At 46.1% G+C, this 144,179-nt stretch overlaps 1 protein-coding gene across 4 annotated transcripts; it reads right to left on the reverse strand.

Annotated features, from left to right (window-relative positions):
- Positions 1-4,509: 4,509 nt before the first annotated feature.
- Positions 4,510-77,622, reverse strand: ANKRD35 (ankyrin repeat domain 35). Of its 4 annotated transcripts, none has more exons than XM_077260118.1 (13): positions 77,432-77,622; positions 14,422-14,552; positions 13,745-13,833; positions 13,572-13,636; positions 13,396-13,453; positions 13,057-13,130; positions 12,682-12,788; positions 12,422-12,606; positions 11,543-11,580; positions 8,852-11,092; positions 8,095-8,184; positions 5,839-5,904; positions 4,510-4,907 (listed from the first exon to the last, which is right to left on the reverse strand). In XM_077260118.1, exons 1-13 carry the CDS (start codon positions 77,516-77,518, stop codon positions 4,836-4,838), a joined length of 3,303 nt encoding a protein of 1,100 aa, XP_077116233.1. In that variant the 5' UTR covers positions 77,519-77,622; the 3' UTR covers positions 4,510-4,835. The 4 variants fall into 4 exon arrangements, with proteins under 4 accessions (XP_077116233.1, XP_077116242.1, XP_077116251.1 ...); XM_077260127.1 differs by lacking the exon at positions 77,432-77,622 and adding an exon at positions 44,024-44,156; XM_077260136.1 differs by lacking the exon at positions 77,432-77,622 and adding an exon at positions 43,952-44,117.
- Positions 77,623-144,179: the final 66,557 nt, after the last annotated feature.

A 144,179-nucleotide genomic window follows, 5' to 3' on the forward strand; every position in this document is an offset into this window, starting at 1 on the left:
GTAGACCCAAAGGGGGTATTATTATTACATGGAGGTGCAGAAAGCACATTATTGCATTGAGGTGCAAAGGGGGCATCATTAATATATTGAAGCACAAAAGGGTCATTACTGATATGTGGAGGCACAAAAGGGGCATTGTTTGTACAAGGAGGCACAAAGGATATGGAGGCATAAAAGGGCATTATTGATTTATGGAGACAAAGGCACTACTAATGCATTGAGGCACAAAGGGGGTATTATTAATGTCTGGAGGAACAATAGGGCATTGTTGATGTATGGAGGGGAAGTAGGGCAATGGTAATATATGATAGTAGAAATGAGGCATTGTTAATAAATGGAGGCACAAGGGAGCTTTATTGATACACAGAGACAGGAAGGGGGCATTATTAATATATTGAAGCCCAAAGGGGTCATTGTTACGTGGAGGCACAAAGGGGGCATTATTAGTACATGGCAGAACACTTAGTGCACATTTGTATCTGTATGTATTGTACTATTACTGTGTGAAGGCGCCTATCTGTTTATGGACACAGGTCTAAAAGTTGCCCTTGGGCCCACGACACTGTAGTTATGTCCCTGTTAGGGGAGAGTGTGATCAGTTGGAACAGCAAGTTTTCGAGTCGGGGATTTTGTGAGGCAGATGAAGGGGACAGTTTGTGGACTGGAGATTACTGGTGAGGAGGCAATGGAAGATTAGGGCAGCGATGTAGATGCCATGCACGCTGTGTGTCACTACACAGAACTGCATTTCAGAGATCTTCTTTCCTAGAAGCAATGAGGAATATATTTGTAACAAAGTATCCCAGGAGCCACAGAAAAGCTGTGCATGAAATCAAAGGTGTAGAGGTGCATAAAAGTATGGCAGCGACTTATTATTGCACGACGAATTGCTGGTAACCATACTTTATCAGAACGATAAAATCCAACTACACGTGAAGTGTAATTTTGCTCATTATCACTAAATCATTTTTACATGATCTCATTATTCTATGGAAATATATTTGTCTAGGGAAAGTAAACTATATCATTGCATATTATTTGAAGTCAAGGGTTAAACATCATTTTATATGTTTATAAACTATTCACGATTCTTTTTCCGAGACACATCTAAACTCTTCTTTCTTTTCTTTTTTTGCTAATATTTGGATGTCACATTTTTGTTTCAGATATTTCACGGTGTTGGTCTCAGGGAGATGTTTCCATGGATGTTACACCCATCTGTCAGCATCCCCTGTGTCACTCGTTCCCCCAGGACGGTTTAGTTTTTGTCACAGAAAATTCTCTTTTAAACGCGTTCATTGAATTTGACGACGTCTCAAAACACATCTCTGAAGATCATACCGTACAAATAAGGTCTGGAAGTATACACTATATAGATACCATGGTCAATGGGGACGTATGCGATGAAAAACCTTCACACTATAGATAACATTTTTCAACTATCATTAACATTGTCAATAAATCATCTGAACTAGAGGACAATAATGAACACACTAAATAGGCTCAAAGGAGGTGAGCTGTGACATCCCCCATTGTGAATGGGGGGTCCTGTGTTATCTACTGTATATAGAGGTGTTATCAGTCATTGTACAGGAGGAGGAGGTGAGCTGTGCCATCACCTATTGTGAATGGTGGATCCTGTGTTATCTACTCTATATAGAAGTGTTATCGGTCATTATACAGGAAGAGGTGAGCTGTGACATCCCCTATTGTGAATGGTGGATCCTGTGTTAACTACTCTATATAGAGGTGTTATCAGTAATTGTATAGGAGGAGGAGGTGAGCTGTAACATCACCTATTGTGAATGGGGGGGTCCTGTTTTATCTACCGTATATAGGTGTTATCAGTCATTGTACAGGAGGAGGAGGTGAGCTGTAACATCACCTATTGTGAATGGGGGGTCCTGTGTTATCTACCGTATATAGAGGTGTTATCAGTCATTTTACAGGAGGAGGGGGTGAGCTATGACATCACCTATTGTGAATGGGTTGTCCAGTGTTATCTACTCTATACTCTATATAGAGGTGTTATCAGTCATTGTACAGGAGGAGAAGGTTAGCTGTGACATCCCCTATTGTGAATTGTGGATCCTGTGTCATCAACTGTATATAGAGGTGTTATCATCCATTGTACAGGAGGAGGGGGAGGTGAGCTGTGACACCCCCTATTGTGAATGGTGGATCCGGTGTTATCTACTGTATAAAGAGGTGTTATCAGTCATTGTACAGGAGGAGGAGGTGAGCCGTGATATCACCTAATGTGAATGGTGGATCCTGTGTTATCTACTGTATATAGAGTGTATATAGAGGTCTTACCAGTCATTGTACAGGAGGAGGAGGTGAGCTGTGACATCACCTATTGTGAATGGTGGATCCTGTGTTATCTACTGTATATAGACATGTTATCAGTCATTGTACAGGAGGAGGAGGTGAGCCGTGATATCACCTAATGTGAATGGTGGATCCTGTGTTATCTACTGTATATAGAGGTGTTATCAGTCATTGTACAGGAGGGGGAGGAGGTGAGCTGTGACATCACCTATTGTGAATGGTGGATCCTGTGTTATCTACTGTATATAGAGGTGTTACGTCATTGTACAGGAGGGGGCAGGTAAGTTGTGACCACCCAATGTGAGTACTGGATCCTGTGTTATCTACTGTATATATAGAGGTGTTATTAGTCATTGTACAGGAGGGGGAGGAGGTGAGCTGTGACATCCCCTATTGTGAATGGTGACTGCTGTGTTATCTACTGTATATAGAGGTGTTATCAGTCATTGTACAGGAGGGGTAGGAGGTGAGCCGTAACATCCCCTATTGTGAATGGTGACTGCTGTGTTATCTACTGTTTATAGAGGTGTTACCAGTCATTGTACAGGAGGGGGAGGAGGTGAGCTGTGACATCACCTATTGTGAATGGTGACTGCTGTGTTATCTACTGTATATAGAGGTGTTTTCAGTCATTGTACAGGAGGAGGAGGAGGTGAGCTGTGACACCACCTATTGTGAATGGTTGATCCTGTGTTATCTACTGTATATAGAGGTGTTACCAGTCATTTTACAGGAGGGGGAGGAGGTGAGCTGTGACATCACCTATTGTGAATGGTGTATCCTGTGTTATCTACTGTATATAGAGGTGTTACGTCATTGTACAGGAGGGGGCAGGTAAGTTGTGACCACCTAATGTGAGTACTGGATCCTGTGTTATCTATTGTATATAGAGGTGTTAACAGTCATTGTACAGGACGGGGAGGGGGTTAGCTGTGACATCACCTATTGTGAATGGTGGGTCCTGTGTTATGTACTGTATATAGAGGTGTTAAGTCATCGTACAGGAGGGGGGGGAAGATGAGTTGTGACCACCTAATGTGAGTACTGGATCCTGTGTTATCTATTGTATATAGAAGTGGTAACAGTCATTGTACTGGAGGAGGTGAATTGTAACATCAGCTATTGTTAATGGTGAATCCCGGGTGATCTATTGTATAAGGAGATGGTATCAGGCATTGTACAAAAGGAAGAGGCGAGCTGATACATCAGATATTGTGAAGGGAGGATCCTGTGTTCTTTGCTGTATCTAGAGATGTTATCAGTAATTGTACAGAAAGGGCAGGAGGTGAGCTGTGACATCTTCTGTTGTGAATGGGGTATCCTGTGTTATCTACTGGGATGTTATTGTACAGGAGGGAAAGGTGGTGAGTCTGTGCCAGGCTGCTAATCAACATAGGAGTTAGAGATGACTGCAGGTAGGAGTTGTTTTGCAGGGACCCCCACCAATCTAGAAATAGTCATTAAAGGCTTTTAAGCATGATGGTCGATTCTCCATTTTTGTCTCTGGAATTGTTGGAGATAGCCAAGTACCGTGTTCAGCTATCTCCTGCAGTTCCGTTGCATTCAGTCTGAGCATTTATGTGCCTGATTCTCAAGTTGGGACAAGACATTTGAGAACTAGGATTGCAGGTAAGTTACATGTGATCCCTCTTAGCTCTGCTGATTGGCTAAGCGGTCTAATAATAATAAGTGATCTAATAATGACAGTGCATGTGATTGAGACTGACGCATTAGAAGGTGGCTTAGATGGCAATACTGTCCACTGTTATTAGGATATATATATATACAAGATGTAGGGGTTGTATAGCAAGATGAAGTGATGCACGATTCCCCTTAATGCACATTTTATAGGTCCATCCTCGTTAGTATAGTGGCTAGTTTCCTCGCCTGTCACACGTGAGACCAAAGTTTGATTACCCAACCTTGAGCCATTTTAAGCCCAAAAATATAATTTGGGATATGTGTCATTCAGGAAAATGTCTCCCGGCTCCAGATTTTCTAGGACAATTGCATGAGATGCAATGGAGGACTGACCCGCTCATACTGCAGTATAGGATAGTCTGATCATGTCGGCTCCACCCTAAAAACAATTGCGATTATAGTTCTGATCAATCACGTGAGATGACGCGGCGTGACTTGTCATCACCCCGCACTCTGTATGAGAAACAAGTCACAAAATGTAAAATAAAATTTAATGAACCGAGTTATAACTGTATTAAATATATAAACAAAGGAAACAGAGACGGAACTGGATCATCAAAATAGAACTCTTCTGTCCAGATGTAAAAGTAGGAATCTCTTGGCACCTCGTATATTCACATCCTATGTAATAAAGACACTTATAAAGGCACATAGGAGATGATCTGCACGCCTCTCTCCACAACATGGCGGCTTCTCATTGCAGGTACAAAAATATATATTAATTTTTCCAAGCACCTGTGTGTGAGGGCATTTAGAAATGTGATAAAGTTGGCACTGATTTTCAGCTGTTTTTAACTCTTTAGTTAGTAAACCATTTCGTTCTGCATTTTCAGAATCCAATGTAAGGTGAAGTGGACGTCTTCATCCATGTGGCCCTGGGGTGAGGAGGGAAGAGAAAGATTCCTAGTTACATTGGACAATTACAGTAGGTTCCTAGGCAGAGGGTAACTAGGGCGCATGCTATGCCTGATTATCTAGTATTCTAGTAATGCCCCTTTACATTTATAGACAGGCACACATCAAAATAGGGCGGCAAACAACCAACAATTCAGTAAAATGCTTGTTTGTCGTGTGCGATTATTTTTAAGCCTGCTTAAAAATTATCCCTCTCAACAGCACACTGCCCTATGTAAACAGGATCTGTGCTGCCGAAAATATGTTATTCTGTGGCCACAGAACAATTATTCTGTGTGTACAGATCGTTCATGCGCCTCTCTATCCAAGCTAGTAAAGGAACGTCGATCAGCATGCATGCCTCCAATCTCCAGGCAATCAACGGACTAGATCGTCCCATGTAACAGGACATTAGAAGTCGTTGCACCATACAAAAAAGCGTTTTGCTTGTTTGTCGGCTGATTGACGATCTGTTTAGATGGGAATATAGCCAGAATGATCGCTTCTAGATTATTGGCTGCTCCAAATAGGCCATTACTCAACACATTATCCATACAAATGTGATAAATCCTGGTAATGCAGATGTAGTGAAGCAAATTCCGTCAATGCGATGCATTGCACCAACACCAAGATACAAGGTGCCATCTATAATTTGAGGCCAGAGAAAACAAGTGCCAGGATCTAACTCAAAAAAGGGACTAATGCGGGTAAATGATTAACATTAGGGACAGTGCTTACAAGCCTTGGACTTGAGTCCCTGTAAGGCCATATGGACATTTTACAGGATATGTGTGCAAACACAAAGCAGGACTACAGTGAATATTGTTGTAAGACTCCTTGGATAAGGAGAAGACTATCCTCTGAATAACCAGCTTCAGATTCTTTTTCCCGTTCCCCCATGGTGCTCTGTACCTGAGCTGCGTTGAGGAGGTGCGATCTGTAAATGGAGATTATTTCCTGGTGACGTTTATTGGTATCCTGTTTGATAAAGAATATAACCGGAAAAGAAGCGTCAAAGTCACAGCTGTAAATGGATAAACGCATATCTAGGCATTGTCTATGTGCTGTTGTTCTATGTTGTCAGACATTTAGGAAGATTGCTGCTACATGGGCTGGAAGTTGCTAGTGTAAGACAACATCAATTAACTGGACATAGCAAAATAAAAATGTTGTACCCATTCCTATTTCTCGTATGTTGGAAACGTATTGAAACGTATTAATATAATTGATGATGATATAATATTTACAACTTTGATATTTCACTGCAGGAGAAGCCGATATACAGTGCCTTGCGAAAGTATTCGGCCCCCTGGAACTTTTCAACCTTTTCCCACATATCATGCTTCAAACATAAAGATACCAAATGTAAATTTTTGGTGAAGAATCAACAACAAGTGGAACACAATTTTGAAGTTGAACGAAATTTATTGGTTATTTTACATTTTTGTAGAAATTCAAAAACTGAAAAGTGGGGCGTGCAATATTATTCGGCCCCTTTACTTTCAGTGCAGCAAAATCACTCCAGAAGTTCATTGTGGATCTCTGAATGATGCAATGTTGTCCTAAATGCCTAATGATGATAAATATAATCCACCTGTGTGTAATCAAAGTCTCCGTATAAATGCACCTGCTCTGTGATAGTCTCAGGGTTCTGTTTGAAGCACAGAGAGCATCATGAAGACCAAGGAACACAACAGGCAGGTCAGTGATGCTGTTGTGGAGAAGTTTAAAGCCGGATTTGGATACAAAATGATTTCCAAAACTTTACACATCCCAAGGAGCACTGTGCAAGCGATCATATTGAAATGGAAGGAGTATCATACCACTGCAAGTCTACCAAGACCCGGCCGTCCCTCTAAACTTTCATCTCAAACAAGGAGAAGACTGATCAGAGATGCAGCCAAGAGGCCCATGATCACTCTGGATGAACTGCAGAGATCTACAGCTGAGGTGGGATAGTCTGTCCATAGGACAACAATCAGTCGTACACTGCACAAATCTGGCCTTTATGGAAGAGTGGCAAGAAGAAAGCCGTTTCTCAAAGATATCCATAAAAAGTGTAGTTTAAAGTTTGCAACAAGCCACCTGGGAGACACACCAAACATGTGGAAGAAGGTGTTCTGGTCAGATGAAACCAAAATTGAACTTTTTGGCAACAATGCCAAACGATATGTTTGGCGTAAAGGCAACACAGCTCATCACCCTGAACACGCCATCCCCACTGTCAAACATGGTGGTGGCAGCATCATGGTTTGGGCCGGCTTTTCTTCAGCAGGGACAGGGAAGATGCTTAAAATTGATGGGAAGATGGATGGAGCCAAATACAGGACCATTCTTGAAGAAAACCTGTTTGAGTCTGCAAAAGACCTGAGACTGGGACGGAGATTTGTCTTCCAACAAGACAATGATCCCAAACATAAAGCAAAATCTACAATGGAATGGTTCACAAATAAACATATTCAGGTGTTAGAATGGCCAAGTCAAAGTCCAGACCTCAATCTAATCGAGAATCTGTGGAAAGAGCTGAAAACTGCTGTTCACAAACGATCTCCATCAGACCTCACTGAGCTCGAGCTGTTTGCCAAGTAAGAATGGGCAAGAATTTCAGTCTCTCGATGTACAAAACTGATAGAGACATACCCCAAGCGACTTGCAGCTGTAATCGCAGCAAAAGGTGGCGCAACAAAGTAGTAAGTTAAAGGGGCTGAATAATATTGCACGCCCCACTTTTCAGTTTTTGAATTTCCACAAAAATGTAAAATAACCAATAAATTTGGTTCAACTTCCCAATTGTGTTCCACTTGTTGTTGATTCTTCACCAAAAATTTACATTTGGTATCTTTATATTTGAAGCATGATATGTGGGAAAAGGTTGAAAAGTTCTAGGGGGCCCGAATACTTTCGCAAGGCACTGTAGAAGCCATCCACTGACTGTAATAAAAGGCTGCCCCCTGGTGGAGGAATGTTAATAGGAAAAAAAGTCATATTCTGTAGATGTAAATTCAAATACTGTGATAATAAATCCTTTTCTGAACATTTGTTTGAAAACATCAAGGTAGAGATAATTTGCTATAAGCAAAAATGTCATTCCAACCATACCAGTCGTGAAGTGCTTCAGGGCTCTCCCAAGCTGACAACGCGTCTGTAGTCAGCGACTTAATCACATACCTCAAGTTTGTTGGTCAATTCTTCACATCGCTTATGTTGCAGGACGATTTCTTTAGTCAAGGACTCCACCTCCTTCATGGATGCCACAATCTTAAAAAGAAAGAAAGAATAATAACGTTTAGACAAGTGTGCTGCACCAGTAAATTATATACAATTGCAAAATAAAGGTAGTTTGTCTGCAACTTTTTCACATCAAGGTTCACAACCATTTATTCTTGGTGTCATGTGAACAAAGGTGTTTCACGATAGTCTTTATATGTTATAAAGTGTGACTCCACTCTGAGGTGGCTGGGTTTAGGAGTAGTGATGAGAACAAGTGCTCGTTACTCGAGTTTGCCTAGGCTGCTCGGGTATGCACCGAGTATAGCGAGTGCTCGAGTGAGATGTTTGAGTCCCCGCACCTGCATGTTTCGTGGCTGTTAGCCACAAACATGTGAGGATTGCCTGACATACACGGACAATCCCCACAAAACATGCGGGCGTGGGGACTCAAACGTGTCACTTGAGCACCTGCAATATTGTGTGAATACCCGCGCCCCCTAGGCAAACTCAAGTAAGGAGCACTTACGCTCATTACGATTTACGAGGTTAATGAGAAAGGGAAGTCTCACATCCCATTATTTGCAGTGGTAGGCTTTTGGTGACACATCTGCTTCTGTCCATCAATTTGCCAACATAACTAAAAAGCACTCAAAAACCTCACTCTATTTACATAGCCCCCAGTTCTTCCCGGTGATGGAAAGAACGTTTCGCTCACCTTCGCCTGTTTATCCTTGGTATCTTTGCAGATTTGTTCATACTTTTCATTAAGGTGACCATTTTCTTCCTCATACTTCTGGGATTTGATCCTCAGTTCATTGACTTCTTTGTTAAGCTCGTGAATTTTCCCCTCTAGAAGAACTCCCTTCTCTTTCTCAGATGAAAGTACTCCTTGGCAGCCCTCAGCTTCTATTGAAGCCTGGATACATTTCTCAGAAAGACCCTGAACTTCCGCTTGTAAAGCTTGTATCTGGATCTCCAGACCAGTCCTGATGTGCTCAACCTCCTGGACCATGCTGGTTTCCTTACGTCGTAAATTCTGTCCTTCTTCAGACTCTTGTTCCAGTTGTTGTTTCAGGACGATGACTTCTTCGCATTTCCCCTCCAGAGCAACTTTACAAGCCTCATTCTCATCCTTCAGAGCTGTAACTATCCTTTCCAGGTCCACCAAGCTGTTCTCAAATTCTTCTTTTGGAATGGAGTTGGAAGTCTGAGCTGCCAATTGTTCTTTAAGTTCGACCACGCTGCCCGTTGTTTGGAACAACTTTTGTTTTACATCCTCCGTTTCCATGATCTTAGCATGCAACTGGTTTTTTATCTCATTGAGAATGTTTTTGTGTTCAGTCATTGATATAGTTTGCACCCGATCATCCAGAAGCTTAAGGTTTTCCTTCTGCAAAGCAGCCGCCTCCTGCATAGAATCGTTGTATTTCCTTACGAGGGTTCCAACATTCCAATATAACTCCTCCAAGATGTCAGAACTGAACATCTCTACAGGTCTGCTGTTTTCATCCCGAATGATCTCTGGAGGAAAACTGTCCCGTAACACAATCATTTCATTCTGCTGAGCTTCCAATCTGGTGTTCAACTTCTTCAACTTGTCTTGTTCCGTCAGCAGCTCTTCTGACAGGACCAAGATCTGGTGTTTGTAGTCTTTGCATCGTTTTTCTGTTTCCTGTCTCATGGTATATTCCGACTGCATGCTTTCTTGTAGAGCGAGGAGCCCTTCTTCTAGATTCTGCTTTTCTTGAACGACGTGGTTCATGTGGGTGAGGAGATTGCCATGGGTCACCTTGAGAGATGACAACTGTGCTTCTAATTCTGTAATCTTCTGCTTTAAAGAGTCTGTGCTCTTTGCCAGGTCGTTGGCCTGTGCTGACCCACTCTCCAGCTGGTTTATGCTGTTTTTACTCTGGTGCAGGTCATTTGCGTGTAGGCAAGCTATGTTATTTTCTACTTGTCTGTAGTGTTCGTTGGTATTTCTCGATAGTTGCTGCTCACTGCTTTGCTGCCCAGTGGCACCATTAATAAGTACATGGTCTAAACTCTCAGTCCTGACAGCGACTACGTCCTTCTGCAGTCTCTCTACTGCCATCATGTAGTTCTCTAACCCTGTGACCAATGACTTCCAATCATCAACATTTTTTTTCAGGACATCTTTTGGCACATAACCAGAGCATCCTTGGGATGTTCCATTGCTTTGTTTTATATCTACATAAATGCAATTACTTTTCAATTTTTTAATTAAATAACTGAGTACATTGTGGTCCGGTAAAGCTTGGTCATTTTCAAGTCTCTTTGGGTAGATATTTTCCACATTTTCTTCTTGCTCCTGTAGTTTCTGTAGAAGAACCAGGAGCTCTTCCTTTTCACGTGTGACTTCTGAGATCTGTTCCTGCAGATCTTCAACCACTGTGCTCTGTATTCGCTTCCTCTTCTCAAACTGTGACAGCACTTCTCTCATGTTCTCCAGGTGACCCTCCAACTCCGTCACTCTCCTCCGTGCTCCTTCTTCCTTTTCTCTGGCAGCAACTGCTTCACTCTGCAGACGTCGCATCTCTTCTTGGTGCAGTTTTTCCATTAATCCAGTCTTGGTAGACTTGGCATGTAGGTTTTCGATCGTTTCTTCTTGACGATTACGTTCTTTCAGCTGCTGATCTTTGAAGGACTTAACCTGCTCAAGAAGTTGTGTCAGCAGAGCATACGTGTCAGATATATGGTAATCTTCTGTCTTGGGTTTAACTTTTTCACTGTCACCCTCTAGTAGAATATCTAGTGTGTCAGTCAGGTCTCTGATTCGGCTACATTCAACACTATGTTCCTCAGATATCCTTTCAAGTTCTTGAGTTTTCATCATCAGCTCTCCTTGAAGCCACACGCCACGTTTTTGTTCTTCCTCATATCTTTTCTTCCACATGTTGACCAGCTCCTGCTCTCTGCTAGGGGTCTGACCAACAGCCTAAAATACAAACACACAGTTAATTTGATTTCAGTATCTGTTTTCTGTCTGTGCTCAGACCTACCCACACTTATCATCCTATACCCTATTCCTCATAAACATCAGACTAGTTCATCTTGGATACATGACAGCTGCACACATAATTCCTACTTTTATTACTTCATGCAGACATACTTTCCGGCTTGTGAATGAACACTTTCATTTTTGCAAGCTACCAGAGTAAAAAGACTTCTTTATTACACAAGTATATTTATAGAGGCGCGGAAAAGCCGAGTTTGTGATTTGCAGGGGGTGGCAGACGAAAGATTAAATATTAGATGACGGGATTGTCACTACTGATGTGGGTGTGGTGAGTCAGTGTGTAATTATCTGTAACGCAAACTGAGGGGTGGTTACATCCAGATCAGTATCTTCTCTCTCCTATCCATACATCTTTAAGGCAATACATACCTTGGAGCCAGCAGGGCTGTCATGATTTCGATGCAGCTCTGCCAAGAAAATGGAACAAATATATTAGGATTAGTTTGTCTTCTTCTTTATATACCAGTGTGATACATAATATGAGATATTATAAATATAGAGCAGGGCAAAAATTAAGAGACCACTGAAAAATGTTCAGTTTGTCTGATTTTTCTCTCTATAGGTATATTTTTGAGTAAAATGTAAATTGTTCTTCTATTCTGTAAACTTCTGACAACATGTCTCCGAGTTTCCAAGCACTAAATTTTGTATTTATTTTCTGACAAAGAAAAATGGTCAAAAAAAAAAAAAGGCTTTCAGACCTCAAATAATGCAAAGAAGACAAGTTCATAATCATTTAGAAACAACAATACTAATGTTTTAACCCAGGAAGAGTTCAGAAATCAATATTTTGTGGAATAACCATGAATTTTAATCACAGCTTTCATGCCTCTTGGCATGCTTTCCACCAGTCTTTCACACTGCTTCTGGCACACAAATGTAAGCAGTTCTTTGTTTGATGGCTTGTGACTATCCATCATCCTCTTGATTACATTCCAGAGGTTTTCAATGGGGTTCAGGTCTGGAGATTGGGCTGCCCATGACAGCGTGTTGATGTGGTGGTCTCTTAATTTTTGCCAGAACTGTATATTAGTTATTTATTGTACCTTGTAAATGTGACTGATTTAATATTAACCCTACGTGAAAATTCCCTCATGTGAACACTCTTCCAGATAAGACTGTCTTGTTTTGTTTGTTTTTTTTCACAATATGAGACCATTCCCATCGATGTTCACACCCTTCCTGTCTTGAATAGTAAAGGGCATTGATTAGGATAGTGTATGGTGTTTTTGTTCTGTAAATAATCACCATTATTTTTCCTCCGGTCTAGTGCAGTTTGGACCAGTTTTCTTAGTGCCTCGTCCCTGAACAGGCTGGCATAATGCAGGGCATCGCAGCCTTTGCTATCGTGCAGTGTCGGGTCGGCACCTCTGGTGATCAGAGTTTCAGCAGCCTGGATGTTGCCCTTCTCACAGGCCAGAAGCAGTGCTGTCCTGGAGATTGAAACAAAGAATGAGCGCCATCCCAGAAGTTGGAGGCTCTTCTAATCACTCAGTGGAGACACTCACTTCCTGTCCCGGTCACACAGGTCTACCCGAGCTCCTCGATCCAGCAGCAGAGAGCACACCGTCGGGTGGTTGCGTTGGGCGGCAATCATAAGAGGCGTCCTTCCATCCTAATGACAAGAAAAAACAAAGTGGTTTAAAAAATCTCCAGTTCTGTATTATTTCTGACACAAAAAATTCCCCCCGCGTTCCAGGCATTGACCCTTCCTCTACATACTATATGGATAAACCACACAACCCCACAACACATCAGCCCTGTGAGCGTGGGACCAGCTACAGACACCGATAAGGAGCCGCCTGGAATTTCCTGTTGGTTTGACACCAGAGAGACAGGCTGCACAAGGACGAAACATAAGACAGGCCGAGAAATGGACTCACATCATCTGCAGCATCCAGAACTGTGTCTTCGGCATCACAGAAGAGGAGCACGCTGGAAACGCACCCCGAGGTGGCTGCGAGACAAGACGGAGAGACACACAGCCGAATCAATATAGAAAGTAAGGGAAAAATGCTTGGATAGATAGATAGATAGATAGATAGATAGATAGATAGATAGATAGATAGATAGATAGATAGATAGATAGATAGATAGATAGATAGATAGATAGATAGATAGATAGATAGATAGATAGATAGATAGATAGATAGATAGATAGATAGATAGATAGATAGATAGATAGATAGATAGATAGATAGATAGATAGCTTGTAGACTCACCAGCACAGTGTAATGGTGTTCGACTGTGGAAATCTATGGAGTCTTCATGGGCTCCGCGCTAAAGGAACAAATGTCAGTAGAGAGAGGAATCAGACACTTTTAGTTAAAAAGAAAATTAAAGAATAACTGTAAGATTTATTTGGGGCATCCACAAATGTGAAGCACCCGACACCTACCTGCAGCAGAAGCTTCACACACTCGGGGTGACAGTTACTGGCTGCCAGGTGGAGGGCGGTACAACCTGCCGGAGGAGATACAGACCGTTACACATCAGAGACGAGGTGGCGGTAATGACTGTGACACACAGGGAGATGAGGGGACAATAATCAGTGTAACACATGGAGTTTACCATCGTCGGTCTTGGCGTTGATCTCAACCTTATGGGATAAGATGACACTGACGCAGTCTAGGAGTCCCCTGGAGGCAGCAAGATGGAACCTGTAGACAAGAGGACGTCAGTGGCGGCAGATATTACTAATCCTCACATTGCACGGATTACAAGTATCGTGTGTCTTGTGTGGGACACTCACATCTAGGTGTGTCTGACAGAATATTCCTTCCTAGAGGAATGTAATGACTTGTGCAGAAGCTGGTTATATACTATACAGCCTATGTTATAAAACGGAACGGCAGCCAATCACATTCCAGCTCTCGACATTCTATTGAAGATCAGAAACTGAAAGGGACAATCTGATTCGCTGTTTTGCTCGCTTCTCAAGCTGGGATATGGCTAGTGTTCATATCTGTGTTATGCATTAATAAAAAAAGTTATTATTACCTCCTATTTATAAGAAAGTGTAAGCTTAAACATGACAAGAATCCCTCGAAATGTTCAAATAAGAGTGATATTTCTTTAGTTCGAAGCAAACTGCCGCTAACGCCCCTCTGTCATGTGCAACTGGATCACATGTTCAATCTCCGGAATAAAAGCAACAGCCAATCAGTTCATATCTAATCCCATCATGTGTGATACTGTCTGCTGAGCCGTGTATCTAATCTTATCATGTCTGATACAAAGGATCTTACGCTGACTGTCCGTTCGGCCCAGTCTTGGTGGCGCTGATCTGTTTCTTGGACAAGATGGAGGACACTTTCTTGGCATCTCCCTTTTCCACCGCTTCTAAAACCTTCTGGTCATGTCGGTTCCACTTATCCACCTGTCGAAGAGAACGGACTGGTCACAGAAGAACAGAAATCAGAAAAAGTACACAATGTGCTGATGGGAAGCCATGAGGAACACGACCCACCAGGCCTCCCTGCAGGTTATTACTGCTTAGTCCATATTCCCTGACAGCAAGCCGGATTATTCACACAGTTGTGGAAATTAAACACGAAATCCAGAATTTAACATACAGCAAAACCTTATATATACATGACGGAGGACTGAAGCCCAAAAGGGCAGCTTATCCTGAAGTGCCAGCAGAGGTACCGCTGAAAATAATGACACTGTGAATGATCATGGTTCAGACTGCAAATCCCCAGTGATTGCTGCATATTTAAAAGGAGCACCTATAGACCAGGAGCTCCCATATTATCACTTATTTTATATTTAATAAAGATCCTATTGTTCTCAGACAGGATACAGCAATTTCTTCAGATAATAACAAGTGAGCCTAGAATAGAAGGTACAGCAAAAAATATAATATTCCCATGTATTAATAGAAGTATAAATACCTATGTGATAACTGAACAGTGCTAATAGTCCTGTATACCGGGTGTAATTCTCAGTATTATTCTGTATACACACACTGCACAGTACCACTTCTCCTGTCCTGTGTACGGGTGTAATTCTCAGTATCTGTATTATTCTGTATATATACACTGCACAGTACCACTTCTCCTGTCCTGTATACTGGGTGTAATTCTCAGTATCTGTATTATTCTGTATATACACTGCACAGTACCACTCTCCTGTCCTGTATACTGGGTGTAATTCTCAGTATCTGTATTATTCTGTATATATACACTGCACAGTACCACTTCTCCTGTGCTGTATACTGGGTGTAATCCTCAGTACCTGTATTATTCTGTATATATACACTGCACAGTGCCACTTCTCCTGTCCTGTATACTGGGTGTAATTCTCAGTATCTGTATTATTCTGTATATATACACTGCACAGTACCACTTCTCCTGTCCTGTATACTGGGTGTAATTCTCAGTATCTGTATTATTCTGTATATATACACTGCACAGTACCACTTCTCCTGTCCTGTATACTGGGTGTAATTCTCAGTATCTGTATTATCCTGTATATATACACTGCACAGTACCACTTCTCCTGTCCTGTGTACGGGTGTAATTCTCAGTATCTGTATTATTCTGTATATATACACTGCACAGTACAACTTCTCCTGTCCTGTATACTGGGTGTAATTCTCAGTATATGTATTATCCTGTATATATACACTGCACAGTACCACTTCTCCTGCCCTGTATACTGGGTGTAATCCTCAGTATCTGTATTATTCTGTATATATACACTGCACAGTACCACTTCTCCTGTCCTGTGTACTGGGTGTAATCCTCAGTATCTGTATTATTCTGTATATACACTGCACAGTACCACTTCTCCTGTCCTGTATACTGGGTGTAATTCTCAGTATCTGTATTATTCTGTATATATACACTGCACAGTACCACTTCTCCTGTCCTGTATACTGGGTGTAATTCTCAGTATCTGTATTATTCTGTATATATACACTGCACAGTACCACTTCTCATGTCCTGTATACTGGGTGTAATTCTCAGTATCTGTATTATTCTGTATATACACTGCACAGTACCACTTCTCCTGTCCTGGTACTGGGTGTAATTCTCAGTATCTGTATTATTCTGTATATATATACTGCACAGTACCACTTCTCCTGTCCTGTATACTGGGTGTAATTCTCAGTACCTGTATTATTCTGTATACAGTTAGGTCCATATATATTTGGACAGAGACAACATTTTTCTAATTTTGGTTATAGACATTACCACAATGAATTTTAAATAAAACAATTCAGATGCAGTTGAAGTTCAGACTTTCAGCTTTCATTTGAGGGTATCCACAATAAAATTGGATGAAGGGTTTAGGAGTTTCAGCTCCTTAACATGTGCGACCCTGTTTTTAAAGGGACCAAAAGTAATTGGACAATTGACTCCAAGGCTATTTCATGAACAGGTGTGGGCAATCCCTTCGTTATGTCATTCTCAATTAAGCAGATAAAAGGCCTGGAGTTGATTTGAGGTGTGGTGCTTGCATTTGGAAGGTTTTGCTGTGAAGTAAACATGCGGTCAAAGGAGCTCTCCATGCAAGTGAAACAAGCCATCCTTAGGCCATGTTCACACAGTGCGTTTTTTACCGCGGAACCGCGGCGGTTTTGCCGCTGCGGTTCCGCAGCTGTTTTCCATGCAGGGTACAGTACACTGTACCCTATGGAAAACAGGACACACTGTGCACATGGTCCGGAAATTTTAAAAAAAAGCCGTGCTGAATAGCTCCCGGAAAAAAGAAGGAGCATGTCAATTCTTCTTCCTGAACCGCAGCGGTTCTGCACCCATAGACCTCCATTGTGAGGTCAAAATCGCAGTAAAACACGCAGATCAAAAATATATCTGCGTGTTTTACTGCGGTTTGATGTGCAGAACCGCTGCTGCAGGAAGTGCGGGGAAGCCGGCGGAAGTGCGGGGCCGGAAGTGCGTGGGCGGAGAGACATGGAGGCATAGCGTCGCATGGGGATCGTGTCGGCCGTTTGATTGATTTGGTATGTGTGTGTGTGTGTGTGTGTGTGTGTATGTATGTATGTGTGTCTGTGTGTGCGCGTGTCCCCATGCGACGCTAGTGCCACCATTGTGCTAAGTCGCCGTATGGGACTACTACTCCCATCCGGTATTAGGATGGGAGAGTTGTCCCTGTGTCCGGCGACTTAGCACAATAGTAAAGTTTACACCAAACACCTACACACAATACACATACATGACACACAGTACAGTACATACAACACATAACACAGAGTATATACTCACCAACAGCACACTGGTAGGCGAAGCCCTCGATCCTCCAGGAAAAAATCCAAAAATAATAAACCAAATCCATACTCCCTGTCCGCAGAATCCATAAAACGAGTGTCCCACGCCGATCCCCTGCTCTCCGGCGATACACTGCCAGGAGCGAAGCTCCTAGCAGTGTATCGCGTACTGTCCCGGAGTTCAATGGCTCCGGCGTCTCGGTTAACAGCAGTACAGCTGCGTTGAACTTTCCCACGCAGCACTGCCGTTAAGCGAGAGTGCCGGGGTCAATGACCGCCGGTAAACTCGCTCGCGCATGCGCAGTGACACACCGACAGGAACTATGGCTCCTGTCAGTGTGTTGCTGCAGCCGTGGAGAGCAGACATATCTCTGGATGTGTCTGTTCTCCATGAAAAATCTTCGTGGGATACGTGGATACTTAAATACGTGACACGTGTCACTTAAATACGTGATACGTGTCACTTAAATACGTGGCACGTGGCACTTAAATACGTGGCACGTGGCACTTAAATACGTGATACGTGGCACTGAAATACGTGGCACGTGGCACTTAAATACGTGATACGTGGCACTGAAATACGTGGCACGTGGCACTTAAATACGTGGCACGTGGCACTTAAATACGTGGCACTTAAATACGTGGCACTGAAATACGTGGCACGTGGCACTGATACGTGGCACGTGGCACTGAAATACGTGGCACTGAAATACGTGGCACGTGGCACTTAAATACGTGGCACGTGGCACTGAAATACGTGGCACGTGGCACTGAAATACGTGGCACGTGGCACTTAAATACGTGGCACGTGGCACTGAAATACGTGGCACGTGGCACTGAAATACGTGGCACTGAAATACGTGGCACTTAAATACGTGGCACGTGGCACTGAAATACGTGGCACTGAAATACGTGGCACGTGGCACTGAAATACGTGGCACGTGGCACTGAAATACGTGGCACGTGGCACTTAAATACGTGGCACGTGGCACTTAAATACGTGGCACGTGGCACTTAAATACGTGGCACTTAAATACGTGGCACGTGGCACTGAAATACGTGGCACGTGGCACTGAAATATGTGGCACTGAAATACGTGGCACTTAAATACGTGGCACGTGGCACTGAAATACGTGGCACGTGGCACTTAAATACGTGGCACTGAAATACGTGGCACGTGGCACTTAAATACGTGGCACGTGGCACTGAAATACGTGGCACTTAAATACGTGGCACTGAAACACGTGGCACTGAAATACGTGGCACTTAGGCTATGTTCACATTTGCGTTGTGCGCCGCAGCGTCGGCGCCGCAACACACAACGCAAAGTAAAACGCAGCAAAACGCATGCACAACGCTGCGTTTTGCGCCGCATGCGTCCTTTTTTTGATTGATTTTGGACGCAGCTAAAATGCAACTTGCTGCGTCCTCTGCGCCCGGATGCGTGCGCTGCAGTGACGCATGCGGCGCAAAACGCGGAGCGCTGTCATTCAAAACACGTCCACTCATTTTGGTGTTTAGTCCCAAAATGGAGGATGGAAGAAGAAAAGGGTTGGACAAGGAAATGACATCATTTTTTTTTTTTTTTCCCCCCACTGCAGTAAACTTTATTTCTGTCAAACACAGACAATCTGCAGACAAAACTGCATCAAAAAACGCACTAAAAAACGCACCCAAAAACGCACCAAAAACGCACCAAAAAACGCACCTGCGTTTTCTGCAGAGACCTGCAGTTTCAGTCAGGAAAAAAAAAGGATGGAAATCCTGAACGTGTGAACATAGCCTTAAGCTGCGAAAACAGAAAAAAACAAGCCGAGAAATTGCTACAATATTAGGAGTGGCAAAATCTACAGTTTGGTACATCCTGAGAAAGAAAGAAAGCACTGGTGATCTCATCAATGCGAAAAGACCTGGGCGTCCACGGAAGACAACAGTGGTGGATGATCGCAGAATAATCTCCATGGTGAAGAGAAACCCCTTCACAACAGCCAACCAAGTGACCAACACTCTCCAGGAGGTAGGCACATCAATATCCAAATCTACCATAAAGAGAAGACTGCATGAAAGGAAATACAGAGGGTTCACTGCACGGTGCAAGCCACTCATAAGCATCATGAATAAAAAGGCTAGACTGGACTTTGCTAAAAAAAACATCTAAAAAAGCCAGCACAGTTCTGGAAGAACATTCTTTGGACAGATGAAACCAAGATCAACCTCTACCAGAATGATGGAAACAGAAATGTATGGCGAAGGCGTGGTACAGCTCATGATCCAAAGCATACCACATCATCTGTAAAACACGGCGGAGGCAGTGTGATGGCTTGGGCATGCATGGCTGCCAGTGGCACTGGGTCACTAGTGTTTATTGATGATGTCACACAGGACTGAAGCAGCCGAATGAATTCTGAGGTATTCAGAGCCATACTGTGTGCTCAGATCCATCCAAATGCAGCAAAACTGATTGGTCGTCGTTTCATACTACAGATGGACAATGACCCAAAACATGAAGCCAAAGCAACCCAGGAGTTAATTAAATCAAAGAAGTGGAATATTCTTGAATGGCCAAGTCAGTCACCTGATCTCAACCCAATTGAGCATGCATTTCACTTGTTAAAGACTAAACTTCAGACAGAAAGGCCCACAAACAAACAGCAACTGAAAACCACCGCAGTGAAGGCCTGGCAGAGCATCAAAAAGGAGGAAACACAGCGTCTGGTGATGTCCATGAGTTCAAGACTTCAGGCAGTCATTGCCAGCCAAGGGTTTTCAACCAAGTACTAAAAATGAACATTTTATTTAAAATTATTGAATCTGTCCAATTACTTTTGGTCCTTTTAAAAACAGGGTGGCACATGTTAAGGAGCTGAAACTCCTAAACCCTTCATCCAATTTTAATGTGGATACCCTCAAATGAAAGCTGAAAGTCTGAACTTCAACTGCATCTGAATTGTTTTGTTTAAAATTAATTGTGGTATTGTCTATAACCAAAACTAGAAAAATGTTGTCTCTGTCCAAATATATATGGACCTAACTGTATATACACAGCACAGTACCACTTCTCCTGTCCTGTGTACTGGGTGTAATTCTCAGTATCTGTATTATTCTGTATATATACACTGCACAGTACCACTTCTCCTGTCCTGTATACTGGGTGTAATTCTCAGTATCTGTATTATTCTGTATGTATACACTGCACAGTACCACTTCTCCTGTCCTGTATACTGGGTGTAATTCTCAGTATCTGTATTATTCTATATATACACTGCACAGTACCACTTCTCCTGTCCTGTATACTGGGTGTAATTCTCAGTATCTGTATTATTCTGTATATATACACTGCACAGTACCACTTCTCCTGTCCTGTATACTGGGTGTAATTCTCAGTATCTGTATTATTCTGTATATATACACTGCACAGTACCACTTCTCCTGCCCTGTATACTGGGTGTAACTCTCAGTATCTGTATTATTCTGTATATATACACTGCACAGTACCTCTTCTCCTGTCCTGTATACTGGGTGTAATTCTCAGTATATGTATTATTCTGTATATATACACTGCACAGTAGCACTTCTCCTGTCCTGTATACTGGGTGTAATTCTTAGTATCTGTATTATTCTGTATATACACACTGAACAGTACCACTTCTCCTGTCCTGTATTGGGTGTAATTCTCAGTATCTGTATTATTCTGTATATATACACTGCACAGTACCACTTCTCCTGTCCTGTATACTGGGTGTAATTCTCAGTATCTGTATTATTCTGTATATATACACTGCACAGTACCACTTCTCCTGCCCTGTATACTGGGTGTAACTCTCAGTATCTGTATTATTCTGTATATATACACTGCACAGTACCTCTTCTCCTGTCCTGTATACTGGGTGTAATTCTCAGTATATGTATTATTCTGTATATATACACTGCACAGTAGCACTTCTCCTGTCCTGTATACTGGGTGTAATTCTTAGTATCTGTATTATTCTGTATATACACACTGAACAGTACCACTTCTCCTGTCCTGTATTGGGTGTAATTCTCAGTATCTGTATTATTCTGTATATATACACTGCACAGTACCACTTCTCCTGTCCTGTATACTGGGTGTAATTCTCAGTATCTGTATTATTCTGTATATATACACTGCACAGTACCTCTTCTCCTGTCCTGTATACTGGGTGTAATCCTCAGTATCCGTATTATTCTGTATATATACACTGCACAGTACCTCTTCTCCTGTCCTGTATACTGGGTGTAATCCTCAGTATCTGTATTATTCTGTATATATACACTGCACAGTACCACTTCTCCTGTCCTGTATACTGGGTGTAATTCTCAGTACCTGTATTATTCTGTATATATACACTGCACAGTACCACTTCTCCTGTCCTGTATACTGGGTGTAATTTTCAGTACCTGTATTATTCTGTATATATACACTGCACAGTACCTCTTCTCCTGTCCTGTATACTGGGTGTAATCCTCAGTACCTGTATTATTCTGTATATATACACTGCACAGTACCACTTCTCCTGTCCTGTATACTGGATGTAATTCTCAGTATCTGTATTATTCTGTATATATACACTGCACAGTACCACTTCTCATGTCCTGTATACTGGGTGTAATTCTCAGTATCTGTATTATTCTGTATATACACTGCACAGTACCACTTCTCCTGTCCTGGTACTGGGTGTAATTCTCAGTACCTGTATTATTCTGTATATATACACTGCACAGTACCACTTCTCCTGTCCTGTATACTGGGTGTAATTCTCAGTACCTGTATTATTCTGTATATATACACAGCACAGTACCACTTCTCCTGTCCTGTGTACTGGGTGTAATTCTCAGTATCTGTATTATTCTGTATGTATACACTGCACAGTACCACTTCTCCTGTCCTGTATACTGGGTGTAATTCTCAGTATCTGTATTATTCTATATATACACTGCACAGTACCACTTCTCCTGTCCTGTATACTGGGTGTAATTCTCAGTATCTGTATTATTCTGTATATATACACTGCACAGTACCACTTCTCCTGTCCTGTATACTGGGTGTAATTCTCAGTATCTGTATTATTCTGTATATATACACTGCACAGTACCACTTCTCCTGCCCTGTATACTGGGTGTAACTCTCAGTATCTGTATTATTCTGTATATATACACTGCACAGTACCTCTTCTCCTGTCCTGTATACTGGGTGTAATTCTCAGTATATGTATTATTCTGTATATATACACTGCACAGTACCACTTCCTCTGTCCTGTATACTGGGTGTAATCCTCAGTATCTGTATTATTCTGTATATATACACTGCACAGTACCACTTCTCCTGTCCTGTATACTGGGTGTAATCCTCAGTATCTGTATTATTCTGTATATACACTGCACAGTACCACTTCTCCTGTCCTGTATACTGGGTGTAATTCTCAGTTACTGTATTATTCTGTATATATACACTGCACTGTACCACTTGTCCTGTATACTGGGTGTAATTCTCAGTATCTGTATTATTCTGTATATACACTGCACAGTACCACTTCTCCTGTCCTGTATACTGGGTGTAATTCTCAGTATCTGTATTATTCTGTATATATACACTGCACAGTACCTCTTCTCCTGTCCTGTATACTGGGTGTAATCCTCAGTATCCGTATTATTCTGTATATATACACTGCTCAGTACCACTTCTCCTGTCCTGTATACTGGGTGTAATTCTCAGTATCTGTATTATTCTGTATATACACACTGCACAGTACCTCTTCTCCTGTCCTGTATACTGGGTGTAATCCTCAGTATCTGTATTATTCTGTATATATACACTGCACAGTACCACTTCTCCTGTCCTGTATACTGGGTGTAATTCTCAGTACCTGTATTATTCTGTATATATACACTGCACAGTACCACTTCTCCTGTCCTGTATACTGGGTGTAATTCTCAGTATCTGTATTATTCTGTATATATACACTGCACAGTACCACTTCTCCTGTCCTGTATACTGGGTGTAATTTTCAGTACCTGTATTATTCTGTATATATACACTGCACAGTACCTCTTCTCCTGTCCTGTATACTGGGTGTAATCCTCAGTACCTGTATTATTCTGTATATATACACTGCACAGTACCACTTCTCCTGTCCTGTATACTGGATGTAATTCTCAGTATCTGTATTATTCTGTATATATACACTGCACAGTACCACTTCTCTTGTCCTGTATACTGGGTGTAATTCTCAGTATCTGTATTATTCTGTATATATACACTGCACAGTACCACTTCTCCTGTCCTGTATACTGGGTGTAATTCTCAGTGTCTGTATTATTCTGTATATATACACTGCACAGTACCACTTCTCCTGTCCTGTATATTGGGTGTAATTCTCAGTATCTGTATTATTCTGTATATATACACTGCACAGTACCACTTCTCCTGTCCTGTATACTGAGTGTAATTCTCAGTATCTGTATTGTTCTGTATATATACACTGCACAGTACCACTTCTCCTGTCCCGTATATTGGGTTTAATTCTCAGTATCTGTATTATTCTGTATATATACACTGCACAGTACCACTTCTCCTGTCCTGTATACTGAGTGTAATTCTCAGTATCTGTATTATTCTGTATATATACACTGCACAGTACCACTTCTCCTGTCCTGTATACTGGGTGTAATTCTCAGTATCTGTATTATTCTGTATATATACACTGCACAGTACCACTTCTCCTGTCCTGTATACTGGGTGTAATTCTCAGTATATGTATTATTCTGTATATATACACTGCACAGTACCACTTCTCCTGTCCTGTATACTGAGTGTAATTCTCAGTATCTGTATTATTCTGTATATACACTGCACAGTACCACTTCTCCTGTCCTGTATACTGGGTATAATTCTCAGTATCTGTATTATTCTGTATATATACACTGCACAGTACCACTTCTCCTGTCCTGTGTACTGGGTGTAATTCTCAGTATCTGTATTATTCTGTATATATACACTGCACAGTACCACTTCTCCTGTCCTGTATACTGGGTGTAATTCTCAGTATCTGTATTATTCTGTATATATACACTGCACAGTACCACTTCTCCTGTCCTGTATACTGGGTGTAATTCTCAGTATCTGTATTATTCTGTATATACACACTGCACAGTACCACTTCTCCTGTCCTGTATACTGGGTGTAATTCTCAGTATCTGTATTATTCTGTATATATACACTGCACAGTACCACTTCTCCTGTCCTGTATATTGGGTGTAATTATCAGTATCTTTATTAGGCTACTCTCACACTTGCGTATCTTGGCTTTGAGGATGGCTGCGTACTTCCTCCCTGAAGCTCCGCCCACTCCAGCACTTCTTCCATTTAGCTCCGCCTACTTCTGCATGCGTCCTGCGTACCTATCTTAAACATTGAGTACGCAGGACATGCGGATGCGTCGTTTTGATGCGCCCACAGACATCCATCAGTGAATAATTATCTAAAACAAAAATCTTTAAAGTATGAAATGGTTAAAATTATGGTATAAAACAATTAGTTTAGAAAAAGGCAAGTAACCCGGGAAACTCATGGCCTGACGTAATCACACTGAACCATGATTAAGAACCAGTCGGTTTGAAACGCGTAAGGCCAAGAGTTTCCGCGTTACTTGCCTTTTTCTAAAATAATGGTTTTATACCATAATTTTAACCATGTTAGGGCTGTCCCACACATCCAGATAATTCCGGTGCCGCCCGTGTGCCGAGTGGGTACCACACGGAGCGTGTGATACCCACGCGTGTGGTACACTGCATCATGCTGAAGCCGCGATTCATATCTTCTGTGCAGCAGCGTTTGCTGCATAGAAGATATGAATAATAGCGTTTAAAAGAAAGATCTATGTGTCCGCCGCCCCCCCACCCCCTGTGCCCCCCCCCCCCCCCCCCCCCCGCTGTTCTGAAAATACTCACCCGCTTCCCTCGTTGGCTGTCGATGCTTCCTGGTCTGACCGCGCCTTCTACTGTATGCGGTCACGTGGGGCCGCTCATTTACAGTCATGAATAGGCGGCTCCACCCCTATGGGAGGTGGAGCCACCTATTCATGACTCTAATCGGCGGCCCCACGTGACCGCATGCAGTAGAAGGGGCGGCCAGCACAGAACACTGCGAGGGAAGCGGGTGAGTATTTTCAGAACAGCGGGGGGGCGGCGGACACATAGATCTTTCTTTTAAACACTATTATTCATATCTTCTATGCAGCAAGCGCTGCTGCAGAGAATATATGAATGGCGGCTTCAGCACCATGTGGGGGGGACAGCGCTTACTGTAGCGCTGTCTCCTGCACACCACACGGACTGCACACGGAGAAGGTCCGTGTGTGGTCCGTGTTTTACACGGACCCATTGACTTTAATGGGTCCGTGTAATACGTGCGCTCCCACGAACACTGACATGTCTCCGTGTTTGGCACACGGAGACACGGTCCACAAAAAATCAATGACATCTGCACAGATGCATTGATTTTTATGGGTCTACGTGTGTCAGTGTCTCCGGTACGTGAGGAAACCGGCCTTATACATTAAAGATTTTTGTTTTAAATAATTATTCTCCGATGGATTTGTTGCTGGATACCTTTCCTTCTTTGATACAGCTCATTTGCTGCTAACACGGACTTCTTTCCGTGTACGGCCATTGGATTCTACTGCGGGGAGCTGGATTTTTTTCTACAAAGTTTTTTTCTTTTTCCATTGTTGTTGGGTGTTATTTTCATTATAATTTCCTCCTCAATGATTTATGGTGGAGGTGCATAATCCTGAAGTTTATAGACCAGGAACAATCCTATAAGTGGTAATAATCTGACATCTGTTCTCTATAAGTGACGTCTTCGCCCATCTACCGCCCACACTCAAATGTCTTATCACTCCAAAGAACATCACCATCCGGGCAGCTGGTATACCTTGTACAGTCAGGCACTTTGTAGGATTGTAGTCGGGTGTATGAGTAACCAATAATGCCATAAGGTGATCATGATCTTCATTTTCATTCACTGAAATAGAAACAGTTGTGTTGGAGGCTTAAAGGGAACCTGTCAGCAGGATTGTGCACAGTAACTACAGGCAGTGTCAGGTCGGCGCCGTTATACTGATTACAATGATACCCGGTGATGAAATCTGTCTTGTGGTTGTTTTTTAATGTTTATTTTCAGCTTTGAGTTAATGATCTGCTCGTGCCCCGGGGCGGCCTCTGGGGGTCTGCATGTGGTGCTCTGATTAGGTATTTATGTGTATGGCTTCTGACAGGCACCTGCCCCCTAGTTTACGTAATGAATATTATATGTACATATTGAAAAAAAACGCTTCTGCATGCAGGCACCAGCCGTGGCATAGTCACATGTGTACTGTGTTTATAATTAATGTGGTTGAGGTTATCCTGATATTTAAAAAAAAAAAAATCCAATTGAAAATGGCACCCGCTGCACCTGCGCAGTAGCAGCTATTGGTGTTTATAGAGGCGATCCAATAGCTGCTATTGCGTAGGTGGCACCATCTTGCTAGAGGAAAAAAAAATGTCCACCTCCAAGATGGCAGCGCCTGCGCAATAGCAGCTATCAGATCACCTCTATAAACATAGATAGCTCCTACTGTGCAGGCGCGTCGGCGCCATTTTCAAATGAATTTTTTTTAATATCAGGATAACCTTAACAATATTAATTATAAACACAGTACACATGCAGTGCAGGGGCCACAGCTGGTGCCTGCATGCAGAAGTGTTTTTTTTTAATTTGTATATATAATATTCATTATGTAAACTAGGGGGCAGGTCAGTGAGGGATCAGTGACCTGTCAGCAGTCTGCATTATGAATACCTAATCAGAGCAAGAAGACCCCCCACAGGCCGCCCCGGGGCACGAGCAGATCATTAACTCAAAACTGAAAATAAAGATTACACAACAACCACAAGACAGATTTCATCACCAGGTATCATTGTAATCAGTATAACGGCGCCGACCTGACACTGTCTGTAGTTACTGTGCACAATCCTGCTGACAGGTTCCCTTTAAAGCTCTTTTCAAGAAGCATCCAGAAGTGGACAACGTTGAGGACCATAGATGCACTGATTGGTCAAAGAAACATAGTGCAGTAGATGAAGTACACATCATGTTAACTTCCCTTTGAAATAGGAAGATGTCCGGCAGTGCCATCAGCTCAGAACTGGCAACCACCAGTGGGATCCAACTACACCAATCTACTGTTCAGAGAAGTATGGCCAAAAGTGGTCTTGATAGAAGCATTGCTATTAAAAAGCCATACCTTCTACATTGAAACAAGGCCAAGTCAGCTATGCATGATAACACGGGTATGAACGGGGGTGCAGGAAAATGGCAGCAGGTGCTCTGGACTGAGGAGTCAAAATGTCAAATGTTTGGCTGTAGCAGAAGGTAGATTATACTCCGAAGGACTGGAAGGTGGCATAATAATGAGAGTCTGCAGGAAGCATGGTGGAGGATCCTTGTAAGGCCGGAGACACACTGGTGCGAGAGACGGCCGAGTCTCGCTGGTTAAAAGCAAGCTGTGGCACCTGCACTCCGGAGCTGAGCGTGCAGCTCCATGTATTGCTATGGAGCCGCACGCTCCGCTCCGGAGTGCAGGTGCCACAGCTTGCTTTTAACCAGCGAGACTCGGCCGTCTCTCGCACCAGTGTGTCTCCGGCCTAAGGCAGATACTTATCCATCGTGTAATATCATCTGGGAGGCGACTGATTTCAGCGCAACGAAGAACAAGAAGAGATGATACAACCCCACAGAGTCCTGATCTCAGCATCAAACGGTCTGTCTGGGATCACATGAAGAGACAGAAGTGCCATATACAGAAGATCTGTGGTGGGTTCTCCAAGATGTTTGGAACGACCTCCTGCAGAGTTCCTTCCATATAGGATTATAGCGACCAATGAAATCTCTGCTTTCATTAAATGGTGGAGGGAACTAATTGCTTGCTATGGTTTCATTCCCGCCTTTTCCTCAGCCTCAGTTTTTATGATATATGACACGCGCTTGCTCTGGTTTGGAGGTGACAATTATTAGACAATTAGTGGTTATCCCTGGACACAGATGTGACAAGTCACATTCCACAAGTCTCCTCTCCTCTGCCCGAGGCCTCAAGGACATCAACACCAATTAAGCTTAGATACAGTCACAAGTCATGCATGTCTACATGATGAAGTAAAATATCTAATTCTATCATGTGTGATACTGTCTGCTGAGCTGTGTATCTAATCCTATCCTGTGTGATACTGACTGCTGAGCTGCTGTATCTAAGCCTATCCTGTGTTATACTGTCTGCTGAGCTGTGTATCTAATCCTATCCTGTGTGATACGGTCTGCTGAGCTGTGTATCTAATCCTATCCTGTGTGATACTGACTGCTGAGCTGCTGTATCTAAGCCTATCCTGTGTGATACTGTCTGCTGAGCTGTGTATCTAATCCTATCCTGTGTGATACTGACTGCTGAGCTGCTGTATCTAAGCCTATCCTGTGTGATACTGTCTGCTGAGCTGTGTATCTAATCCTATCCTGTGTGATACTGACTGCTGAGCTGCTGTATCTAAGCCTATTCTATGTGATACTGTCTGCTGAGCTGTGTATCTAATCCTATCCTGTGTGATACTGTCTGCTGAGCTGTGTATCTAATCCTATCCTGTGTGATACGGTCTGCTGAGCTGTGTATCTAATCCTATCCTGTGTGATACTGCCACCTGAGCTGTGAATCTAATTTTATCATGTGTGATGCTGTCTGCTGAGCTGTGTATCTAATCCTATCCTGTGTGACACTGTCTGTTGAGCTGCTGTATCTAAGCCTATCCTGTGTGATACTGTCTGCTGAGCTGTGTATCTAATCCTATCCTGTGTGATACGGTCTGCTGAGCTGCTGTATCTAAGCCTATTCTGTGTGATACTGTCTGCTGAGCTGTGTATCTAATCCTATCCTGTGTGATACTGACTGCTGAACTGCTGTATCTAAGCCTATCCTGTGTGATACTGTCTGCTGAGCTGTGTATCTAATCCTATCCTGTGTGATACGGTCTGCTGAGCTGTGTATCTAATCCTATCCTGTGTGATACTGCCACCTGAGCTGTGAATCTAATTTTATCATGTGTGATGCTGTCTGCTGAGCTGTGTATCTAATCCTATCCTCTGTGATACTGTCTGTTGAGCTGCTGTATCTAAGCCTATCCTGTGTGATACGGTCTGCTGAGCTGTGTATCTAATCCTATCCTGTGTGATACTGTCACCTGAACTGTGTATCTAATCCTATCCTGTGTGATACTGACTGCTGAGCTGCTGTATCTAATCCTATCCTGTGTGATACTGTCTGTTGAGCTGCTGTATCTAAGCCTATCCTGTGTGATACGGCCTGCTGAGCCGTGTATCTAATACTATCCTGTGTGATACTGTCACCTGAACTGTGTATCTAATCCTATCCTGTGTGATACTGATTGCTGAGCTGTGTATCTAATCCTATCCTGTGTGATACTGACTGCTGAGCTGCTGTATCTAAGCCTATCCTGTGTGATACTGTCTGCTGAGCTGTGTATCTAATCCTATCCTGTGTGATACTGTCTGCTGAGCTGTGTATCTAATCCTATCCTGTGTGATACGTTCTGCTGAGCTGTGTATCTAATCCTATCCTGTGTGATACTGTCTGCTGAGCTGTGTATCTAATTCTATCCTGTGTGACACTGTCTGCTGAGCCGTGTATCTAATCCTGTGCGTGATACTGTCTGCTGAGCCGTGTATCTAATCCTATCCTTTGTGATACTGTCTGCTGAGCCGTGTATCTAATCCTATCCTGTGTGATACTGACTGCTGAGCTGTGTATCTAATCCTATCCTGTGTGATACTGTCTGCTGAGCTGTGTATCTAATTCTATCCTGTGTGACACTGTCTGCTGAGCCGTGTATCTAATCCTGTGAGTGATACTGTCTGCTGAGCCGTTTATCTAATCCTATCCTGTGTGATACTGTCTGCTGAGCTGTGTATCTAATCCTATCCTGTGTGATACTGACTGCTGAGCTGTGTATCTAATCCTATCTTGTCATACTCTGTGTCATACTGACTGCTGAGCTGTGTATCTAATCCTATCCTGTGTGATACTGACTGCTGAGCCGTGTATCTAATCCTATCCTGTGTGATACTGTCTGCTGAGCTGTGTATCTAATCCTATCCTGTGTGATACTGACTGCTGAGCTGTGTATCTAATCCTATCCTATGTGATACTGTCTGCTGAGCAATGTATCTAATCCTATCCTGTGTGATACTGTCTGCTGAGCTGTGTATCTAATCCTATCCTGTGTGATACTGTCTGTTGAGCTGTGTATCTAATCCTATCCTGTGTGATACTGACTGCTGAGCTGTGTATCTAATCCTGTCCTGTGTGATACTGTCTGCTGAGCTGTGTATCTAATTCTATCCTGTGTGACACTGTCTGCTGAGCTGTGTATCTAATCCTATCCTGTGTGATACTGTCTGCTGAGCTGTGTATCTAATTCTATCCTGTGTGATACTGTCTGCTGAGCTGTGTATCTAATCCTATCCTGTGTGATACTGTCTGCTGAGATGTGAATCTAATTTTATCATGTGTGATACTGATTGCTGAGCTGTGTATCTAATCCTATCCTGTGTGATACTGACTGCTGAGCTGCTGTATCTAAGCCTATCCTGTGTGATACTGTCTGCTGAGCTGTGTATCTAATCCTCTCCTGTGTGATACTGTCTGCTGAGCCGTGTATCTAATCCTATCCTGTGTGATACTGTCTGCTGAGCCGTGTATCTAATCCTATCCTGTGTGATACTGCTGAGCCGTGTATCTAATCCTATCCTGTGTGATACTGTCTGCTGAGCAGTGTATCTAATCCTATCCTGTGTGATACTGTCTGCTGAGCTGTGTATCTAATCCTCTCCTGTGTGATACTGTCTGCTGAGCCGTGTAGCTAATCCTATCCTGTGTGATACTGTCTGCTGAGCCGTGTATCTAATCCTATCCTGTGTGATACTGACTGCTGAGCCGTGTATCTAATCCTATCCTGTGTGATACTGTCTGCTGAGCCGTGTATCTAATTCTATCCTGTGTGATACTGTCTGCTGAGCCGTGTATCTAATCCTATCATGTGTGATACTGTGTGCTGAGCCATGTATCTAATCCTATCCTGTGTGATACTGTCTGCTGAGCCGTGTATCTAATCCTATCCTGTGTGATACTGCCTGCTGAGCTGTGTATCTAATCCTATCCTGTGTGATACCGTCTGCTGAGCTGTGTATCTAGTCCTACATGCCATGTCTCGTAGTATCATGACTTTCTGTTGTGTAGTCAGCAGTTGCTGCATCGTCAGCCCATGTTTACCGTTATTGATCAGTGTACAGACAGTCAGGTACGAGGTCAGGGGTCGGCCCTGACAATAGCTGCCATGTGCAGAGGATTAGAACGCACGTTCCTTGTACTGTTTGCATCACAATCTGATTGGTCGCTACGGGCAGCGTCACACATTGACTGTTTGTACAACTCTATTCCAACGCGTTTTGGTTACCGGAGACCATACAATGACTTATCTGGATGACAAGACTTTTCCCTTTTATAATAATCCGATCTCTTGGCCTCTAATAATAATAATAATAATAATAATCTTTATTTTTATATAGCGCTAACATATTCCACAGCGCTTTACAGACATTATCTCTGAGTCTGATGCAGTCGCAAATAACAATACCGTATCCTAATCTTATGATTGTCCACTCCTTGCCCAATCCCTGGCGATCTCCTGTAAGTTTTCTTCCACTCTGTTAAGATGAATCATTGCATTAAATGGGTATTGCCATCTTCAAGATCCTATCCCAATATGTAGTAGGTGTAAGAATAATACATGTTTTAGCAAATACCTCCAATTAGAAGTGTAGTATAGTTGTACTGATTCACCATGTCACTTGCCCCATGTGCAGGGCATTGCAGTAGCTTAGGACTTAGTGGTCGGAGCCTAAGCTACTGTAACGCCCTGCACATGGGGTAATCAGAAGAACCATGCTTCATTTGTAATTGGAGGTATTTGCTAATATTATTATTACACCTACTACATATTGGGATAGGATCTTGGAGATGGGAACACCCTTTCAACATCATTTGTCCCCATACAGGTTAGATCAATCCTTATTAAAGGGGCTTCAAATGAGTGCCTATTGACTTGCTATGTCATTGATCACACATGTTAAGGTAGAGAGTGAAGGGGAAACTGGGCCCCTTACTGGTGCACATGGAGATTTACAGGGCAGAGGAGATGATCAAGATGTTAAGGTAGAGAGTGAAGGGGAAACTGGGCCCCTTACTGGAGCACATGGAGATTTACAGGGCAGAGGAGATCATCAAGATGTTCAGGTAGAGAGTGAAGAGGACACTGGGCACCTTACTGGAGCACATGGAGATTTACAGGGCAGAGGAGATGATCAAGCTGTTCAGGTAGAGAGTGAAGAGGACACTGGGCACCTTACTGGAGCACATGGCAATTTAAAGGGCAGAGGAGATGAACAAGATGTTAAGGTAGAGAGTGAAGAGGAAACTGGGCCCCTTAATGGAGCACATGGAGATTTAAAGGGCAGAGGAGATGACCAAGATGTTCAGGTAGAGAGTGAAGAGGAAACTGGGCCCCTTACTGGAGCACATGGAAATTTAAACAGCAGAGGAGATGACCAAGCTGTTCAGGTAGAGAGTGAAGAGGACACTGGGCCCCTTACTGGAGCACATGGAGATTTAAACAGCAGAGGAGATGACCAAGCTGTTCAGGTAGAGAGTGAAGAGGACACTGGGCCCCTTACTGGAGCACATGGAGATTTAAACAGCAGAGGAGATGACCAAGCTGTTCAGGTAGAGAGTGAAGAGGACACTGGGCACCTTACTGGAGCACATGGCAATTTAAAGGGCAGAGGAGATGAACAAGATGTTAAGGTAGAGAGTGAAGAGGAAACTGGGCCCCTTAATGGAGCACATGGAGATTTAAAGGGCAGAGGAGATGACCAAGATGTTCAGGTAGAGAGTGAAGAGGAAACTGGGCCCCTTACTGGAGCACATGGCAATTTACAGGGCAGAGGAGATGATCAAGATGTTAAGGTAGAGAGTGAAGGGGAAACTGGGCCCCTTACTGGAGCACATGGAGATTTAAACGGCAGAGGAGATGACCAAGCTGTTCAGGTAGAGAGTGAAGAGGACACTGGGCACCTTACTGGAGCACATGGCAATTTAAAGGGCAGAGGAGATGAACAAGATGTTAAGGTAGAGAGTGAAGAGGAAACTGGGCCCCTTACTGGAGCACATGGAGATTTAAAGGGCAGAGGAGATGACCAAGATGTTCAGGTAGAGAGTGAAGAGGAAACTGGGCCCCTTACTGGAGCACATGGCAATTTACAGGGCAGAGGAGATGATCAAGATGTTAAGGTAGAGAGTGAAGGGGAAACTGGGCACCTTACTGGAGCACATGGAGATTTAAAGGGCAGAGGAGATCATCAAGAAGTTCAGGTAGAGAGTGAAGAGGAAACTGGGCCCCTTACTGGAGCACATGGCAATTTACAGGGCAGAGGAGATGATCAAGATGTTCAGGTAGAGAGTGAAGAGGACACTGGGCACCTTAATGGAGCACATGGAGATTTAAAGGGCAGAGGAGATGACCAAGATGTTCAGGTAGAGAGTGAAGAGGAAACTGGGCCCCTTACTGGAGCACATGGAGATTTAAAGGGCAGAGGAGATGACCAAGATGTTCAGGTAGAGAATGAAGAGGACACTGGGCACCTTACTGGAGCACATGGCAATTTAAAGGGCAGAGGAGATGAACAAGATGTTAAGGTAGAGAGTGAAGAGGAAACTGGGCCCCTTACTGGAGCACATGGAGATTTAAAGGGCAGAGGAGATGACCAAGATGTTCAGGTAGAGAGTGAAGAGGAAACTGGGCCCCTTACTGGAGCACATGGCAATTTACAGGGCAGAGGAGATGATCAAGATGTTAAGGTAGAGAGTGAAGGGGAAACTGGGCACCTTACTGGAGCACATGGAGATTTAAAGGGCAGAGGAGATCATCAAGAAGTTCAGGTAGAGAGTGAAGAGGAAACTGGGCCCCTTACTGGAGCACATGGCAATTTACAGGGCAGAGGAGATGATCAAGATGTTCAGGTAGAGAGTGAAGAGGACACTGGGCACCTTACTGGAGCACATGGCAATTTAAAGGGCAGAGGAGATGACCAAGATGTTAAGGTAGAGAGAGTGAAGGGGAAACTGGGCCCCTTAATGGAGCACATGGAGATTTAAAGGGCAGAGGAGATGACCAAGCTGTTCAGGTAGAGAGTGAAGAGGAAACTGGGCACCTTACTGGAGCACATGGCAATTTACAGGGCAGAGGAGATGACCAAGATGTTAAGGTAGAGAGTGAAGGGGAAACTGGGCCCCTTACTGGAGCACATGGAGATTTAAAGGCCAGAGGAGATGACAGATACATCTTATATGCATGTATAGCTATGGTCTGGGTAAGTAATCAGCCCTGCCATAACGCCACACTTCCTTGAGGTTCCGAAATGAATCAATCTGGTTGTAATTATTGCTTTGTGCTCTTTTCCTACCACAAACAATCGTTTTGGCATAAAAGAAAAAAGTAAAAAATTCTTTAATTTCATGCGATTAAAGCCTAAACAGTGCACAGTATGGAATGCGTCCGTGCTCCCGAGCCAAGTGCAGATTGGGTTCAGATTTACAGGTTGGATCCAGATGTGGGAATGAAGCCCGAGTGTCCAAGAACACAGACCACAATATAGACAGACTGTAAAAGGACCCGCCCAGACCGCAAGTCTGCACGTGACCAGGCCTAACTAGCCGATCACCGCTGTCCTCATACAATGTCACCAATAAACCAAGATTTTTGAAATTCCAGATGGGCAAATATAGGAGAGGATTCCGAAACTAGGCAAAATTGGAATTACCCAGTATGGCAGACAGGGAGAGTGGCGCTCACTGCCATTGAGTTAGTTTCCTCTGGTAAGTATCGTCACGTCTGTAATGCCCACCCCATTCTTTTCTGCATCGATCACTGTTACAATCCACAATTAACGTATTAGGACTGCGCCTCTATCCAGATCTTAGGGAACAACATTGCAAGAAGCAGTTTTCTTATTCCTCTTATGTCTCATTTACTGGTAAAAAAAACTTTTGGCGCCAGAAAATGTTGAACGCAACCTCTAATTAAGTAACAGAGCAAGATGACATGAAAGTAAATTTGTACAGCCATGTAAAAAGAGGTATAATCGTGTTTACACAGAGAGGACGAAGCTGGAATGTAAGATCACAGAAGGCCGACAGCATATATTTCATCTATGGAACAGAATATAACTGCTATAATACTGCTCCTATGTACAAGGCTATAACTACTATAATACTGCCCCCTATGTACAAGAATATAACTACTATAATACTGCCACTATGTACAAGAATATAACAACTATAATACTGCCTCCTATGTACAAGAATATAACTACTATAATACTGTCCCTATGTACAAGAATATAACTACTATAGTACTGCTCCCATGTACAAGAATATAACTACTATAATACTGCCCCCTATGTACAAGAATATAACTACTATAATACTGCTCCTATGTACAAGGCTATAACTACTATAATACTGCCCCCTATGTACAAGAATATAACTACTATAATACTGCCACTATGTACAAGAATATAACAACTATAATACTGCTCCTGTGTACAAGAATATAACTACTATAATACTGCCCTCTATGTACAGGAATATAACTACTATAATACTGCTCCTATTTACAAGAATATAACTACTATAATACTGCTCCTATGTACAAGAATATAACTACTATTATACTGCCCCCTATGTACAAGGATATAACTACTATAATACTGCTCCTATGTAAAAGAATATAACTACTATAATACTGCCCCCTATGTACAAGGATATAACTACTATAATACTGCCCCTATGTACAAGAATATAACTACTATAATACTGCACTCTATGTACAAGAATATAACTACTATAATACTGCTCCTATGTACAAGAATTTAACTACTATTATACTGCCCCCTATGTACAAGGATATAACTAGTATAATACTGCTCCTATGTACAAGAATATAACTACTATAATACTGCCCCTATGTACAAGGATATAACTTCTATAATACTGCCCCTATGTACAAGAATATAACTACCATAATACTGTCCCCTATGTACAAGAATATAACTACTATAATACTGCTCCTATTTACAAGAATATAACTACTATAATACTGCTCCTATGTACAAGAATATAACTACTATTATACTGCCCCCTATGTACAAGGATATAACTACTATAATACTGCTCCTATGTAAAAGAATATAACTACTATAATACTGCCCCTATTGTTATGATCCCAAGTGGCGGAGGATCACAAATAGATCAGCAAGTGATCAAACTAAGGACGAGCTCTAGGGAGATGGTAACTGGACTGATCGCAAATCTGAACCTATCCAAAACAACTAGAGGTAGCCGGTGAACGTGCCTAAAAAATTCTTAGACGTCTCGAGCCAGCCTGAGGAACTAGCTACCCCTAAAGAGAAAGAAAGAACTCGCTTGCCTCCAGAGAAATAATCCCCAAAGATATAGAAGCCCCCAACAAATATTAACGGTGAAGTAAGAAGAAGGCACATACATAGGGATGAAATCAGATTCAGCAAAAGAGGCCCACTAGTACTAGAAAGCAGAAAATAGAGCAGGGGTCTATGCGATCAATAAAAAACCCTTACAAAATATCCATCCTGAGATTTCAAGAACCCACACACCAACTAACGGTGTGTGGGGAGAAACTCAGCCCACTAGAGCAACCAGCAAGCGAGGGAATTACATTTTAGCAAGCTGGAACAGAAAACATGATAAACACTGCTGATCTAAAAATGAGCAAACAAAACTTAGCTTATCCTGGATGGACTGGGAGCAAGGTAGTCAGAAGGAATCTGAGTAGCACTGATTACAACGACAGCCGGCAACAAGTGAAAGTAAAACAGAGCTATATAGGAACCTCCCAGAGGATAACGAACCAGCTGATAGCCAGAGACCAGCAGGATAACAAACAAGGCCACCAGGGGGAGCCCAAAGCAAAAGGCACACCATACCACCAGTGACCACAAGAGGGAGCCCGAAAACAGAGTTCACAACAGTACCCCCCCTTAAGGAGGGGTCACCGAACCCTCATGAAAACCCCCAGGGCGATCAGGATGAGCCACATGGAAGGCACGAACCAAATCGGCTGCATGAACATCAGAGGCGACAACCCAAGAATTATCCTCCTGACCATAGCCCTTCCACTTGACCAAATACTGGAGCCTCCGTCTAGAAACACGAGAATCCAAGATCTTCTCCACCACGTATTCCAATTCTCCCTCAACCAGCACCGGGGCAGGAGGCTCAACCGGAGGAACCACAGGTACCACATACCTCCGCAACAACGAGCGATGGAGCACATTATGAATAGCAAATGATGCCGGGAGGTCCAGACGGAATGACACAGGGCCAAGGACTTCCAGAATCTTATAAGGACCGATAAACCGAGGCTTGAACTTAGGAAAGGAGACCTTCATAGGAACGAAGCGAGAAGACAACCACACCAAGTCCCCAACGCAAAGTCGGGGACCCACACAGCGACGGCGGTTGGTAAAGAGCTGAGCCTTCTCTTGTGACAACTTCAAATTGTACACCACATGATTCCAAATCTGATGCAACCTATCCACCACAACATCCACTCCAGGACAGTCAGAAGGCTCCACCTGACCCGAGGAAAAACGAGTATGAAACCCCGAATTACAAAAAAAAAGGAGAAACCAAAGTAGCAGAACTAGCCCGATTATTAAGGGCAAACTCGGCCAACGGTAAAAAAATAAACCCAGTCGTCCTGGTCAGCAGAAACAAAACATCTTAAATAAGTCTCCAAGGTCTGATTAGTTCGCTCGGTTTGGCCATTCATCTGAGGATGGAAGGCCGACGAAAAAGACAATTCAATGCCCAACTTAGCACAAAAGGTCCGCCAAAATCTAGACACAAACTGGGATCCTCTGTCAGAAACAATGTTCTCAGGAATCCCGTGCAAACGAACCACATTTTGAAAAAACAGTGGAACCAACTCGGAGGAGGAAGGCAACTTAGGCAAGGGCACCAAATGGACCATCTTAGAAAAACGATCACACACCACCCAGATGACAGACATTCTCTGAGAGACAGGGAGATCTGAAATAAAATCCATGGAAATGTGCGTCCAAGGCCTCTTTGGGACAGGCAAAGGTAACAGCAAACCACTGGCACGAGAACAGCAAGGCTTCGCCCGAGCACAAATTCCACAAGACTGCACAAAGGAACGCACATCCCGCAACAAGGAAGGCCACCAAAAAGACCTGTCCACCAAGTCTCTGGTACCAAATATTCCAGGATAGCCCGCCAACACCGAAGAATGAACCTCGGAGATGACTCTGTTGGTCCATCTATCCGGGACAAACAGTCTCTCCGGTGGACAGCGGTCAGGTCTATCCGCCTGAAACTCTTGCAGCACACGTCGCAAATCTGGGGAGATGGCAGACAAAATCACCCCTTCTCTAAGGATACCAGCCGGCTCTGAATCTCCAGGAGAGTCAGGCACAAAACTCCTAGAAAGAGCATCAGCTTTCACATTCTTCGAACCCGGCAGGTACGAGACAATGAAATCAAAACGAGAGAAAAACAACGACCAACGAGCCTGTCTGGGATTCAGCCGCTTGGCCGACTCGAGATAAATCAAATTCTTGTGGTCAGTCAAGACCACCACACGATGTTTAGCTCCCTCGAGCCAATGTCGCCACTCCTCAAATGCCCACTTCATAGCCAACAGCTCCCGATTACCGACATCATAATTCCGCTCGGCAGGCGAAAACTTTCTTGAAAAGAAAGCACATGGCTTCATCACAGAGCCATCGGGGCTTCTCTGCGACAAAACAGCCCCCGCTCCAATCTCGGAAGCATCAACCTCCACCTGGAAGGGAAGTGAGACATCTGGCTGACATAAGACCGGAGCCGAAGAAAACCGACGCTTCAGCTCCCGAAAGGCCTCCACAGCCGCAGAAGACCAATTAGTCACATAGAACCCTTCTTGGTCAAATCCGTCAAAGGCTTAACAACGCCAGAAAAATTAGCTATGAAGCGACGGTAAAAATTAGCAAAACCCAAGAACTTCTGAAGACTCTTAACAGATGTAGGCTGCGTCCAGTCATGAATAGCCTGAACCTTGACTGGGTCCATCTCAATAGTAGAAGGAGAAAAAATGAAACCCAAAAAAGAAATCTTCTGGACTCCAAAACGACATTTTGAGCCCTTCACAAATAAAGCATTGTCACGTAGGACCTGAAAGACCATCCTGACCTGCTTAACATGAGACTCCCAATCATCCGAAAAAAACAGAATATCATCCAGATACACAATCATAAACTTATCCAGATATTCACGGAAGATATCATGCATAAAGGACTGAAAGATTGAAGGAGCATTAGAAAGTCCAAAAGGCATCACCAAGTACTCAAAATGGCCTTCAGGCGTATTAAATGCAGTTTTCCATTCATCACCCTGTTTTATACGCACAAGGTTATACGCACCACGAAGATCTATCTTGGTGAACCAACTAGACCCCCTAATGCGAGCAAACAAATCAGTTAACAATGGCAAAGGATACTGAAATTTGACCGTGATTTTATTCAAAAGGCGATAATCAATACAGGGTCTCAGGGAACCATCCTTTTTAGCCACAAAAAAGAATCCTGCTCCAAGAGGGGATGAGGACGGGCGAATATGTCCCTTCTCTAAAGACTCCTTTATATAATTCCGCATGGCAGCATGCTCCGGCACAGATAAATTGAAAAGTCGTCCCTTAGGAAACTTACTACCAGGAATCAAATTTATAGCACAATCACAGTCCCTATGAGGAGGTAGAGAATTGAGTTTGGGCTCCTCAAATACATCCTGGTAGTCTGACAAAAACGTAGGGACTTCAGAAGGAGTGGACGAAGCAATTGACACCACAGGAGCGTCACCATGAATTCCCTGACAACCCCAACTTGACACCGACATAGCTTTCCAATCCAGGACTGGATTATGAGTCTGCAACCATGGTAGACCCAACACGACGACATCATGCAAATTATGCAGTACAAGAAAGCGAATCACCTCCCGATGAACAGGAGTCATGCACATGGTCACTTGTGTCCAGTACTGAGGTCTATTCGTAGCCAATGGTGTAGAATCAATTCCCCTTAGTGGAATAGGGAATTTTAAAGGCTCCAAATCAAAACCACAGCGCCTGGCAAATGACCAATCCATAAGACTCAGGGCGGCACCTGAATCTACAAAAGCATTAACCGGGTAAGATGACAGGGAACAAATCAGGGTAACAGACAAAATGAACTTAGGCTGTAAAGTACCAATGGTGACAGATTTATCAACCTTTTTTTTGCGCTTAGAGCATGCTGAGATAACATGAGCTGAGTCACCACAGTAAAAGCACAACCCATTTTGCCGTCTATAATTTTGCCGTTCACTTCTGGTCAGAATTCTGTCACATTGCATAGATTCAGGTGTCTGTTCAGAAGACACCGCCAAATGGTGCACAGGTTTGCGCTCCCGCAAACGCCGATCAATCTGAATGGCCAGAGTCATTGACTCATTCAGACCTGCAGGCGTAGGGAACCCCACCATGACATTCTTAATGACTTCAGAAAGACCTTCTCTGAAATTTGCAGCCAGGGCACACTCATTCCACTGAGTAAGCACCGACCATTTCCGAAATTTCTGGCAGTACACCTCTGCTTCATCTTGCCCCTGCGAGAGGGCCAATAACGTTTTTTCAGCCTGGTTCTCAAGATTAGGTTCCTCATAGAGCAATCCAAGGGCTAGAAAAAAACGCATCTACACTAAGCAATGCAGGATCCCCTGGCGCCAATGCGAAGGCCCAATCTTGGGGGTCACCACGCAAAAAGGAAATGATAATCTTAACTTGCTGAACGGCATCACCAGAGGAACGAGGTTTCAACGAAAGAAACAACTTACAATTGTTCCTAAAATTCAGGAACCTAGATCTATCTCCAGAAAACAACTCCGGAATAGGTATTCTAGGCTCTGACATAGGACTGTGAACAACAAAATCCTGAATACTTTGAACCCTAGCAGTAAGATGATCCAGACTGGAAGCCAAGCTCTGGACATCCATGTCAGCAGCTGAACTCAGAGCCACACCAAGATTAAGAGGAGGAGAGAAGCTAGCCACAGCAGCTAGACACACGGCAACAACCAAAAAAAAAAAAAAAATTTCTCAAGGCTTCTTTTCTCCTGCTTCTGCCATGCAATTAACACTTTACTGGCCGGCTGTACAGTTATGATCCCAAGTGGCGGAGGATCACAAATAGATCAGCAAGTGATTAAACTAAGGACGAGCTCTAGGGAGATGGTAACTGGACTGATCGCAAATCTGAACCTATCCAAAACAACTAGAGGTAGCCGGTGAACGTGCCTAAAAAATTCTTAGACGTCTCGAGCCAGCCTGAGGAACTAGCTACCCCTAAAGAGAAAGAAAGACCTCGCTTGCCTCCAGAGAAATAATCCCCAAAGATATAGAAGCCCCCAACAAATATTAACGGTGAAGTGAGAAGAAGGCACATACATAGGGATGAAATCAGATTCAGCAAAAGAGGCCCACTAGTACTAGAAAGCAGAAAATAGAGCAGGGGTCTATGCGATCAATAAAAAACCCTTACAAAATATCCATCCTGAGATTTCAAGAACCCACACACCAACTAACGGTGTGTGGGGAGAAACTCAGCCCACTAGAGCAACCAGCAAGCGAGGGAATTACATTTTAGCAAGCTGGAACAGAAAACATGATAAACACTGCTGATCAAAAAATGAGCAAACAAAACTTAGCTTATCCTGGATGGACTGGGAGCAAGGTAGTCAGAAGGAATATGAGTAGCACTGATTACAACGACAGCCGGCAACAAGTGAAAGTAAAACAGAGCTATATAGGAACCTCCCAGAGGATAACGAACCAGCTGATAGCCAGAGACCAGCAGGATAACAAACAAGGCCACCAGGGGGAGCCCAAAGCAAAAGGCACACCATACCACCAGTGACCACAAGAGGGAGCCCGAAAACAGAGTTCACAACACCCTATGTACAAGGATATAACTTCTATAATACCGCTCCTATGTACAAGAATATAACTACTATAATACTGCTCCTATGTACAAGAATATAACTACTATAATACTGCTCCTATGTACAAGAATATAACTACTATTATACTGCCCCCTATGTACAAGGATATAACTACTATAATACTGCTCCTATGTACAAGAATATAACTACTATACTACTGCTCCTATGTACAAGAATATAACTACTATAATACTGCCCCCTATGTACAAGAATATAACTACTATAATACTGACCCCCATGTACAAGAATATAACTACTATAATACTGACCCCCATGTACAAGAATATAACTACTATAATACTGCTCCTATGTACAAGAATATAACTACTATAATACTGCTCCTATGTACAAGAATATAACTACTATTATACTGCCCCCTATGTACAAGGATATAACTACTATAATACTGCTCCTATGTACAAGAATATAACTACTATACTACTGCTCCTATGTACAAGAATATAACTACTATAATACTGCCCCCTATGTACAAGAATATAACTACTATAATACTGACCCCCATGTACAAGAATATAACTACTATAATACTGTCCCCTATGTACAAGAATATAACTACTATAATACTGACCCCCATGTACAAGAATATAACTACTATAATACTGACCCCCATGTACAAGAATATAACTACTATAATACTGCTCCTATGTACAAGAATATAACTACTATAATACTGCACCCTATGTACAAGAATATAACTACTATAATACTGCCCCATGTACAAGAATATACCTACTATAATACTGCTCCTATGTACAAGAATATAACTACTATAATACTGCCCCATGTACAAGAATATAACTACTATAATACTGCTCCTATGTAAAGGAATGAGATGCTTGATTACTGCACGCATTTATGCTGTCTCCGATGTCAGGATACCGGTCAGAAGACAATAATGTCGCTACCTAAATATTATTACTAACCACGAACACCCGATCACTGAGCAAACACCTCTCACTGTAACCCAGGCCACCGCACACAGCACAGTGAGCACCAGTGGATGCAGCTGAGGTGACCACCAGGCAGTGAGCTACTGTAGATGTTGCATGAAGTCCTCACATAACAGCAGATACCTGACAATCTCAGCTCTGCTATTTCAGTAAGAACAATGCCAAACATGACCAGATATCTTCCAGCATATAACAAGTTAACCCCCTCATGTATGTCCTGCTATCCCCATCATGTACCTCAGAGATTCTTCAGCCAACTCACATTTTGCAGTAAAGTAATCCAGGACTACCACCCCCATCCTCACATCACAGCAACAGGAGTCACATGACTTACAGGGAACTGAGAGGTGGAACAGGAGAAGATCTTCTTCATGTTGGAGAAAGTGCAAAGAGGAACCTGGAGCCGAAGACTAAGAAGAGCTCATCCTGCCCAAGCCACAGAGAGCACAGCCTGAGACAGACATGCCTCCCCGGGAAATGGGTGTCACCACCGAGCGTCCTCCCCCAGCACCCAGATTAACACCTGGAGCGCCGCAGTCACCCTGTGCTAATGTCAGCTGGTCACAGTACTGTATGTACCCCGAGTGTCAGCGTCATTATCCTGTACCCCGAGTGTCAGTGTCATTATCCTGTACCCCGAGTGTCAGCGTCATTATCCTGTACCCCGAGTGTCAGTGTCATTATCCTGTACCCCGAGTGTCAGCGTCATTATCCTGTACCCCGAGTGTCAGTGTCATTATCCTGTACCCCGAGTGTCAGTGTCATTATCCTGTACCCCGAGTGTCAGTGTCATTATCCTGTACCCCGAGTGTCAGTGTCATTATCCTGTACCCCGAGTGTCAGCGTCATTATCCTGTACCCCGAGTGTCAGTGTCATTATCCTGTACCCCGAGTGTCAGTATCATTATCCTGTACCCCAAGTGTCAGTGTCATTATCCTGTACCCCGAGTGTCAGCGCCATTATTCTGTACCCCGAGTGTCAGTGCCATTATCCTGTACCCCAAGTGTCAGTGTCATTATCCTGTACCCCGAGTGTCAGCGCCATTATTCTGTACCCCGAGTGTCAGTGTCATTATCCTGTACCCCGAGTGTCATCATTATCCCGCACCCCGAGTGACAGTGTCATTATCCTGTACCCCGAGTGTCAGTGTCATTATCCTGTACCCCTAGTGTCATCATTATCCCGCACCCCGAGTGTCAGTGTCGTTATCCTGTACCCCGAGTGTCAGTGTCATTATCCTGTACCCTGAGTGTCAGCGTCATTATCCTGTACCCCGAGTGTCAGTGTCGTTATCCTGTACCCCGAGTGTCAGTATCATTATCCTGTACCCCGAGTGTCAGTGCCATTATCCTGTACCCCGAGTGTCAGCGTCATTATCCTGTACCCCAAGTGTCAGTGTCATTATCCTGTACCCCAAGTGTCAGTGTCATTATCCTGTACCCCAAGTGTCAGTGTCATTATCCTGTACCCCGAGTGTCAGCGTCATTATCCTGTACCCGAGTGTCAGTGTCATTATCCTGTACCCCAAGTGTCAGTGTGATTATCCTGTACCCCGAGTGTCAGTGTCATTATCCTGTACCCCAAGTGTCAGTGTCATTATCCTGTACCCCGAGTGTCAGTGTCATTATCCTGTACCCCGAGTGTCAGTGTCATTATCCTGTACCCCGAGTGTCAGTGTCATTATCCTGTACCCCAAGTGTCAGTGTCATTATCCTGTACCGCGAGTGTCATCATTATCCCGCACCCCGAGTGACAGTGTCATTATCCTGTACCCCGAGTGTCAGTGTCATTATCCTGTACCCCTAGTGTCAGTGTCGTTATCCTGTACCCCGAGTGTCAGTGTCATTATCCTGTACCCTGAGTGTCAGCGTCATTATCCTGTACCCCGAGTGTCAGTGTCGTTATCCTGTACCCCGAGTGTCAGTATCATTATCCTGTACCCCGAGTGTCAGCGTCATTATCCTGTACCCCGAGTGTCAGTGTCATTATCCTGTACCCCGAGTGTCAGTGTCATTTATCCTGTACCCCGAGTGTCAGCGTCATTATCCTGTACCCCAAGTGTCAGTGTCATTATCCTGTACCCCGAGTGTCAGCGTCATTATCCTGTACCCGAGTGTCAGTGTCATTATCCTGTACTCCAAGTGTCAGTGTCATTATCCTGTACCCCAAGTGTCAGCGTCATTATCCTGTACCCCAAGTGTCAGTGTCATTATCCTGTACCCCGAGTGTCAGCGTCATTATCCTGTACCCGAGTGTCAGTGTCATTATCCTGTACCCCAAGTGTCAGTGTCATTATCCTGTACCCCGAGTGTCAGCGTCATTATCCTGTACCCGAGTGTCAGCGTCATTATCCTGTACCCCGAGTGTCAGCGTCATTATCCTGTACCCCGAGTGTCAGTGTCATTATCCTGTACCCCGAGTGTCAGTGTCAGTGTCCTATACTCCGAGTGTCAGTGTCATTATCCTGTACTACGAGTGTGTCATCATCCTTTATTCTGTACCCCTAGTGTCATTATCCTGTACCCCAGTGTCAGTGTCCTATACTCCGAGTGTCCGTGTCATTTTCCTGTAACCCAAGTTTTAGTTTCCTAGTATCCTGTATAGAGTGTATGAGCAGTGGGTGTGAGCCTCCTACAGTGGGGTGTTCATTGTCTGTAGAGGAGTGGGCGCGCTCAGGAATTTGTGTTGGGAGATGAACTGATGATGAGGTGACATGAAGCAGGAAATCTGGCACTACTCTGACACTGAAGTCACGCTGTATATTTTGCATACAGGGTGTGCACTGACACCGCCATTTTACATGTTGCGCAATGGTTCTAAAACTAAAATTAGGTGTTTTTTTATCAGTCTCAATTAAAAACATTACAGCTTTATATATACGGCTCATATGCAAACCTAAATGTCTCCATGGTTACAGACTACAATCAAACCTGGCGTAGTCAGACCCTTCAGTCCTTTATTCCTCACATTGGTCTGCATAGTAGCTGCATACACAGAAAGTATTAGTGGAATTTCAGTGATGTGTTTCCGACTCTCCACATCCCGTATTTAGCCGTAATCACAGGCTGCTAGTAGAGTGGAGTTTGGCTGCGTGCCCACGATTAGGAATAGTAGAGTTTTGGATGCAGGGTATTCTCACTGCGCTCTACATTATGCACTTGTTTTCGGAAATTTGGAGATTTATCGCATCTAACGATAATCTATTGTGGAAACCACGCAGAGGAGATTACCGCCTCCGCTACACAGATTGACATGCCGCGGCTCGTACATAAAAGCACAGTGGGCCTGAGATTTCTAGAAATCCATCCACTGTGCTGTAATGTAGAACGCACGGACAATGCGCTACTATTCCTGATCGTGGGCACGCAGCCTTATTAGGGTGAGATGGCCACAGCGACTACGCTCTGAATTCAAGCATAACACTGATAAGACCCTCAATCCAAGGCTTCAAAAATATGGTGAGCTTACCACCGACCATGACCACTATCCTAAGGGCCACAGATAACCGCCTAAGCAGATAAGAGGTTAACCTGGATACGCTGGGGGCTATGAGGCGGCCATATGTCCCTGACGAACAGGGCCAGGCGTGCCCGGCAGGTGATGATGGTGTACTCTTTATTACCTAGCTGAAGTACTGAGGCCCAGAAACAAAACACCCCGTCACAGGGTGTCAGCGACCGAAACTGGAGCACGCAGGTCGGGGCATGTAAGGAGAGGAGGGCACCCTGCACGTGGGGCGGGTGAGACATCTGCAACCTTCCCAAATATTCACTGTAGATATAGGAAGGCTGCAGATGTCCAGGATGGGAGATGTCCCCGGTATGTTGGGCAGATCTCTGGGGAGGGCGGTGGTGTAATCATCTGCAGAACAAGCACAGAGCAGGCACAACAGATCTGGGTTTTGGACTTGTTGATTTTGAAGAAGGTCGTGGACTTAGACACTCGCCTGTATCCGGCTGGTTGTGATTTACAAAGCAAAGAACGTCGCATGCAAATACTGAATGTCATCATCAGGCGTCAGGACATTTATATGTGGCCATAAAAGTCACTGCTCGCCCCTATACCCTCTGACCAGGGACCCTGACATTGCTAGATGGGTCCAACAGGGGGGACCAATAGTAATTATGGACAACCTAATCCCAGAGGAGACCCAGAAAAGGAGCTCCTAAACACATGGGCATCTGAAGCTCACCAGTGCCTGCTCAGGTATCTAAGCTCCTCCATATCCAAGACTAGCACCGTACCCAGGTTATACCAGCTGTACATATATAATTATGTACAGGAGATGCCCAGGTTATTCCAGCTGTACATATATAATTACATACAGGAGATCCCTAGGTTATAGCAATTGTACATATTTAATTATATCCAGGAGAAACCCAGGTTATACCGGCTGTATATATATAATTATATACAGGAGATGCCCAGGTTATACCAGCTGTACATATATAATTATATACAGGAGATGCCCAAGTTATACCAGCTGTACATATATAATTCTATACAGGAGATGCCCAGGTTATACCAGCTGTACATAAATAATTATGTACAGGAGATGCTCAGGTTATACCAGGCGTATGCAGCGCCCCAGAGTCCTGGTCGTTGCAGTACTGACGCTCCGCCACTAAGGAGAGTGATGGTACGTCTGATGGCACTAAAGGAGTTCACCTGACCAGGTATCACAGTCACAGATTACACTTCACACTCTGGCCACCAGGGGGCGCTAAGGGTGCTATCTATTAGGCCACTCCTCACAATCTGGTAAAACTGGGGGTTGGATAGGAAGTTAGGAAGAAGCTGACTGGGTTGGAACCAGGCAACATCCTGTGGCAGAGGGTGTTGCGGGGAAGATTCAGGGGGGTCCCTGTCAGGGGTGGGATCCTGACAGTGGCCTAGCGAAAAGGACAGAACGTTACGGAGCCGCGCCTGCACCCGTTGCGGTGGCATCCGAAGAAAGGACACGAAGCGAGGTTTATTGTGGAGAAGTGAGAAACGAGATCACCGCACAAAGGAGGGTAGAACCAGTAGGAGTCGTGCCTTAAGATCGTGGCAACGTCCTACTGAGGCGCGTAGCCGGTGGCCGGAATGCCGAGGAAGTATTGGGCTCCAAGCATTACTTCAAACAGCGGCAGGACAGTTGATTATAGGTTGGCTGTCTCACCTAAATCACCTAAGCAGACATAGGAGGCAATTGTGGGAGAGGGGCGTCTCCCAGAATAACTCCAGGCTTACCCGTCATACGGGTGCGTCCTAGCCAAATCATCTGGGGGACGGAGAAGAACATCAGAACAGATACGATAGTTGTGAGGAAGAACATCAGGAACAGACACAACAGTTGTGAGGACTATCCCGTGGTGCTCAGCAGGGAGGTACTACAACACACAGGCGCTAGAAGGTAGGCACTGATTTCCACCTGCAAAGGGAACTCTGGATGTGCCTTCGGACCAGCCGGTCTCAGCCAGCCCTGTTAGCAGTACTCTGGATTGTGGATCCTGAAGCCTTCAGTAAAGAGGTAAAGAGACCGCAACCCTGTGTCCTCGTTATTCATCGCACCTTGCACCACGCACCATCATCACATCTTTCATTGGGCGCCCCTTAGCAGGGTCACGGACCGGGTCTAGCCACCGTGACAACCCCAGGACCGAGACAGAGAGGCCCGGTACCGAGTACTCTGCGGCCCTGCGTCTGGGGGCACTCCAACTTGGCGTCATGAACAGGATCTACTTAAGCCTGAAGAATCAGGTCATGTGTGCCTTGGAACTGTGTCTGAATTGTGCTTGAACTGTGACTTATTGCAAAGACTGTGTATTGCCGATTCCCGCCAAAACCATTACAGCGCTAGGAGGAGCGCAGGAGAAGAAGAAGGGCATGGAAGTGGGCGTAAACAAGCTGAAGAGCGCGAAAGACAATGGCCGCCCAGTCTAAATATTTCTGTATCCTGAGGACGTGTCCGTCAGCAGCTGAGACCCGCCTCCTGATCTTCTATGGCGGGCGGAGACCGAAGAAACGAAACTATGACTCAGATGAGGTGGGACTGGAGACCAGAGAAGGCCTGTGGAAAAGAATGGCCCCGCACCGACCCCCGTCACCGGAGGATTACTCCGACATGCCCTCGTTGGAGGATTTCGACCCATGGGAGCTGCCGATGGGGCATCCCATGCCTGAACGGTCCCCAGTCCGTACGCCTCCCTCAGGAGAGTGGAGTGACGCCGGAGGAGTTACCTCAAGTGAAGGTACTCAGTGCCGTGACTCCCAGGGAGGGCGCCTCACCTCCGCACCTGACCCAGTCACCACCGCGACCACTGGTGCCCCGGTGGCCCCGCCGCCTGTCCCCAAATTACCGGGGGGCACGACCTCGGGCCCTTCCCTTGGGGAGAATATCGGAACCACCTAATCGCGGAGTTCCAGCGAGAAGTGGAACGGGAAGCGCGAGGTGAGCTGTTGGACGGCTTCTTGACGAAATGGGGCGTCTCACCTAAATCACCTAAGCAGACATAGGAGGCAATTGTGGGAGAGGGGCGTCTCTAGGGTCCCAGAATAACTCCAGGCCTACCCATCATACGGGTGCGTCCTAGCCAAATCATCTGGGGGACGGAGAAGAACACCAGAACAGATACGATAGTTGTGAGGAAGAACATCAGGAACAGACACAACAGTTGTGAAGACTATCCCGTGGTGCTCAGCAGGGAAGTACTACAACACACAGGCGCTAGAAGGTAGGCACTGATTTTCAACTGCAAAGGGAACTCTGGATGTGCCTTCAGACCGGCCGGTCTCAGCCAGCCCTGTTAGCAGTACTCTGGATTGCGGATCCTGAAGCCTTCAGTAAAGAGGTAAAGAGACTGCAAACCTGTGTCCTCGTTATTCATCGCACCTTGCACCACGCACCATCATCACATCTTTCATTGGGCGCCCCTTAGCAGGGTCACGGACCGGGTCTAGCCACCGTGACAACCCCAGGACCGAGACAGAGAGGCCCGGTACCGAGTACCCCGCGGCCCTGCGTCTGGGGGCGCTCCATGTACATATATAATTACATACAGGAGATCCCTAGGTTATACCAGCTGTACATATATAATTCTATACAGGAGATGCCCAGGTTATACCAGCTGTACATAAATAATTATGTACAGGAGATGCTCAGGTTATACCAGCTGTACATATATAATTATATACAGGAGATGCCCAAGTTATACCAGCTGTACATATATAATTCTATACAGGAGATGCCCAGGTTATACCTGCTGTACATAAATAATTAAGTACAGGAGATGCTCAGGTTATACCAGCTGTACATATATAATTACATACAGGAGATCCCTAGGTTATAGCAATTGTACATATTTAATTATATCCAGGAAAAACCCAGGTTATACCGGCTGTACATATATAATTATATCCAGGAGAAACCCAGGTTATACCGGCTGTACATATATAATTATATACAGGAAATGCCCAGGTTATACCAGCTGTACATATATAATTATATATAGTAGATGCCCAGGTCATACCAGTTGTTCTTATACAGCATATACCCTGGTTATACCAGAATGCAGAAGACAAGAAAAAAGCACCCTAAAACACGTGTCTGGAAATAGAGTGTGTGATTTGGCTTTTATCCTACATATATCATGTGGCAAGGCTCGTTAAAGGGTTGATAGTGACTTTTAGAACTGCTCCTTCAAATAGGTGGCACTAGAGATCCAGTCCTCTTTCTATCTTAAGAGACAATTTGCCCATACAATTTCCCAGAGAAGCATTGCATGGCCTATAAGTCTCCTTACACCGGATGGCATGCTCCACAAGCAAAGGTTTTACTCCACAGAGCCCCATCGGAGGCCTCTCATCCAGCCAAATCAGAACGCTTGCTTTGCACTGAGGAGGAGTAAACACTCTGAAACATGTGCCTACAAATAAAGTGCTTGGTCTGGCTATTATGTCAAGTGTCAAGATTTGTCAAAGGGTCCATGTTGACTTAAATTGCTCCTTCCGATAGGTGGTGCTAGAGTTCAAGCTCTTTTTCTCTCTGAAGAGCGAATTTGCATATTTAATTTCCCAGAGGAGCTATGCATGGCTTAGTCCTGCTTGGCACTCTCCACGATGAGATGTTACCCAGAGACATCAATCGTTGTGTTATCCTGCCTATCTGGTCTCCAGTAGAACAGAAATGCTGCCAGCCATTATGACTCCACCCTTATTTAGTCATAGTACTTGAATTTTCTGTTAATCAATTTGCACAGCAGTGCTGTAAAGTGAGTTTTCCGCCATGTTACAGTGGACCCTCTAGTGGCACAGAGTTCTTATTTCTTTTATTTCTATAATTTCCTAACCCTGTGTCTGCACGTGAGATTTCGGTGAATCATTTTAGCGTATGGGTTGGGAGCAATCATGGAGGGATCGTGTGGGGTCTCATTCATGTGCTGACTGGCCGAGATAAGAATCCTATTCACCGCATATTGCTCCAGGGGGCTCCTGACGGAGATCAGCAGATGGAGGGAAGAACAAGAATTATACTATTTAATTATAGCTGGCAATTACAAGGAGAGACGTAGTGGGGAGCTCATAGCTTCCAGCATAGATATGCTGAGACTTTTAGTTCTACACAAACAGGTTCTTCAGTGTCTTCTCAGTCCATGATATAACTCATCTCATGATGGCCATGAAAATAAATAGGATCTGGTAAGTAAATGATTGTTTAAAGCAATGAAAATCCAAGCCATAGTGTTTCTGGTGTAGAAGTTGCAATATCTTCTACTAATCCTGAGTTACACCCTGTATTATACTCCAGAGCTGCACTCACTATTCTGCTGCTGCAGTCACTGTGTACATACAGTACATTACTGATCCTGAGTTACAGTTGTGGCCAAAAGTATTGACACCCCTGCAATTCTGTCAGATAATACTCAGTTTCTTCCTGACAATTATTGCAAACACAAATTCTTTGGTATTATTATCTTCATTTAATTTGTCTTAAATAAAAAAACACAAAAGAGAATGAAGCAAAAAGCAAAACATTGATCATTTCACACAAAACTCCAAAAATGGGCCGGACAAAAGTATTGGCACCCTCAGCCTAATACTTGGTTGCACAACCTTTAGCTAAAATAACTGCGACCAACCACTTCCGATAACCATCAATGAGTTTCTTACAATGCTCTGCTGGAACTTTAGACCATTCTTCTTTGGCAAACTGCTCCAGCTCCCTGATATTTGAAGGGTGCCTTCTCCAAACTGCCATTTTTAGATCTCTCCACAGGTGTTCTATGGGATTCAGGTCTGGACTCATTGCTGGCCACATTAGAAGTCTCCAGTGCTTTCTCTCAAACCATTTTCTAGTGCTTTTTGAAGTGTGTTTTGGGTCATTGTCCTGCTGGAAGACCCATGACCTCTGAGGGAGACCCAGCTTTCTCACACTGGGCCCTACATTATGCTGCAAAATGTGTTGCTAGTCTTCAGACTTCATAATGCCATGCACACGATCAAGCAGTCCAGTGCCAGAGGCAGCAAAGCAACCCCAAAACATCAGGGAACCTCCACCATGTTTGACTGTAGGGACCATGTTCTTTTCTTTGAATGCCTCTTTTTTTCTCCTGTAAACTCTATGTTGATGCCTTTGCCCAAAAAGCTCTACTTTTGTCTCATCTGACCAGAGAACATTCTTCCAAAACATTTTAGGCTTTTTCAGGTAAGTTTTGGCAAACTCCAGCCTGGCTTTTTATGTCTCGGGGTAAGAAGTGGGGTCTTCCTGGGTCTCCTACCATACAGTCCCTTTTCATTCAGACGCCGACGGATAGTACGGGTTGACACTGTTGTACCCTCGGACTGCAGGGCAGCTTGAACTTGTTTGGATGTTAGTCGAGGTTCTTTATCCAACATCCGCACAATCTTGCGTTGAAATCTCTTGTCAATTTTTCTTTTCCATCCACATCTAGGGAGGTTAGCCACAGTGCCATGGGCTTTAAACTTCTTGATGACACTGCGCATGGTAGACACAGGAACATTCAGGTCTTTGGAGATGGACTTGTAGCCTTGAGATTGCTCATGCTTCCTCACATTTTGGTTTCTCAAGTCCTCAGACAGTTCTTTGGTCTTATTTCTTTTCTCCATGCTCAATGTGGTACACAGAAGGACACAGGACAGAGGTTGAGTCAACTTTAATCCATGTCAACTGGCTGCAAGTGTGATTTAGTTACTGCCAACACCTGTTAGGTGCCACAGGTAAGTTACAGGTGCTGTTAATTACACAAATTAGAGAAGCATCACATGATTTTTCGAACAGTGCCAATACTTTTGTCCACCCCCTTTTTTATGTTTGGTGTGGAATTATATCCAATTTGGCTTTAGGACAATTCTTTTTGTGCTTTTTCATTTAAGACAAATTAAATGAAGATAATAATAACAAAGAATTTGTGTTTGCAATCATTTCCAGGAAGAAACTGAGTATTATCTGACAGAATTGCAGGGGTGTCAATACTTTTGGCCACAACTGTACATCCTGTATTATATTCCAGAGCTGCACTCACTAGTCTGCTGGTGCAGTCACTGTGTACATACATTACATTACTGATCCTGAACTGATCCTGAGTTACACCCTGTATTATATACCAGGGCTGTACTCACTATTCTGCTGCTGCAGTCACTCTGTACATACATTACATTACTGATCCAGAGTTACATCCTGTATTATACCCCAGAGCTGCACTCACTATTCTGCTGCAGTCACTGTGTACATACATTACATTACTGATCCTGAACTGATCCTGAGTTACATCCTGTATCTCTTTTTTATTATAAAAGTACAAAACAAAGCTTACAGACAAACTCAATAACAAAACAAATTATTCACAGTCCCCAAAAGTCCAATGTCCAGCATATTTATACAAACAAAATGTTCCTCCATTTCATTAATACCCCCCAGCAAGGGAAGAGACCTCAACCTATATCCTTTTTCCTCTCCCCTTGTACCCTTTTTCCCTCATACACACATACCCATGCATTCATCCCTAGAAAAATAAACAAAAGTCGGCCAACTGCCCTAAAGAAAGCAAATAGGCCACCTGGCCAAAACTTAATCATATATTTTTTATATATATATATATATATATATATATATATATATATATATATATATATATATATATATATATATATATATATATATATATATATATATATATATATATATATATATATATATATTTTTTTTTTTTAACCTCCTAAACTAAACCACCACCATTCCCCCAAAGGTCCCACGAAAGTCTGTGGCCTATCACACCAGGTCCCACGAGAGTTTGTGGCCTATCACACAAGGTCCCACGAGAGTTTGTGGCCTATCACACAAGGTCCCACGAGAGTTTGTGGCCTTCACTATAGAACAAGGTCCATAGAAGTTTATGGCCCTTTTTTCCTCTTCTTGGCATCCCGCCGGACGTCCATTCTCCAAAACCCATCCCCCCACCCCCCAAGAAACCCCCCACCCCACCTAAACTAAATCCCCCCTACACGCATCATAGTACACATGTAACATATATACAACCTTATAATAACATATAATCAATAATAACATAATAATAACCAGTACACACCTTAACCATGACCAAAGAACAGGCCCAAGTTCAATGCTTGCAAGCCCTATACCCGGGTTACCAATTACAAAACAAAAATCTATAAGTGAGGGTTACAGCCCACCACCAGGAACTGGAGACCATAGAGGCTCTCACCCTAATCTACCGCACATCACCCTGACCCTCCCTAACAACACAAAAGAGAAAATCCTGTCCCTATAGCCCTACCAATCTCTCCCTACCTGCCCCTACCTGTCCCTCACTGACCCTCACTACCAACCTAATACTAACTACCTGTCCCTAAAGACTGTCCCTATCTGTCCCTCCCTGTCCCTACACATCTATCTGACCCTACAAAATAAAGATAAAAAGATAAAAAAGACTAACTCAACCCTATCACAGGCACACAGAACCTAACTCTCCCTAGGGCACATTAAAGGAGAAACCCCTCCAAAGAAGAGAGGCCCTCCCTGCACCCAGCCTCTCAAACTCCAGCAAGCGCACTTTTGCCAGGTCACCCAGGATGTTCCTAATCACCTCTTCCCTGGGGAGGACTTTCCGCTGAGTAGACACTAGACACCGTGCATTCCACGTGTGGAACCTAGTTACTAAACTAACTAAGAAAACAGTGCCCCGATCTCTGCCACCAAGGGACCTGAATGCCCCATAGGCCCACTCCGCATAGGAAAGGCCTGCCAGCCTAGGCCAGCCAATGGAAGCACCCACCCTGCTGTAGACCTCTGTATTAAAGGGACACCGAAGCAGGAAATGCTCCATGCTTTCAAGCATACCGCCACACTCTTCGCGGGGACAATCCCGGTCATCAGAGCATCTGCACTTCAGGTTGTCCCTCACATACAGCTTCCCATGGAAGCAGCGCCAAGCCAAGTCCCAAAACTTCAAGGGGATCCGCTTAGAGTTCAATAACCCGAGCCCCACCTCCAGATCCCAGCTTGGGCAATCCCTGAGCGCCAGGGGCTTCTGAAAGTGGGTCAACAGGACCCTATTGTCAAGTAACCTTCTCGACATGGTCCTGATCTCCCACACTCCCAGACCCCACCGACGGATCACCTTCAGAACCGGGGTAGCATAAGCCGGAAGATGCCCATGAGGTGTTCGAAGGTCCTTTACCTGCCCTCCTGTCTCCCATTCCTGGAAGAAAGGCCGAAACCACCCCCTACAGGAGAATACCCACAGAGGAGCCCTCTCTGACCAGAGGTTGGCGATGTTTGCCTTAAGAAAGGTGTTTACTAGAAACACCACTGGGTTGACCATACCCAACCCTCCTAGTCTCCTCGTGCGGTACGTGACCTCCCTCTTGATTAGGTTCAGCCTATTTCCCCATAACAATTGGAAAAACAGGCTGTAGACCCGTGTCCAAAGAGGCTCTGGCAAGATGCAGACGCTGCCCAAATATATTAGCAAAGGAAGCAAATAGCCCTTGGCAAGACTAACCCTTTCCCTTAGGGTCAAAGACCAACCCTTCCACTGATCCACCTTCTGGGCGGCAATCTTAAGTCTGCCCTCCCAGTTTTGCTGGGGATAGTCCCCCGGGCCGAAACTGATGCCTAATATTTTTGCTGTGGCCTGAGGCCCTGGAAGGGTGTCCGGGAGATCAAAACTTGGATCTCCCCCTCCCAGCCAGAGACTCTCACACTTGTCCCGGTTGATCATGGAACCGGATGCCACCGAGTAGCGTTCAACCTCAGACATCACCCAATCTGCCTCCTCTCTCGAGGATACAAAAAGGGAAACATCATCAGCGTACGCCACTACCCTCAAGGCGGCCTCTGGCTCCGCCTGGTCCATCCTGACTCCCACCAACGGTCCACGCTCCACCCTCCTTAAAAGGGGGTCGATCGCAAACACGTATAACAGCGGGCTCAGAGGACAGCCCTGGCGGACACCAGACCTCACCTCAAAAGGGTGTCCGACCCAACCGTTCACGAGCGGAAAAGTCTCTGCCCCATTGTATAAAACTCTCAACCAATCAACAAACCTCCCAGGCAGACCATACCTCAGAAGGACGGACCAGAGGTACTCATGGTTAACCCGGTCAAAGGCCTTCGCCTGGTCTAAGGACAGCAAGTACCCCTTCCAGTGACCTGCCCTGCCCTGCTCCACTGCCTCCCGGACACCGAGCACAGCACTAAATGTACTGCGGCCTGGAACAGAGCAGTGCTGGGCCCCCGAAAGGAGCCGGGGCGCAAACTGCACCAACCGATTAAAAAGCACCTTTGCCAGAACCTTTCGGTCCGTATTGAGAAGCGCTATGGGACGCCAATTCTCAATACGGGACGAGTCTTTACCCTTTGACAGGATAATCAGGGCTGACTTCCTCATTGAACTGGGTAGAATGTCCGAGGAGAGGCACTCATTAAAAACCTCAGTCAAGAGGGGGACCAAAGAGTCCCTAAAAGTCTTGTAGAACTCGGATGTTAAGCCATCCGGACCGGGCGACTTTTTGGGCCGGAGCCCATCAATCGCCCGTCTCACTTCCTCTTCCCTGATTGCTTCTGCCAAAACATGAAGAGAGGGGTCATCCCCTGGCTCAGGGATGGTTTCAGTCAGGAAAGCCGACATCTCATCCCGATCAGGATCCCTCCTCCCCAAGAGGTGCAAGTAGAAGGATCTGACCACCTCCAGGATCCCTGATTTGGATCTGTTCAGGGACCCCGTATTGTCAATCAGTCCTCTCACCATCTTACAATTCACTGACAACCTGCAGTTTCTGTAAGGGTCGGGCGAGCGGTACCTCCCGAAATCCCTCTCAAAAACCAAGGATGTGTGCCTATCATACTGGCACCCCTTGAGCAAGGTCTTCACCCTGGAGATTTCCTCTCGGTCCCCTCCAGTCGAGACGAGCTGCTCGAGTTTCCTCCCCAGCTCCCGATACAGGCGGTACCTGTTCAGGCCTCTGAGGCTCGAGAGCTGACGGAAGAACCCTGCGACCCTTCTTTTGAAGATCTCCCACCACTCAGACTTACTGCTACAAAGACCCAAGAGAGGTACCTGGCTCTGAAGAAATTCCTCAAAGGACTGTCTTACTTCCGCCTCTTCCAGAAGGGACGAATTCAGCTTCCATAGGCCTCTCCCCATCCGGGGGGTCTCTGTAACATTCAAAGTAAAGAAAATGAAACAGTGATCGGAGAACTCCACCTCAACAGCGGACACTGCAGAAGAGACGGCTTCCTCCTTTAAAAAAAACCTATCTATCCTAGACCTACTGCTTCCCCTAAAAAAGGTGAAACCCCCGTGACCTGGGGTGTGCCGGATGTGGACATCCACCAGGCGAGCTTCGCTTACTATGCTATTCAAGGCTACGCTATCATAAGCCAGCCGGTCTCCGGGGCCTCCCCTATCACGGAGTCTGGTTACAGTATTAAAATCCCCACCGAAGACCACCTGCCGGCTCGTAAAAAGATAGGGCTTGATCCTCAGGAAGAGACATTTACGGTCCCACTTGGATTGTGGGCCATAGATATTGATGAGCCGAAGCTCCTGTCCCCTCATGAAGACATCAAGGACCAAACATCTCCCCATTTCTACCTCGATCACCCGTCTGCATTCCACCTCCACGGTCTTAAAAAGGACCGCTACCCCGCTATACGGCTCGGCCGCAAGAGACCAGTATGAGGGCCCACTCCTCCATTCCCTCTTTGCTTTGTAGATGGACCCCAGGTCCGTTAGTCTGGTCTCCTGCAAAAATAAAATATCAGCCTCAACCCGGGTGAAAAAATCAAAGGCCGTAAATCTAGCCGTATCTGACTTTATGCTGGCGACATTAATCGACGCCAGAGTCAACGGGGTAGGTTCCGCCATCATGGGTGATTGATTAGATGGCCTGTTTTTTAACCGTACCCCCTGATTTCCTCTCCCCTTCTGAGGAGGAGCCCGACTCACCCCTCCTCTTTAAAGATACCGAGGTGTCCATATCCTCTTTTATAGCACTGGATTTCCCAGAAATAGATTCCTTGCCCCTGGACCCCGAGGTGGTCCCCCCTCCAGAGGAGTGTGAATCCCCCGGAGGACAGACCTCACCACTCCCCGAAGGCACCCCAGATGTTGCGACCGGCCCCTCACCCCCGACCTCCGACACAGCAGAGTCATCGAGGGCTTGGAACCGATTGGAGAGGGGGATCAGAGGGGAGTCAGCGAGCCCTTCCGTAGGCACCCCAGTGGCCAGGGGGGGGGGGGGCTTAGATTTTTTAGCCTTGTTCTTCCTCTTCTTCCGACTCTTACCGGTACGATTGTGACCCGTTTTTTTAGGCTGCTCCACCACCTCTTCATCCAGACTTTCATACTGGGAAGAGTTATCAGAAGCAGCCAACTCCTCCCTCTCCATCCTCCGGATCTCCTCGCTCACCGCCTTCTCCCCCAGGGCCTCAGAGGCTTCGGCTGCCGTCTCCAGGGTGGGGGCAGTCATCACCCCAGTTGCCTGAGGCTTATCCTGCCCCCTGCCCTTACGGCTCCTCACCTGTTGCCACTGGTGGGCAGATGTACCAGCCTCGCCTTTCCTCACCGACCCCTCAGCTCCCCTCATGCCTCCACCCTCAGCCACAGCAGAAGTTGCACCACCGGGGACCCCCCCTTGGCTCCCCCCTGCCGGGCCAGAGATGGTGCTGGAAAAGGAACGGGGGCAGCGGCTATACGGGTGACCTAGGTCACCACACAGGTGACACCTAATGTCACCACAGGCCGCGGCAAGATGGCCTACCCCGCCACACAAGGCACATTTCTGTACCTTGCAGCCTGCGCTGAAGTGGCGGGGATCACCGCACCTGTGGCAGACCTTCGGTTGCCCCTGGTAGAAGATCTGGATTCTGTCCCTCCCCAGAAATGCTGAGGAAGGGATGTGGGTGACCGTACCTCCTGAAACCTTCAACTTTACCATGAAGGTCCAGCCCCCTGACCAAATGCCAAACTCGTCCCTATTTTTTTTAGGGACCTCGGTGACTTCCCCATAACGGGAAAGCCACGTCATTATGTCGACCCCAGAGAGTGACTCGTTACTTGTCAGAACGGTCACCCTCTTTACACTATTTTGGCGAGACACCGCCTGCACGGCAAAGTCTCGCCAGCCGGGCTCCCCCTTTGCCAGTTCGAAATTCGACCAGAAAAGCTCCAAGCCCTCTGGCCGAACAAAACTGACATTGAAGAAGGAGGTGCCAAACGGATGAATCAGGGCAAAGATGTCCGTCGCCCTGAAGTCCATCTTCAGAAGGAGCTCCACAACCCTCGCCCTTGGCGGGCACGCTTCACTGCCCCTCCACCGAAGACGGACCACATTCCGCCTGGCCACCCCCTGCCCGGCTGTCGGGAGGGACCAAACCGTTTCCCCTTCCCTTTTATCTTGGAAGGCAGCCTGGCCGTGTCTATCCAGCCAAAAGGCCAAGTCCACCACTCTTCCCTCTACTTCGATCGTCCGTTCTCCCTTTTTGAGGGCCTCCAGGAAGCGGCGCCGCAAAACGCTATCCCTGAGGTCCAGAGGCGAGGAAACCCCCTGACTAGACCCCGGGGCTCCAGCCACCACCCCCGAATAACTCCGAGAACCTGTGGCTGGGGGGGCAGATGGACCGGCCCCCTCCCCCCTTCTCCCACTACCATCAGACACCGTACTCACACTTGCCACCTTAGACGCACTGCCACTCGCATCCTCAACCATAGACACTTCCATACCCGCACCCTCCTCATCCACTCCATCAGTCACCCCACTCTCACTCACATACACACTGGGGTCAGTTTTATTTTGCCTCACCTTTTGGGTATTTCCAGGTTCACGGCTACCGCCACCTACTGGTGGCATCCTCCCTGCTGGGGGGTTTGGCACACACAGCGCTGCTGTCCCTTTAAGAGTCCTGCTGCCATGGGACTTAAGCAGCACAGCCTGACTTTCCACCACAGCAGGCACAGAGTCTCCTCCCTCACTGGCAGGTAGGAAGCCAGGTGCAGACCCGCCTCCAGCTCCATCCTGCCTTGTCACCGGAGCCCCCACCGCAGGTAAGCCCCCAGACTCAGGGGACCCCACCAGGCAGGCGCCCTTGCTGCTATCTGCTGCAGTCCCTGCTCCATTGCTGGCTAAGTCCATTTTTTTTTCCTTTCTTTGGGAAGCCACGCCCCCAGCCTTCAGCCGCACAGCAGAGCTATCCAAAGCTGCACCTGCATGGGCAGCGGGTGCCGAGGAGGCCACGCCCCCTGAGACTGGCCGCAGCGGGACCCCCAGAGCCGACCCAGAGCTGGATCCACCCCCCAGAATCCCCCCAGCGGTACCAGTCCCCTGAGGCACAGCACCCCCCACCACCACACCCTGGGCCACAAACAGCCTGGCCACAGCAACTCCAGCGGCTGGCCCCAGGCTAGGCCACTCTCCCTCAGCATCCACCAGCGGCGGTGCCCCCAATGCAGGAGGCCCCGACTTCACCGCAGACCCCGCCTTCACCGCAGGCCCCGCCCCCTTTACTTTACTAGGTGCCTGGGTCCCCAGAAGCGATCCAGATTTAGCGGATCCGTAAGTGGGGGACCCGGACACCCCAGCGCTCACCGCCGGAGATGCGGTCCCGGCTGCCACTCTCTTGCCCACCGCTGGGCCACCTTCCACACCATGCTCCATATCAGACACATCACTACCCCCTCCATTACCACAAACAGAGGCAGCGCCCTGCGTGTCATGGCCTGTAATCTCCCCGCTCCCTCGCTGCGGACCCACAACAGAGCCCGAGCCGGGGTGGGTAGCGGGTGCCGCACAGCGGGATCGGGGGGCCCCAGAGAGGGGGACATACACATATTTCTCCACAGTAGATGTTTTCTTCTTCTTACTTTTTTTTGCCTTTCTCTTCATCCCCCTCCTGGTTGCCTCGTCCTCACAGATCTCATCCCCGAACCTCAGCTGGTTAAAACGGACCGGGGACTCGATCTGCCGGATCTGCTGCATGACGAGGCAGCCCCCCTCGCTGCTACTACCACCATCCTCATCCTCCCCCTCGCTCCCGCTGTCCCCTGAAGGGCCAGAATCTGACGGGAGAGCCACCTGCTCAGGGGCTATCCCACTATGCGACGCCTGGAGATCTCTTACCAGGCCACCAGGTGGTGCGTAGGGCGCGACCTCCTCCTCGCATTCCTCATCATCCTCCTCCACCACCTGGCCGGAGCTCCGTGACCCCTCCGGAGCCCCACCGGTCATGGCTCTGAACCGGTCGTCGTTCTCCAGCTTTTCACGGAAGGGCCCGCTGCCATCCAGGATCTCACACCTCCGGCTTTCCAGGTCTTGTATGGATTGTTTGATCTTCTTGACCGCGGCGGATAGCTCGGCCTTCTTATTGCCAGAGGCCCTGTCAGACCTCTCCTTAGCTACCCTCAACTCCCCCCAGAGGGATTTTAGCTTCCTTGAGGCGTCCTCATACTCGCAGAGGTGCGCATGGATGCGTGAACCATAGCCCACGGCGGATTCTCTAGCCGCCTTAGTACCCCAACCAAGGGGCACCGCTGCAGCACCCCTGCTCGTACTCGGCCTACCTCCGGGGGAAGGAGCCGCCGCGGCCTCAGGGGTCCTACGGGTCTTCATGCTGGATCCCTTGCCTGATTCTTGGCCAGATCTTGTAGCCCTAGCCGGAGTTGGAGTCCTCCCACCCCCCGCCGGCTTGGACCGGGAGGCGGGAGCCGGGGGCCCAGCCCCGGAGGCCAGTCCCAAAATGAGCCTTCTTTCCTGGGAAGGGGGCAGACAAAAAGTCCTGGATGAAAAAGTTTACCTCCCTTCCCAGGAGCTCTCTCTACGCAGCACACAGAGCACACGGCAAGCAGGCTCCACCTCTTCCTGCTGTGCAGTCACTGTGTACATACATTACAGTACTGATCCTGAGTTACATCCTGTATTATACCCCAGAGCTGCACTCACTATTCTGCTGGTGCAGTCACTGTGTACATACATTACAGTACTGATCCTGAGTTATATCCTGTATTATACTCCAGAGCTGCACTCACTAGTCTGCTGACGGAGTCACTATGTACATACGTTACTGATCCTGAGTTATATCCCGTATTATACCCCAGAGTTGCACTCACTATTCTGCTAGTGCAGTCACTGTGTACATACATTACATTACTGATCCTGAGTTACATCCTGTATTATACTCCAGAGCTGCACTCACTATTCTGCTGGTGCAGTCACTGTGTACATACATTACATTACTGATCCTGTACTGATCCTGAGTTACATCCTGTATTATACTCCAGAGCTGCACTCACTATTCTGCTGGTGCAGTCACTGTGTACATACATTACATTACTGATCCTGAGTTACATCCTGTATTATACCCCAGAGCTGCACTCACTATTCTGCTGGTGCAGTCACTGTGTACATACATTACATTACTGATCCTGAGTTACATCCTGTATTATACCCCAGAGCTGCACTCGCTATTCTGCTGGTGCAGTCACTGTGTACATACATTACATTACTGATCCTGAGTTACATCCTGTATTATACCCCAGAGCTGCACTCACTATTCTGCTGGTGCAGTCACTGTGTATATTACATTACATTACTGATTCTGAGTTACATCCTGTATTATACCCCAGAGTTGCACTCACTATTCTGCTGGTGCAGTCACTGTGTACATACATTACATTACTGATCCTGAGTTACATCCTTTATTATACCCCAGAGCTGCACTCACTATTCTGCTGGTGCAGTCACTGTGTACATTACATTACATTACTGATCCTGAGTTACATCCTGTATTATACCCCAGAGCTGCACTCACTATTCTGCTGGTGCAGTCACTGTGTACATTACATTACATTACTGATCCTGAGTTACATCCTGTATTATACCCCAGAGCTGCACTCACTATTCTGCTGGTGCAGTCACTGTGTACATTACATTACATTACTGATCCTGAGTTACATCCTGTATTATACCCCAGAGCTGCACTCACTATTCTGCTGGTGCAGTCACTGTGTATATTACATTACATTACTGATTCTGAGTTACATCCTGCATTATACCCCAGAGCTGCACTCACTATTCTGCTGGTGCAGTCACTGTGTACATACATTACATTACTGATCCTGAGTTACATCCTATATTATACCCCAGAGCTGCACTCGCTATTCTGCTGGTGCAGTCACTGTGTACATACATTACATTACTGATCCTGAGTTACATTATGCGTTAATAACAGATGGTGAATCCAAACGTTGATTCCTAAGGTCAGCTATCAGACAGTGACCTCCGGACAGGATCTCCTGGGGTGAACCTCGGACATTACACCCCGGACACTATTGTAGCAGTGCAGTATAAAAGATCTGTAGGTGTCCCGGGCCGGCTGGTTGTGTACACAGGTGCTAGGTAGAATGAGTCCTATTCTGTACACAGCGCATACTCTTACACAAAGGCCTTAGGAACATGTTGAAAAGCCTTTTGTGTCGTGTAACACAATCTTAATGTGTCGCTCAGTGCGGATTCACATTATAAAGAGTCTCAGCCATTCTGTGCCAGCCGGGGGGCAGCCTGAAAGAAATACAGCTCAGCCTCCACCCAGCACCTGGAGGAGCAGGAGAATCCAGAAACCCAACATGTCCGTCGGAGGATATATCACACGGGAATGACAGCACTGACGTGGTACCTGTGTGGTATACAGCAGTTCTAAAATAGGTTCTGTGCGGATCTCAGATCATAGTGGACAAATGCCACCGTTACAGAGAGGGGTCACTGAGTGCTGAGGAGCAAAAAGTCACCAACGCTGTGCTGACCCCATAACTGCAGAATCCAGACGTCGTCTGGTATAACATCAGCACCAACACTCTTTCCCCTGCCGGGAACTTCATGGCTAAATAACTACATGCAGCCTTACATCACCAAGCACAATGCCGAGCGTCGGATGGAGTGCTGTAAAGCCGCCACCACTGGACTCTGGAGGAAACGTGGTCTGTGCAGTGACGGATCACACTTGTGAAGCTGCGCCTGATGGAGGGGTCTGGGTTTGGTGATTCCAGGAGAACATTACCTGCCTAATAGCGGTAAATAACATCTTGCCCAATATTTAGATCAAATTGTTCAAGAAAGAGCAGACGCCCCACATATAGTAAGGAGGTCTTCTGTGTAACCACCATAACAGTGATTACTCCCTTAAAAAGTGTTTCTTTCAGTGTAGATATATAATAATGGTCCCATCCGGGCACCCCTCATCTGAGAAAGTAATTCCCCATGGGAAGAAAAATTATTATAATGGAACAAACATCATACACCCCCAGGGTGACAAACGGTACAGATCGCAGGACGAGATTACTGCCTTTAAGGCGACGTCCCCACGATCAGGAATAGTGATGCTTTGGAGACAGCATATTTTCACTGCGTCCAAAACGCTGCGTTCTAATTGCTGCACTTGTTTGTCATCCAATTGGTCAAAATCCGCAGCGGACACTAGGTCCCTCTACAGAGACTGGCATGCTGCGGCTCGTAAACCCGCACTGTCGGGCATGGGATTTCTATAAAGCCCATTCACACTGTGCTGTAATATAGAACGCAGCTTTCTGGACGCAGCACAGGATACGCTGCTATTTCCTGACCGTGGGCACTGGGCACGCAGCCTAGGGAATCCTGCCATATCCTGTACACTGGCTGTGGTAAATCGCTCAGCCCTTCAAACCAACATAACATGTCTAGGAGAACAGCGCCCCCTGGTGGGGAAAGATGGAGCTTTACTGCACTGGTTGTAATGCTGAAAAGTAAGGTACAAGATAACTACACTGCCACTCGGGGTACAGGATAATGACACTGACACTTGGGGTACAGGATAATGACACTGACTCGGGGTACGGGATAATGGCGCTGACACTTGTGGTACAGGATAATGACGCTGACACTCGGGGTACAGGATAATGACGCTGACACTCGGGGTACAGGATAATGACACTGACACTCGGGGTACGGGATAATGACACTGACACTCGGGGTACAGGATAATGACACTGACACTCGGGGTACAGGATAATGACACTGACACTTGGGGCACAGGATAATGACGCTGACACTCGGGGTACGGGATAATGGCGCTGACACTTGTGGTACAGGATAATGACGCTGACACTCGGGGTACAGGATAATGACGCTGACACTCGGGGTACAGGATAATGACACTCGGGGTACAGGATAACGACACTGACACTCGGGGTACAGGATAATGACACTGACACTCGGGGTATGGGATAATGACACTGACACTCGGGGTACGGGATAATGACACTGCCACTCGGGGTACAGGATAATGACACTGACACTCGGGGTACAGGATAATGACGCTGACACTTGGGGTACAGGATAATGATGCTGACACTCGGGGTACAGGATAATGACACTGACACTTGGGGTGCAGGATAATGACACTCGGGGTACAGGATAATGACACTGACACTCGGGGTACAGGATAATGACACTGACACTCGGGGTACGGGATAATGACGCTGACACTCGGGGTACAGGATAATGACACTGACACTCGGGGTACAGGATCTTGACACTGACACATGGGGTACAGAATAATAACACTGACACTCGGGGTACAGGATAATGACACTGACACTCGGGGTACAGGATAATGACGCTGACACTCGGGGTACAGGATAATGACGCTGACACTCGGGGTACAGGATAATGACACTGACACTCGGGGTACAGGATAATGACACTGACACTCGGGGTACAGGATAATGACACTGACACTCGGGGTACAGGATAATGACACTGACACTCGGGGTACAGGATAATGACACTGACACTCAGGGTACGGGATAATGACGCTGACACTCGGGGTACAGGATAATGACACTGACACTCGGGGTACAGGATAATGACACTGACACTCGGGGTACAGGATAATGACGCTGACACTCGGGGTACAGGATAATGATGCTGACACTCGGGGTACAGGATAATGGCACTGACACTCGGGGTACAGGATAATGACGCTGACACTTGGGGTACAGGATAATGACACTGACACTCGGGGTACACGATAATGACACTGACACTCGGGGTACAGGATAATGACACTGATACTCGGTACAGGATAATGGCACTGACACTCGGGGTACAGGATAATGACAATGACACTCGGGGTACAGGATAATGACGCTGACACTTGGGGTACAGGATAATGACGCTGACACTTGGGGTACAGGATAATGACACTGCAGTGCCCCAGAGTCCTGGTCGTTGCAGTACTGTGGCTCCGCCACTAAGGGGGGCTATGGTACGTCTGATGGCACTGAAGGAGTTCACCTGACCAGGTATCACAGACACCAATACATTTCACAGCCGGGCCTCCAGGGGGAGCTAAGGGTTCTATTCATTAGGCCACTCCTCACATACTGGTAAAACTGGGGGTCAGGCAGGAAGTTAGGGAGAAAGCTGACTGGGTTGGAACCAGGCAACACCTAGTGGCAGAGGGTGTTGTGGGGGAAGATTCGGTAGGGCCCCTGTCGGGGGTGGGATCCTGACAGAGGCCTGGCAACTTGAGAGAACGTCACGGGACCGTGCCTGCTCAGCATAGCGGCGGTGCCCAAGGAAGGATTAGAAGCGAGATAGATGAGTGAGAAACGAGATCAACGCAACAAGGAGAATACCAGTAGGAGTCGTGCTGTGAGACCGAGGCAACATTCTACTGAGGCGCACAACCGGCGGCCGGAACGCCGAGGAAGTATTCATACATCTAGCTTCAAGCAATACGTCAAACCAACGGCAGGACAGTCAGTCATAGGCGGGCTGTCTCACCTAAATCACCTACAAAGACATAGGGGGCAACTTGTGGACAGGGGCGACTCTAGGGTCCCGGAAGAGCTCCGAGCCTACCCGTCATACGGGTGCCGTCCTAACCGTAACATCAGGGAGGGACGGAAGATTAGCAGAACATCATCTAATCGAGTTGTGAGGGAACTTAAGAAACAGACACAACAGTTGTGGGGACTTTCCGTAAGCACAGCAGGGAAGGACCGCAACACATAGCGCTAGTAGGAAGGCACAGATTTCCACCTGCAAAGAGAACTCTGGAGGTGCCATCGGACCGGCCGGACTTGCGCAGCCTGGTTAACCGTATTCCGGATTGAGGACCCAGAGATCTTCAGTAAAGAGGTAAAGAGACTGCAACCTGGTGTCCTCGTTATTTACTGCACCGCACCACCACCACTATCCACATCCATTACTGTACGCCCCTCAGCAGGGTCACGGACCGGGTCTAGCCACCGTGACAACCCCAGAGCAGAGACTCAGAGGCCCGATACCGGGTACCCCTCGGCCCTGCGGCAGTGGGGGCGCTACAACACTGATACTCGGTACAGGATAATGGCACTGACACTCGGGGTACAGGATAATGCCACTGACACTCGGGGTATGAGATAATGACACTGACACTCGGGGTACAGGATAATGCCACTGACACTCGGGGTACAGGATAATGACACTGACACTCGGGGTACAGGATAATGACACTGACACTCGGGGTACAGGATAATGACGCTGACACTTGGGGTACAGGATAATGACACTGACACTCGGGGTACAGGATAATGACACTGACACTCGGGGTACAGGATAATGACACTGACACTCGAGGTACAGGATAATGACACTGACACTCGGGGTACAGGATAATGACACTCGGGGTACAGGATAATGACACTGACACTCAGGGTACGGGATAATGACGCTGACACTCGGGGTACAGGATAATGACACTGACACTCGGGTACAGGATAATGACACTGACACTCGGGGTACGGGATAATGACACTGACACTCGGGGTACAGGATAATGACACTGACACTCGGGGTACAGGATAATGACGCTGACACTCGGGGTACAGGATAATGATGCTGACACTCGGGGTACAGGATAATGGCACTGACACTCGGGGTACAGGATAATGACGCTGACACTTGGGGTACAGGATAATGACACTGACACTCGGGGTACACGATAATGACACTGACACTCGGGGTACAGGATAATGACACTGATACTCGGTACAGGATAATGGCACTGACACTCGGGGTACAGGATAATGACAATGACACTCGGGGTACAGGATAATGACGCTGACACTTGGGGTACAGGATAATGACGCTGACACTTGGGGTACAGGATAATGACACTGCAGTGCCCCAGAGTCCTGGTCGTTGCAGTACTGTGGCTCCGCCACTAAGGGGAGCTATGGTACGTCTGATGGCACTGAAGGAGTTCACCTGACCAGGTATCACAGACACCAATACATTTCACAGCCGGGCCTCCAGGGGGAGCTAAGGGTTCTATTCATTAGGCCACTCCTCACATACTGGTAAAACTGGGGGTCAGGCAGGAAGTTAGGGAGAAAGCTGACTGGGTTGGAACCAGGCAACACCTAGTGGCAGAGGGTGTTGTGGGGGAAGATTCGGTAGGGCCCCTGTCGGGGGTGGGATCCTGACAGAGGCCTGGCAACTTGAGAGAACGTCACGGGACCGTGCCTGCTCAGCATAGCGGCGGTGCCCAAGGAAGGATTAGAAGCGAGATAGATGAGTGAGAAACGAGATCAACGCAACAAGGAGAATACCAGTAGGAGTCGTGCTGTGAGACCGAGGCAACATTCTACTGAGGCGCACAACCGGCGGCCGGAACGCCGAGGAAGTATACATACATCTAGCTTCAAGCAATACTTCAAACCAACGGCAGGACAGTCAGTCATAGGCGGGCTGTCTCACCTAAATCACCTACAAAGACATAGGGGGCAACTTGTGGACAGGGGCGACTCTAGGGTCCCGGAAGAGCTCCGAGCCTACCCGTCATACGGGTGCCGTCCTAACCGTAACATCAGGGAGGGACCGAAGATTAGCAGAACATCATCTAATCGAGTTGTGAGGGAACTTAAGAAACAGACACAACAGTTGTGGGGACTTTCTGTAAGCACAGCAGGGAAGGACCGCAACACATAGCGCTAGTAGGAAGGCACAGATTTCCACCTGCAAAGAGAACTCTGGAGGTGCCATCGGACCGGCCGGACTTGCGCAGCCTGGTTAACCGTATTCCGGATTGAGGACCCAGAGATCTTCAGTAAAGAGGTAAAGAGACTGCAACCTGGTGTCCTCGTTATTTACTGCACCGCACCACCACCACTATCCACATCCATTACTGTACGCCCCTCAGCAGGGTCACGGACCGGGTCTAGCCACCGTGACAACCCCAGAGCAGAGACTCAGAGGCCCGGTACCGGGTACCCCTCGGCCCTGCGGCAGTGGGGGCGCTACAACACTGATACTCGGTACAGGATAATGGCACTGACACTCGGGGTACAGGATAATGCCACTGACACTCGGGGTATGAGATAATGACACTGACACTCGGGGTACAGGATAATGCCACTGACACTCGGGGTACAGGATAATGATACTGACACTCGGGGTACAGGATAATGACACTGACACTCGGGGTACAGGATAATGACACTGACACTCGGGGTACAGGATAATGACACTGATACTCGGGGTACAGGATAAAGACTCTGATACTCGGTACAGGATAATGACACTGACACTCGGGGTATGAGATAATGACACTGACACTCGGGGTACAGGATAATGACACTGATACTCGGTACAGGATAATGGCACTGACACTTGGGGTACAGGATAATGACACTGACACTCGGGGTACAGGATAATGATGCTGACACTCGGATACAGGATAATGACGCTAACACTCGGGGTACAGGATAATGACACTGACACTCGGGGTACAGGATAATGACACTGACACTCGGGGTACAGGATAATGACACTGACACTCGGGGTACAGGATAATGACACTGACACTCGGGGTACAGGATAATGACACTGACACTTGGGGTACAGGATAATGACACTGACACTTGGGGTACAGGATAATGACACTGACACTCGGGGTATGAGATAATGACACTGACACTCGGGGTACCGGGTACCCCTCGGCCCTGCGGCAGTGGGGGCGCTACAACACTGATACTCGGTACAGGATAATGGCACTGACACTCGGGGTACAGGATAATGCCACTGACACTCGGGGTATGAGATAATGACACTGACACTCGGGGTACAGGATAATGCCACTGACACTCGGGGTATGAGATAATGACACTGACACTCGGGGTACAGGATAATGACACTGACACTCGGGGTACAGGATAATGATACTGACACTCGGGGTACAGGATAATGACACTGACACTTGGGGCACAGGATAATGACACTGACACTCGGGGTACAGGATAATGACGCTGACACTTGGGGTACAGGATAATGACACTGACACTCGGGGTACAGGATAATGACACTGATACTCGGGGTACAGGATAAAGACTCTGATACTCGGTACAGGATAATGACACTGACACTCGGGGTATGAGATAATGACACTGACACTCGGGGTACAGGATAATGACACTGATACTCGGTACAGGATAATGGCACTGACACTTGGGGTACAGGATAATGACACTGACACTCGGGGTACAGGATAATGATGCTGACACTCGGATACAGGATAATGACGCTAACACTCGGATACAGGATAATGATGCTGACACTCGGGGTACAGGATAATGACGCTGACACTCGGGGTACAGGATAATGACACTGACACTCGGGGTACAGGATAATGACACTGACACTCGGGGTACAGGATAATGACACTGACACTCGGGGTACAGGATAATGACACTGACACTCGGGGTACAGGATAATGACACTGACACTTGGGGTACAGGATAATGACACTGACACTTGGGGTACAGGATAATGACACTGATACTCGGTACAGGATAATGACACTGACACTCGGGGTACAGGATAATGACACTGACACTCGGGGTACAGGATAATGACACTGACACTTGGGGTACAGGATAATGACACTGACACTTGGGGTACAGGATAATGACACTGATACTCGGTACAGGATAATGACACTGACACTTGGGGTACAGGATAATGACACTGACACTTGGGGTACAGGATAATGACACTGACACTCGGGGTACAGGATAATGACACTGACACTCGGGGTACAGGATAATGACACTGACACTCGGGGTACAGGATAATGACACTGACACTCGGGGTACAGGATAATGACACTGACACTCGGGGTACAGGATAATGACGCTGACACTCGGGGTACAGGATAATGATGCTGACACTCGGGGTACAGGATAATGACACTGACACTCGGGGTACAGGATAATGATACTGACACTCGGGGTACAGGATAATGACACTGACACTTGGGGCACAGGATAATGACACTGACACTCGGGGTACAGGATAATGACACTGATACTCGGGGTACAGGATAAAGACTCTGATACTCGGTACAGGATAATGACACTGACACTCGGGGTATGAGATAATGACACTGACACTCGGGGTACAGGATAATGACACTGATACTCGGGGTACAGGATAATGACACTGATACTCGGTACAGGATAATGGCACTGACACTCGGGGTACAGGATAATGACACTGACACTCGGGGTACAGGATAATGATGCTGACACTCGGATACAGGATAATGACGCTGACACTCGGGGTACAGGATAATGACGCTGACACTCGGGGTACAGGATAATGACACTGACACTCGGGGTATGAGATAATGACACTGACACTCGGGGTACAGGATAATGACACTGACACTCGGGGTACAGGATAATGACACTGACACTCGGGGTACAGGATAATGACACTGACACTCGGGGTACAGGATAATGACACTGACACTCGGGGTACAGGATAATGACACTGACACTCGGGGTACAGGATAATGACACTGACACTTGGGGTACAGGATAATGACACTGACACTCGGGGTACAGGATAATGACACTGACACTCGGGGTACAGGATAATGACACTGACACTCGGGGTACAGGATAATGACAGTGACACTCGGGGTACAGGATAATGACACTGACACTCGGGGTACAGGATAATGACACTGACACTCGGGGTACAGGATAATGACACTCGGGGTACAGGATAATGACACTGACACTCAGGGTACGGGATAATGACGCTGACACTCGGGGTACAGGATAATGACACTGACACTCGGGTACAGGATAATGACACTGACACTCGGGGTACGGGATAATGACACTGACACTCGGGATACAGGATAATGACACTGACACTCGGGGTACAGGATAATGACACTGACACTCGGGGTACAGGATAATGACACTGACACTCGGGGTACAGGATAATGACACTGACACTCGGGGTACAGGATAATGACACTGACACTCGGGGTACAGGATAATGACACTGACACTCGGGGTACAGGATAATGACGCTGACACTCGGGGTACAGGATAATGGCACTGACACTCGGGGTACAGGATAATGGCACTGACACTCGGGTACAGGATAATGACACTGACACTCGGGGTACAGGATAATGACGCTGACACTTGGGGTACAGGATAATGACACTGACACTCGGGGTACACGATAATGACACTGACACTCGGGGTACAGGATAATGAGACTGATACTCGGTACAGGATAATGGCACTGACACTCGGGGTACAGGATAATGACAATGACACTCGGGGTACAGGATAATGACGCTGACACTTGGGGTACAGGATAATGACGCTGACACTTGGGGTACAGGATAATGACACTGCAGTGCCCCAGAGTCCTGGTCGTTGCAGTACTGTGGCTCCGCCACTAAGGGGAGCTATGGTACGTCTGATGGCACTGAAGGAGTTCACCTGACCAGGTATCACAGACACCAATACATTTCACAGCCGGGCCTCCAGGGGGAGCTAAGGGTTCTATTCATTAGGCCACTCCTCACATACTGGTAAAACTGGGGGTCAGGCAGGAAGTTAGGGAGAAAGCTGACTGGGTTGGAACCAGGCAACACCTAGTGGCAGAGGGTGTTGTGGGGGAAGATTCGGTAGGGCCCCTGTCGGGGGTGGGATCCTGACAGAGGCCTGGCAACTTGAGAGAACGTCACGGGACCGTGCCTGCTCAGCATAGCGGCGGTGCCCAAGGAAGGATTAGAAGCGAGATAGATGAGTGAGAAACGAGATCAACGCAACAAGGAGAATACCAGTAGGAGTCGTGCTGTGAGACCGAGGCAACATTCTACTGAGGCGCACAACCGGCGGCCGGAACGCCGAGGAAGTATTCATACATCTAGCTTCAAGCAATACTTCAAACCAACGGCAGGACAGTCAGTCATAGGCGGGCTGTCTCACCTAAATCACCTACAAAGACATAGGGGGCAACTTGTGGACAGGGGCGACTCTAGGGTCCCGGAAGAGCTCCGAGCCTACCCGTCATACGGGTGCCGTCCTAACCGTAACATCAGGGAGGGACGGAAGATTAGCAGAACATCATCTAATCGAGTTGTGAGGGAACTTAAGAAACAGACACAACAGTTGTGGGGACTTTCCGTAAGCACAGCAGGGAAGGACCGCAACACATAGCGCTAGTAGGAAGGCACAGATTTCCACCTGCAAAGAGAACTCTGGAGGTGCCATCGGACCGGCCGGACTTGCGCAGCCTGGTTAACCGTATTCCGGATTGAGGACCCAGAGATCTTCAGTAAAGAGGTAAAGAGACTGCAACCTGGTGTCCTCGTTATTTACTGCACCGCACCACCACCACTATCCACATCCATTACTGTACGCCCCTCAGCAGGGTCACGGACCGGGTCTAGCCACCGTGACAACCCCAGAGCAGAGACTCAGAGGCCCGGTACCGGGTACCCCTCGGCCCTGCGGCAGTGGGGGCGCTACAACACTGATACTCGGTACAGGATAATGGCACTGACACTCGGGGTACAGGATAATGCCACTGACACTCGGGGTATGAGATAATGACACTGACACTCGGGGTACAGGATAATGCCACTGACACTCGGGGTACAGGATAATGATACTGACACTCGGGGTACAGGATAATGACACTGACACTCGGGGTACAGGATAATGACGCTGACACTTGGGGTACAGGATAATGACACTGACACTTGGGGTACAGGATAATGACACTGACACTCGGGGTACAGGATAATGACACTGACACTTGGGGCACAGGATAATGACACTGACACTCGGGGTACAGGATAATGACGCTGACACTTGGGGTACAGGATAATGACACTGACACTCGGGGTACAGGATAATGACACTGATACTCGGGGTACAGGATAAAGACTCTGATACTCGGTACAGGATAATGACACTGACACTCGGGGTACAGGATAATGACGCTGACACTCGGTACAGGATAATGGCACTGACACTTGGGGTACAGGATAATGACACTGACACTCGGGGTACAGGATAATGATGCTGACACTCGGATACAGGATAATGACGCTGACACTCGGATACAGGATAATGACGCTGACACTCGGGGTACAGGATAATGACGCTGACACTCGGGGTACAGGATAATGACACTGACACTTGGGGCACAGGATAATGACACTGACACTCGGGGTACAGGATAATGACACTGACACTCGGGGTACAGGATAATGACACTGACACTTGGGGTACAGGATAATGACACTGACACTCGGGGTACAGGATAATGACGCTGACACTTGGGGTACAGGATAATGACACTGACACTTGGGGTACAGGATAATGACACTGACACTCGGGGTACAGGATAATGACACTGACACTCGGGGTACAGGATAATGACACTGACACTTGGGGTACAGGATAATGACACTGACACTCGGGGTACAGGATAATGACACTGACACTCGGGGTACAGGATAATGACACTGACACTCGGGGTACAGGATAATGACACTGACACTCGGGGTACAGGATAATGACACTGACACTTGGGGTACAGGATAATGACACTGACACTCGGGGTACAGGATAATGACACTGACACTCGGGGTACAGGATAATGACACTGACACTCGGGGTACAGGATAATGACACTGACACTTAGGGTACAGGATAATGACACTGACACTCGGGGTACAGGATAATGACACTGACACTCGGGGTACAGGATAATGATGCTGACACTCAGGATACAGGATACTGACACCAATACTCAAGGTAGACGATGTTGTGAAGATGGTAGAATCTCATACCAAGCTAAAATGGAGCAGTTTCCCTTACAATCAGAAAGGTTGCAAATGTTAAATATAAAGAAAATGGGATGTGATTGGCTGCCAAGATCAGTTGTGATGATTGGTTGCTATCATCTATATCAATTAAGGGAAGCCCTCCTCAGACATTGTGGGGACGTCACAACCAGGGACCAGACCTCAATCAGTGGACAGTAAAACTTTCACCCTCATTATCTATGAACTGCAGCGATATTTCCTGCCACTGTCTCTCCCTTCCCCACACTGATAGGTCTGCTTCCCATCACTTGTCTGATGACTGCACTATTCCTGTGCACTGCTGTGTAAAATATGTGACGCCTCCGATACTATGTTATACTGAGCCTGATGACACCGGAGGAGAGTGGGAAGCTGCTCTGCTCATCTATTCAGACCCACCACTGAGGACTCACAATTTTGTCTATTTTAGTTGCTATGTGTAACTTCTCCCCATGGTAGCAGGTTTGAGGAATTTGCTGGGGTTGTCAATGGATGATCTGTATTTGGGGTTTAAATCACTGTTTGGTGTCAACAAAAAAAAACAAAACATTTCCACAGAATTCCCATCAGCCACTGCATCTTGTTCCTGTACTGATGGGCCTCATAATCATAATGAGGTTCTCAGCACTGGGGATCTGTATCATAAACTTCCTGACACTCATCCTGTCGGGGATCATTACGGTTGTCCTCTCCTGGCCGGTAAGAGGCAGCAAGTCACAAAGAGTTAGATGTGAGATTGTAGACTGTGAGCCCTCGCGGGCAGGGTCCTCTCTCCTCCTGTACCAGTTGTGACTTGTATTGTTTAAGATTATTGTACTTGTTTTTATTATGTATACCCCTCCTCACATGTAAAGTGCCATGGAATAAATGGGGCTATAATAATAAATAATAATAATGTGAGGGCAGTGTCTCTGAACCATATGCATGTAGTACACTTGTGCCCCCTTCACGTCAGGTCGTACTCATCACCCTCTCTGCAGACCCTTGTGTCCTCATGCCACCTCTCCTGTTTTACTCACCGCTGACGGGCTGTATGTCTGCTTGCCGAATAAGGTCTGCCACTTCCTCATTGCTGCCATGCCCTCCTCGACGATCCTCCCTGGCATACAGGTGGCGATGGCAGACACCGGCACTACCTGCAGACAAGCTCAGCCGACTCACATTTAATAGAGGCGAAACCTTTCCTGGCAGCGGGACTATGTAGGGGGGCAGGGAGCGATTCTCTGTGTGCGGACACCTGCCGTCATAACACAATGACACATTACTTGGATCCCTCCCACCGAATGGGTCTGAATATCCCAGAAGTCACCGCTCTGTGGCTTTTGGAGGGTTAATATTTTCATTAGGACCATTCACATTTCAGCAGATTCATCCCATTTAGGACACCACTTCTTGACCTCCAACTTTTATAAGGTTGTATGTGGTGGGATGACCAGGAGGGGCGCTGTGGGACCGCTCACAGCACGACTATTTTAAGCCTCTGACAATCGCTCCGAGGGACGCCCTTGTGTATGCTAATAGCAGGGTTGGGCTGAGTTACACAATATGGTGGTGATTATTTAACCTTTTCCTTCCCGTGTTAAACTTAGAAAAAAAGACCTCAGGTCACCACCATCCTTCGAGCAGTAGATATTACATTCTCACGCTTACACACAGAAGATGGGCTTTAATCTACGTTCACACAGGACTTTCCACAGCAAAAAGTCCCACAACTAAATCTGTATCAAAAAATAACGGTCGGGATTTTGTTTCTGATTTTTCCTCAGGGTATCTGCAGAAACTCTTTGCTTTCAGATGTATTGATTTAACGGTTTCCTGCTCGATCTCGGGCCATGGTGACTTCATGGATGAACGAACTGTAGGAAGATCGATCTCATGTAAGCCTAGATGTGTCCATCAGGGTCTTCTCCTCTGTTATCTTTATAGTATCAAGCCATCGGGTTGCTGGTCTTCCTCTTCGCCTTGTTCCTTCTATTCCAACAATGATGTCCAGTTTATTCTGCAGATTTTCTTGTGGATTTGCTGCTATTGTAATCCCACCGAGAATTGCCATACTGCAGACTATAAAATCAGCATCTAGTGAGGAAAATGATCACTAAGGTGCAGATGAAATCTGTACGGGGTTACGGCGACAGTGTGGAGCCAGATAACCGCACCATCTGATTATTGCTCCTACTCTGGCGCTGAGAAGAAGCACTTCTTCATTTTAAATGTGTTTATCCCTTCTGGCAGAACAATAGTTAATCGGCCATGTTGAAAATCTCTGTGCTCACAGCAGTGCTCGGGTTAGCCACTCCTTTTCCCTTTATAATCTGGGCTCTGGTACTAATCCTTGTCAGAGCTAGCATTTGCTGCATGGCTAAAGGAGGGAGAGGAGTTTGTAAGACAAGGAGAGTTGGAGGAGTTATCTGTGACTGATGCTTGGTTTGCATGCCTTGTAATTCCTTAGGCCTCTTTCACACATTCGTCATTTGGCCAATGTCGCAATGCGCTGTTTTGGAGAAAAAACGCATCCTGAAAAGTTGCCCGCAGGATGTGTTTTTTTCTCTATAGACTTGCATTAGCGACGCATTGTGATGTTTTGCCACACGTCGCAACCGTCGTGCAACGGTTGCATCGTGATTTTGCGGCCCATCGTGACGAAAAAAACGTTCAATGTAACGTTTTTTCGTCTGTCGGAATCGCCATTTCCGACCGCGCATGCGCGCCGGAACTCCGCCCCCTCCTCCCCGGAACTCATAATGGGCAGCGGATGCGTCTGAAAACTGCATCCGCTGCCCATGTTGTGCACTATTTGCACAACGTCCGTCGGTATGTCGGGCCGACGGTTTGCGACGGCCCCGTACCGATGGATGTGTGAAAGAGGCCTAATCCTACTCTATTTTTGTTTATTCCCCTACCTCCACGCCCAGGTGCATTCCTCTGTTATATGTGAGTGAATAATTTGTATGCCTGGAGTTTTCTGTTAACCCTTGTCTGTGTTGCCCCGTTTGATTGGTGTACTACGGTGCACAGTAGCACCCCCTCTTCCCTGGGTGGGGGAAGAGAACAGACGGAGGGCTAACTGAGGGGATAAGGCAAGGGTGGGGGCCCCAGCATCTTCACCATCTGAAGTATCCCGGGGAGCAGGGTGCCCCCTAGTGTTAGGGACAGGGAAGGAGCCCATGGTCCCGGGTCACCCGACAGCTGTGCTGTGAATGACAGCAGACTTTCCACATGGGGACCAGCACACATCACGGTATTTCCGCACTTTACGTTGCAGACTGTGCATGCGATTTTGTAAAATCCCATCCCCGATGGCGGCACCGTTATACTATTGTCAGCAAATACCAAACAGGAAAATCCAGATATTGTTATTTTTTCCTTAGAAATACAATGAGCATTTACTGGGAAGGGTAGAGCCTTGCTGACTAATCCTGATTCATGGACTGAGACTGGTTTTGCTGTGAGACACTGACTTCCCAGGTGCTGAGGATGTAAGAATTTGGAGCGCTTACCCTCATGACATGTAATTAGTGATGAGTGAGTAGACTCGTTGCTCGGGTAATCTCCGAGTATTTGTTATTGCTCGGAGATATAGTTTTCATCGCCTCAGTTGCTCGATTTACGACTGCTGGACTGGCTGAATACATGTGGGGATTCCCTAACAAACAGGCATTCCTCACATGTATTCAGCGTATCTGGAAACCATAAATCATGCAACTGAGGCGATGAAAACTATATCTCCGAGCAATAACAAATACTCGGAGGTCACCCGAGCAACTAGTATACTCGCTCATCACTACAAGTAATGTGTTATATTTACAGGGAGAGACTCATGTATATAGTGATACGTGATGACAGGGTTAGCTCACATTATTTTTATGTCCTTTATATGTAATCTTTAAGTGGTTTTCCATTTTTGGAGCTTGGAGTGTTTAGGGTTCCTTGTATCTGAGAGGCAGAGATGTCATCGGGTGCCATGCCTGCGATTAAGCTTGGTCTTATGGTATAGGGCACCACAAGAGAACGCCGAGAGGTGAGGATGTTGAGTGTTACATGAGACCACTAGATGGGCTGTAGAGGGGACCATTGACTTAGTAACCTGAGACAATGTTTCTTTAGTTTTATTCTATAGCATTATTCCCACTGTGGGGACCCCGACCGTTCTTAAGAACAGGATTCTTAAAAGTACTGGTGGAATGGGGCAGTGGCTGTGCATGCTCCATTTATTTTCCACAGGACTGAAGAACTTTCTAACACAGAGTATAAATGGATCATGCGCAGCATCCATTCTATCAGGACAATGTTAGGGCTGGCGGAATGCACCAAATAATTATAAGGATGGTATAAGGTGTGTTCGCAGCTCGGGGTCCACTGTGCAGAGATGACACCTGCTGCTCGGTAATGGCAGACAGTATATGGCGGTATAATGTGAATACAGGCGGGTTAGCTTCACCCGGTATGTAAGGAAGCGAACCCTATTGCGTCACAGGGCCGCAACACCGAAGAGTGAATGCTAGTGTTGGGTCACAGGACTCTGCCCCAAGGACACGGGGTTAGAGTCCCTCTAGACCACTAGCACTCGGCGCCAAAACTGCAGTGCCAGGGAGAAACCTAAATGATTTACCGCACTGAGTGTGTGCAGCGCTGCTCTGGCGGACGCCGCTAACCGCCCTAACTAGGACCAGGAAAGCGCACACACTGGCGGTTGCTGCTAATTGACGCTGTGTACTCGTGTCTAGTGCTGGATGGCACGGTCTGGCGCTAGGTAGCTCAATTACCCAAGTACATTCAACAACACTAGGGATGGGAATGATTCGGAGCTTTCACCAGATTCAGTCACACATCCACACACACACAATTTCTGATTTATACTAGCGCATGGCCGAGGGGCCATGCGAACCTTTTATATCTGTAGCCTTCCTTCCAGGACCTTCCTAGTGCTCCAATCAGAGCTGCTACAGGACCTGAGCATGTGACCCCCAACCACCAATGAGAGGTCGTCCTGTGGGCATGCTCAGTAGAAGAAAAGCAGGACAGTCCCTGGAACGTCTGCTCGCCACTGAACAATGCTGGTTACAAAGGCTGAGCTTGGAATGGCAGCTGTAACCAAACGCTGAGCCAGATGCTGGGACCGACATCTCCGATGAGCAGGCTCCACTGCGGCTGGGGAAGAATGGGAGACTGCAGAGGACATGGTTCGAGATTCCCCCTGTGCAGCGGTGGGAACTCGAAACCTAACAGACAATAGCAAACTTTGTTCTTGGATCCATCCCCCTTGTCTCAACTGAAAATTATCACTTTTCCTGTGGATCGAAAATACATATTTAACCCCTTCCCGACCCATGACGCCACATAGGCGTCATGAAAACCTGTGCCAATCCGACCCATGACGCCTATGTGGCGTCATGGAATGATCGCGTCCCTGCAGATCGGGTGAAGGGGTTAACTCCCATTTTACCCGATCTGCAGAGACAGGGGGAGTGGTGCTTCAGCCCAGGGGGGGTGGCTTCACCCCCCCGTGGCTACGATCGCTCTGATTGGCTGTTGAAAGTGAAACTGCCAATCAGAGCGATTTGTAATATTTCACCTAAAAAACAGGTGAAATATTACAATCCAGCCATGGCCGATGCTGCAATATCATCGGCCATGGCTGGAAAACCTGAAGTGACCACCCCCCACCCCACCGATCGCCCCCCCAGTGCTCCGGTGCGTGGTCCGGTCCCCTCCGTCCTGTGCTCCGCTGCCCCGTGCTCCTGCCCGCTCCCCCGTCCTGCTGTCCGCTCCCCCCGTCCTCCGATCACCCCCCCTGTGCTCAGATCCACCCCCCCACCACCCCTTCATACTTACCGATCCTCCCGGTGTCCGGCCGTCTCCTCGCTGGGCGCCGCCATCTTCCAAAATGGCGGGCGCATGCTCAGTACGCCCGCCGGCCGGCAGATTCCTTACAGGTACATTTTGATCGCTGTGGTAGTTTCTACCACAGCGATCAAAATAAAAAAAATAATAAATAAACCCCCCCCTTTATCACCCCCATAGATAGGGACAATAATAAAATAAAGAAAATATTTTTTTTTTTTTTTTTTTCCACTAGGGTTAGGGTTAGAACTAGGGTTAGGGTTAGATCTAGGGTTAGGGTTACGGGTAGGGTTAGGGTTATGGCATGTGCGGATTTGGCAGCGGATCCGCAGCGGATCGGCCGTGGATCCGCAGCGGATCGGCCGCGGATCCGCAGCGGATCGGCCGCGGATCCGCAGCGGATTGGCCGCTGCTCCGCAGCGGATTGGCCGCTGCGAATTCGTAGCAGTTTTCCATCAGGTTTACAGTACCGTGTACACCTATGGAAAACCAAATCCGCTGTGCCCATAATGCGGAAAATTCCGTGCAGAAACGCTGCGTTGTATTTTCCACAGCATGTCAATTCTTTGTGCGGATTCCGCAGCGTTTTACACCTGTTCCTCAATAGGAATCCACAGGTGAAATCCGCACAAAAAAACACTGGAAATCTGCTGTAAATCCGCAGGTAAAACGCAGTGCCTTTTACTTGCAGATTTTTCAAAAGTCGTGCGGAAAAATCTCACACGAATCCGCTACGTGGGCACATACCCTTAGGGTTAGGGTTGGAATTAGGGCTAGGGTTGGAATTAGGGTTACGGGTGTGTTGGGGTTAGGGTTGTGGTTAGGGGTGTGTTGGGGTTAGGGTTGGGATTAGGGTTATGGCTACAGTTGGGATTAGGGTTAGGGGTGTGTTGGGGTTAGTGTTGAAGTTAGAATTGAGGGGTTTCCACTGTTTAGGCACATCAGGGGTCTCCAAACGCAACATGGCGCCACCATTGATTCCAGCCAATCTTGCATTCAAAAAGTCAAATGGTGCTCCCTCCCTTCCAAGCCCCGACGTGTGCCCAAACAGTGGTTTACCCCCACATTTGGGGTACCAGCGTACTCAGGACAAACTGGGCAACAACTGTTGGGGTCCAATTTCTCCTGTTACCCTTGCAAAAATGAAAAATTACTTGCTAAGACATAATTTTTGAGAAAAGAAGAATGATTTTTTATTTTCACGGCTCTGCGTTGTAAACTTCTGTGAAGCACTTGGGGGTTGAACGTGCTCATCACACATCTAGATAAGTTCCTTGGGGGGTCTAGTTTCCAAAATGGGGTCACTTGTGGGGTGTTTCTACTGTTTAGGCACATCAGGGGCTCTGCAAATGCAACGTGACGCCCGCAGACCATTCCATCAAAGTCTGCATTTCAAATGTCACTACTTCCCTTCCGAGCCCTGACGTGCGCCCAAACAGTGGTTTACCCCCACATATGGGGTATCACTGTACTCACAACAAAATGGGCAACAAACATTGGGGCCCAATTTCTCCTGTTACCCTTGTGAAAATAAAAAATTGCTTGCTAAAACATCTTTTTTGAGGAAAGAAAAATGATTTTTTATTTTCACGGCTCTGCGTTGTAAACTTCTGTGAAGCACTTGGGGGTTGAATGTGCTCATCACACATCTAGATAAGTTCCTTGGGGGGTCTAGTTTCCAAAATGGGGTCACTTGTGGGGTGTTTCTACTGTTTAGGCACATCAGGGGCTCTGCAAATGCAACGTGACGCCCGCAGACCATTCCATCAAAGTCTGCATTTCAAATGTCACTACTTCCCTTCCGAGCCCTGACGTGCGCCCAAACAGTGGTTTACCCCCACATATGGGGTATCACTGTACTCACAACAAACTGGGCAACAAACATTGGGGCCCAATTTCTCCTGTTACCCTTGTGAAAATAAAAAATTGCTTGCTAAAACATCTTTTTTGAGGAAAGAAAAATGATTTTTTATTTTCACGGCTCTGCGTTGTAAACTTCTGCGAAGCACTTGGGGGTTGAATGTGCTCATCACACATCTAGATAAGTTCCTTGGGGGGTCTAGTTTCCAAAATGGGGTCACTTGTGGGGTGTTTCTACTGTTTAGGCACATCAGGGGCTCTGCAAATGCAACGTGACGCCAGCAGACCATTCCATCAAAGTCTGCATTCCAAAACGTCACTACTTCCCTTCCGAGCCCCGGCATGTGCCCAAACAGTGGTTTACCCCCACATATGGGGTATCAGCGTACTCAGGAGAAACTGGACAACAACTTTTGGGGTCCAATTTCTCCTGTTACCCTTGCAAAAATAAAAAATTCTGGGCTAAAAAAATATTTTTGAGGAAAGGAAACACATTTATTATTTTCACGGCTCTGCGTTATAAACTTCTGCGAAGCACTTGGGGGTTCAAAGTGCTCACCACACATCTAGATTAGTTCCTTGGGAGGTCTAGTTTCCAAAATGGGGTCACTTGTTAGGGAGCTCCAATGTTAAGGCACACAGGGGCTCTCCAAACGTGACATGGTGTCCGCTAATGATTGCAGCTAATTTTCCATTCAAAAAGCCAAATGGCGTGCCTTCCCTTCCGAGCCCTGCCGTGTGCCCAAACAGTGGTTTACCCCCACACATGGGGTATCATCGTACTCAGGACAAACTGGACAACAAGATTTGGGGTCCAATTTCTCCTATTACCCTTGGAAAATTAAAAAATCCTGGGCTAAAAATCATTTTTGAGGAAAGAAAAATTATTTTTTATTTTCACGGCTCTGCGTTATAAACTTCTGTGAAGCATCTGGGGGTTATAAGTGCTCACTATGCATCTAGATAAGTTCCTTGGGGGGTCTAGTTTCCAAAATGGGGTCACGTGTAGGGGAGCTCCAATGTTTAGGCACACAGGGGCTCTCCAAACGCGACATGGTGTTCGCTAACGATTGGAGCTAATTTTCCATTCAAAAAGTCAAATGGCACGCCTCCCCTTCCGAGCCTTGCCGTGCACCCAAACAGTGGTTTACCCCCACATATGAGGTATCAACATACTCAGCAGAAATTGCCCAACAAATTTTAGGATCCATTTTATCCTGTTGCCCATGTGAAAATGAAAAAATTGAGGCTAAAAGAAATTTTGTGTGAAAAAAAAGTACTTTTTCATTTTTACGGATCAATTTGTGAAGCACCTGAGAGTTTAAAGTGCTCACTATGCTTCTAGATAAGTTCCTTGGGGGGTCTACTTTCCAAAATGGGGTCACTTGTGGGAGCGCTCCAATGTTTAGGCACACGGGGGCTCTCCAAACGTGACATGGTCTCTGCTAGCGATGGAGATCATTTTTCATTCAAAAAGTCAAATGGCGCTCCTTCCCTTCCGAGCCTTGCCGTGCACCCAAACAGTGGTTTACCCCCACATATGAGGTATCAACATACTCAGCAGAAATTGCCCAACAAATTTTAGGATCCATTTTATCCTGTTGCCCATGTGAAAATGAAAAAATTGAGGCTAAAATAATTTTTTTGTGAAAAAAAAGTACTGTTTCATTTTTACGGATCAATTTGTGAAGCACCTGGGGGTTTAAAGTGCTCACTATGCTTCTAGATAAGTTCCTTGGGGGGTCTAGTTTCCAAAATGGGGTCACTTGTGGGGGAGCTCCAATGTTTAGGCACACGGGGGCTCTCCAAACGCGACATGGTGTCCGCTAAAGATTGGAGCCAATTTTTCATTCAAAAAGTCAAATGGCGCTCCTTTCCTTCCAAGCCCTGCCGTATGCCCAAACAGTGGTTTACCCCCACATATGAGGTATCAGCGTACTCAGGACAAATTGGACAACATCGTTCGTGGTCCAGTTTTTCCTTTTACCCTTGGGAAAATAAAAAAATTGTTGCTAAAAGATCATTTTTGTGACTAAAAAGTTAAATGTTCATTTTTTCCTTCCATGTTGCTTCTGCTGCTGTGAAACACCTGAAGGGTTAATAAACTTCTTGAATGTGGTTTTGAGCACCTTGAGGGGTGCAGTTTTTAGAATGGTGTCACTTTGGGGTATTTTCAGCCATATAGAACCCTCAAACTGACTTCAAATGTGAGGTGGTCCCTAAAAAAAATGGTTTTGTAAATTTTGTTGTAAAAATGAGAAATCACTGGTCAAATTTTAACCCTTATAACTTCCTAGCAAAAAAAAAATTTGTTTCCAAAATTGTGCTGATGTAAAGTAGACATGTGAGAAATGTTATTTATTAACTGTTTTGTGTCACATACCTCTCTGGTTTAACAGAATAAAAATTCAAAATGTGAAAATTGCGAAATTTTCAAAATTTTCGCCAAATTTCCGTTTTTTTCACAAATAAACTCAGAAATTATCGACCTAAATTTACCACTAACATGAAGCCCAATATGTCACGAAAAAACAATCTCAGAATCGCTAGGATCCGTTGAAGCGTTCCTGAGTTATTACCTCATAAAGGGACACTGGTCAGAATTGCAAAAAACGGCAAGGTCATTAAGGCCAAAATAGGCTGGGTCATGAAGGGGTTAATAACTGTAATTTTTATTGAGTTTTATCAAATTTAGCAATCAAAAATAAGGCCTTAGGGTACTGTCACACAGTCACACTTTGATCGCTACGACCGTACGATCCGTGACGTTCCAGCGATATCCATACGATATCGCAGTGTCTGACACGCAGCAGCGATCAGGGATCCTGCTGAGAATCGTACGTCGTAGCAGATCGTATGGAACTTTCTTTCGTCGCTGGATCTCCCGCTGTCATCGCTGGATCGGTGTGTGTGACAGCGATCCAGCGATGCGTTCGCTTGTAACCAGGGTAAACATCGGGTAACTAAGCCCAGGGCCGCGCTTAGTAACCCGATGTTTACCCTGGTTACCAGCGTAAACGTAAAAAAAACAAACCGTACATACTCACATTCCGGTGTCTGTCCCCCGGCGTCTCAGCTTCTCTGCAGTGTGAGCGCCGGCCAGAAAGCGAGCACAGCGGTGACGTCTGACGTCACCGCTGTGCTTTCCGGCCGCTGTGCTTACAGAGTGCAGAGAAGCTGAGACGCCGGAGGACAGACACCGGAATGTGAGTATGTACTGTTTGTTTTTTTTACGTTTACGCTGGTAACCAGGGTAAACATCGGGTTACTAAGCGCGGCCCTGCGCTTAGTAACCCGATGTTTACCCTGGTTGCCCGGGGACTTCGGCATCGCTCCAGCGCCGTGATTGCAACGTGTGACCGCAGTCTACGACGTTGGAGCGATACTCATACGACGCTGCGACGTCACGGATCGTGCCGTCGTAGCGTCCAAAGTGTGACTGTGTGACAGTACCCTAACAGTGACAATTTGACAAACAAACTAGGAAATCATAAAGAATGAAGCACAATGAGGATAAACTGTTGGGAGACGTTTCCCCCTAGTGGCGTAAAAAAATATTGCTTACTGAAACAGTAAAAGACTAAAGATCCAATAGAAGTTATAGTTGACGTCAAATTAAGCCGACTCCATTAACATATCTACTATATAATTGTCTAAGGGTCACTTCCGTCTGTCCTTCTGTCTGTCACCGTTATTCGTTCGCTGATTGGTCTCGGCAGCTGCCTGTCATGGCTGCCGCGACCAATCAGCGACGTTCACAGTCCAGAAAAAAATGGCCGCTTACTCCCCGCACTCACTGCCGGCACCCGCATACACCGCTCACACAGGGTTAATGCCGGCGGTAACGGACCGTGTTATGCCGCGGGTAACGCACTCCGTTACCGCTGCTATTAACCCTGTGTGTCCCCAACTTTGTACTATTGACACTGCCTATGCGGCATCAATAGTACAAAATGTAATGTTAAAAATAATAAATAAAAAAAAAAAACCTGCTATACTCACCCTCCGCCGCCTTTCTCGCTCCTCGCCACGCTCCCCGGACTGCTCCATTACAAGCGTCAGCTTGCGGTTCGGTCCCGTCCCAGGGCAGGTGTGCGGCAAGGACCTGCCGTGACGTCACGGTCATGTGACCGCGACGTCTTCATAGGTCCTGCTCCCACCAGCCCTGGCACTTGCAATGGAACTCGGCTTCAGGAAAATGGCCGCCGCGATCTCGATCTGCGCACGCGCAGCATCCAGCGGCTATTTTCCTGAAGCCGAGCACTACCATCTGCACAGGATGCCAGGAAGAGGAGAGGCGGGACGCAGAGGAGCAGCGACAAGAATGGTGAGTATGATACACTACAAGGGGCCCTCGGATCGTTAGGTGAGTATGTTTATTTTTTATTTTTTGGCCCTGTGACATACGTGCCTCGGTAATATACTACATCACTGGGCAATATCCTACGTGGCTCTGCTGTATACTACAAGGCTGGGCAATATACTACGTGGCTGGACAATATACTACGTGGCTGGACAATATACTACAAGGCTGGGCAATATACTACAAAGCTGTGCAATATACTATGTGGCTCTGTGCAATATACTATGTAGCTGCGCAATATCCTACGTCGCTGTGCTGTATACTATGTAGCTGGGCAATACACTACGTGGCAGGGCAATATACTAAGTCGCTGGGCAATATACTACGTGGCTGGGCAATATACTACGTGGCTGGGCAATATACTACGTGGCAGGGCAATATACTACGTGGCTGGGCAATATACTACGTGGCTGGGCAATATACTACGTGGCTGGGCAATATACTACGTGGTTGGGCAATATACTACGTGGCTGGGCAATATACTACGTGGCTGGGCAATATACTACGTGGCAGGGCAATATACTACGTCGCTGGGCAATATACTACGTGACTGGGCAATATACTACGTAAATGGGCATTATACTACGTGGACATGCATATTCTAGAATACCCGATGCGTTAGAATCGGGCCACCATCTAGTTGATAATATAATTCTTATTTAACAACAACTCTTAATAAGACAACACAGGGAGGGGAAAAAAAGAAGAAACCTTTTAAGAGACCGAGAAGGTCCAAACTGTTATTTTGAGCCCCAAAATAGTCAATGGGCAATAAATGTAAGCATCATCAGGAAGCAATGGAGTAGCTGTGCAAGCAACCGAACTGAAGGAGAAAGTGAATATGCAGGAGGGAAGCATATTGAGAAAAAAGACCTGAGGGGACAGTAAGCAATCACTCTGCTATTTGAGAGAGAACTGTGCATAGGAAAAACCACCGCAATCCAACCATTGGTTGCGTGTGTGTGTGTTAGGCTACTTTCACATTTGCGTTTAAATCTGCAGCGTTTAATCCGCAAACGCAAGGTCAAGAAAAACGCAAGAAAACGTGTGTAAACGCAGCATTTTCTATCTGCATGCGGTAAACGCATGCGGCATTAAAATGCTGCGTTTACATGCTTTTTTAAGCGTTTTCCATGCGTTTGCTTTTTTTTCGCGCATGTTGAAAAAATTTTCAGGAGAAAAATCTAGATCACAAGAAACAGCCAATGGGACTACAGAGGGTGTGTATTACGGGATATCTATATATAGACCCTAGGACAGCTGAAATCTTCAGATTTTGCTCCTGTATCCTGTGACATGATGGATCTTCACATGGATAGCTTTTACTTCAAACTGGATCTAAGCATCAAGATTTTTCTGGCGTGTGCGTTTGCTTGGGAGCAACACCGAAACCGGGAAAGACAGAGAAGGGCACGGCGTAGGCGTTTTTGGCAACACCCCATTGTAGAACTGCGGGAGAGCCGTGGTGCATATCACACCCTGTATGGCGAGCTCAATGAGAACCCAGAAAAATTCCCTGAATATACAAGGATGTCACAAGACTCTTTCTGGGATTTGCTTGATCGCGTCCAAGGAGCCATCCGGAGACAGGACACACAGCTCCGTAGAGCGATTCCACCAGAGGAACGTCTCCTGGTTACCTTAAGGTACGTAATAATTCTAAACAAATGCTAGTCATAATTTTTGCTGGTCTGACATGTATTTTTGGCATTTTTGTAAATTATTTTTTCTTTCTACAGATTTCTTGCAACTGGAGAGAGCTTGTCATCCCTTCATTTCCAGTACCGCCTTGGAATTTCCACCCTGTCCGGAATTGTTTTTGACACCTGCCGGGCTTTATGGACCATTCTCCGTGAAGAATTTATACCCATACCCACGGAGGACATGTGGATGGAAATTGCGGATAAATTTTGGACTGTTTGTGATTTCCCCAACCGTTTGGGTGCGGTGGATGGGAAGCACATCCGGATTATCAAACCAGCCAGAACGGGATCACAGTTCTTCAACTACAAGAAATATTTTTCTGTTGTTCTCATGGCAATAGCCGATGCGGACTGTCGCTTCATTGCCGTGGACATTGGTGCTTTTGGCCATGGCAACGATTCACAGACCTTTAAAAACTCAGATATGGGCCGACGTGTTTATGGCAAAAATTTTAATTTTCCACAGCCACAACCTCTCCCCAACACTCAAGGCCCACTGCTGCCATTTGTAATGGTTGGGGATGAGGCCTTTCAGACGAGTGAAAATCTCCTGAAGCCCTATTCAAGTCGGGACTTGAACCGCACAAAACGGATCTATAACTACAGACTAACCAGGGCCCGCAGAACAGTAGAGTGTGCCTTTGGGATTATGGTGTCAAAATGGCGCATTCTAGCAACTGCCATAAATCTAAAAATGGAGACAGTGGATGAGGTGGTAAAAGCCTGTGTGGTTCTCCACAATTTCATTCTGGCTAAGGAGCGACCCACCATAGAACTTGATGAACCAGTCGCAAACCCTTTGCCTGATTACCGTCATCACCCGCTGTGGTCAACAGTTGAAGTAGGCCACATGCGGAACCAATTTGCTGCTTTTTTTTATTCAGACCTCGGACGTGTGGAATGGCAGGACAATATGGTGTGAAATGTCCTGTTGGCTTTGGGTGTTTTACAGTTATTTTCAAAATGTTGATAATGTTGTTTGTTTGAATAAAAAAATTCTGTTTCAGTATCTACACCATGTCTCCCATGTATTTTCTTGCACACCACTAACGGTTCTTGGGCTGTTGACGTCATTGCGTTATGACTCGGTTCACCAGTTGGTAAGTGAGGCAGACTGTGTTGACGAAGGGTGTTTGGTGCCATCACATTCTCAGTATTTGTTCATTACTTAACATCAGTATATAAGCCGAGACCAGGAGTGGTTGTTAAATCCAGAGGTGGTGTTTATATTTTTATTTGATTTTTACTCACATTGAACCACTCCAGATTTTGGCTTACCAATAGTGATGTTAAATACTGAGCCAATAATGTCAGTGTGACGGAAGCCTACAGAACAGATCAATAGTCATCAAGTCAGGTGTCAGAAATAATGAATTCATGATGCACCAATAAACAGCTCATGAATTTATTATTTCTGACACAAGTCCTGTTGGGTATAGATATGCCTTGTATCACCTCCATCGTACCTTCACTTTCTGTTAAATAGATTTAATGTACAAATTAGATAAAATGGAGTTAATACAAGGCATTTATCTACTCTGCAAGTCTGGTGTCATAACTAATAATAATAATAATAATAATAATTTTTATTTATATAGCGCCAACATATTCCGCAGCGCTTTACAACTTATAGAGGGGACTTGTACAGACAATAGACATTACAGCATAACAGAAATCACAGTTCAAAACAGATACCAGGAGGAATGAGGTCCCTGCTCGCAAGCTTACAAACTATGAGGAAAAGGGGAGACACGAGAGGTGGATGGTGACAATTGCTTTAGTTATTTGGACCAGCTATAGTGTAAGGCTCGGGTGTTCATGTAAAGCTGCATGAACCAGTTGACAGCCTAAGTATGTAGCAGTACAGACACAGAGTGCTATTAACTGCATAAAGTGTATGAGAACATGATGCGAGGAACCTGATTATGTTTGTTTTTTTTTTTTTTATTAGGCCACACAGGGATAGTTAGGTTAATGCGTTGAGGCGGTAGGCCAATCTGAACAAATGAGTTTTTAGGGCACGCTTAAAACTGTGGGGATTGGGGATTAATCGTATTAACCTAGGTAGTGCATTCCAAAGAATCGGCGCAGCACGTGTAAAGTCTTGGAGACGGGAGTGGGAGGTTCTGATTATTGAGGATGCTAACCTCAGGTCATTAGCGGAGCGGAGGGCACGGGTAGGGTGGTAGACTGAGACCAGAGAGGAGATGTAGGGTGGTGCTGAGCCATGGAGTGCTTTGTGGATGAGGGTAGTAGTTTTGTACTGGATTCTGGAGTGGATGGGTAGCCAATGTAATGACTGGCACAAGGTAGAGGCATCGGTGTAGCGGTTGGTGAGGAATATGATCCTGGCTGCAGCATTCAACATAACTAAGGATTTTGTGAAGACACGACCCGTTGAGTATAGTTACAGCTGTGTATTCAGCTGTGTATTGCCACCATTTTGTCTTCAGTCTGCGACAAAAAGTCACAGAGTGAAAATAAAAGTGCTTTTTGGGGGGGCAACCTCTTTTCTCTATACCAAACACACACAAACCTTCTGTGTTGTACTAACTAACTACTGGAGCTAGGAGGTAGCCCAAAAATAAATGTTTGGCGCATTTTTGAATTTGGCGCACGGTGTGTGTTGCCGGCGACGAAATACACAGTTATCCAAACCTTATTGGGGGAACAAAAAAAGAATATTTATTTTTACAACATAAAACCAAAAAAACAAATTAACTGCGCCTGCTTGGTGTTGATTGCCGTAATTGGGGGGTGTGGAGCAGTGAGGGCTGGCTAACTGTTGACGGCGCAGGGGTGGCTGGAGAAGGTGCAATAAAACTACTGGGGTCGGGAAATTCGGGGATTGGGCTAGACACATGAGAGGGCAGAGACACACTAGAAGGTTGAGACAAAGCAGACATTATAGACACATTGGGAGGTGAGGGGGGAGGAATAGCTATTGTCTTTTTTTTATTGCCTTTAACCTTTTTTGCTTGGCGCTGCCATCTGGGGAGCCTCGTTGGGCTACTGGCTATTGGCCTTGATGTGGTCGCCGACATGTCACGGTCCATCTGCCATTGTTGTTGCCTTCTAGTGGTGGCGGGTAACGCCAGGGCAGGGTCCGGCGTTGGCATTTCAGTGGTGGTTGTGGGTAACAGGCCTGGGTCCGGCATTGGCATTCTTGTGGTGGTGGCGGATAACATGCCTGGGTCCTGCAGCGACATTCTTGTGGTGTGGGCGGGTAACAGGCTTGGGTCCGGCAGCGGCATTCTTGTGGTGGTGGCGTGGAATGGGCCTGGGTCCGGCAGCGGCATTCTTGTGGTGGTGGCGGGGAACGACAGGCCAGGGTCCTGCAGCTGCAGCATGGTGGTGGCAGTGGAGGAGGCCCAAGCAGGAGCAGCCGTTGTCATTGTGGTGGCGGTGGGCTGACCCACTGCACTGGGCATGGTGGTGGTACTGTAATACGGTCCGGCAGTGTTTGGAATTGAGGTGGCCGTGCAGTGGTATGCAGCAGATGTCGGCATTGAGGTAAAGCGTGACAGTGTGGGCACTGGTGGAAATGCCCCCACTGTCAGCTGAAAATACCGACTCTGCTGCATAGCCTGCACGTAAGCAGCATTGCAGGCCTGCATAACAGTAATCTGGAGATCGGGACTAAGGTGTTCCAACATGCCCTGTTCTATCTGATTAAAAAAATGATGTGCTGGCCTCTGGAGGTCGGCTTTCACTTGGGCAAGGGCTGTGGTAACCTCCTGGATACGTGTGCTCATATGACTAATGGCAGTATCCAGTCGGTCACCCATCGCCTTGAGTCCCTCATGGAAGACCGAGCTCAAGTGCAAAAACTCAGGCATGAGTAACCTGTCCGCGGCCCTCTGCCGCTGCCGGGAGGAGCCCATAAAAAATTGGCTAGAGGCAGAGGACTGGGGAAAGGGAAGACCTGATGGACCAGCTTCCTGGTCTCCAGGTTGTGTGGCAGGCCCACTTGCTGCATCGCTGGAGGATGGCTGGGACGGGTCCGTGGCTGACTGATGAAGGACCTCTCCAGAACCTGGGCCAACAGTGGAGCTCCAAGTGCTGTGAAAAAAAGATTAAAAAAAAAATTAATACCAAACATTTACAAAGCGATAACTCCTGTGTTATATACATTGAGATTAAAGCAGAGCTCACACTAGCACTATTTGGACAGAGTTTTACATCAGACTTTGAAAGCCAAAATCAGGAGTACAACAGTATGAAGAAAAGTAAAATAAAACCATATGCTCCACTTCTGCATGCATCAACCACACCAGGTTTTGGATTCTAAAAACTGATGTAAAAAATGAAGAGACGATGGAGGCGATACAAGCCATATATATATACAAGGCACATCTATACTCACCAGGACAAGTGCCAGGAAAAATGAATTCAGGAGTAGTGTTGAGCATTCCGATACTGCAAGTATCGGGTATCGGCCGATACTTGCTGTATCGGAATTCCGATACCGAGATCCGATACTTTTGTGGTATCGGGTATCGGGTATCGAAACAACATTAATGTAATAATGTGTAAAAGAGAGAATTAAAATAAAAAATATTGCTATACTCACCTCTCCGACGCAGCCCGGACCTCAGCGAAGGAACCGGCAGCGTTGTTTGTTTAAAATTCGCGCGTTTACTTGGTTACGTGAAGTCCCGGCTTGTGATTGGTCGCGGCGGCCATGTTGCCGGGACGCGGACCAATCACAGCAAGCCGTGACGTAATTTCAGGTCCTTGCAGGATTTTAAAATTACGTTCCGGCGTTGTGATTGGGCGCGTCGTGGTCACATGGGCGACGTAACCAATCACAAGCCAGGACGTCACGGGAGGCTGGACACGCGCACATTTTAAAATGCGCGCGTGTCCAGCCTCCCATGACGTCCCGGCTTGTGATTGGTCGCGGCGGCCATGTTGCCGGGACGCGGACCAATCACAACGCCGGAACGTAATTTTAAAATCCTGCAGGACCTGAAATTACGTCACAGCTTGCTGTGATTGGTCCGCGTCCCGGCAACATGGCCGCCGCGACCAATCACAAGCCGTGACGTCACGGGAGGCTGGACACGCGCACATTTTAAAATGCGCGCGTCCAGCCTCCCGGCTTGTGATTGGTTGACCGCGATGCAACCAATCACAAGCCGGGACGTCACGGGAGGCTGGACACGCGCGCATTTTAAAATGGGCGCGTGTCCAGCCTCCCGTGACGTCCCGGCTTGTGATTGGTTGCGGCGCGGTCAACCAATCACAAGCCGGGAGGCTGGACACGCGCGCATTTTAAAATGGGCGCATGTCCAGCCTCCCGTGACGTCCCGGCTTGTGATTGGTTGCGGCGCGGTCAACCAATCACAAGCCGGGAGGCTGGACACGCGCGCATTTTAAAATGGGCGCGTGTCCAGCCTCCCGTGACGTCCCGGCTTGTGATTGGTTGCGGCGCGGTCAACCAATCACAAGTGTGTACCAAGCTCACAATCAAGACCTGAGCCTCGCAATACATCAAAAAGTGCCAAGCTAAGCCAAACTACAGGGTTGAGTTTCCTCTCCTTCAGACCCTGGGAACCATCAGGAATACCGTCCGATACTTGAGTCCCATTGACTTGTATTGGTATCGGGTATCGGTATCGGATTGGATCCGATACTTTGCCGGTATCGGCCGATACTTTCCGATACCGATACTTTCAAGTATCGGACGGTATCGCTCAACACTATTCAGGAGCCATTTGTTTGTGCATCATGAATTCATTACTTCTGACACCTGACTTGGTGACTATAGATCTGTTGTGTAGGCTGCCGTCACACTGTCAGTATTTGCTCAGTATTTCACATCACTATTGGTAAGCCAAAACCTGGAGTGGAACTATGTGAGGAAAAGTATTCAAAGAACACGTGCCCCACTTCTGCATGTATCAATCACTCATGGTTTTGGTTTCCAAATACTGATTCAAAATATTGACCAAAAAAATGGTAGCATTAATTACAAAACTTTTTTAAAAAACATTTTTTAAACCAATATACTTACGTTCTTCGCGCAAGGACCGGTCTCAAAAACGCAAGGATGCGGTGGTACTTTTATTTTCTTATCCTTGCTCCAGAACCACTTGGAAGCCGGCTCTCTTGGCGCAGGTCCTTGTTGAAGCGGTCCTTCATCGATCGCCAACGTGTTTTGACTTTTGACACTGTTGACAAAACAAAACATAATAGTTAGGACAATGCTCTTTTGACCGTGGTCACACAACTGTGTGTGCTGAGAAAAAGCAATGACTTTATATCATCATACACAGTTGTGTGAGCATGGCCAAGGTCTTGTTAGCCCCCCCGCAAATAAAAGAAATACAGGGGGGGTCACATGGCGACACAGATCTTTAGAGATCCAGCATCTTCTCTCTAGCTAAGGAATATTGTTGTGATGGGTTCAAATAAAGGTCAATTTAAATGCCTCTGGTCAGCTATTTTTAGTAAAACCAATTTTATCTGGTATCATTGGCGCCCTTTTTAACGGCTTTTTCATTGGTGATTTATGGTTGTTGGGCAGATTATGGATAATATATAAAGCCCACATTTACTGTCAGCTGTCATTCAGCTGGAGCTGTGAAGAAGAGAAGATCTCCCTGATGGAAGCACTACTTCAGCAGCTGATTTCCAGAGCCGGTGCGGAGGGCGGGGTTGATTGGCTGAGGAGCTGCCTTGCTATAGAACCTATTCCGGTAGCCTCTGATGCCGTCTCCCCCCCTCAATTACCGGCGCCTCAGGATGAGCCCCATCAGCAAGACCCTCCGATCCCACCTCCTGACATCGGAGCTCCAGGTGCTTCAACTCCGCTGGTTCCCCCTCGTGCAGCTCGTGCTGCAGCAAGATCCGGACGTCGCTCGCAAGCTCCTGCCCGGAAGTCCCGCCGCTCAACAGTGACGAGATCACGAAGCCCAGCGCGAGACTTCCGGCCGCGTCAGCAGTCATCGCCGGCCGCGTCATCCAGGAGCGCCGACATAACAGGGGCGAGGTGCAGCCGTAAAAGCGCTGCAGGTACCCCCCTGTCGGGCGCTCTGTCAGCAATGGTGGCGGCTACCATCAGCGCTCCTGACCTCCTAGCAACACAAGCCGAAGCCACCATCCAGCCTCCTCCAGCTGTAGTGCAGCGGCGCTCGCCCAACATGGAGGGCTGGAGCGTTGGCTGCCCACAGGAAGACTTCAATCAACTCAACAGTAGGGGTGAGAACATTTATGTGCCCCTGTCTGTGTCACACTTTGAAATCAAAAATATGATTAGGGATGTGATGTCAGAAACGCTGGGAGAAGTTTTTAAATCTGCCTCTCCCGCAGCTCTGAATCCTCCCGCAGTTGTAAATCCTGACATTAGTTCAGTACACACCACATGTCCCTCAGTAACTCCTGTGAACCATTTTAAAGAAGCTCTCACTTGTGAGCTTTCACCTTTAGGGTTTCACTTGAGCTCCACCACAAAAGAGCTTATATGGAATAATGAATATATTGATCTTTTTTCACTCCTCCCTCGCAGGGACCAGCTGGGAAAATCTGAAAGGCGTGAATCCGACCCTGATGACTCTAAACGGGGTCATTCTAGATCATTTAATAATTGGATTCAGGCCTTTTCCATTTACTCGGCTGTTCTCGGCGAGAAATTCCCTGGGTTATGTAGTAAATTATTTCAGCACATTGACATAATTTTGGAGGCATACCGCAACTTTGGCGGTTTTGCCTGGCTCAATTATGATGAATCGTTTAGGCAAAAGTTAGCCATCCATCCCGACCTCTCCTGGGGTACGAAGGATGTCGGACTATGGATAAATTTGATGCTGCCTCAGAGACAGGCTTCAGTAAAACAAGCACCATCAGCCCTCCCTAAGAGGGGCGTCTGTTTTGCCTTTAATGACTCGGGCTGTAAATGGAACAATAACTGTCGTTTTCGGCACGAGTGTTCATTTTGTGGAAATGCACACTCCATGTCGAGATGTTTTAAGAAACAGTCCGCTCAGCAAACGCTCTCAAGGGACCCCATTTCAAAAAGCTCAGACACCAGTGAAGCTGGAAAAGCTGGTGTATTGGTTAAACAAATACCCAGATCTTCCGAGTAGTAAATTGATTTTTAACGGTTTTTCTAAAGGTTTTTTTGTCCCTTCATTTAAAGGGATCGGCTGTAGGCCAATAAAAAACCTCCCTTCCTTGGCGGAAAACCCAGATATAGCTATGGATAAAATTGTTAGCGAATTAAAATTAGGAAGGGTTGCAGGCCCGTTTACCTCCCCTCCTTTTCAGAATTTTCGTATTTCCCCTTTAGGCCTAGTACCCAAAAAAGATGCGGGGTCCTTTCGGCTGATCCATCACCTATCGTACCCTCCCGGTGCTTCCTTAAATGATGAGGTAGATAAAGACGTTTGTTCAGTTAACTACTCATCATTTGATTCAGCTATTGATATGCTCAGGTCTGTCGGTATGAACGCTCTGATGTCCAAATCAGACATTAAGTCAGCATTTCGTTTGTTACCTATAGACCCCGAAGGCTTCAATTCATTAGGTTTTTCTTTTCAAAATCTATTTTTTTTTGACAAATGCCTTCCCATGGGTTTTTCCCTATCCTGTTTTTATTTTGAGACTTTTTCTTCATTTTTGCACTGGGTACTGGAATCCAATTCCCCCAATGTAAAAATTTTACATTATTTAGATGACTTCCTCTTTATAGGTCCCCCTGAATCTACTATTGCCTTGGATACGCTTAATAAATTTTTGAGAATGTGCGACTATTTTGGGGTCCCTATTGCTCATGAGAAGACAGTTTTTCCATGTACCTCCATTGAGTTTTTGGGAATTACACTTGACTCTGTCAAAATGGAATCCAGACTCCCGACTGATAAAATTACCAAACTAGCTGATGCGCTATCTAACTGTCTGAGCAAGAAAAAACTGATATTAAAAGAACTGCAGTCTTTACTAGGCTTGCTTAATTTTGCGCTGCGTATAATCCCTATCAGGCGAGTTTTTTCTAGGCGGTTGTATGATGCAACTAAAGGTGTAACATCTTCTTCCTTTCATGTCAGAATTTCTTCTGAGATGAGGGAGGATGTTAAAATCTGGCTTGAATTCCTTTCAGAATTCAACGGTCATTCTTGTTGGCAAACCGCTTTTATTTCTGCAGATTCAATCCCCTTTTCTTTTGCAGCCAATCCCAGCTTTGGCTGTGGCGCTTTTTTATCATCTCATTGGTGCACTGTTCAGTGGCCAAGTCAGTGGAAGGAAGGTCGTATCACAAACAATGAGATGGTTTTGGAACTTTTTGCTATTTTTTTGGGGCTCTATTTATGGGGCTCTTCAATTCAGAATTCTAGAATTGTCATTCTTTCTTTGAATCAAGGAGTAATTTTTGCTATTAATACCCTGTCCTCAAAAAATAAATGGGCTGCAGCTATCCTGAGGCAGATGGTTTTAACTTGCCTAAAATGTAATATTTGGATTAAAGCTAACCAGGGTATAAGCAAATGGGCCCGAGCTGTCAGTTCATTGTGTAAGCATGAGCGGTCATCTTTTTGTTCACAGGTACCCGTCGCGGATGTGGAGCCAACTGCCTGCCCACAGTCAATCTGGGATTTAATTTCGATTTGATTCTTCAGTGCATTAAGAACTCTCTTTCTGATAGATCATGGGCCGATTACTCGGCCGCATGGCATAGATGGGTGAACTTTTGTTTACTTAACAACTTAAATTACAACACTTCTGACGCTTTTTCGGGCCTAAAATTTGCTGAATCACTGGCTGGACTTGGTCTCTCTTACTCAGCGATAGCCAAATCCCTTGCAGGGGTGTCATTTTTTCTCAAATTACGGGGTAGCCCCCCTTTAACTAGTTTTTTCCCTTTAAAGCAGTTCTTGAGAGGCTTAAAGAGATCTAATTTTAAATCAGACTCTAGACGTCCGATCTCTTTTCAGCTTTTGAAAGATATGTGTTTAGCTCTCTCAGATGTTTGTAGTTCTTTTGAGGAGAGCCTGCTATTTTATGCAATATTTACCCTAACATTTTTTGGAGCATTACGGGTTGGTGAAGTTGTATCAGCTAAAAAATCGGAACCTTCCGGCTTACTTTTTTCTGACGTCACCATTCACGATTCTAATATTGTCATTTTTATTAGAAAATCAAAAACTGACCAAATGGGCAGAGGGTCTAGGTTACAGATCAGCTCATGTTCTGTGTCTGCAATCTGCCCAGTATCCAGTTTACAGCGCTGGCTCCCAGTAAGGCCCAGGGTCAAAGGCCCTTTATTTATTCATAAAGATAGGTCTCCGGTTACAATATTTCAATTTAACGCTGTTCTCAAAAAGTGCTTATATTTTTTGAATTGTCAACACTTGAGGATTACTTCCCATTCTTTTAGAATAGGTGCCGCTACTGAAGCATCTAGAGCTGGTTTAGATGATGCGTTGATTCAGAGATTGGGTAGATGGGAATCTCGCAGATTCAAATTATATGTTCGGCACGAGCTGTATAACTACTAATTCTTTATTTACCTTTCAGGTCCTATGATAGTCTGGATTGTTGGACACTCGTTCATATTTTGGGCAGAGAAGAGAGCCAGGCAGAGAGTATATTCTGAAAATTTATCATTTGATTCTGCTGACGTTCAAATTTATTGGCACAGTGTTCGGGGCATGAAATGGTCCAATTTTTGCTTTGAGTTTAGAAAATGTTGTAAATTGTTTCCTTTTCCAGAATTAGTTATTTTTCATCTTTCTGGGAACGATCTCGGCAAAATAAGAACTCTTGATTTATTAGCTCTTATGAGATCGGACATTTGTAGCCTCAAACAGGCATTTCCGTCTGTCAGTTTCGTTTTTTCTGAGATAGTCCCCAGAATCCTATGGTCAGATAATAAGCTTTCATTTTTAGAGAAGATTCGTAAAAGAGTCAATAGGAGTATGAGTAAATTTTTGCCTTTAATCGGCGGTTTTTCTTTTCGGCATGTAGATTTAGAAGGTTTTTTACCAGGGCTTTTTAGGAATGACCTGGTCCATTTATCGGACATCGGGCTAGACATTTTTAACTTAAAACGATGGTTGAAAAGTGGCTGTATGGTTTGGGGGGGGCCTCGCCTCTCTGAGGCTTGGCTTATGGGAAAATCATTGTATGGGCGGATTGGTTTTGGTATAATGGAATCTGGTTATTTATTGGCGTTTATTATTTAAAGCTATGTTTGAATTGGTTAACCCTAAATAAACATCACGGCCACTTTTCTTCCACTAATAAATTTGTGTTGCGTTTTTATTTTATTACTAGCTGTACTACCCGGCTTCGCCCGGGTTAATGACTGCTGTTAGCAAAATAGAATGTGTTAACAAAAATTTATTCTGCACACAAAAACCACAAAACAAATAGATAGAAATGTAATTATTAAAAGGCAAAAACTAAGCAAATAGAAGCATTTCACAACATATATTAGCTTTGTTATACTGAGAATGTCTTTGTTGCCTATATTAACCAATCAGAGCTCAGGTTAATTAACTGTAGCAAAATAGAAGCTGAGCTGTGATTGGTTGCTATTGGCAGCCTGATAAATCCCCAGCCAACAGGAAGCCCTCCCCCCTGGCAGTATATATTAGCTCACACATACACATAATAGACAGGTCATGTGACTGACAGCTGCCGTATTTCCTATATGGTACATTTGTTGCTCTTGTAGTTTGCTTATTAATCAGATTTTTATTTTTGAAGGACAATACCAGACTTGTGTGTGTTTTAGGGCGAGTTTTATGTGTCAAGTTGTGTGTGTTGAGTTGCGTGTGGCGACATGCATGTAGCGACTTTTGTGAGATGAGTTTTGTGTGGCGACATGCGTGTAGCAACATTTTGTGTGTTGAGTTGCATGTGACAGGTTAGTGTAGCAAGTTGTGTGCAGCAAGATTTGTGCATGGCGAGTTTTGCGCGTGGCGAGTTTTATGTGTGGTGCATTTTGAGTATGTGCAAGTTTTGTGTGAGGCAACTTTTGCATGTGGTGCAACTTTTGTACATGTGGCAATTTTTCTGTGTGTGCAAGTTTTGCATGAGGTGAGTTTTCCATGAGGTGAGTTTTGCACGTGTGGCGAGTTTTGCGTGAGCCTAGTTTTGCATATGGCGAGTTTTGCATGTAGCGAGTTTTGAGTGGTGACTTTTGTGTTTCGACTTTTATGTGGCGAGGTTGGTGTGTGTGTGTGGTGAAATGTGTGCTGAGGGTGGTATATGTGTTCAAGCACGTGGTAGTGTGTGGCGCATTTTGTGTTTGTGTTCATATCCCCGTGTGTGGTGAGTATCCCATGTCGGGGCCCCACCTTAGCAACTGTACGGTATATACTCTTTGTCGCCATCGCTCTCATTCTTTAAGTCCTCATTGTTCACATCTGGCAGCTGTCAATTTTCCTCCAACACTTTTCCCTTCACTTTTTCCCCATTATGTAGATAGGAGCAAAATTGTTTGGTGAATTGGAACGCGCGGGGTTAAAATTTCACCTCACAACATAGCCTATGACGCTCTCGGGGTCCAGACGTGTGACTGTGCAAAATTTTGTGGCTGTAGCTGCGACGGTACAGATGCCAATCCCGGACATACACACATACATACATACACACATTCAGCTTTATATATTAGATATACCTGTATGTAATCTCCTGTATATAGTATATACCTGTGTGTCATCTCACCTATATATAGTATATATCTGTGTGTCATCTCCTGTATATAGTATATACCTGTATGTCATCTCCTCCTATACATAGCATATACCTGTGTCATCTCCTCCTGTATATACTATATACCTGTAGGTAATCTGCTCCTGTATATAGTATATACCTGTGTGTCATCTCCTCCTGTATATAGTATATACCTGTATGTCATCTCCTCCTGTATGTAGTATGTACCTGTATGTCATCTCCTCCTCTATATAGTATATACCTGTGTGTCATCTCTCCTGTATATAGTATATATCTGTGTGTCATCTCCTCCTGTATATAGTATATACCTGTGTGTCATCTCCCCTGTAAATAGTATATACCTGTGTGTCATCTCCTGTATATAGTATATAGCTGTATGCCATCTCCTCCTGTATTAGCCCTCGTTCACACGTTATTTGGTCAGTATTTTTACCTCAGTATTTGTAAGCTAAAATGGCAGCCTGATAAATCCCCAGCCAACAGTAAGCCCACCCCCTGGCAGTATATATTAGCTCACACATACACATAATAGACTGGTCATGTGACTGACAGCTGCCGGATTCCTATATGGTACATTTGTTGCTCTTGTAGTTTGTCTGCTTATTAATCAGATTTTTATTTTTGAAGGATACCAGACTTGTGTGTGTTTTAGGGCGAGTTTCGTGTGTCAAGTTGTGTGTGTCGAGTTGCATGTGACAGGTTAGTGTAGCAAGTTGTGTGCAGCAAGATTTGTGCATGGCGAGTTTTGCGCGTGGCGAGTTTTATGTGTGGTGCATTTTGAGTATGTGCAAGTTTTGTGTGAGGCAACTTTTGCATGTGGTGCAACTTTTGTACATGTGGCAATTTTTCTGTGTGTGCAAGTTTTGCATGAGGTGAGTTTTCCATGAGGTGAGTTTTGCACGTGTGGCGAGTTTTGCGTGAGCCTAGTTTTGCATATGGCGAGTTTTGCATGTAGCGAGTTTTGAGTGGTGACTTTTGTGTTTCGACTTTTATGTGGCGAGGTTGGTGTGTGTGTGTGGTGAAATGTGTGCTGAGGGTGGTATATGTGTTCAAGCACGTGGTAGTGTGTGGCGCATTTTGTGTTTGTGTTCATATCCCCGTGTGTGGTGAGTATCCCATGTCGGGGCCCCACCTTAGCAACTGTACGGTATATACTCTTTGTCGCCATCGCTCTCATTCTTTAAGTCCTCATTGTTCACATCTGGCAGCTGTCAATTTTCCTCCAACACTTTTCCCTTCACTTTTTCCCCATTATGTAGATAGGAGCAAAATTGTTTGGTGAATTGGAACGCGCGGGGTTAAAATTTCACCTCACAACATAGCCTATGACGCTCTCGGGGTCCAGACGTGTGACTGTGCAAAATTTTGTGGCTGTAGCTGCGACGGTACAGATGCCAATCCCGGACATACACACATACATACATACACACATTCAGCTTTATATATTAGATATACCTGTATGTAATCTCCTGTATATAGTATATACCTGTGTGTCATCTCACCTATATATAGTATATATCTGTGTGTCATCTCCTGTATATAGTATATACCTGTATGTCATCTCCTCCTATACATAGCATATACCTGTGTCATCTCCTCCTGTATATACTATATACCTGTAGGTAATCTGCTCCTGTATATAGTATATACCTGTGTGTCATCTCCTCCTGTATATAGTATATACCTGTATGTCATCTCCTCCTGTATGTAGTATGTACCTGTATGTCATCTCCTCCTCTATATAGTATATACCTGTGTGTCATCTCTCCTGTATATAGTATATATCTGTGTGTCATCTCCTCCTGTATATAGTATATACCTGTGTGTCATCTCCCCTGTAAATAGTATATACCTGTGTGTCATCTCCTGTATATAGTATATAGCTGTATGCCATCTCCTCCTGTATTAGCCCTCGTTCACACGTTATTTGGTCAGTATTTTTACCTCAGTATTTGTAAGCTAAAATGGCAGCCTGATAAATCCCCAGCCAACAGTAAGCCCACCCCCTGGCAGTATATATTAGCTCACACATACACATAATAGACTGGTCATGTGACTGACAGCTGCCGGATTCCTATATGGTACATTTGTTGCTCTTGTAGTTTGTCTGCTTATTAATCAGATTTTTATTTTTGAAGGATACCAGACTTGTGTGTGTTTTAGGGCGAGTTTCGTGTGTCAAGTTGTGTGTGTTGAGTTGCGTGTGGCGACATGCATGTAGGGACTTTTGTGAGATGAGTTTTGTGTGGCGACATGCGTGTAGCAACTTTTTGTGTGTCGAGTTGCATGTGACAGGTTAGTGTAGCAAGTTGTGTGCAGCAAGTTTTGCGCATGGCGAGTTTTGCGCGTGGCGAGTTTTATGTGTGGTGCCTTTTGAGTATGTGCAAGTTTTGTGTGAGGCAACTTTTGCATGTGTTGCAACTTTTGTGCATGTGGCAATTTTTCTGCGTGTGGCAATTTTTCTGCGTGTGCAAGTTTTGCGTGTGGCGAGTTTTGCACGTGTGGCGAGTTTTGCATGTGGAGAGTTTTGCGCGTGGCGAGTTTTGAGCGGCGACTTTTGTGTTTCTACTTTTATGTGGCGAGGTTGGTGTATGTGTGGTGAAATGTGCACTGAGGGTGGTATATGTGTTCGAGCACGTGGTAGTGTGTGGCGCATTTTGTGTGTGTGTTCATATCCCCGTGGTGGTGTGATTATCCCATGTTGGGGCCCCACCTTAGCAACTGTACAGTATATACTCTTTGGTGCCATCGCTGTCATTCTTTAAGTCCCCCTTGTTCACATCTGGCAGCTGTTAATTTGCCTCCAACACTTTTCCTTTCATTTTTTCCCCATTATGTAGATAGGGGCAAAATTGTTTGGTGACTTGGAAAGCGCGGGGTTAAAATTTCACCTCACAATATAGCTTTGACGCTCTCAGGGTCCAGACGTGTGACTGTGCAAAATTTTGTGCCTGTAGCTGCGACGCCTCCAACACTTTTCCTTTCACTTTTTCCCCATTATGTAGATAGGGGCAAAATTGTTTGGTGAATTGGAAAGCGCGGGGTTAAAATTTCACCTCACAACATAGCCTATGACGCTCTCGGGGTCCAGACGTGTGACTGTGCAAAATTTTGTGGCTGTAGCTGCTACGGTTCAGATGCCAATCCCGGACATACATACATACATACATACATACACACACACACACATTCAGCTTTATATATTAGACTAGCTGTACTACCCGGCTTCGCCCGGGTTAATGACTGCTGTTAGCAAAATAGAATGTGTTAACAAAAATTTATTCTGCACACAAAAACCACAAAACAAATAGATAGAAATGTAATTATTAAAAGGCAAAAACTAAGCAAATAGAAGCATTTCACAACATATATTAGCTTTGTTATACTGAGAATGTCTTTGTTGTCTATATTAACCAATCAGAGCTCAGGTTAATTAACTGTAGCAAAATAGAAGCTGAGCTGTGATTGGTTGCTATTGGCAGCCTGATAAATCCCCAGCCAACAGGAAGCCCTCCCCCCTGGCAGTATATATTAGCTCACACATACACATAATAGACAGGTCATGTGACTGACAGCTGCCGTATTTCCTATATGGTACATTTGTTGCTCTTGTAGTTTGCTTATTAATCAGATTTTTATTTTTGAAGGACAATACCAGACTTGTGTGTGTTTTAGGGCGAGTTTTATGTGTCAAGTTGTGTGTGTTGAGTTGCGTGTGGCGACATGCATGTAGCGACTTTTGTGAGATGAGTTTTGTGTGGCGACATGCGTGTAGCAACATTTTGTGTGTTGAGTTGCATGTGACAGGTTAGTGTAGCAAGTTGTGTGCAGCAAGATTTGTGCATGGCGAGTTTTGCGCGTGGCGAGTTTTATGTGTGGTGCATTTTGAGTATGTGCAAGTTTTGTGTGAGGCAACTTTTGCATGTGGTGCAACTTTTGTACATGTGGCAATTTTTCTGTGTGTGCAAGTTTTGCATGAGGTGAGTTTTCCATGAGGTGAGTTTTGCACGTGTGGCGAGTTTTGCGTGAGCCTAGTTTTGCATATGGCGAGTTTTGCATGTAGCGAGTTTTGAGTGGTGACTTTTGTGTTTCGACTTTTATGTGGCGAGGTTGGTGTGTGTGTGTGGTGAAATGTGTGCTGAGGGTGGTATATGTGTTCAAGCACGTGGTAGTGTGTGGCGCATTTTGTGTTTGTGTTCATATCCCCGTGTGTGGTGAGTATCCCATGTCGGGGCCCCACCTTAGCAACTGTACGGTATATACTCTTTGTCGCCATCGCTCTCATTCTTTAAGTCCTCATTGTTCACATCTGGCAGCTGTCAATTTTCCTCCAACACTTTTCCCTTCACTTTTTCCCCATTATGTAGATAGGAGCAAAATTGTTTGGTGAATTGGAACGCGCGGGGTTAAAATTTCACCTCACAACATAGCCTATGACGCTCTCGGGGTCCAGACGTGTGACTGTGCAAAATTTTGTGGCTGTAGCTGCGACGGTACAGATGCCAATCCCGGACATACACACATACATACATACACACATTCAGCTTTATATATTAGATATACCTGTATGTAATCTCCTGTATATAGTATATACCTGTGTGTCATCTCACCTATATATAGTATATATCTGTGTGTCATCTCCTGTATATAGTATATACCTGTATGTCATCTCCTCCTATACATAGCATATACCTGTGTCATCTCCTCCTGTATATACTATATACCTGTAGGTAATCTGCTCCTGTATATAGTATATACCTGTGTGTCATCTCCTCCTGTATATAGTATATACCTGTATGTCATCTCCTCCTGTATGTAGTATGTACCTGTATGTCATCTCCTCCTCTATATAGTATATACCTGTGTGTCATCTCTCCTGTATATAGTATATATCTGTGTGTCATCTCCTCCTGTATATAGTATATACCTGTGTGTCATCTCCCCTGTAAATAGTATATACCTGTGTGTCATCTCCTGTATATAGTATATAGCTGTATGCCATCTCCTCCTGTATTAGCCCTCGTTCACACGTTATTTGGTCAGTATTTTTACCTCAGTATTTGTAAGCTAAAATGGCAGCCTGATAAATCCCCAGCCAACAGTAAGCCCACCCCCTGGCAGTATATATTAGCTCACACATACACATAATAGACTGGTCATGTGACTGACAGCTGCCGGATTCCTATATGGTACATTTGTTGCTCTTGTAGTTTGTCTGCTTATTAATCAGATTTTTATTTTTGAAGGATACCAGACTTGTGTGTGTTTTAGGGCGAGTTTCGTGTGTCAAGTTGTGTGTGTCGAGTTGCATGTGACAGGTTAGTGTAGCAAGTTGTGTGCAGCAAGTTTTGCGCATGGCGAGTTTTGCGCGTGGCGAGTTTTATGTGTGGTGCCTTTTGAGTATGTGCAAGTTTTGTGTGAGGCAACTTTTGCATGTGTTGCAACTTTTGTGCATGTGGCAATTTTTCTGCGTGTGGCAATTTTTCTGCGTGTGCAAGTTTTGCGTGTGGCGAGTTTTGCACGTGTGGCGAGTTTTGCATGTGGAGAGTTTTGCGCGTGGCGAGTTTTGAGCGGCGACTTTTGTGTTTCTACTTTTATGTGGCGAGGTTGGTGTATGTGTGGTGAAATGTGCACTGAGGGTGGTATATGTGTTCGAGCACGTGGTAGTGTGTGGCGCATTTTGTGTGTGTGTTCATATCCCCGTGGTGGTGTGATTATCCCATGTTGGGGCCCCACCTTAGCAACTGTACAGTATATACTCTTTGGTGCCATCGCTGTCATTCTTTAAGTCCCCCTTGTTCACATCTGGCAGCTGTTAATTTGCCTCCAACACTTTTCCTTTCATTTTTTCCCCATTATGTAGATAGGGGCAAAATTGTTTGGTGACTTGGAAAGCGCGGGGTTAAAATTTCACCTCACAATATAGCTTTGACGCTCTCAGGGTCCAGACGTGTGACTGTGCAAAATTTTGTGCCTGTAGCTGCGACGCCTCCAACACTTTTCCTTTCACTTTTTCCCCATTATGTAGATAGGGGCAAAATTGTTTGGTGAATTGGAAAGCGCGGGGTTAAAATTTCACCTCACAACATAGCCTATGACGCTCTCGGGGTCCAGACGTGTGACTGTGCAAAATTTTGTGGCTGTAGCTGCTACGGTTCAGATGCCAATCCCGGACATACATACATACATACATACATACATACACACACACACACATTCAGCTTTATATATTAGATTATAAGTAATAGATCTTGTGTTGCCATGTTAGCCCCCCCCCCCCGCAAATAAAAGAAATACAGGGGGGGTCCCATGGCGACACAGATCTTTAGAGATCCAGCATCTTCTCTCTAGCTAAGGAATATTGTTGTGATGGGTTCAAATAAAGGTCAATTTAAATGCCTCTGGTCAGCTATTTTTAGTAAAACCAGTTTTATCTGGTATCATTGGCGCCCTTTTTAACGGCTTTTTCATTGGTGATTTATGGTTGTTGGGCAGATTATGGATAATATATAAAGCCCACATTTACTGTCAGCTGTCATTCAGCTGGAGCTGTGAAGAAGAGAAGATCCCACCCTCCCTCCCCTTTTTTAAGTCCTTGTCGTGATGTTTTATTGGCGGGAAAATCGCCCATTTGTATGGGCGGATTGGTTTTGGTATAATGGAATCTGGTTATTTATTGGCGTTTATTATTTAAAGCTATGTTTGAATTGGTTAACCCTAAATAAACATCACGGCCACTTTTCTTCCACTAATAAATTTGTGTTGCGTTTTTATTTTATTATTATAAGTAATAGATCTTGTGTTGCCATGACTACATCACACTGCATTGCTATACTTACCAAATGCAAAACGGACCCGAGTCGGGGCATTGGCCCAGCCATCCCACAACGCTGTGGCCACGTCATTCCAAAGCCGCCGGATCGTCACGTTGTTGGCGTGCAGTGGATCCCGGGTGTCCCACAACGGGACTCGCTCATGGACCAGGGAGATGAGGTGTTCATTCTCGATGAGGTCCTCATCCCGTTCTGGATCCTAAAAACAAAAAGGACATTAATATTGGAGACATTAACATAAGGAAGACAGAAAACAGAAGCAGAGGAATGGCATGAATATTGAAATTAAAAAACCCACTGGTGCTGAAGCAAAAGGGAAAGAAAGAGAGAAGTAGAAAGAAATGAAGATTCAAGAATTGTAAAATGAGGATACAACAAACAGTCAGCCAGGTATACTTACACGCTGCCGCCGTGTTGCCCGGCCGTGACTACGCTGCTCCTGCCCAGTCTCTTCCGCTGTAGAAGAAGTGGTCTGAAAAAAGGAAAATATACATTGTCATATGTGTAGATGTGACAGTGAATATTTACCAATCTGAGGAGGTGAATACTCACTTCGCTGACATGTTCCCCTTGTGCAAGCCCAGGCGTTTGCTCATCATCACCATCAGAAGAAGAAGAAGACATTCTGATGCGTGCAGAAAGAAAGAAATGGCAGAAATTAGGACATGTAGAGAAAGAAAATTGAAAAGAAAGGCATTGGATAGGATATACTCACATTGTTCTGAGGCTTGTTTGCTGCTCCAAGGTGTTGCGTGTCGTCTGGTCTGCTTCAGTGTCTGCTGAGTAGTGACCTGCAAATGTCCACTACCTCCCTTTATCACCTTGTATGTGGGGGGTGGCTTATCAGTGTCTAGACATGTTTTTCTCAATTGAGACGCATGCGTTGGAAAACGCAACCAAACACATGTGCTTTAAAACGCATGCGTTTACATAGACTATAATGCGTTTTTTCGGCGCAAACCTTACGCAATCGACCGCATACGTTTCCAGGCGGCAAATTGACGCCTCTAAAAATTACTACATGTTGCATTTCCGCGCCCAGACGCAGACGACTAGATGACGCATGCGTCGTCAAACGCGGCAAAACGCGAAAAAGCATGCATCCCTAATGTTAAATATAGGAATACAAAACGCATGCGGATATTTGCGGAAGAAACGCTGCCGACACAACCGCAAATGTGAAAGCGACCTAAGCAGGTTGCGGGATGCAGTGACAAACAGGAGGCCGAGGAAGGGTTAATAAATTTAACAAATTTAATTTAACAGGGGGTTAACTCCTCGCAGGGAGATGAAGGGTTAAACAGGGGGAATAAACAGTTCTGTTGCAGAGTATATGCAGAGTTAATGTATAAGGTAACGGCATGTATTTAGTACACTTATCATGTCAGAAGTTCCTCAGGCTGCAGAGAATACTTGGAAGTCTGTAGCGCCAACAATGGCTGGTGTGATGGTTGTCCAGGAAGGTCCTGCTGGTAAAGGTGGTCCGTCTTCTGGTGGCAGCGGTCAGTCCCCAGCACCTTCCGCTGAGCCCCTAGTCCATAAATGTGCGGCCGGAGCAAACAAGGCCGCTGCACCATTGGAATCCAATGGAAACGGTTGCGGAGCAAGTGGCAGGGAAGGCCGCAGGAGTCCATCCGGGACTCGGTTCTCCTGCCTTCACACGTGCGCGGCACTCAGTCGTTGAGCACACCACGCTACTCTCTCCGGCTACTGCAGCACATGACACCTCTATCTCCAGCAGTCATGGAGCGCACGGCACCTCTCAGCGCAGCGGTCCCTCTACAGATGGCGGGGCCCAACCAATGCAGCCTGTCACGGTGCCAGTACTCAGGGGACGAGAGCGCGCCGCTCGCTGCTGCGGGTTGGCGCCAAACTCCCTGCTGCTGCGCGCGCTTTTCTTTTTATGTAATTCTGCCTCCCCAGGTCATCAGGTTGGTCCAGCTCCTCATTTCTTCCCCCGGGAAAAAAGGGATGCAGCCTCTACAGTTCCAGACCCGGCAAGCAGGTACCCGCAGCCCGGTCTTTCTCCTTACAAGTGCATAACTGAATTCTTAAGTCAAAATATATCGATCATAAAGGGAGTCAAAAAGTGGTGAATATAGTTTCCCTTAAAAAAGTTTATTATATAGGTTGAAGTACACCAACACACAAAAAACCCATGTGTGAAAAAATGCAAATAGTAAAAAGGTTGTCTCAAATAGACTGTACACAGCCAGAAGGATCTATCTAACCCTAATCTGTTTCTAGTGCTGATCCTACCTACTAAGGGAGGTTGGAACCCTAAGATTCGAAAATGGTGCCCCAGCTCGGTGTTGGCTCTCCCGTATATCCCTGGTAAGGTTCTGCTTCTGATACAGAAATAGAAATGAGGGTTGAAAAGGTATAAAGATAACAAGAAAGTCTGTATCTCTGATGTAATGTTAGTAGTATTCACACCATGCTATTCTAATTTCTAATGGCAGCTGCATTCATAGCAGTTCATACTAAACCCTTTCCACTTCCTGCCGCCTTCAACTGAAAAATATTTCACAGATCCGTACATTCCTAAACCAAGAATCTGCAAAACCCCTAGTCCATGCCCTCATCATCTCCCGCCTCGACTACTGTAACCTCCTGCTCTGTGGCCTCCCCTCTAACACTCTTGCACCCCTCCAATCTATTCTAAACTCAGCTGCCCGACTAATCCACCTGTCCTCCCGCTATTCCCCGGCCTCTCCCCTCTGTCAAACCCTTCACTGGCTCCCCATTACCCAGAGACTCCAGTACAAAAGCCTAACCATGACATACAAAGCCATCCACAAAATGTCTCCTCCATACATCTGTGCCCTCGTCACCCGGTACTCTCCTGCATGCAACCTCCGATCCTCACAAGATCTCCTTCTCTACTCCCCTCTTATCTCCTCTTCCCACAATCGCATACAAGATTTCTCTCGCGTATCACCCCTACTCTGGAACCTTTTACCACAACGCATCAGACTTTCACCTACCATCGAAACCTTCAAAAAGAACTTGAAGACCCACCTCTTCCGACAAGCCTACAACCTGCAGTGACCACCGATCGACCAAGCCGCTGCATCCGCCTTTGGGCGTCACTAATAGGCTGTAAATCAGATACTGTGCATTACCTGTAGGTGAACAGCGCCCTATACAAGCAGCTTTTGTGCAATCAAATACTAAGAAAATCACACCCTCCATGAAATGGTAGACTGTGTGTGGCTGTCTTATCAGTATTTTGCACCTGTGTTGCCGCCATCTTTACTACTTGGGTTTGCTGCTTCCTATTAACATCAGCCTGCAGCTGTCTGCATAGCCTTTGCTGGTTATTAATTATAGAAGGACCCTACGTCTTTTTTTTGGGGGTCGCCCATTTTAATAACAGGTAAAGGTTAAGTATACAGCTGTGAGATGATATTAATAGCATTGGAAGCTCGATCGATATTCCCTTCTTCACAGGCTATAAACATCTGACCCCAGCCATCAGCTTTCCCTCTGCTGGTTATGAAAATGATACGGAGCCCACGCCATTTTTTTCTGATAAATAATCATTAATTATATGTACAGTTAGCTGCACACACAGTATTAATTATATACAGTACAGACCAAAAGTTTGGACACACCTTCTCATTTAAAGATTTTTCTGTATTTTCATGACTATGAAAATTGTAAATTCACACTGAAAACATCAAAACTATGAACTAGCACATGTGGAATTATATACTTAACAAACAAGTGTGAAACAACTGAAATTACCGTATATACTTGAGTATAAGCCGACCCGAGTATAAGCTGAGACCCCTAATTTTGCCACAAAATACTGGGAAAACTTAATGACTAAAGTATAAGCCTAGGGTGGAAATTGCAGCATCTACCGGTAAATGTCAAAAATACAAATAGATACCAATAAAAGTAAAATTAATTGAGACATCAGTAGGCTAAGTGTTTTTGAATATCCATATTGAATCAGGAGCCCCATATAATCCTGCATAAATGCGGATTATGGCCCCATAAGATGCTCCATACAGACATTTGCCCCATATAATGCTGCACAAATGCGGATAATGGCCACATAAGATGCTCCATACAGACATTTGCCCCATATAATGCTGAACAAACATTGATTATGCCCCATAAGATGCTCCATGTAGACATTTGCCCCATATAAAGCTGCACAAACATTGATTATGCCCCATAAGATGCTCCATGTAGATATTTGCCCCATATAATGCTGTACAAACATTGATTATGGCCCCATAAGATGCTCCATGTACAGTCCCATATGCTGTTGCTGCGATAAAAAAAAAAATCACATACTCACCTCTCATCGCTCAGGCCCCGAGCACTTGCTATATTCACCTGCTCCCTGTTCCACCGCTGCCGTCTTCCCCATCCTCTGCACTGACTGTTCAGGCAGAGGGCGGCATACACACTAATCACGTCATCGCGCCCTCTGACCTGAGCGTCAGTGCAGAGGACGGGGAAGACGCAGTGGCGGCTGGCGGCAGCGGAACATGGAGCAGGTGACTATCGTGCACTGCGTTATATTCACCTGTTCCTGGCGTGGTCCCTGGTTCCCCGGCGCTGGCAGCTTCTTCCTGTAGTGAGCGGTCACATGGTACCGCTCATTACAGTAATGAATATGCGGCTCCACCCCTATGGGAGTGGATTCGGGTCCATATTCATTACAGTAATGAGCGGTACCATGTGATTATTACACAGCTGCCTAAAAATTGGGCTGAAATTCTCGGCTTATACTCGAGTATATACGGTATGTCTTATATTCTAGGTTCTTCAAAGTAGCCAACTTTTGCTTTGATGACTGCTTTGCACACTCTTGGCATTCTCTTGATGAGCTTCAAGAGGTAGTTACGGGAATGGTTTTCACTTCACAGGTGTGCCCTGTTAGGTTTAATAAGTGGGATTTCTTGCCTTATAAATGGGGTTGGGACCATCAGTTGTGTTGTGCAGAAGTCTGGTGGATACACAGCTGATACTCCTACTGAATACACTGTTAGAATTTGTATTATGGCAAGAAAAAAGCAGCTAAGTAAAGAAAAACGAGTGGCCATCATTACTTTAAGAAATGAAGGTCAGTCAGTCCGAAAAAATGGGAAAACTTTTAAAGTGTCCCCAAGTGCAGTGACAAAAACTATCAAGTGCTACAAAGAAACTGGCTCACATGAGGACCGCCCCGGGAAAGGAAGACCAAGAGTCACCTCTGCTTCTGAGGATAAGTTTATCCGAGTCACCAGCCTCAGAAATCACAGGTTAACAGCAGCTCAGATTAGAGGCCAGGTCAATGCCACACAGAGTTCTAGCAGCAGACACATCTCTACAACAACTGTTAAGAGACTTTGTGCAGCAGGCCTTCATGGTAAAATAGCTGCTAGGAAACCACTGCTAAGGACAGGCAACAAGCAGAAGAGACTTGTTTGGGCTAAAGAACACAAGGAATGGACATTAGACCAGTGGACATCTGTGCTTTGGTCTGATGAGTCCAAATTTGAGATCTTTGGTTCCAACCACCATGTCTTTGTGCGACGTAGAAAAGGTGAACGGATGGTCTCTACATGCCTGGTTCCCCCCCGTGAAGCATGGAGGAGGAGGTGTGATGGTGTGGGGGTGCTTTGCTGGTGACACTGTTGGGGATTTATTCAAATTTGAAGGCATACTGAACCAGCATGGCTACCACAGCATCTTGCAGTGGCATGCTATTCCATCCGGTTTGCGTTTAGTTGGACCATCATTTATTTTTCAACAGCACAATGACCCCAAACACCTCCAGGCTGTGTAAGGGCTATGTGACCAAGAAGGAGAGTGATGGGGTGCTACGCCAGATGACCTGGCCTCCACAGTCACCAGACCTGAACCCAATCGAGATGGTTTGGGGTGAGCTGGACCGCAGAGTGAAGGCAAAAGGGCTAACAAGTGCTAAGCATCTCTGGGAACTCCTTCAAGATTGTTGGAAGACCATTCCCGGTGACTACCTCTTGAAGCTCATCAAGAGAATGCCAAGAGTGTGCAAAGCAGTCATCAAAGCAAAAGGTGGCTACTTTGAAGAACCTAGAATATAAGACATATTTTCAGTTGTTTCACACTTTTTGTTAAGTATATAATTCCACATGTGTTAATTCATAGTTTTGATGCCTTCAGTGTGAATGTACAATTTTCATAGTCATGAAAATACAGAACAATCTTTAAATGAGAAGGTGTGTCCAAACTTTTGGTCTGTACTGTATGTCACTGACATCTTTATATCTCTCTTCTATGTGTATGTATCTACTCTATTCTAACAGGTGATGTGTTATTTTACTGTACACGGCAGATAAATTGCTGGCTTTCTATCTATCTATCTATCTATCTATCTAATTATCTATCTATCTATCGAAGAATGTTTCCTTGGAAAAGGATGTGTAAATGATAGAGAATTACTCTATGTAAAAGCTCATGTTAAAATCGTATTGCAATCGCATAGCATCAGATCTCAATCGGATGATAGGTGTGAGAAATTTCATGACACTTGTCCCACTTTTCAGGACTGAAATCAAAACTTTTTTGATGATGGGTCTGAGCCCTAAATGTCAGGATTTGCATTTACATAGTACCACCATTAGATGACAGCAGAACAAATGTTTCCTGCTATGCAAGCTGATTGGGAAGTTCCAGTTCGTGTTCCTGTGCTCATACAACCTTCCCATTACAGCTTCCTCTCCCTTCTACATTTGCTGAACTGTCTGTGCAGCAGGGTGTATATTGTACAGGCCTGTATAGAACGTATAGCCGCTTCTGTCCCCAGGAGATCACAATTAATCTCTTATGGGGGTCATTTCATTAAAAAAAATCAATAACCTTGTCTGTACATGTATGAATTTGAAGAAACAGGCAGGGAACCAGCAGGAATCTTGGTAATCATGGGCAGAAAATATAAAATCCACGCAGATGCATGCCATCCTCTATATACAGTGCCAGACATAAAGAGCCTTATAAACATTGATAGAGTTTTCCCATACACAGTGTCATCCACAATATGGCTTATGAGCAATTCCAGCTGGAAAGTGCCCCCATATATAGTATCAGCCATAACATGCCTTCATATACAGTATCAGAAATAAAGTGCCTCTATTTAGAAAGGGCTACACATACAGTGGCTTGTACCCATTACAGTGCCCCTAAAAAGAGCTCTCTAGTATCCCTATTAATATTGCTTGTCAGAAGCTGTCCTCTTACACAGTGCTATATTCACAGAGTGACCCCATACTCTATGTCTGACACTGTGTATGAGAAGCTCTCTTTGGGACTGTGTAGGTAAACAGTCTATGGCTGGTTTCACATTTGCGTTGGGCAGAGCTGCGGAGGGCTGCGTATTTCCTCCATTAAGCACTGCCCACTGCAGCACCTCTTCCATTCAGCTCCGCCTACGTCTGCAGATGAGTCGCCCGCCAGGGCCGTGGGGTACTCGGAACCGGGTCCTGCGGTGTTTACAGGGGGATGTCACGGTGGTGACCCAGTCCGTGGCCCTGGGTGCCCATGTAAAAGAGAAAGGTCTTTAAAGGGAATAAAGTTTGTGTTCGTGACGTCACCTGTGGTATTCGGTCAGTGGGGACCGACGCTGCTTTAAGGGGTCCTCTGGGGTGATGTTATGGCAGCTAGATAGTATAACTTCCCACAGGTGAAGTATATCCCCAGGGCTTCCCAGTGTGTAGATGGAAGATGGTGAGGAGTGCAGTAAAGAATGAGGACACAGGTTTGCAGTCTCTTTACCTTGGTTTACTGAAAACTTCAGCATCCGCAGTTCAGAGCACCAGATCACAGGGCAGGCTGGGGCAGGCCGGCTTGAAGGCAAATTAGGAGTCCACTTACCCAGGTGGAGATCAAAAGCCATCCTCTAGCGCCGTGGTGTTGTAGTCTCTTACGGCTTAAAGCTCCACATAAGGTCCTCACAGATGTTATCTCTCTGTCCCCCGGGTAGGATAGGACATAACCCGTATGACTGGTGGCTTGAGGCTTTTTATAGGGACTCTAGCATGCCCCGGCCTCTGAGGGGTGCCACCGTGCCTCCTGGGTGTTAGGTTGGACAGGTAACTTGGAGTTCAGCTGTCCTGCCGGTCTCTGATGTAAGCCCTAGAGGTCCTTACACCCTCGGTGTTCCGGCTACCGATCTCTGCGCCTCAGAACAGGGCCGTATTTGTCACAAGGCACTTGAGGGCAGGTGCCTGGGGCGGCAGGATGCGGGAGGCAGCACCTGAGGAAAGGGGGGCTGCGGAGGCATGCATGCAAGATGGGAGGGGGGCTGCAGAGGCATGCATACAAGATGGGAGGGGGGCTGCAGAGCCACGCATACAAGATAGGAGGGGGGGCTTCAGAGGCACGCATACAAGATGGGAGGGGGGCTGCAGAGGCACGCATACAAGATGGGAGGGGGGCTGCAGAGGCACGCATACAAGATGGGAGGGGGGCTGCAGAGTCACGCATACAAGACGGGAGAGAGGGGGCTGCAGAGCCATGCATACAAGATGGGAGAGGCTGCAGAGCCACGCATACAAGATGGGAGGAGGGGGAAGCAAAGCCACGCATGCAAGATGGGAGGGTTGGGAGCAGAGCCACGCATACAAGATAGGAGGGGGGAGCAGAGCCATGCATACAAGATGGGAGGGGGGCTGCAGAGGCACGCATACAAGATGGGAGAGGGGGGCTGCAGAGGCACGCATACAAGATGGGAGAGGGGGGCTGCAGAGGCACGCATACAAGATGGGAGAGGGGGGCTGCAGAGGCACGCATACAAGATGGGAGGGGGGCTGCAGAGCCATGCATACAAGATGGGAGAGGGGGGGCTGCAGAGCCACGCATGCAAGATGGGAGAGGGGGGCTGCAGAGCCACGCATACAAGATGGGAGGGGGGGAAGCAGAGCCACGCATGCAAGATGGGAGGGGGGAGAGCAGAGCCACGCATACAAGATGGGAGGGGGAAGCAGAGCCACGCATACAAGATGGGAGGGGGGAGAGCAGAGCCATGCATACAAGATGGGAGGGGGAAGCAGAGCCTCGCATACAAGACGGGAGAGGGGGGCTGCAGAGCCATACATACAAGATGGGAGAGGGGGGAAGCAGAGCCATGCATGCAAGATGGGAGGGGGGAAGCAGAGCCAGTGTCCGCCCCTGCCCAAGGATCAATTGTACTCGCATCTTACAGAAGTGAGTACAATTGAGGCTCTGACTGCTGGGTCAGAGCAACGTGAGCAGCGTGATCAGATCATGTGATCACGCTGCCGACGTCGCTCACTCGCACTGCAGAGGCAAACACTGGTGGTAAGTGCTCCTGTGGAGCTGACAACACCGAACATTAAGTGCACGGGGGGGGGGGACAATTGGAGTGGGGATGGAGGGATTTATTGTGTGTGGGGACAATTTGAGTGAGGATAGGGGGATTTATTATGTGTGGGGAGAATTGGAGTGGGGATGGAGGGAGTTAATGTGTGTGGGGAGATTTGTAGTGGGGATGGGGGATTTAATGTGTGCGGGAGATTTAAGGACACAAAATGAAGAGCAAAGGGGGAGATGGGGAAACAATACAGGAGAATGAGGACCATGTATGAGGAAACAGTACTGGGGAATGAGGGCCATGTATGAGGATACAGTACAGGGGAATGGGGGGCATGTATGAGGAAACAGTACTGGGAAATGAGGGCCATGTATGAGGAAACAGTACTGGGGAATGAGGGCCATGTATGAGGATACAGTACAGGGGAATGGGGGGCATGTATGAGGAAACAGTACTGGGGAATTAGGGCCATGTATGATGAAACAGTACTGGGGAATTAGGGCCATGTATGATGAAACAGTACTGGGGAATGAGGGCCATGTATGAGGATACAGTACAGGGGAATGGGGGGCATGTATGAGGAAACAGTACTGGGGAATGAGGGCCATGTATGAGGAAACAATACAGGGGAATGAGGGCCAAGTATGAGGAAAGTGTACTGGGGAATGAGGGCCATGTATGAGGAAACAGTACTGGGGAATGAGGGCCATGTATGAGGAAACAGTACTGGGGAATGGGGGGCATGTATGAGGAAACAGTACTGGGGAATGAGGGGCATGTATGAGGAAACAGTATGGGGGGGATGGGGGGCATGTATGAGGAAACAGTACTGGGGAATGGGGGGCATGTATGAGGAAACAGTACTGGGGAATGAGGGCCATGTATGAGGATACAGTACAGGGGAATGGGGGGCATGTATGAGGAAACAGTACTGGGGAATGAGGGCCATGTATGATGAAACAGTACTGGGGAATGAGGGCCATGTATGAGGATACAGTACAGGGGAATGGGGGGCATGTATGAGGAAACAGTACTGGGGAATGAGGGCCATGTATGAGGAAACAATACAGGGGAATGGGGCCAAGTATGAGGAAACAGTACTGGGGAATGAGGGCCATGTATGAGGAAACAGTACTGGGGAATGAGGGCCATGTATGAGGAAACAGTACTGGGGAATGGGGGGCAAGTATGAGGAAACAGTACTGGGGAATGGGGGGCATGTATGAGGAAACAGTACTGGGGAATGAGGGGCATGTATGAGGAAACAGTATGGGGGGATGGGGGGCATGTATGAGGAAACAGTACTGGGGAATGGGGGGCATGTATGAGGAAACAGTACTGGGGAATGAGGGCCATGTATGAGGATACAGTACAGGGGAATGGGGGGCATGTATGAGGAAACAGTACTGGGGAATGCGGGCCATGTATGATGAAACAGTACTGGTTAATGAGGGCCATGACCATGTATGAGGATACAGTACAGGGGAATGGGGGGCATGTATGAGGAAACAGTACTGGGGAATGAGGGCCATGTATGAGGAAACAATACAGGGGAATGAGGGCCAAGTATGAGGAAACAGTACTGGGGAATGAGGGCCATGTATGAGGAAACAGTACTGGGGAATGGGGGGCATGTATGAGGAAACAGTACTGGGGAATGGGGGGCAAGTATGAGGAAACAGTACTGGGGAATGGGGGGCATGTATGAGGAAACAGTACTGGGGAATGAGGGGCATGTATGAGGAAACAGGATGGGGGGCATGTATGAGGAAACAGTACTGGGGAATGGGGGGCATGTATGAGGAAACAGTACTGGGGGATGGGTGCAGACAGTATGAGGAGCGAACGGGGGAATGCATGTGGACACAGTATGAGTAGAGATGTGAAAAATGTATGTGGACAGAGTACGGGGAGTGAGGGTGATGGGATGTGTGCAGACACAGTATGTGGAGTCAGGTGAGCAGGCAGTATAGAAAGTGAGGGGGTAAATATATGAGGAGACAGTATGGTGAACAGGAGGGATGTGAGAGGAGACAGTATGAGGAGGGAGGGGGGGAATAGTGTGAGGAGACAGTATGGGGGGAGAAAAGTGAGTGGGCACAGAATAGAAACTGAGTAGTGGGGGTGTAGCATGGGGAGACAGTGTAAGGGCATAGCCAGGAGGGGACAGTATACCAAGGAGGGGGAGTGTGATGAGAGAGTACAGTATGGAGACTGGGACCTATAGGGAGGACACGGTATGAGAGGACAATGTGAAGAGGGGGGCCGGTATGGAAAGGAGAGGTCAGTGTGAAGAGCATGTACCATAAGAGGGACAGTGTGGGGGTCATATTTTGTGCAGACAATATAGTGAGGGGCAATTTTTTATTCAGGAGCATTATAATGACACTTGTATCTTTAAGGGCATCATGTGGAGACTTTCTGCAAAAGAGCGGAGAAGATGGAAGTCTGCAGAGACGGCTGTGGATGAGAAAACTCATCATGGGATCTGGACAAGATGTAGAAAAGAAGGAGAACTACTCCAGAGACTACGTCATCTATAAGGTACCTGGATGTAAATGTTATTTGTGATACTGACTAACTCTCCTGTTTTTATTTATGTTAGGAGCATTAAAGGGGATGTCCAGGTTTGTAATGAGTCTGCAGTCATTCTTTGTGACTGCAGACTTCTGAGTTCTCACAGTGCGCACTGCACGCTGTCAGGATTCTCACATGCCGGCGATTACATACATGCGGTCACGTGCTGACTAGACATGTGTGGCCTCACTCTATGAAAATGAACTGAGTGAGGCCGGGCACGTCTAGTAGGAATGTGGCCAGAGGTATACTGTTATGACCCCAATGGCGAGGGTCTCAGAGGAACGTGGAAGTCTGCAGAATACAAAAATCCAGCTCATAGGGCAGTGGTAACTGGGTTGACCATATATCTACTCCTAACGCCAACACTAGCAGTAGCCGGGGATCATTCCTACGTAGATTCTAGATGACACGCGCCAGCCGGAGAATCTAGCTACCCCTAGTAGAGGAAAAACAAAGACCTTTCTTGCCTCCAGAGAAGGGGACCCCAAAGCTGGATAGAAGCCCCCCACAAATAATAACGGTGAGGTAAGAGGAAATGACAAACACAGAAATGAACCAGGTTTAGCACAGAGAGGCCCGCTTACTGATAGCAGAATAAAGAAAGGTAACTTATATGGTCAACAAAAACCCTATCAAAATCCACACTGGAAATTCAAGAACCCTCGAACCGTCTAACGGTCCGGGGGGAGAACACCAGCCCCCTAGAGCTTCCAGCAAAGGTCAGGATATAGATTTGGAACAAGCTGGACAAAAATACAAAACCAAAACAAATAGCAAAAAGCAAAAGGCAGACTTAGCTGATATAACTGGAACCAGGATCAGTAGACAAGAGCACAGCAGACTAGCTCTGATAACTACGTTGCCAGGCATAGAACTGAAGGTCCAGGGAGCTTATATAGCAACGCCCCTAACTAACGACCCAGGTGCGGATAAAAGGAATGACAGAAAAAACAGAGTCAAAAAACTAGTAACCACTAGAGGGAGCAAAAAGCAAATACACAACAGTACCCCCCCCTTAGTGAGGGGTCACCGAACCCTCACCACGACCACCAGGGCGATCAGGATGAGCGGCATGAAAGGCACGAACTAAATCGGCCGCATGAACATCAGAGGCGACCACCCAGGAATTATCCTCCTGACCATAGCCCTTCCACTTGACCAGGTACTGAAGCCTCCGCCTGGAGAGGCGAGAATCCAAGATCTTCTCCACCACGTACTCCAACTCGCCCTCAACCAACACCGGAGCAGGAGGCTCAGCAGAAGGAACTACAGGCACAATGTACCGCCGCAACAAGGACCTATGAAATACATTGTGAATAGCAAACGACACAGGAAGATCCAGACGAAAAGACACAGGATTAAGGATTTCCAATATCTTGTAAGGCCCAATAAAACGAGGTTTAAATTTGGGAGAGGAGACCTTCATAGGAACAAAGCGGGAAGAAAGCCATACCAAATCCCCAACGCGTAGTCGGGGACCCACACCGCGGCGGCGGTTGGCAAAGCGCTGAGCCCTCTCCTGTGACAACTTCAAGTTGTCCACCACATGATTCCAGATCCGCTGCAACCTATCCACCACAGAATCCACCCCAGGACAGTCAGAAGGCTCCACATGACCCGAAGAAAAGCGAGGATGGAAACCAGAGTTGCAGAAAAAAGGCGAAACCAAGGTGGCGGAACTAGCCCGATTATTAAGGGCAAACTCAGCCAACGGCAAGAATGTCACCCAATCGTCCTGATCAGCAGAGACAAAACACCTCAAATAAGCCTCCAAAGTCTGATTGGTTCGCTCCGTCTGTCCATTAGTCTGAGGATGGAAGGCAGACGAAAACGACAAATCAATGCCCATCCTACTACAAAAGGATCGCCAGAACCTGGAAACGAACTGGGATCCTCTGTCTGACACAATATTCTCAGGGATGCCGTGCAAACGAACCACGTTCTGGAAAAACACAGGAACCAGATCGGAAGAGGAAGGCAGCTTAGGCAAAGGAACCAAATGGACCATCTTGGAGAAGCGATCACATATCACCCAGATAACGGACATGCCCTGAGATAGCGGAAGATCAGAAATGAAATCCATGGAGATATGTGTCCAAGGTCTCTTCGGGACAGGCAAGGGCAAGAGCAAACCGCTGGCACGAGAACAGCAAGGCTTGGCTCGAGCACAAGTCCCACAGGACTGCACAAATGACCGCACATCCCTTGACAAGGAAGGCCACCAAAAGGACCTGGCCACCAGATCTCTGGTGCCAAAAATTCCCGGGTGACCTGCCAACACCGAGGAATGAACCTCGGAAATGACTCTGCTAGTCCACTTATCCGGGACAAACAGTCTGTCAGGTGGACAAGACTCAGGCCTATCAGCCTGAAATCTCTGCAACACACGTCGCAGATCCGGAGAAATAGCTGACAAGATAACTCCATCTTTAAGAATACCAACAGGATCAGCGACTTCAGGAGCATCAGGCACAAAGCTCCTAGAAAGAGCATCGGCCTTCACATTCTTTGAACCTGGTAAATACGAGACAACAAAATCAAAGCGGGAGAAAAACAATGACCAGCGGGCCTGTCTCGGATTAAGGCGTTTAGCAGACTCGAGATACATCAGATTTTTGTGATCAGTCAAGACCACCACACGATGCTTAGCACCCTCGAGCCAATGACGCCACTCCTCAAATGCCCATTTCATGGCCAACAACTCCCGATTGCCCACATCATAATTTCGCTCGGCAGGCGAAAACTTCCTAGAGAAAAAGGCACAAGGTTTCATAACAGAACAACCAGGGCCTCTCTGCGACAAAACGGCCCCTGCTCCAATCTCTGAAGCATCCACCTCAACCTGAAAGGGAAGTGAGACATCGGGCTGGCACAAAACAGGCGCCGAAGTAAACCGGCGTTTCAACTCCTGGAAAGCCTCCACGGCAGCAGGAGCCCAGTTAGCTACATCGGAGCCCTTCTTGGTCATATCCGTCAAAGGTTTCACAATGCTAGAAAAATTAGCGATAAAACGACGGTAGAAGTTAGCGAAACCCAAGAACTTCTGAAGACTCTTAACTGACGAGGGCTGAGTCCAATCAAGAATAGCTCGGACCTTGACTGGGTCCATCTCCACAGCAGAAGGGGAAAAAATGAACCCCAAAAAGGGAACCTTCTGTACACCAAAAAGACATTTTGAGCCCTTGACAAATAATGAATTTTCACGCAAAATTTTAAAGACCAACCTGACCTGCTCCACATGCGAATCCCAATTCTCAGAAAAAACCAAAATATCATCCAGATAAACAATCAAAAATTTATCCAGATACTTCCGGAAAATGTCATGCATAAAGGACTGAAAAACTGAAGGCGCATTGGAGAGCCCAAAAGGCATCACCAAGTACTCAAAATGACCTTCGGGCGTATTGAATGCGGTTTTCCATTCATCACCTTGCTTAATGCGCACAAGGTTGTACGCACCACGAAGGTCTATCTTGGTGAACCACTTGGCACCTTTAATCCGGGCAAACAAGTCAGACAACAGCGGCAAAGGATACTGAAATTTGATAGTGATCTTATTTAAAAGCCGATAATCAATACAAGGCCTCAAAGATCCGTCCTTTTTTGCCACAAAAAAGAATCCCGCACCAAGAGGGGAAGAAGACGGACGAATATGTCCTTTCTCCAGAGACTCCTTGATATATGAACGCATAGCGGTATGTTCAGGTACCGACAGATTAAACAGTCTTCCCTTAGGAAATTTACTGCCTGGGATCAAATCTATAGCACAGTCACAGTCCCTATGAGGAGGCAGTGCACTGGACTCAGACTCACTGAAGACATCCTGATAATCAGACAAATACTCAGGAACTTCCGAAGGCGTAGAAGAAGCAATAGACACAGGCAGGGACTCCCCATGAATACCACGACAGCCCCAACTTGAGACTGACATAGCCTTCCAGTCCAGGACTGGATTATGGGTCTGTAACCATGGCAGCCCTAAAACAACCAAATCATGCATTTTATGTAAAACCAGGAAACGTATCACCTCGCGGTGTTCAGGAGTCATGCACATGGTAACCTGTGTCCAATACTGCGGTTTATTTGCTGCCAATGGCGTAGCATCAATACCCCTAAGAGGAATAGGATTTACTAATGGTTCAAGAGTAAAACCACAGCGCTTAGCAAATGACAGATCCATAAGACTCAGGGCAGCACCTGAATCTACAAACGCCATGACAGGATAAGACGACAGTGAGCAAATCAAAGTTACAGACAGAATAAATTTAGGTTGCAAATTACCAACGGTGACAGGACTAACAACCTTAGCTATACGTTTAGAGCATGCTGAGATAACATGTGTAGAATCACCACAGTAGTAGCACAAGCCATTCCGGCGTCTATGAATTTTCCGCTCATTTCTAGTCAGGATTCTATCACATTGCATTAAATCAGGTGTCTGTTCAGACAACACCATGAGGGAATTTGCGGTTTTGCGTTCCCGCAACCGCCGGTCAATTTGAATAGCCAGTGCCATAGTATCATTCAGACCTGTGGGAATGGGAAAACCCACCATAACATTCTTAATGGCTTCAGAAAGGCCATTTCTAAAATTAGCGGCCAGTGCACACTCGTTCCAATGTGTCAGCACGGACCATTTCCGAAATTTTTGGCAATACACTTCAGCCTCGTCCTGCCCCTGAGACATAGCCAGCAAGGCCTTTTCTGCCTGAATCTCAAGATTGGGTTCCTCATAAAGTAAACCGAGCGCCAGAAAAAACGCATCAATATCAGCCAATGCCGGATCTCCTGGCGCCAGCGAAAAAGCCCAATCCTGAGGGTCGCCCCGTAAGAACGAAATAATAATTTTTACTTGCTGAGCAGAGTCTCCAGATGAACAGGGTCTCAGGGACAAAAACAATTTACAATTATTCATGAAATTCCTAAACTTAAACCTGTCTCCGGAAAACAGTTCAGGAATCGGTATTTTAGGTTCTGACCTAGGATTTCTGATAACATAGTCTTGTAGGCCCTGCACACGAGTAGCCAGCTGGTCTACACTTGTAATCAAGGTCTGGACATTCATGTCTGCAGCAAGCATAGCCACTCTGAGGTAAAGGGGAAAAAGAAAAAAAAAACCTCAGAATCTTCTTTCTTATAATCCCTCTTCTGCAATGCATTAAACATTTAATACTGGCCTGGCAAACTGTTATGACCCCAATGGCGAGGGTCTCAGAGGAACGTGGAAGTCTGCAGAATACAAAAATCCAGCTCATAGGGCAGTGGTAACTGGGTTGACCATATATCTACTCCTAACGCCAACACTAGCAGTAGCCGGGGATCATTCCTACGTAGATTCTAGATGACACGCGCCAGCCGGAGAATCTAGCTACCCCTAGTAGAGGAAAAACAAAGACCTTTCTTGCCTCCAGAGAAGGGGACCCCAAAGCTGGATAGAAGCCCCCCACAAATAATAACGGTGAGGTAAGAGGAAATGACAAACACAGAAATGAACCAGGTTTAGCACAGAGAGGCCCGCTTACTGATAGCAGAATAAAGAAAGGTAACTTATATGGTCAACAAAAACCCTATCAAAATCCACACTGGAAATTCAAGAACCCCCGAACCGTCTAACGGTCCGGGGGGAGAACACCAGCCCCCTAGAGCTTCCAGCAAAGGTCAGGATATAGATTTGGAACAAGCTGGACAAAAATACAAAACCAAAACAAATAGCAAAAAGCAAAAGGCAGACTTAGCTGATATAACTGGAACCAGGATCAGTAGACAAGAGCACAGCAGACTAGCTCTGATAACTACGTTGCCAGGCATAGAACTGAAGGTCCAGGGAGCTTATATAGCAACACCCCTAACTAACGACCCAGGTGCGGATAAAAGGAATGACAGAAAAACCAGAGTCAAAAAACTAGTAACCACTAGAGGGAGCAAAAAGCAAATACACAACAGTATACAAATCGCATGCTTGTGCTGACATGACTGTCCACCGGCAAGGGAGAATCCTAAAAGTGTGCAGTGCATGAGTTGTGAGAATTCAGAAGCCTGCGATGCCAGGATTCAGCTCTGCAGGTACCAGTGGACGTCACATGGACACCTCACTCATATGTGACTTTCATACTTATGGTCCTGTGACAACGAGCTTCTCTTCCTGCTTCTCTCAGTTTTTCACTGAACATTGAGACAATTAAGGAAAGGAACTCGTCAAAACATGACTAAGTGTGCAAATCGCATATGTCCTTGGTGGGGGGGGAGCCAAAAGGAATTCTTGCCCCTGGTGCCAGAAACCCTAGATACACCTCTGCCGGTATGCTACTGCGCGCGATGATTACCGGGTCCGGTGGAGGGATGTCTGTGCACAGGCAGTGAGGCAGGGACTGAGGGTGTGCACTGAGAGAGAAGGGAGACCCGGAGACTGCCCGTCCCAGTCTACGCCGTAGCCTGGAGCCCTCATTATCGTAGGAATATGTCAGGTAATAAATTGCTTTTCTAAAGCTTTATAGTGTAGTTTTAGGTCAGAGGGATGGTTAGGGATGAGCTAGCAAGGTGCAGGGACAGGTAGTGATGGCTACTTGCGGACATGTGCGACACATAATAATAATAATAATAATAATCTTTATTTTTATATAGTGCTAACATATTCCGCAGCGCTTTACAGTTTGCACACATTATGATCACTGTCCCTGATGGGGCTCACAATCTAAATTCCCTATCAGTATGTCTTTGGAATGTGGGAGGAAACCGGAGTACCCGGAGGAAACACACGCAAACACAGAGAGAACATACAAACTCTTTGCAGATGTTGTCCTTGGTGGGGTTAGAACCCAGGACTACCAGCGCTGCAAGGCTGCAGTGCTAACCACTGCGCCACCATGCCACCCACTTGCAGTTTTGCACTTGCGGCAAGAGGTGGGTGGCCCGGGGCCCATTTTGGAGGGAGGCCCATTTTTCAAGGTGTTGCAACATGAAATGCAAAAACACAAAATGAAACGAACGCAAGTTTATTTACAAAAATCATTTACGCAGAGTAATTCAGGTAAAATCATTCATTTTTTTACCATCCAGGCACTTTCCGTGATTTTCATGCTGCAAAATCACTAAAGTCCAATTCATGCAGTATATATGACTCGATGCTCATGATAGCCAAATTTACAAGTCGTTCCTGCTTCATGGATGTCCTTAATCGGTTTTCAATTAATTTGAGTTTTGAGAAGGAAAGCTCACCACTGCAGTTTGTTACCATCAAAATTAGATACATCCTTAGAGCTTTCTCAATATTTGCTGTATATATCAGAGGCTGTTGCTGTGCTGGCTGTATATAGAATAGAGGCTGAGGGGCTGTATAACGTGAATACACAGCACTATAGTGTAAACAGGTCAACATTATATACATACAGTATACACAGACACACTGTAATGCAGGATATAGTGTGGACCTGTATATACAGTATGGTACTGTGTAGGACAGGAGCTGCAAGAAAGATACACAGACACACACAGACAGACACACACAGAGATCATACTCACCCACCGCAACACTGTGAAGACTGAACCACTCCACCTCTGGATCTTCAGTGACTGAAGATCCAGAGTGAAGTCCTGCCGCACTCCGCGGTGAAGAATCCTGTCTCACGCCTACATCGTGGCTCTGCCTCCTTCCTCGAAGGTAGCTGAACAAACTCTCATCTGATGTAATCCGAGGGAGCGATCATATAGCGGAATAGGCAGGGCCGTATTTACCACTAGGCACTTGAGGGCACGTGCCTAGGGCGGGGACCATGTAGGGGGGCACCTGAGCAAGGTTTGTTGTTTTTTTTTTCTTATAAGTCCTGGGTCACCGACCGCCCCCCTGCCCGCCCAGCCCAACCCCCGCCCCCCTGCCCGCCTCCCACCCACCCTCCTTGAAGACGATACTCACCCTGCTCCAGCGATGCCTGGTCTTGGAGTCTGGAGCTCGTCCTGAATGAGCGGTCACATGGTACCGCTCATTAAGGTCATTAATATGCGCATATTCATGACCTTAATGAGTGGTATCACATGACCACCGCTCACGGCGGAAGAAGGTGCTGCGCCGGGAGTCGGGACAGAGCCAGAGGGATGTCGGCGCGGCCGCGCGGTGAGGGACAGGTGAGTATGAGGGTTAGGGGGATGAAGGAGGACATAAGCCGGCGCGCCGTGCAAGATGGGAGCAGGAGCGGGAGCGGGGGGATGGAGAGATAAGCCATGCTTCCAGGGGGGGGGAAATATGAGCCATGCATACAGGGGGGGGAATATGAGCCATGCATACGGGGGGGGAAATATGAGCCATGCATACAGGGGGGGGATATGAGCCATGCATACGGGGGGATATCAGCCATGCATATGGAGGGGAATATGAGCCATGCATTCAAGGGGGGGAATATGAGCCATGCATTCAGGTGGGGGAATATGAGCCATGCATACAGGGGGGGAATATGAGCCATGCATATAGGGGGGAATATGAGCCATGCATACAGGGGGGGGAATATGAGCCATGCATACAGGAGGGGGAATATGAGCCATGCATACAGGAGGGAGAATATGAGCCATGCATACAGGAGGGAGGGATATGAGCCATGCATATGGGATGGGAGGGAGATGAGCCATGCATACAGGAGGGGGGTCATTATAAAGTATTGAGCATCATGTGGGATCATTATACAGTATGGAGAACTGTGTGTGGCAGTTATACAGTATGGAACATCATGTGTGGCCATTATACAGTATGGAGCATCATGTGTGGCCAATGGCCATTATACAGTATGGAGCATCATGTGTAGCCGTTATACAGTATGGAGCATCATGTGTGGCCGTTATACAGTATGGAGCATCATGTGTGGCCAATGGCCATTATACAGTATGGAGCATCATGTGTGGCCGTTATACAGTATGGAGCATCATGTGTGGCCATTATACAGTATTGAGCATCATGTGGGATCATTATACACGGTGTTCCAAATTATTATGCAAATTGGATTTAAGTGTCATAAAGATTTAATTGTTTTGTTTATCAAATAAACTCATAGATGGTATTGTGTCTCAGGGCTCAATGGATCACTGAAATCAAGCTTAAACACATGTGATAATTAGTTTTCCAGGTGATTCTAATTAAAGGAAAACTACTTAAAAATGATGTTCCACATTATTAAGCAGGCCACAGGTTTCAAGCAATATAGGAAATAAAAAGGATCTCTCGCTGCTGAAAAGCGTTAAATAGTGCAATGCCTTGGACAAGGTATGAAAAAAATCAGACATTTCATGAAAACTTAAGAGTGATCATCATACTGTGAAGAGATGTCTGATTGAAACAGAGCACAGACAGAGTTCATGCAGATAAAGGCATAACGAGGAAGGTTTCTGCCAGACAAATTCATTGGATTAAGAGAGCAGCTGCCAAAATACCATTACAAAGCATCAAACAGTTATTTGAAGCTGCTGGTGCCTCTGGAGTCCCTCGAACCTCAAGGTGTAGGAGCCTTCAAAGGCTTGCTGTGGTGCATAAACCTACGATTCGGCCACCCCTAAACAGTGTTCACAAGCAGAAACGGTTGCAGTGGGCCCAGACATACATGAAGACTAATTTTTAAACAGTCTTGATTACTGATGAGTGTCGAGCAACCCTGGATGGTCCAGATGGATGGTTGGTAGATGGCCACCATGTCCCAACAAGGCTTCGACGTAGCAAGGGGGTGGAGGAGTCATGTATTTGGCCGGAATCATGGGGAAACAGCTGGTAGAGCCCTTTAAGGTTCCTGAAGGTGTGAAAATGACCTCTGCAAAGTATATAGAGTTTCTGACTGACAACTTTCTTCCATGGTCTAAAAAGCAGAAATGGGCCTTCAGGAGCAAAATCATCTTCATGCATGACAATGCACCATCTCATGCTGCAAAGAATACTTCTGAGTCATTGGCTGCTATGGGCATAAAAGGAGATAAACTCATGGTGTGGCCACCATCTTCCCCTGACCTCAACCCTATAGAGAACCTTTGGAGTATCATCAAGCAAAAGATCTATGAGGGTGGGAGGCAGTTCACATCAAAATAGCAGCTCTGGGAGGCTATTCTTACTTCTTGCAAAGAAATACAAGCAGGAACTCTCCAAAAACTCACAAGTTCAATGGATCCAAGCATTGTGAAGGTGATATCAAAGAAGGGGTCCTAGGTTAACATGTAACTTGGCCTGTTAGGATGTTTTGGAGTTAAATAGCTTTTTTTGTTGAGTGAATGTTACCTTCTAATGTTGCAAATTCAACAAATGAGCATTTTCAGTTCTTTAAAACATATCAAATGTTTAGAAATTCTACTGTGCCTAATATTTTGGAACAGTGCATTTTGAGTTTTTATTCATTTTGAGATTATACTGTTATCATTGGGAGGGTTCTTCAATAAAATTTGATGTATACTCTAACGGGTGATGACTTTTATTAGACTGACTGTCATTTACACCGACCATTTAGGAAAATCCGAGAAAAATGTCATTTGCTTAATAATTTGGAACATGGTGTACAGTATGGAGAACTGTGTGTGGCCGTTATACAGTATGGAGCACTATGTGTGGCCATTATACAGTATGGAACACTGTGTGGCCATTATACAGTATGGAGCACTGTGTGGCCATTATACATTATGGAGCATCATGTGTGGTCATTATACACTATGGAGCATCATGTGTGGCCATTATACAGTATTGAGCATCATGTGTGGCCATTATACAGTATGGAGAACTGTGTGTGGCCATTATACAGTATGGAGCATCATGTGTGGTGGCCGTTATACAGTATTGAGCATCATGTGTGGCCATTATACAGTATTGAACATCATGTGTGGCCATTATACAGTATGGAGCACTGTGTGGTCATATTTTTTTTTGTTTATAATTATTGAATATAAAACAGTGTGATCAGCAATGCTAAATGGCTGTGGTTGGGACGTGGATATGGGTGTGACTAGTTGTGAAATGGGTGTGGTCAGAGGCGTGGCTTAAAATTTGCTGCTGCGCACTACACGCGCCGCAAACTTTATACCTCCTTCCCTTCTTCAAAAGTTGGGAGGTATGGTACCGCATTTGCCAGATCATGGCAAGTGCTGCAAATCCCAATAGGAATGAATGAGGCCGAACGCAGTGTTGCCGTAAGTGATCCGTTACACGGCACATGCAGGAAAAATGCCGGATCTGCTGCAAAAGGCGACTTTCACATCAGCGATTCTTGCCAAAGTCACTGCCGATAGTGTCATACTCACCAAATGGAGAGGCAGCACTAAAAGTGCCTAGGGCAGCAGAAACTCTAAATACGGCCCTGGGAATAGGTAGCGCCTAGAAGCTTCTGTTGGGATCGGAGAAGGCTGCCGCATGCCATAAACTAAGCATCAGGAACAGGGAAGGTACTAAGGAAGTCTGGCTAGCCAGGTCAGTGGATGCTGGCGCAGGTCAGGTGCCATGACTCTGCCGCTCTGCATCAGCCACTGAGATGTAGGACCGTAGCCGGGTCCCTACACTTTCAATAGTTTCTCTTTTGTTAAATGTTCCTTATCATTAGAAACGGTTCACGGCAAAGAGACGTGTATTTTACATGTTTTGAGATATTTATCCCTATATTGGTGGGAGGCCCCTGCTTGGTGGGTGGCCCAGGGCACTGGCCCCTTGGACCCCCCCCCTAAATCCGGGCCTGACTTGCGGTGAGACAAAAAAAAACACTGCTAGCAGCGTTTTTTTTCTATTTCTGCAAGTACCGCATTTGCCGGATTGCGGCAAAACCGCAAGTGCCGCACATGTCCGCAAGTCCCATAAGGAATGAATGAGGTTGAACGCAGTGTTGCCGTAAGTGATCCGTTATGTGGCAGATGCGGAAAAACTGTTGGATCTGCTGCAAATGGCTACTTTCACATCAGCGATTTTTGCCAAAGTCACTGGCGATAGTGTCATACTCACCAAAGGGAGAGGCAGCACTAAAAGTGCCTAGGGCAGCAGAAACTCTAAATACGGCCCTGCCTCAGAAGGAGGCAGCCTGCTTGGGGCTGGTCTCCCCCTGGTATTCTCTCCTGTGCTTTTCTCTCCTGCACGCTCTTTGCAATGTATTCGGCTTTCTCAATGTCTCTTTCCAGGAGCTGCTGCACTGGTCCTGCCTGGAACTGACTGAATTTCCCTACAGACTACCAGTTATATATATATGGGGAGTCACCTAGCAAGTAGGATCAAAAGCTCCCCCTGGTGGCCTGGAGTGTGAATGTGTTGCATGTTTGTTGTACCTGGTTGCAGTTATCCCTTCTTGCCTTCAAGCGTAACATCACTCTCCCCGTGAGGAAAGCAATGCTACTGTGACGGCCAGGACCCTGGGGCACCACATGCGTCCTGCATACCCATCTTTAATATGGGGTACGCAGGCCATGCGGATGTATGTGGATGCGTCCGCATGCATCGTGTGTGCTTACCTACACGGTCCCAAAGAGAGCTTCTCATACACAGTGTCGGACATAGAGTGCTTACCTACTGTACACAGTACCAAAGAGAGCTCCCCACACACAGTGTCAGACATAGAGTGCTTACCTACTGTACACAGTACCAAAGAGAGCTCCCCACACACAGTGTCAGACATAGAGTGCTTACCTACTGTACACAGTACCAAAGAGAGCTCCCCACACACAGTGTCGGACATAGAGTGCTTACCTACTGTACACAGTACCAAAGAGAGCTCCCCACACACAGTGTCAGACAGAGTGCTTACCTACACAGTACCAAAGAGAGCTGTGTAATGCATCATATGACCATTCTGATTTTATTTTATTCATTGCTTTATTTCATTATTTCTCTTTTCTGTATGTATATTGTAGCAAGATACTCTGATGAAGGTCCAATGTGAGACCGAAAACGTTCAGTTATTTCTTCTGTTTTTTGTCTGGATGCAAAATAAATGAAATTTCCTCATCTTTCATCAATTTGAGTGCCAAGTTTATTTTTGCTTAGATTACAGGTTGGATACCCTGTACCAACGAGAGCGCCTCATACACAGTATCAGAGTGCTTACCTACACAGTACCAGCCAGAGTGCTCCCATAATGCCGCATACTGATTCATTTGGCAAGTAAATGCCCCCTTACGCACTGCCAGCCAGAGAGTGCCCCATAACCTCTGCCCCTGCCTAGCCAACCCTTCTGTTTTATGACTGGTAAAACTTGGTGCTTTTTTATTTTCAGCCACCATTTCTGTTTCTGATGCACGAGCTCCTTTGCAAATACATAAATCAGTTTTCATCCATTTCCAACTTTACAGCTGCAGTTATGGAGGATATTAACCAGTGATAGGAACTGGGAGAATCCAGACGTAGGTGGTGGCCTGGAGGGGGAGGGTTGGTCTGTGATTTTAATTAAGAAACCATCTGGAAATTAGTATCAGTAACACGTTGGTAAACATCCGTGCTGCGAGTTATGTTTTGTGAAAGCAGGAGGGGTCCCGTGTTGTACGCGCTCACACATACACTGCACACTATAATCTCATGTCAATATTGATCTGGGCTGGGCTTAAAAACTAAAACCTTTATTATCTCATCATAAAACTGGTAATTACATGGTGTATGTGGTATATATAAGGAAGGCGCAAGTGCTGGGGGTGGGCACATGATTGACAGTCGTATATCACCATTAATTGTAAGTTGGTTACCTACAATAGAGATAGAGCAATTTATTGCCCGCATTCTACACCCTCTGCGATTGTGCCGCAAGTGTGGAAGGATGGTATTTCTCTTGCACCTACACTGAGTTACATCCAGTATAATGACACAGAGCTGTATTCATAATTCTGCTGGTAGCTATTGGAAACCCACAGCAAGTATGTGGACAGCCTTGTAACAGCTTGGCTGAAATCCTGCAATGCAAGGGGTCAACTACTTTTTCTATTTCTGATTAAAGCAAAATGCCTGGTGTAGAGGTCACTATCTGGAATGCAAATTGCCAAAAAACACTGAACAGACAGGGGATTCTGGAGGCATTGAGCTCTTAAGTCCTTAAGCACTGTGTCTGAAGCTCTGGGGAATAATATATGCATTGACATAGGTAGGCAATGACATGGCAAAGGTAAGAGGTGGAGGGGTCTGTTAACGATAATGCTGCTCACTGATATGTTGCGTCTCCCATAGTTGGTTCTAATACCCCCTTCCTCATTCTTTAGGTGTAGGATTATTTACAAAGTCCAGTCACCGGTGGCGGCACCTGACTGATCCTTCACTGTCATCTCCTGTCATCCAGTAGCTCCAGCTGATAAAGACTCATAAATGGGAAATGATCCTTAGTAATTTGTGATCATTAAGCAAACAGAGTTCATCCTCTGTACTCCTCAAAACCTCATGGTGCATACTCTTCACTTACACAAATGTATCACCACCTAATGCTACATACTCCTCATTACCAGTGTGCCACCGCCTCACCCTTTATAATCCTCACCACTAGTGATGAGCGAGTGTACTCGTTGCTCAGGTTTTTGCGTCAACAAAAACTAAATCTCCGAACACTAACAAATACTCGGAGATCACCGGAGCGTGCTCGGGAAAACCCGAGCAATGAGTATACTTGCTCATCACTACTCACCACCAGTGCCTCACCCTTTATACTCCTCATCAGTGTACCACCGCTTCATCTTCTATACTCCTCACCACCAATGTACAACAGCCTCATCCTTCATACTCCTCACCACCTCCCCTATTTTTAATAACCAGCAAAGGCTATGCAGACAGCTAAGAGCTGATATTAATAGGCTGATTAGGGGTCATGGATATTGTCTCCTTCCAGACAAAAGACATGAGCCGTCAGCCGCCCCAGAAATGGCTCCTTTTCTGGTGCTTAGCCTTGGCTCTTGCCACTTGCCCTGATGCGTTACAAACTGGGGTAATGGTTTTGGGTTTGATGTCAGCTTTGTAATGTCAGCGAACTTCAAGCCCAGGCGTTAGTAATGGAGAATAACATGAAGTAATTATCCCCCTATTCTCCTCCTTGGTCAGACCTCATCTGGAATACTCAATAGAAAAACAGTCCACTGAAGCATATAGAAATATCTCCAAGGGGCAAAATGCCTCATTGATAGACTTCACATAGATATCTCAGGACACTCCGAATACTATGAATCCTACACACGACCAAAAAGGAGTACATGTCCCACTCATCTGGAATACTGTGTCCAGTTCTGGGCACCACATTTTAACCCTTTCGCGCCAGAGCCTGTTTTTGCCTTCATGACCAGGCCAATTTTTACAATTCTAACCAGTGTCTCTTTATGAGGTAATAACTCTGGAATGCTTCAAAGTATTCCAATGATAGAGATTTTTTCATGACATATTGTACTTCAAGATAGAGGTAAAATTTGATTGATATAACTTTTATTTAAGCATTTATTTCTGAAAATATTGGAAATTCTGTGAAAATGTCACAATTTTTAAATTTTAATTTTTATGCCCTTAAACCATAGACTTATGTCACACAAAATAGTTCATAAATATCATTTCCCACATGTCTACTTGACATCAGCACAAATTTTAAACAATTTTTTTCTTACAACGTTAGAAGGGTTAAAAGTTGATCAGCAATTTCTTTTTCCACAAAAATTAACAAAACCAATTTTTAGGGACCACATCACATTTGAAGTGTGAGGGGCCTATATGACAGAAATACCCAAAAGTGACACCATTCTAAAAACTACACCCCTTAAGGTGCTCAAAACCACAGTCAAGAAAATTATTAACATTTCAGGTACTTCACAGGAATTAATGAAACGTGAAAGGAAAAAAATGAACATTTAACTTTTTCCCACAAAAATGTTACTTTAGCTTTTTTTTTTTTCATTTTCACAAGGGTAACAGGAGAAAATGCACCATAAAATTTGTTATGCAATTACTCCTGATTATCCCAATACCCCATATGTGATGGAAAATTATTGTTTGGGTGCACGACAGGGTTCAGAAGGGAAGGACCACCGTTTGAGTTTTGTAATGTGAAATTGGTTGGTATCAATAGCGGACGCCATGTCGCACTTGCAGGGCACTTGATGTCCCTAAACAGTGGAAACCCCCCACAAATTTCCCCATTTTGGAAACTAGAACCCTCAAGGAATTTTTATCTAGATGTGTGGTGAGCACCTTGAGCCCTCAGGGGCTCTACAGAATTTTATAATGTTAAGCAGTGAAAATGTAAAAACACATTTTTCCCACAAAAATGTTATTTTAGCTGCAATGTTTTCTTAAGGGTAGCAAGAAAAAAAATGGACCCCAAAATGTGTTGTGCAATTTCTACTTGTATGCCGTTACCACATTTGTGGTGGAAAACTACTGTTTTGGCGCACAGCAGGACTCGGAAGGGAAGGAGCGCCATTTGACTTTTGGAATATAAAATTGGCTTGAATCAATAGCCAACGCCATGTAGTGTTTGGAGAGCCCTTAAGGTGCCTAAACAGTGGAAAACTGCCACAAATTACTTCATTTTGGAAACTACACCCCTCAAGGAATTTATCTAGATGTATGGTGAGCATCTTGAAGCTCCAGGTGCTCCACAGAAATTTATAACATTGAGCCATGAAAATAAAAAAAATAAATCAAATTTTTCTCACAAAAATGTTGTTCCTGACCCAATTTTTTTATTTTCACAAGGGTAAAAGGAGAAAATGGATGCCAAAATTTGTTGTACAATGTTTCCAGAGTACGGAGATAGCCCATATTTGTTGGAAAACAACTGCTAGGGTGCGTGTCAGGACTGGAAAGGGAATGAGCGCTATTTTGGCTAGAAAAGGTTGCGAATACCATGTCAAATTTGAAGAGCACCAGATATGCCAAAAGAGCAGAAACCCCCACAAGTGATCCCATTTTTTAAACTACACCTCTCAAAGAATTCATCTAGGTAAGTAGTGAGTATTTTTAACCCTCAGGCAATTCACAAACTTTTATAACATTTTGCTAAGTAAATGAAATATTACTATTTTTTTCCACTAAAATGTCGCTTTGACCCCAAGTTTACAACTTTTAAAAGGGGTAATAGGAGAAAACGAACAGTTCAATTTATTATGCAGTTTTTCCTGAATACACCAATACCCCATAGTAGTTGAAAACTATTTTTGAGCAGGAAACCCCATTTTACAAACTGTACCTCTCAATGAATTAATCTAGGGTTGCAGTGATCATATTAACACCACAGGTGTGTCACAGAATTTTATACCAGTGGGCAGTGAAGAAAAAATAATTACATTTTTACCACTAAAAAATTCTTTAAGCCCCAGATTTTACATTTTCACACTGGGAAATGAGTAAAAATGGTGCCAAAATGTGTCACACAATTTCTGCTGAACGTGGCAATGCCTCATATGTGGCTGTACAGTACTGCTTAGCCACAAAGCAAGGCTAGAGAAGGAAGGAGCGCTATTTGAGTCTTGGAAAACAAATTATTGTAGAATAGTTTGCGGATTCCATATACAGAACCCCTAATTGCTAGATGCGCAGAATTCCCCCTCACGTGACCCCATTTTGGAAATTACACTCCTCTGGGAATTTATCTACAGGTGTAGTGACGATTTTGACTCCATGAGTGTTTTCCAGAAACAAGCAGCAGTGGATGTTGCTGAGTCAAAATAGATGCCTCTCCATTACTAACCCCTGAGCTTGATGTCAGCTGACATTACAAAGGTGATGTCAACTCCAAAACTATTTCCCCACTTGCCACCACATCAGGGCAAGTGGGAAGAGCCGAGAAAAGAACCAGAAATGGCACATGTAATGGATAGTTGTCACGGTTCCTCCCCTCAGGGTGTCTAGGATGCAGTTACTGACAGCTTGGCCATCCAATCTGGTACAGGGGTGTGCTGAAGCTGTCAGTACTTTGATTGACAGCATGACCATCCAGTCTGGTACAGGGGCGTGCTGAGCTGTTGGTGTGTTTATTGACAGCTCGACTAGCCAATCTGTGACTGGGAGGCATCGGGTTTCTCAGGTGTTCACTATCCCCGGTGACTGCCATGCTACTTAACTGAGCAGCTTCTCCCAGACCATTGCCAGAGGTACATTCATCTTGTGCATTTTGTGCTTTGTGCTCGCCTGGGCCTTGAGTTCTATATGTTTGATCTGTTGCCTCATCCTCTATACTCCTCACCACCAGTATATAACCCCTTCTTAATATATAATCCTCACCACCAGTGTACCTCTGCCTCATCACCAATGTACCACTACTTCATCTTCTATACTCCTCACCACCAGTGTACCATCGCCTCATTCTTTATACTCCTCACCTCCAGTTTACCACCACCTTATCTTCTATACTCCTTACCACCAATGTATTACTGCCTCATCTTCTATTCTCCTCACCACCAGTGTCACACCGCCTCATCTTCTATACTCCTTATCACCAGTGTACCACTATTATGCCGATAGGTGGCGCACATGGTTTATGGATCCACTGTGCCACAGACCGGAGCTACTCTGATGGGGCGTGACTAATCAGCTACCTTGGTGTTTACTGGAGCCTCTAGTGGTCAGGTCAGGCTTGTGTGGCAGGTAACTGCTAGGTACCACTCCAGGGCGATGCAGTTTCAGGGTACAGACACCACCAAAGCAGACACAGAAACAAAGACTATCTATACTGGGCTAACGGACCACAGGATACCAGAAAAATTAACAGACTAGGGATGGAGGTCCTGGCAACATACAGTTGTACAAAATCACCTAGCAGTAACTATAGGGGTTGCTCAGGCACCTCCCAATTGGAGAGGGTGCCTTTTTACAAGATGCTTCCCAGCTATTATCAAGTGTTAACATTAACTAAATGCCTCTTAGCTAAAGCTGGGGGTATTTTACCATGTGCACGCGCTGCCTCTTTAAAAGCAGAGGAGTGTGCATACTAGGCACACCACTGGGAATTGCAATGCGCACACAACCCAGGAAGCATGAGCATGCCAAGGACTGCGCCGAGGTTGGGGCGGTGAGTAAGCCTGCGTTCCTGCATTGTGGGATGAGGGGAACCATGCAGATGCGCTGGCAGACACGACAACCACCACCTCATCCTCTGTACTCCTTACCACCAAAGTACCACCACCTCATCTTCTATACTCCACACCACCAGTGTACAACCACCTCATCCTTTATACTCATCACCACCAGAGTACAGCCGCCTCATCCTCTATACTCCTCCCCACGAGTGTACAACCACCTCATCTTCTAAAGTCCACGCCACCAGTGTACAACCGCCACATCCTTTATACTCCTCACCACAAGTGTACAGCCGCCTCATCATCTATACTCCCCCACCAGTGTACCACCACCTCACCTTATATAGTCCACAACACTATAGTCCACAACACCAGTGTACAACCGCCTCATCCTTTATACTCCTCACCACCATTGTACCGCCACTTAATTTTTTTATACTCCTCACCACCAGTGTCCAACCACTTCATCCTTTATACTCCTAACAACCAGTGTACAACCGCCTCACCCTTTATACTCCTGACCACCAGTTTACCACTTCCTCATCCTTTACCTTCATCACCACCAGTGTACCATTGCTTATTCCTTTATACTCCTCATCAGTGTACCACCACCTCATCTTCTATAGTCCACACCACCAGTGTACAATCGCCTCACCCTTTATACTCCTCACCACCATTGTACCACTGCCTCACCCTTTATACTCCTCACCACCATTGTACAACCGCCTCGCCTTCATACTCCTCATCACCAGTTTACCACAGCTTCATCCTTTATACTCCTCACCACCAGAGTACCACTGTTAAGCCCGCAGTTGGCGCAAGTAGATTGTGGACCCACTGTGCCTCAGATCGGAGCGACCCTGGTGGGGCGTGACTAAGCAGCTACCTTGGTGTTCACTGGAGCCTCTAGTGGTGAGGTCACGCTTGTGCGGCAGGTAGCTGCCAGGTACCACTCCAGGGCGATGCGGTTTCAGGGTACAGATGCCGCCGAAGCGGACACAGGAACAAAGACTAACTATACTGAGCTAAAGGAACAAAGGATACAGGAAACATTAACAGACTAGGGATGGGGGTCCTAACAACAAACAGTGGTACACACTAAATCACCTAGCATTAATGATAGAGGTTGCTCATTCACCTCCTAACTAGAGAGGGTGCCTTTTTTTACAAGATGCCTCCCAGCTATAAGCTGGGAGACATCTGGCAGGTGTTAACATTAACTAAATGCTTCTCAGCTGACAGCTGGGGGCTTTTTACCACGGGCGCGCGCTGCCCTTTTAAAAGCAGGAGAGTGTGCGTACTAGGCGCACCGCCGGAAACTGCAATGCGCACACAACCCAGGAAGCAGTAGCTAAGGACTACTCCGAGGTGGTGAATAAGTCCGTGTTCTCCCCACATGGTGGGAGGAGAGGAACCATGCAGAGGTGCTGGCAGATACGACAACCACCACCTCTTCCTCTATACTCACCACCAATGTACCACCACCTCATTTTCCTTACTCCACACCACAAGTGTATAACCGCCTCATCCTTTACACTCCTCACCAGCAGTGTAACGCTGCCTCATCCTCTATAGTCCACACCACCAGTGTACAACCACCTCATCCTTTATACTCCTCACCACCAGTGTACCGAAGCTTAATTTTTTATACTCCTCACCGCCAATGTACAACCGCCTCATCTTTTATACTCGTCACCACAAGTGTACAACCGCCTCATCCTTTGTGCTAATCACTGCCAGTGTACAGCTGCCTCATCCTTTATACTCCTCACCACCTGTGTACAATGGCCTCATCCTTTATACGCCTCATCACCAGTCTACCACTGCCTCATCCTATATACTCCTTACCACCAGTGTACCACCGCATCATCCTTTATATTGCTCCTCATCCGCAGAGTATCACCACCTCACCTACTCTACACCACCAGAAGTGGTCCTACACATGTCACACTGTGATGGTCTTCAGTAAGGAAGAGGGGCCTAAAACTGTCCCTGAAGTTGGGACCCTAACTATCCCTGTCCCGGTGGTACCCTTAATGTTAGAGAGGCCCGAGTCTCCGACCTTACTATGCTCCTGTAAAAACCCTAATCTGTCCCCTCCCCCACCCCATGAGGCATGAAAAAAAGGTAAACCAGACACAAAGACAAAACAGGGATAACAGAATACCTCTACCATACAAAAGCACTAACCAACATTAGGGAGGAGGATAGGGACAGGGAAGAATAAACTAAATGGGAATAGGACCAGGAGATAAACACACATGTACAACAGCAACCTACAGAACACCACAACTCCAACTCCAAACTTCAACTACTTAGCTTGAGCACACAGCACAGCGTCTCCTAGCAGCAAGGAAGCAGAACTTTCACTGGCAGGACAGATAGGGTCTAGCCAGTTTTATAGGAAGAGTTAACGATAAGATCAGAAGGAGCTGCATGTTTCTGCCCAGCATAGAACGGGTTGGTAACCTCTTCAGCACCAAAAGGAAACCAAATTAATTTAATAATGGATCCAAATATACAGGCTAAATGGAAGGTCTGTGATTCACAATATGCAGTGATCTTCTACCCCAAGATCTCCAAGGATGGCTTTACACACTTGTGACAGTTCTCCCCCCTCCTTCTACGAGGGGCCCCAGGATGCTCGGGGCCGGGTTTACCGGGATGGGCCAAATGAAAGGACTGTATCAACCTACCAGCATTAACCTCAGATACCGGCACCCACATCCTCTCCTCTGGACCATATCCTTTCCAATGTACTAGGTACTGTACAGAGCGGCAAACCACATGGGAATTGATGATTTTCGCTACCTAAAATTCAGAATTGCCATCAACAATAACCGCTGGCGGCGACAAAGGTGACTGCTCCACAGTAGCAGCAAATTTTTTGAGTAAAGACCCGTGAAAAACATTATAGATCTTGAAAGTCAGCGGAATCTTGAGACGAAAAGTTACAGGGTTGATTTTGACAGTCGCCTTATAAAGACCAATAAACCTAGGATCTAATATCCAAGAAGGAACTAAGTTTAATATTTTTGGTGGATAGCCATACTAAGTCATTCATCTCCCAGATCCAGATCTGACAATCATTTCTTATCAGCCATACGATTGTATTTGTCCCTAATGATCCTTACATTATTCTGAACCCCTTCCCACACAGATGAGAGCGAAGAAGACAATTGTTCCTCCCCAGGTACCCTCGAAGACACATCTTTACTGAAGGTACAGAATTGTGGATGTATGTGCCATAAAATGGCGACTTACAAGTGGACTCACTACAACGATTGTTTAACGCAAACTCAGCCAGTGGTGGAAAATAAGACCAATCCTCCTGGTTATCTGACACAAAACATCTGAGGTAAGTTTCCAAACTTTGGTTTAGGAGTTTAGTCTGGCCATTAGTTTGATGATGGAAAGCCAAAGAAAAGGCTAGATGCATCCCTAAACAAGCACAAAACTCCCTCCAAAATTTAGATACAAATTTGGTCCCCCGATCTGACACCACATCCGAGGGAACCCCACGAAGCCTCCAGATCTCAGTGATAAACACCTGAGCCAGTGTCATGGCGTTAGGGAAAGCAGGTAATGCAATAAAGTGCGCCATTTGATTAAACCTATCCACCGCAACTAAGA

Source organism: Ranitomeya variabilis, chromosome 1 (assembly GCF_051348905.1).
Source record: "Ranitomeya variabilis isolate aRanVar5 chromosome 1, aRanVar5.hap1, whole genome shotgun sequence".
NCBI classification, from domain to species: Eukaryota; Metazoa; Chordata; class Amphibia; order Anura; family Dendrobatidae; genus Ranitomeya; species Ranitomeya variabilis.

Bases quoted from the DNA above. Each gene is read 5' to 3' on its own strand.
- ANKRD35 (XM_077260118.1), bottom strand. From the start codon at position 77,518: ATGCCAGGGAGGATCGTCGAGGAGGGCATGGCAGCAATGAGGAAGTGG. The intron at 13,834-14,421 runs GTAAGATCCTTT...TCTTGTCTACAG, and splicing joins GGGCCGAACGGACAGTCAGC to GTTCCATCTTGCTGCCTCCA. The intron at 13,637-13,744 runs GTAAACTCCATG...CTCCTCCGGCAG, and splicing joins CAACGCCAAGACCGACGATG to GTTGTACCGCCCTCCACCTG.